Below are 131,266 nucleotides of genomic sequence, written 5' to 3'. Positions count from 1 at the left end.
AGTACCCATAGAGAGTACAATATACAGGGGTATCTGGGTGCTCAGTTGGTTAAGTGTCTGCCTTCTGCTCAGGTCATGATCCCAGAGTGGCAGGATCAAGCCCCACATTAGGCTCCCTGCTTAGAGGAAAGTCTCCCTCTGCCTCTTCCCCAGCTCATGCACCTGTGTGCGCACTTTCTCTCTCTCTCAAATAAATAAATAAATGAATAAATAAATAAATAAATAAATAAATAAATAAATAAATAAATATTTAAAGAGTACAATAGACAGATTGTGGTATATTCCCTCAGTACTGCCACACAGCAATAAGGATGAACTCCTACTATACACAACACGCATGAACCACATAGGCACGTTAAGTCAAAAAGGCAGATCCAAAAGAGTTCATACAATATGTTGACATTTTTACACATGTGCATATTCATGTAATCCGCTCCCAAATTAAAAAAGAGATTTTGTGCATGGCTAGAAAACAGTCAGAAGATTTGGACCACTCGTGGATGCTGGGAATCTAGGCTGCTGATGGCTCACAGCTGTGTCCCTCACGGAGGCTTGCCCTTGCCTGCAGAGAAGTGCCTTGCACCAAATTACCCCTCTCCAGAAGGCTAATACCTGATACAAAGGCCTGGCCTCCTGCCTCATATGGGAGAACTTTGAAAGTCATCCCCACTCCAGAACTTCCTATAGAATTAACAGAGGCCTTGGTTGTAATTCCATCTGTCCAGTCCCACCTTCCCTTTCTTACAGGTATACTCCCAAGAGCATCCCCCCAAAACTGTATGCACTCAACTGTCCTCAAAACTGTTTCCTAGAGCCCTAATCTAAGATGCCATCTGTGCTACAGATCTATCCTTCCAAAAAGATTGGAATCACCACTTTCCTCTAATACTGAAATCCCCAAATTAACTCAATGACCTCTTTCTTGATTTTCCTGAAGGATCATTTCCTGGCATTTCTTCACTGAGGGGTCGTACTGCCATGATTTTGCCTATATTTTTTAAAAACTGTTACTGGGGCTCTCTGTCTTCCTTAATGCCTTTTGAGTATTGCAACCACTCAGAAGAAAACCAGTCTTGTGAAGAAAATGGTCAATAAAACTATGAGCTCTAAGCAAGAGAAAAATAGTTTCCCCTGCAATTTGAAACAATCTCTTTTGATTATATGTATTGTAAACTCATTATAGACACTTCTCTATAAAGTTACAATGGCATAACTGGATTGTTTTATATTGTTTTCCCAGAAGAGTTCACATTAGTCACTTTTTTCCTGAAAAAAGGATAAATCCTGTCAACAAGATTCCCTAGTGTTTAAAATGTGGGTAGTAATTATGTTATTGTCAATGGTACATAATCAAGACATAGCCTTGGATACTTCTATCAATCTTCTCTTTTTGCTTTGCTCCATTCCGCTCTCTGGTTGTATATATTCAGGGTTCCTTCACCTCTCAATTGATTTACACTTCTTTTCCTACATTGGCATTTTTTTGTTTCATATAAATTTTTTCTCTTTATGGGTTTTGTTTGTTTATACTTATTTTTTTTGATCATTTCAATACTTAACAACCATTTTACTGTGATTTTTAAAATCATAATTTGTAGCCAATTAGATTTACTCTCTCTTTAGACATAAAGAAACAAAAGGAAACAAGAAAACTTCAACTTAGGTCTTTATGGCATCAGAAGTCTGCAGCCAATAGAATCTGAATAGGCATTTTAGAGCCAGTTGCCTCCGTTATCATAGTTAATGTAAATTTTTTTCGTTCTGAAAAATAATTTTTTAAAGATTTTTTTCATTTATTCATGAGAGACACAGAGCGAGAGGCAGAGACACAGGCAGAGGGAGAAGTAGGCGCCCCATGGGGAGCATGTTGCAGGACTCGATCCCAGGACCCCCAGATCACAAGCTGAGCCAAAGGCAGAAGCTCAACCACTGAGCCACCCAGGTGCCTCTCATTCTAAAAAATAATGCTTAAGCACTTCACTTTTCCCTTGGGCAACACTGCTCCCAATTATAATAAGTTTGTGGTCTATATTTAGTCAACAATAATAGCTGGCATTTATTGGTCGCTTATTGTATACTCGCTATTTTTTCAAGTGATTTCATCCCCTTATCAATCCTATGAGGAAAAAAGCTATTCTGTCACCAATAATATTGTCTAAATGAGGAAACAGACTTGGAGAGGTTAAGTGGTTGCCCAAGTCCCAGGGCTTGTAAGTGACACAGCCAGGATTAGACCCCCTGAGCTTGTCCTGCCTTCAGCCCACTGTCTATAAAACACGTGCTTCTACCCTTAATGTTCTGGGAAGAGGGAAAGAAAAGTGAGTGGAGATAATAAAAGGTGAAAGACGTGATTCCTAACATCAAATAATTCAGACTTTTGTTAAGAAAATAAAACACAGAACGATTAGCAGTTGTGGTAGCCAGTTTCCAAAGATGCCTCCTCCCCCATTGAGCCACTACTCCCAAGGACCTCTTGTTTGATCCTTTCCCACAGTGAATTGGGGTTGGCTCTGAGTAGCTTAGAGAATGCAGAAGAGGTGACACTGCATGACTTCTTAAGGTCAGGTCATAAGAGGCCTTGCCACTTCCACCTTGCACTCTTGCAACATGTGCTCTGTGGGAGGCTAGCCACAGTGTAAGAAATCCAACTACCCTGAGACCACCATGCTGTGGGGAATCCCAGCCTAGCTCCAGCTGCTCAGCCATCCCAGCCCAGGCACAATTCATGGGAGTAAAGGTGCCATCTTGGACAGTGGAGCCCCAACAGACTCCACATGGAGACTAGGGGAAATCTAGCATCTGCCAGAAACAAGGAGCCAGACTTATGGCCCCATCCCAGCCACCTCCAATCCTTCGAGCAACCCCAGCTGACGCCCCAGCCATGTGAGAGGAGAGATAAGCCATCCCCACTGTGCCTACCGTAATTCCTAATTCACACAATGGTTAGCATAATAAAATGGTTGTTATTTTAAGTCATTGGGTTTTGGGGAGGTTTGCAATGCAGCTACTGATAAATGACACAGCAGTGAGAGACAACAAAGGGTGTACAGATTAAGTTAGGGAGATCCAGAGATAGAGAAATGCTTGGGGTTGGAACAATTAGAAACATCTCATTTCTGATAACAAAGTCTGGGGCCTGAGCAAAAGCTCCAGGGAGAAAAAAAGGCAGATAAATAGTGGAGAACCAGGTCACCTTATCTGATACGAAGACTGCAAGAATTGAAGCAATAAGCAGTAGGGTTGGAAAAGCGTCTAGGGCAAATTGGTGAGGCTAGTGAGTGCCAAGGAAAATAACTTTCCAGCTGAGTGGGGCTATGAAAAACATCTAGTACAACTCGATTTTTTTTTCTTTTCTTTCTTACAAATCAGGAAACTTAAACCTAGAGAAAGAAGCGATTTTGGGAGGGTCATGTAGTGGGTTGGCACAGAAATTAATACCAAGGCTAGGGTGTGGTCTCTTTCCTCCAGGAGCCCACAGTTAGGGAAATGGGAGCACTGTTTTGCATCTAAATCTAGATAAGCTTTCTCCCCTGGCATCAGAGGTACCACAGTAAATCCATCCTAGCAGATCGAGACAGCCACTGCAGCATTTAAAGCCAGCTGCCTTAATTTGTAGCTCTAAAGTGTCTAACATTCTTACCTCATTTCCTTCCTCCACCGTAGAGGCCAAACCAGACAGACACTCTACACCTTTCTGTGTCTGAGCTTTCACCACATTCTCCATTAGGTTTTTCCTTTTTTAAACAACTGGATCGAGGTATAATTTACGTTTCATAAAATCCACTTGGTTTTAGGTATGCTCTTCAGTGATTTTTAGCATTGAGTTGTGCAATCCTCACCATTGTCCAGTGCATGATATTTCTGTGGTCCCAGTAAAATCTCTGCCCATTCACGGTTTGATCCCTGTTTCCATTAGGAGCTGCAGACAACAAATAATTTACTTTGTCTCACAAGATTTGCCTTTTATGCCCATTTCAGATAAATGGGACTAGACAATAAGTGGTCTTTCATGTCTGGCTTCTTTTATGTAGCCTGTTTTTGAGGCTCCTCCATGTTACAACACACATCAGCATTTCATCTCTGTTACTGACGAATGTATCCACTGTACTGCATTGTTTATCCATTTAGTTAAGCGACCTTTGAGCTATTTACACTTTTTGGCTATCGTGAATCAAGTGGCTTCTATTAAATTTTACCAGAAGCAAGGATTGCTTGGTATAGAAAAATTACCAAAAGAAGTTTTGAGGATTTTGAGGGGATTGCTTATTAATAAAATGAGAAAACACAGAAAAACATGAAGATGAAAATAAACTCATCATTCAGATACACTCACACTATTAATATTCTACACTTTTTTGCTAAGTGTATATATTTTTTTCTTTATAATACCATATCATAATACTTTTTAAAAAACTATTTTATTTTATTTTTAAAGTTGACTCCATGTTCAATGGAGGGGCTTAAATGACCCTGAGATCAAGAGTTAAAATAGTTAACTCTAAAATAGTTAAAAAACTATTTTATTTTATTTTTAAAGTTGACTCCATGTTCAATGGAGGGGCTTAAATGACCCTGAGATCAAGAGTCACATGTTCTACTGACTGAGCCAGCCAGGTACCCAGGTAAATACATTTTGATAGCTTATTTTAAAATAAATGTTGTTGTGAATAATTTTTTTATCTCAGTCACATTCTGTTGAACTGATATACCACAATTTAATCCCAATTACGAGATAATAGTTTATCCTAATGATTAGATAATTCAGATCTATCCAATTTGTTTGCCATTATAAACAGTATTAACTGTTGCTATACTCAGAAAAACTATCTCCAGACATAAAACTATTTACTTCTGTTTTCTTTCAGATATTTTATGTTAATGGTTCATATTCAACTTTTTCTTTTATCCTGAAGGTATTTTGGTGCTTACTCCAAAGCCATCCTTCCACATTGACTTAAAAAGCATTCTTTATTGCACAACACAGATAAATATTGGCCTGAATTCAGGCACTTGGGTGGCTCAGTCAGTTGAGCATCTAACTCTTGGTTTAGGCTCAGGTCATGATCTTGGGGTTGTGAGATTAAGCCCTGTATCTGGCTCTGCTTGCGATTCTGCTCAGCAGAGAGTCTGCTTGGGATTCTCTCTCTTCTTCTGCCCCTTCCCCCAGTAGCATTCTCTCTCTCTCTCTCTCTCTCTCTCTCTCTCTCTCAAATAAATATTTTTTAAAACTGGACTGAATCTTTTCTACATAGGTCTGTATTCTATTTCATGAAGCAACTTTCATGTGCCCTGACCATCCTTTTTCAATTATACCTGACTAGCGTCATGATACACAGTGATGTTAGTCTTTTGTGAACATTGTCTTGTTTCATATCACCCGGGAAGTCCAATTTTTGTTAATACCTATGGCCAGGAGCTTTTGAAACAATTTATACATTTTAGGAGCAAAATCATCTTCTGAGTTCACTAAGAGAACTCCTGGGTTGAAGGCACCCTTTGAGTCCATTTCCAGAGTTATTTGTAATACAGTCACGGTCTGCTCTTTCCCTTCCTTTCTCTCCATCTTCCTCCAATCCCCCACCTGCCTACCTTCTATTTAGACTGGAGCTCTAAACTTCCTTCCCTGTCCCAGTGATGAGATGAGCATGAACTGTGAGTCAGTATGTTCTAAAAAAAATAGATGGATCTTGAAACCATAGTGTCCCTAAGCAGCACTGTTATGATCTGTATTAGGTATGAATTATCAGTGCACAAAATTCAGGTGTGCAAAAAAAAGTAACTTCGACTCTCCATACCTGAACCTAATTTCTCTCTCCAGCTGTAGTTTGCCAGTCAATTATTGGTAAACTTAGTCACTTCAGAGTTTTTCCTCTATCTCTTTAGGGTAAATTCAAGAGGTCAACATTCTTTTCTTTCCCTAATTCTTGCTAAGGTGTCATTTCATTTCTAGAAAGTTTTCTAAGAATCATGGCATTGAGTAGTATGGGGTGAGCTGAGGGGATAGCTGATCCTTGGATTCATTTCTCTTGCATAGAAACGTACATCTACAGAGACGTCCAAAGTCCTATCTCATAGCCATACAGTCCGTTCCAACTTCTGCTGAGGCATTCCCTCATTGGCACAGGACTATACTGTCTTTATACCTAGCATGTTTTAGATGTCTTGCTCTGAGCCCCCCTTAGGCAGTACCCATCCAGAGCTCTAGCACCTCCCTCTTCGAGCATACCCTCTCAGGAGCCAAGACCCCATAAATCCTGCCAAAATGCTCCTGAGTCCATTTCCAGCATTGGTGCAGGCTTCTTTGACCCTCCTAAAGAAAGACCAACTGCCTGTGGTGCACATAGCCTAATGCCCAAGGGTGGCCAAATGGTAGTGGTTTGCAGAGCCATGGACAAAACTTGGATGGGTGGGAGGGATGTCCATGTATTTCACGTCACTCCTCAAGGATGAAGAAAGGGATGGTCCAGACGCCCAGACTTGGGACTCGCTCTCTGCCACCTCCATGTTTAAGTGTAGTGCTTTTAAAGTTCATCCTGGCCTTCTAGGTTGTTATAAAAATATATTTGTCAAGGACGAGCATAGAGTGTATGCAAATCTCAGCCATGTACTCCATATCACTGTTCTCACTCTGCAGAGCACAGGGAACACCTATGATTTGGCCACTTTCCAAGGCTTTCACCCTATGTCCTCTCAACTCAGTTTCCTCCAAATAGCTGATAGATCTTTCATCCCAGCTTGAGTATTGATCTTACTGTCTTTTTGAAATTACTAGCCATTACCTTGAGCTTTTTAAAACTATAAATTTTTTTTAGTTTAGAAACCATATCAAGTGTACAGCTTGATGAGTTACCAGAAAGCAAGCATGTCCATGCCTACCAGATCAATATGTGATCAATAATGTGAACATAACCACCTACCTCAAAGGTCTCCCTCAGTCCACTTTCTAGTCACTACCTCTCTCCCCTAGCCAGAGGAAACCAATATCATGACTTTTAATACCAAAGATTAGTTTGGCTTGTTTTTGAATTTCAGAAATAAAATAAGTTTGTATTTTTTTTGTGTCTGGCTTCTTTCTTTCAATATTAAGTTAATGAGATTCACTCTATAGCTGCATTTTAGTAGTAACTTATTTAATTTCATTGCCATGTAGTATTCTAGTACATAAATATATACCACTACATATCCGTGCTCCTTTTTTGAGCATTTGGCTAATTTCTAGCTTTTAGTAATTATAAATGAAACTGCCATGAACTTTCTTTTACATAGCTTTTGGTGCACATAAATATGATTAATATTAAATATATATTATACCTAGGAGTTGGATTTCTGGAGCATAGAGTATGTATATGTTTAGCTTTAGTAGATTTTGCAATTTTTCCAAAATATTTAGTTCAATCTACACTTCTACTACTAGGGTATGAGCTTTGCTTGCTTCACAATCTAATCTCAGCTGTGCTAGATATTGTCAGACTTTTAATTTTAGTTATACTGGTAGAAATATCATTGTGGCTTTTTTCCCCTCCCAAAATGTTTCTATGAAAATTTTCAAGCATACAAAAAGTCAAAAGAAATGTTATTCACCTCTACCCTGAATTTTTATATGCACATTTTTAATGTCAGCTTTGATTTCATAAAGAACTCTAACTTTAGGTTTTGTTAGGAAAAATACAAGCAATGCTTTCATCTTCTTTCTGAACAGAGCAAGGATCTTAACCTTTTACTTTCCTATGAACTGTCTCCATTAATCTTTCATGTCTTTATTTATGTATGTTAGTCATACCCTGATTACAAAACTCCTCAAAATATTATTTTTTTAGATTTGTCCTGTGTTTTATCTATTTCTTAACTCACCACTGCTTCTTATATCCCATTCTTTCTTCTTGAGTTCAATTTCCTTCTTCTAAAAGTATATATTTATTACTCATGCACTGAGAGTCTCCAGGCAGTACACTTTTAGATTTCATGTGCTATATTTTACCCTCTGTATGAAATTCCAATTGCTGCTATAACAAATTACAACAAAGGTATTGGCTTAAAACAACAGAAATGTACTCACAGTTTTGGAATCCAGAAATCCATAATTTGTTACAGTGGGCTAAAGCCAAAGTATCAGAAGCACTGGTTCCTTCTGGAGGTTCTAGAGGTGAGTCAATTTCCTAGTGTCTTGAGATTGCCCAAATTCCTTGGCTTATGACCCATATCCTGAATCACTCCAATCCCTTGCTTCATCATTAAACCTCCAACTTCCTTTTTTGATCCTTCTTGTCTTTCTCTTATAAGGACCTTTATGATTTCATTTGAGATCCACCCAGATAATCCGGAATATCTCCCCATTTGAATATTCTAAACTTAATTATTTCTGCAATTTCTTCTTACTATGTAATGAAACAGTGACAGACTCCAAGGACTAGGGCATGGGTATCTTTCAAGGCAATTATTCAGTCTATCATAGTCTGCTCTTTGGCCCCCAGGATTCACTATCACCCCACATGCAAAATATATCCACTCCATCTCAACACCTCAAACTGTCAACTCATTACAATATCAGCTCAAGTCCAAAATCTCATCTAAATATTATCAGCTCACAAGTCCCAAATCTTACCATCTAAATAAGGTATGGGTGAGAATCTGGGTATGATTCATTCTCAGGCAAAATTTCCCTCAATTTATGAATGCATAAAACTAGAAAACAAATTATCTGTTCCCAAAATACAATGATGGGACAAGCATGGGACAACAATTATAGACATTCACATTCCAGAAGGGAGAAAAGAGAAAAAAGAATCACTGGTCCCACGCAGTTTTGAAATCCAATGCCTGAGAACAATCCTCTGTGGCTCTCATCTCTGCTTTCTGGGCCAATAGTTGTGCATCTTGTTATCCTTTACTTTTTCTTAAATGAGAGCATATGTTTGTCACTGATTTATTTTATCAACCTGTTTACTGCCTGTAGAATTTTGGGAGTTCAACAGCCTTTTTCATTTAGTCCTATTTGTGCCTTCCTGCCCAAGCTAACAGTGTTTCTACTCATAATATATTCTAAAAAACCCTGTGGGTCTCTCATGTGTGTCATGAGGATTCATTCCATTAAACAAAAAGCTCTCCCATGAATATTACTGGATAACATCATTTCCATTCCTGGCCTATGCTGAGATAACTGAGGAGATCCATGAGTCATATGCCTAATCTCTCCAAAGAGTCCTCCATGAGATTGAATACTCTGAATTTATGAATTTATGAATACTCTGAATTCCAGCAACAGCCTCACCCATGACTTTTTCTCCGGAACATAGTTTCCTTACAGTGAATCCTCTAAATTTTTGCATGTCTTGCAATGTAGATAGACTAAGACTTTCTCAATCATCAAGTCCTGGTTCCCCTCCACCTTTGGTTTTTAACAGTTCTTCCCCAAATTTATTTCTTACCTCTCATATTTTACTAAATGCCACAAGAAGCAGCCAGTCTGTACCTTCAATACTCTCTACTAAGTATCTGAGTTCATCATATATACAAATTCTGCTTTGCACATAACTGTAGGACACAATTCACCTAAGCTTCTAATACTATATACTAAGGATCTCCTTTCCTCCATTTTTCCATAATATGTTTCTCATCTCCTTGTGAGCTCTTACCAGCAGCTACTATAGCATTTTATTTCTTTCAATATTATGTTAATGATGATTTAAGTCTTCTTTAAGATGATACACACCTTCTCTACCATGCTCCTCACTTCCTTGTAAACCCTTACCAACAGCAGATTTAACATCCATAATTTTACCAACATTCTCTTTGAGGAAATCTAAGATTTTTCTATCACATGCTTCAAAATTCTTCCAACCTAAATCCATTACCAAATTCCTCAACAAATTGAACATTTTTAGAATTTTATACCCTGTAAGTTGGATGACAATTCTCCAGGGTATAAAAGTCTAAGTTCATGCATTGCTCTTCAGGACATCAAAGATGTTCCTCCCCTGTATTCTGTCTATGTTGTGGCTGATGAGAAATCCGGTTTTTTATTCCTTGCATTTACACAGATTTTTCTTTGTGAATTAAAGTTTTCCTCTTTCTCCTTTATGTCCTGTATATTTGTTGGCATATATTGAGACGTGGATTTCTTTTCATTTATCTATTTGCAACTCATTCTTTTTCAATGTAAGGATTTATACTTTTTTATAGTTCTGTGAAATTCCCAGCCATTTTCATCTTTAATATTGCATCCTTGAGCCCCATTCTTTCCTTCTGGATGTCTAATTAGAAGTATATTAAACCATGGGGCACCTGAGTGGCTCAGTTGGTTGAGTGTCTGACTTGATTTCTGTTCAAGTCATGATCTCAGGGTTGTGAGATTGAGCCCTGCCTCCAAGGTCTTCACCGAGCATGGAGCCTGCTTAAGATTCTCTCTTCCTTGAGGGAGACAAACCATGAGAGACTCCTAACTCTGGGAAACAAACAAAGGGTTGCCGAAGGGGAAGTGGTGGGGGGTTGGGGTGACAGGTACTGAGGAGGACACCTGATGGGATGATCACTAGGTGTTTTACTATATGTAGGCAAATTGAACTTCAATAAAAACAAGTGGATAAATAAATAAGTAAATAAATAAATAAGCAAGAAAAAGAAAGATTCTCTCTTCCTCTTCCTCTGCCCCCCAAAGAATTAAATTCCAGTGGAAACAATCAACAAAACTAAAAGGCAACCAATGGAATGGGAAAAGATATTTGCAAATGACATTTCAGATAAAGAACCAGTATCCAAAATCTGTAATTACCCTATCAAACTCAATACTCCCCCCCAAAAAATCCAGTTAAGAAATGGACAGAAGACATGAACAGACATTTTCAAAAGAAAGTATACAAATATTTAACAGACACATGAAAATACACTCGACAACACTCACTATCAGGGAAATACAAACCAAAACCACAGTAAGTCTCACACTGGTCAGAATGGCTAAAATTACCATCTAAAAAATGGAACTATCCTACCACCCAGCAATTGCAATACTAGGTATTTATCTAAAGGATACAAAAATAGTGATTTGAAGGGGTACATGCACCCCAATGTTTATAGCAGCAATGTCCACAATAGCCAAACTATGGAAAGAGCCCAGATGGCCATCAACAGATGAATGGATAAAGAAGATGTGGTATATATATAGAGGGGGGGGGGAGATTTCTCAACCATCAAAAAAAAATGATATCTTGCCATTTGCAACGATGTGAATGGAACTAGAGCGTATAATGCTAAGTGAAATAAGTTAATCAGAGAAAGACAAATACCATATGATTTCACTCATGTGTAGAGTTTTTATTTTTATTTTATTTTTTAAAGATTTTATTTATTTATTTGAGATAAAGAGCATGAATGGGGCTACAGGAGGGGCAGAGAGAGAGGAAGAAAGAGGGAGAGGGAGAAGCAGATTCCCCACTGAGCAGGGAGCCCAATGAGGGGCTTAATCTCAGGATCCTGAGATCATGACCGGAGCCAAAGGCAGACAGTCACCCAACCAACTGAGCCACCCAGGTGCCCCTAGAATTTTTTTTAAAGATTTATTTATTTATTTAGAGAAAGAGCACATGCAGGTAAGAGGAGGGGCAGAGGGTGAAATAAACCAAAGCAGACTCCCCACTAAGTGCGGAGTCTGGTGGAGGGCTTGATCCCACAACCCTGAGATCATGACCTGAGCTGAAACCAAGAGTCAGATGCTCCATCAACTGTGCCACCCAGGTGCCCCCAGTGGAATTTAAGAAACAAAACAGATGACCATAGGGGGAGGGAAGGAAAAACAAAATAGGATAAAAACAGAGAGAGAGGGAAGCCATAAGAAATTCTTAACTATAGGGAACAAACTGAGGGGAGGGAAGGTAGGTGGAGGAATGGGGCAATTGGAGGATGGACATTAAAGAGGACACTTGTAATGAGCCCTGGGAGCCATATGCAAGTGATGAATCACTAAGTTCTACCCCAGAAACTATTACCACACTATATGTTAAGTAACTTGAATTTAAATAAAATCTAGAAAGAAAAATAAATGAATATAGTAAAATAAAATTGAAATCCTATAATAAAAAAGTATATTAAATCCTTTCGTTCTATCCTTTTTTTCTTTTAACTTCTTAATTTTTTACATTTCTTTATATCTTTGGGCTACATTTTCAGTAACTTCCTTAGCTCTCTCTTCCCTTTTTTCAAGTTTTCTCTTCAGCTAGATTTTATATGCTATTTAACTTTCAAGTTGAATTTCTAATTTGAATAATTACGCATTTTGTATTATTAGAAGTTATGCTTTTTTAAAGATTTTTAAATTTTATTTATTCATGAGAGACACAGAGACAGAGAAAGAGGCAGAGACATAGGCAGAGGGAGAAGCAGGCTCCATGCAGGGAGTCCAATGTGGGACTCGATCCTGGAACTCCAGGATCACACCCTGAGCCGAAGGCAGACACCCAACTGATGAGCCACCCAAGTCATCCCAAGTTACGCTTTTTTATTTTCAAATCTACCCTATTCCTTTTGGTAATTCCTTGTACCTACACCTACTTTCATAACCTCTTTTATTTTTAAAAAACTATTGCATGTCCTTATATTCCACAGTGACCATTTCAATGCCTGTCCTTTTTGCAGATTGTTCTCTGCATTTTGTTCTTTATGTTGATTCTTTTTTTTTTCCTACCATGGCTTATTTTTGTGTGTATTTTACAGTTTGGGATGATGAAATCAAGTTCCTTGGAATTTTATCTGTATGAATTTCCTGAAACCTAGTGTCTTTGTTTCTTAGGGCCTCTATAGCCATTTACAAACCAGGTGGCTTATACAATAGAAATTTATTCTCTCAGGGTTTAGGATGCCAGGAGTCTGAAATCAAGATGTTAGCAGGGCCATGCTCTCTCTGAAGCTCAGAGGGGAATCCTTCCTAGTCTCTTTCAGTTTCTTGTGGCTCATGGCATCTCTTTTTTTTTTTAAGATTTTATTCATTCATTCATGAGAGATATGGGGAGAGAGAGGCAGAGACAGGCAGAAGGAAAAGCAGGCTCCTTACAGGGAGCCGGATGCGGAACTTGATCCCCAGACTGGGATCACAACCTGAGCTGAAGGCAGACACTCAACCACTGAGCCATCCAGGCATCCTGACTCACAGCATCTCTTAGCTGTGGCAATATGACATGAATCTCTGCCTCCATATTCACATGGCTTCTTTTTTCATTTATGTGTGTTTCCCTGTGTCATCTCCTCTTCTCCCAGGGATAAGGACACCAATCATTGGATTGGGGGCCTACTCTGCATTCAGGGTGTTTCATCTCAAGATCTTTAATCACATCTGCAAAGATCCTATTCCCAAATAAGTCACATTCTGAGGTCATAAGTAGAAATAAATTTTGAGGAATCACTTTTCTACCCACCACACCTAACTAAGATTTAAGTGTGTTCTGCCAATGAAAATTTGCTTTTGCTTTTGGAACCTGGAAGATCTACCAATTTAGGATTGTTTTAACCTAAAATTTCTCCTTGGATTTTTTCTTTCTTTCTTTTCTTTTTTTCAAAATACTTGTTTGTTTGTTTGTTTCCCTACAGAGGCCTATGTGAAAGTGGGTTGTTAGGAGTTCTCAATCGAATCTTTTCCCTCCTCTGAAGAGCACTGTCAACACAGGTGATATCTCTTCTATCTTTTGTGAGATGGGTTGTTTTCAAGGTTTCTATTCAGGGTGCCACTCTTTGAGGGAATCTGGTTTATTTTTATGGTATTCCATTTTTTATTTTACTTTTAATTGTAGTTGACACACAATATTATTTTAGTTTCAGATGTAGAACAGTGATTTGACAATTCTGTACATTACGTAATGCTTATTATGATATGCGTAGTTACCATCTGTCACTATGCAAAGTTATTACAATATTACTGACTATATTCCTTATGCTGTACTTTCATCTCCTTTACTTATTTATTTTATAACAGGAAATTTGTTCTCTTAATCACCTTCACCTATTTCACCCAACCCTCTCAGTATCTCCCCTCTGGCAACCACTGGTTTATTCTCTGTTTTTATGAGTCTATTTTGGTTTTTTGTTTGTCTGTTTGCTCATTTGTTTTATGTTTTAGATTCCATGTGTAAGTGAAACCATATGGTATTTGTCTTTTTCTTTCTGACTTATTTTGCTTAACAGAATACCCTCTAGACCCATTGAGGGGACTGTGTTTTATTCCAGTAACTCCACGCTAACCTCACACCTTGCTTAGGTTCTAAGCTTTATATGCTATCCAAAGAAAAGTTTGACTGCAATCCTGAAAAACCACTCTAGTCTCTTACTTTCTTATAGTTTCATGGCCTCCGAGATTGTCTTCACTTTCCCACCAGCTCAGCTCTGCATATCAAAAGTTTGTGCATTATTGAAGGATACCAAGTGAGATGTGAACGAATAAAAGATGTGTAATCATGTTAAACTAGAAAAACAACATCAGGAAGATGTTAATTCTTCAGAAGTTAACTCATAAATTTATTTCAAGACCAGTAAAGTGGTTTTTCTGTTTTTTAATTTTGGAATGAGACAAACCAGTTCTGAGTTCATATGGAAAAATAAATAAAAATAGTTTGCAAAGCTCTAAAACAATAGGACCCCCTAGTAGATATTTAAACACATTGTAATGCTAAGTAAATGAAAGTGCACTTTCACATGGAAGACAGACAGAATAGAAAGCCCAGAAATATTCCAAAATACACACAGAAATGCAGTTCATGACAAAAGTGACATTTCCAATTGATATGGGAAAGTAGTATTGATGTTGAGACAATTGAGTAACCATCTGAAAAAAATAAAGTTGGGCCTGTACTTTAATCAGAATAAACTCCAAGGGAATCAAAGATTTAAATTTTAAAATGAACCTATATATATTTGTAAGAGTTCTTTAAGCATATATTGGATAATCCTACAAATTGATAAAAGATAGGCAATTTGATTTTTCAAAAATGGGCAAAAGACTTGAGCAGAGGCTTCATAAAATAAAATGCCTAACTGGCGGGATGCCTGAGTGGTTCAGTGGTTGAGTGTCTGCCTTCAACTCAGGCCATAATCCTGGAGTTGAGGATTGAGTCCCACATTGGGCTCCCTGCAGGGAGCCTGCTTCTACCTCTGCCTGTGCCTCTGCCTCTCTCTGTGTGTCTTTCAAGAATAAATAAATACAATCTTTAAGAAAACCAAAACCAAAAAAAGATCCTACCTGGCCAATAAATACATGGAAAAATGCTGAACTTCATTAGTCCTCAGGGGAAGGAAAATTATATGCACAATGAAACACCACTACACATCCTCTAGAATGGTTAGAAGGAAAAAGATTACTAATATGAAAAGCTGGAGGTGATGTGGGGACACCTGGGTGGCTCAATGGCTGAGCATCTGCCTTTGGCTCAGATTATGATCCCGGAGTCCTGGGATCGAGTCCCATATCAGGCTCCCAGCAAGGAGCCTGCTTCTCCCTCTGCCTGTGTCTCTGCCTCTCTCTGTGTGTCTCTCATGAATAAATAAATAAAATCTTAAAAAAAAAAATCTTAAAAAAAAAAAAAGGGCTAAATGAGAAGGGCCATTAAAAAAAAAAAAAAAAAAAAAAGGGCCATATGAGAGGGTACTTGTGAGAAGATACTTCCCAGGAATCATGCCCTGAGCCAAAGGCAGATGCTCAACCACTGAGCCACCCAGGTATCCCTGGCCTATTTTTAAATAGAATTTTTTAAATTGTTGAGTGTTAAGTGTTCTTTATATATTTCGGATAACAGTCCATGATCTAATTTATCTATTGTGAGTATTTTCTTCCAGTCTATAGCTTGTCTTCTAATTCTCGAAATTGTCTTTCACAGAGTGTAAGTTTTTCATTATAAAGAAGTCCAGGTTATAAATAATTTCTTTCATGAATTATGCCTTTGGTACTGTATCCAAAAAGTCATTTTCATATACAAGGTCATATCGGTTTTCTCCTATATTATCTTCTAGGAGTTTCATACTTTTTGCATTTTACATTTAAGTCTATGAACCATTTTGGGTTAACTTTTGTGAAGGTTGTAAGGTTTAGGTATGGATGAATTTTTTATTTAAAAATTTTTTTTTTGCCTGCAGATGTCCTATTGTTCCAGCATTGTTTGTTAAAGAGACTATGTTTGCTCCATTGTATTGCCTTTGCTCCCTTTCCAAATATCAGTTGACTATACTTAACTGGGTCTATTTCTGGGCTCTCTATTTTGTTCCATTGATTTATTGTTTATTCTTTTACCAATTCCACAATGTCTTGATTATTGTAACTTTAGAGTAAGTCTTAAAGCCAAGCAGCATCAGTCTTCCAATTCTATTATTTTTCCTTCAATGTTGTACTAGCTGTTCTGAATCTTTTGCCACTCCATATAAACTAGAGAATCAGTTTGCCAATATCTACAAAATAACTTGCTGATATTCTGATTGGAATTGCTTTTAATCTATAGATCAAATTAGGAAGAATTGACATGTTGAGAATATTGAGTCTTCCTATATATGAACATGGAATCTCTCCTTTTTTTAGTTCTCTTTTTCATCAAATTCTGTAGTTTTCCTTATATGGATCTTGCACATGTTTTGTTAGATTTATACTAAAGTATTTTAGTTTGGGGGTCTTATTATAAATAGTATTGTGTTTATAGATTTAAAATTCCAGTTGTTCAATGCTGGCATATAGGAAAGTGATTGACTTTTGTATATTAACCTCGTATCTTGCAACCTTGCTATAATCACTTTTAGATCCAGGAATTTTTCATCTGTTCTTTTGAATTTTCTACATAGACAGTTTTGTTATCTTTAAACAAAGTAGTTTCATTTCTTCCTTCCAAATCTGTATACCAGTATTTTCTCTTCTTATTTTATTGAAATAGTTAGGACTGGGGATCCCTGGGTGGCGCAGTGGTTTGGCGCCTGCCTTTGGCCCAGGGCGTGATCCTGGAGACTGGGGATCGAATCCCATGTCGGGCTCCCGGTGCATGGAGCCTGCTTCTCCCTCTGCCTGTGTTTCTGCCTCTCTCTCTCTCTCTGTATGACTATCATAAAAAAAAAAAAATAGTTAGGAGTTCCAGTATGATATTGAAAGAATGTTAAGAGGGAATATCTTACCTTGTTCCTGATCTTAGTAGGAAAATTTCTCATCATTAAATATGATGTTACCTGTAATTACTATTGATGTTCTCTATCAAGTTGAGGAAGTTAACTTCATTTCTAGTTTTCTGAGTTTTTCTCATGAATGGGTGTTGAATTTTGTCAAGTACTTTTTCCACATCTTTTGACATACTCGTGTGATTTTTCTTTTATATCCTGTTGATGTGATGGATTACATTAGCTGATTTTTTTTTTTCATTAGCTGATTTTTGAATGTTGAACCAGCCATGCATACCTCGGATAAATCTCATTTGTTCATAGTATATAAATCTTTCTATACATTGTTGGATTTGATTTGCTAATTTTTGGAGGATTTTTTAAATCTATGTTCATGAGAGATATTGGACTATAGTTTTCTTGTATGTGTTTGTCTGATTCTGGTATTAGGGTAATGCTAGCCTCATAGAATAAGGAAGCTTTTCCTTTGCTTCTGTTTTCTGAAAGAATTTATTGGCAAATGGTATAATTTCTTCCTTCAGTGTTGGTTAGAATTCATCCATGTACCCATTGGGCCTGGTGGTTTCTATTTTAGAAGTTTATTAATTATTGATTCAATTTCTTTAATAGCTGTAGGCCTATTCAGACCATTTATTTCTTCTTGTGTGAGTTGTGACAGATTTGTGTATTCCAAGGAATTGGTTCATCAAATTGTGGACATAGAATTATTCATAGTATTCTTTTATTATCCTTTAAATTATCTGTGGAAACTGTAGTGTTGCCCTCTCTTTCATTTTTGAAATGAGTCATTTGTGTCTTCTCTTTGTCCTAGTGTTGCTAGCAGTTGTTTTATTGGTCTTTCCAAAGATCCAGCTTTTGGTTTTGTTGATTTTCTCTGTTGATTTTCTGTTTTCAATTTCATTGATTTCTGCTCTAATTTTTATTATTTCTTTTCTTTAGCTTACTTTGGATATAACTTGTTCTTCTTTTTCTAGTTTCCTAAGGTTGAAGCTTAGGTTTTTGGTTTTAAGCCTTTCTCTTTTCTAATATATATACAAGCAGCATAAATTTGCCTCTAAGCAAGATTTCCCTGAATCCCACAAATTTTGATAAGTTGTATTTCCATTTTCATTTAGTTCAAAAAATTAAAATTTTCTCTTGTGATTTCTTCTTTCACCTCACTGCTTTGTAAAAGCGTGTTGTTTAATTTCCCAGAATCTTGGAATTTTTCATCTATCTTTCGTTATTGATATTTAGTTTAATTCCATTGCGTCTGGAGACTATGTGTTAAACAATTTATATTCTTTTAATGTTGTTAAGACGCGTTTTACAGTTCAGACTGTGGTCTATCTTGGTGAATGTCCCATGTGAGCTTGAAAAGAACATGTATTCTGTATTTGTTGGATTAAGTGGTCTATGGATATCAGTTATATTCAGTGGGTCAAAAGTTCTATGTTTTTAATGATTTTTTGCCTGATGAATCTCTCCATTGCTGATAGACTGCTGATAAAGTCTCCAACTATAATAGTGAATTCACTTATTTCTTGTGGCAGTGCTATCAGTTTTTGCCTCACATATTTTGATGCTCTTTGTGAGATGCATATACATTGAGGATTGTTACATCTTCTTGGAAAATTGTCCCCTTTATCAATATGTAATTCCCTCTTTCCTCCCTGAAAATTTTCTTCCCTTGAAGTCTGCTTTTTTTTAAAAAAAAATTAAAGTAGCTACTCCAGCTTTCTTTTGATTAGCCTTAGCATGGTATAACTTTCTCCACCCCTTTGTGTTCTGATTCTTTACTTTGAATCTATAGATGTCTTTATACTTGAAGTGGATTTCTTACATAGGACATATAGTTAGGTCTTGTTTTTTGATTCACACTGAAAGTATCTCTTATTTGGTATATTTAGGCAATTGATATTTAAAGCACTTATTGATAGATTAAAATTTATTCTGTTACTGATTTTGATTCATTGCCTTTCTTCTTTGTTCCTATTTTTTCTCTTCCACTCTTTCTGTTTCTTGTGGCTTTAATTAAGCATATTACATATGCTTTCTTGTATAGCAATTATACTTCTTTGAAAAATATTATTAGTGGTTGCCCTATAATTTGCAATATATATTTACCACTAATCCAAGTTCACTCTTAAATAACAGTACATGGCTTCACAGGTAAGTGCAAGTACCTTATAATAATAAAATATTCCTAATGTCCTCCTCTCATCCCTTCTATTATTGCTGTCATTCATTTCACTTATACATACCTCTAAGCATTTGATATATTATTGCTACTGTTATTTTAACCAGACTTTTTTAGATCAATTAAGAATAAGAAAAGTATTTCTTTTACCTTATTCCTTCTCCAATGGTTTTCTTTTCTTTATGTAGATATGATTTTTTTTTCTTACCTATATCATTTTCCTTCTCCTTGAAGAAACTATTTTAACATTTCTTGCAGGGCAGATCTACTGGCAACAAATTCTCCCAATTTTTGTTTTGCTGAGCAAGTCTATTTCTTCTTCACCTTTGAAAGATAATTTATGAGGTCATAGAATGCTAGGTTGATGTATTTGTTCTCTCAAACCTTTATGTATTACACTTACTCTTTTCTTGCCTGCATAGTTTTGGAGAAGTTGGATATAATTCTTATCTTTGTTCTTCTATAGTTAAAGTACTTTTTTAATATCTGGCCTCCCTCAAGATTTTTGGTTTACCTTTGATTTTATGCACCTTGAATATGATATTCCTAGGTGTAGTCTTTTGGAACCTTATCTTGCTTGATGTTCTCTGAGCTTCCTCTTTCTGTGGTTTGCTTTCTGACATTAAGGAGAAAATTCTCAGTCAGTATTGCTTCAAAAATTTCTTCTGCTTCTTTCTTTCTTTTTTCTCCTTCTGGTATTCCCCCTATAGGCATGTTACACCTTTTGTAGATATCCCACATGTTTTGGTTTTTCTGTTTCTTTTCTTCAGTCTTTTTTTCTCTTTTTCAGTTTTAGAATGCTCCATTGACATGTTTGTAAACTCAGAGATTCTTTCCATAGCTGTGTCTAGTCTATAATGGACTTATCAAAGGTAGTCTTCATTTCTGTTACAGAATGGTCACCTGATTTATAACAACATCATTGGGAACTAACTGGGGAAAATATGGGTTTTTAAACAAATGGGTCAACTAAATATCCATATAGAAAAATATAATCCTGATCTTTACCTTATATTTTATATACACACAAACACACAACATAATCCACAATAGTTTGTAGACCTACATGTGGAAACTAAAACAATAAAGTGTCTAGAACTGTACCATTCAGTATAGCAGCCACTAGCCTTATATGGCCATCTAAATAAAATTTTTAAAAATTCAGTTCCTCAATCATATTATCCACATTTTAAGTGCTTAATGGCCACATGGGCCTAATGGCTACTATATTGGGCAATGTAGACCTAAAACATTTCCATCATCACATAAAGTTGTATCACACAGCTATATTCTAGAAGAAAATAAAAAAACTTTGTGAGCCAAGATTTGTTAGACAAAACACCAAGTATACTAGCCATAAAAGATTGAAAAGTTGGACTTCATTAAACTGAGAACTTCTACATATCAAAAGATACCATTAAGAGTGAAAAGCCACACACTGAGTGAAGTTATTTGAAAATGTGTATCTGATAATAGACTCATATTAATGATACATAAAGAATTCCCACAAATCAATAAGAAAAAGACAGATGCCCTACCCCTTAAATAGGCAGAAGAGGCACTTCACAAAAGAAGTTATCCAAATGGTCAATAAATATATCAAAGGTGCTCCAAGGAAATGAAAATTCTAACTGTAACATAACACACTCACCAGCACAGCTAAAATTAAATTAACACACAAGATCAAGTATAGGTGGGGATATGGAGTAAGTTGGAGTGCTGTCGGGAGTACAAATTAGTACAACCATTTTCAGAAACCATTTGGCAGCATCTAAAATAAATATATGCCAATTGTATTACCCAGAAATTCCACTTTTGGATGTATACCCAAAAGAGATGTGTGTTTATGTCCAGCAAAAGATTTGTGTAAGCATGTTAATAATAGCTGCAAATAATTTCATTACCTCAATAGTAAAATAGATAAATAATAATAAGCTATTGTATATTCATACAATGGAATATTATCAAGAAAACAGATATACAAACAAATGTACTGATACCTGGAATGATAGGAATTGACTTCACAGACAATATGTTGAAAGGGAGTACATATCACATGGTTCTATTTACATAAACTTTCAAAAAGCAGACAAAAATTAATCTATGATTTAGAAATTAGAGGAGTTATTATCCTTGAGTATATCCACTGAAAGAGGGCATAAGGAGTCTTCTGAGATGTTAGAAATGTTGTACATGTTGGTTTTTGTGGTATATCTAGCTATACAATTTTTATATAGCTACTCTTCATAAGTAATTCTAAACATATAGACATATATATGAATATGTATATATATGTGTGTGTGTATGTGTGTATATACATATATGTGTATGTGTGTGTATACAATTTGTAGAGAGGGTTGTGCAGGAAACAAAATGGGCAAATAATAATGGGAAGGACAATATCTCCTTAAAGAGGGTGGCCAGAAAAGGTTTTTCTAAGGAGGTGGCTTTAAGCAAGATGTAAATCTTGAAGTAGATTCCAGAGCCTAGAATCAGCAAAAGGAACCACAAGTGCAAGGACACTGAAGCAAGTAAGATCCAGAAATGGTAGAGGCCCTGATGGAAAGTCAGTGGGGCTAGAGCAAGCCCCAGGATGGATGCAGTCAGAGCTGCAATCAAAGGCCACATCATCCTAGGGTCAGATGCTAAGGTAAGGAGTTAAGACTTAATGAACCATGAAGAAAGGACACCTGAGTGGCTCAGTCAGTTAAGCCTCTGACTCTTGACCTCAGCTTGAGCTCAAGCCTTGTGTTGGGCTCCGTGCTGGATATGGAGCCCACTTAAAAAAAAAAGAAAAAGGAAAAGAAAAAGAACCATGAAAAATCACTGAAGATTTTTAAGTAGGGGAGATATAAGATTCAATTTATGTTTGTTTGTTTGTTTGTTTGTTTAAATCATCCTGGCTTAAAAATTGCAAGAAGGCCTGGGAAGAAGTAAGGAGATTAATTAGAAGGTAATTTCTATTGCCTGTAGGCCATAGAACAGCCACATCATATAACAGGAGCTGGGAGTGGGTGGTGAGGTTGGCACAATTTACATGGAATATGATAGGAATGAGGCTATTAAGAATTTGGCAAGGTTTGGACTTGTCAAGAAATCATGATTGGCAATTCAGAAGGAGAGAACTGGACAGATACCAATCATGTTTTGGAAGTACTGTGACATAATTTGCTAATTTACTGGATATGGGAGGTGAAAAAGGTAGCCTTCCAAAGTGGATCCCAATAATCCTGGGCTTCTGGTATTCCAGCCCTTGCATAATCCTCTCCTCTCGAGTATGAATGAGATGTGATGACTTGCTCCTAACAAGAAGAACAAGATAAAGTGATACAATGTCACTTCTGAAATTAGGTTATAAAAGACTGTGACTTTTGTATTGCTGCATCCTCTCTCTGACTCTTCTTACAGGCTCATGCTGGCAAGGAACTGGAGGCATCCTCTGGCCAATGGGCAGTGAGGAACAGAGACTCTCAGTCCAATGACCTGAAAGAAACTGCATTCTTCCAGCAGCCATGTAAGTGAGCTTGGAAGTGGATCCTTCCCCAGTTGAGCCTTCAGATGAGATCCCAGTTCTGAGCTGACAGTTTATTGCAGCCCTGTGAGAGCCTGAGAAGCAGAGGACCCAGCTAAGCTGTTCTGAATTCTTGCCCCACGGAAATGATGAGATTGTATTCGCATTTTCTTAGACCAAATTTTGGAGTAGTTTGTTATGCATAACAGATAATAACTAAGAATATATAATAGATCACTAATGCAAGAGGTGAGGGAAAAAGAGAAATCCAGGATAATTCCCACCTAAATTCTGCTTTGAGCAACTGAGTGTCTAGAGATACCAAGACTCCAGAAGTCAGTTCAGGGGTGATGGGGACAAACAAGCATTTTGTGTATTACACATCCAAGTGAGCAATTGGGTGAGCCATCATGGAACCCTTCAACAAGATGTCAGAAGTTCTACTTTTCCACCAAGCGGAGCAGTGAAATCCAAAAAGTGGGTTTGGACTCAGGGGAAGGAGCTAAGTCAGTGGAGTTTAAGAAAATGCAGTCCTCTCTTTTCAAGCCTAACTGTCCCAAGTTCCATTTGGGTGTTTGAGGCTAAAACCCCAGGCACTAAATCAATGTGACATTGTCTTATTTTACCCTTGTTGCACTGTCTTCCTTGAGGAAGAGGAGAGGCAGCAAGACAGAGTTTGGGATTTCTGTTTCACGGGGCCACAGAGCAACATGATGGTGGCCATTTCTAAACCTGAAAGGCCTAAGCACCAAGCCTTAGCTCAGTGTTTCTCAACAGGACCCCTCTGTTGGCACTCGGCCCAGGACTATTCTTGTCCCGCTAGAATGTCCTGAGCATTCTAAGAGGGTCAGTGTATATCTATAGAATCTGCTGGTAATCGTGACTATCCAAAACATCCTTCTCACAATTCCAGATGCCTCCTACTGGGATGGCACCTTATCCTCCTTGAGAACCAATGGACTATTTGTGCTCACTCCACTGCAACATCTCAGCCCACGCTTTGACCTTGCACCCTGCCATTTCCGTGGTGCCTGCTTGGCAAGGGTTTCCAGGTTATTAAACATTCTCATTCCTAGAATTTTAAATACAATGGGTTCCCAAATAATCAAAATATAATGTTAATATGAGAATGATTTCTTATAATAATTGAATTTTAGATGATTTGTAAGTCAACATGGAATCTGGTAGAAACTCTGAGACGTTGTTATAACTGGTCTTGTGTGTGCTGTGGCCATGCTGAAAAAAGAGTTGATAGAACGCTGGCTGTCAGTTCCTAGTGAATAAAAACTGCATGTGTCCCAATGCTTTAGATTTGTGACTAGAGATGCCCTGAAAGAATAGTTTGAAAATTCAGAAGCTTGATCTGGTGATTATAGCTGTTAGGGTCCCAGCGGACTCTATTCCTACACTGGGCCATAAAGTTGTTACTCTAGCTCAAATCTACATTAGAAAGAAAAAAAATTGCGTTTATGTATTTGTGATAAGCTACATTTTATTGTACTGATGACCACACAGCTTTTATTTGGACACCTATTGTGAGCCAGGCACCGCGCTAGTTTCTTTGAATGCATTTTTAAATTTAATGCCCACAAAACACCAAACTATAGTGTTTAGCGACACATGCTTACACATTAAAACTATTTTTTTTAAAAAAGTAGAGGTCCTTATTATATACATATATATCTATATATAAAATCTCAGGATGGTGGTGACGTCTAGAAGGTAAGGAGTGGGTGGCACTGAAGGAGGGGCACACAGAGGGCTTCTGGGTGCTGGCAATGTTCTATTTTCACCTCATTATATATATATATATACAACTTTGCTTTTCAATAAATTATAGAGTTATACTTTATTTTGGGGATGCATTTCTTTATATGTGTTGTATCTCACAATTAAGAGGATGAAAATGTAGATAATACACACGTCTTAGGATCCCTGTAAGGATTTTTTTTCTTTTTTTGGATCCCTGTAAGGATTAAATGAGATAAGGTGTACAGAGAATTTTGCAAAGTACCTGACAGGTAATGAGCATTCAGTACCTGGTAGTTGTTATCCGGTGTGGTAGTACTGAGAGACAGAAGGAGCTACGAACCCAAGGCAAGGAGAGCCTTGGAGCTCTCTCTGTGGAGAGCAGTATTACCATTCCCATTTTGCACAAAAGGACACTCAGGCTCAAATTGTGCAACGTGCTCAGGATCACTAAGCCTGTAGGGGACAAAGTCAGATTTTAAGCCCAGACTGTGAAGTTCATTCTATAACTTCTTTAGGCGACATGGATCTGGAGTGATTCTGTCTAACAGATGATCCACCAAGTGCCCAGCCCCGGCCCTGGAAAAACACAACAGAGATGCCCTCGCCTGGCTGGCTGGATGCTCCGGTGCGTGGAAAGATGGATACAAACCAGTGAGGGGGGACGTGCATAGCACAAGGAGATGAAGAGTGGACGGAACGGGAAGGTAAGCGAACGCGCGCTCCGGATGAACAAGCAGCCGAGGAAACGGGGAATGGGATGGGAGGGAGTGAAGGGGTGAACAGGTGGACGGAAGGCTGAACGCCTGGACGAGCAAGAGGTTTTGAGGCTGCACTCGGTGAAGCCTAAGCGCCAGGCTGGGGCGGCTGGCGGGTGGGCGGAAGGGCGGCTACTCCACACAGTACGGTAGGCGCGAGCCGCTCCTCCCGGAGCCCCGCTCGCGCCTCCTCCCCTCCTCCCCCCTCCCCTCCTCCCCTCCTCCCCCCTCCCCTCCTCCCCTCCTCCGCCTCCTCCTCCACCGTCGCCCGCTCGCTGGCCGCCCGGACCCCAGTCCCCGGCGGGCGGGCGGGCGGAGCAGGCGGCCGCCCGCGCAGTTGCGCTCGCCCCGCCGCCCGGCGCGCCGCGATGCGCAGAGGGGCCGCCGCCGCCGCCGCCGCGCCGCACCATGAAGCTCCGCAGCAAGGCGGCGGCGCTGCTCCTGCTGGCGCTCGGCGCCCTGCTCCTCGCGCTGCTGTCCCTGCGCGCCCGCCGCGCCCAGCCCCCCGCGCCGCCCGCGCGCCCCGCGCGCCCCGCGCCCGCCCCGCAGCGCCGCCCCGCGCCGGCCCCCGCGCGCCCCCCCGGCCCGGGCGCCCTCCCCGGGGCCGCCCCGCGCGCTCGGCGGCGCCGGCCCCCGCGCCCGCGCCCGCGCCCCCGCCCCCGCCCCCGAGCCGGCCGCCGGGGCGCCGCGAGCCTGGAGAAGTTGGCGAGGTGAGTCGTGGCGGCCCCGCCACCGCTTCTCGGGCGCCCGCGCCCCGCTGCCTCCGCCCGCGCCGGGTCCAGGGGAGGCTCGGGGCTGCCGGCCAGGGGCCGCCCGCCGTGTCGCTGCGCCCCGCCGTGTCGGAGCCACCCGCGAGTCCCCCGGACAGCGCAGGGCTGGGGGCACGCACGTTTTCGAAAGAGAAGTGCCTGGGAGGGCGGCTCATCTATCACTTTTATTATTATTATTATCATCATTATTTTAACAGTCAGGGCAAGACGTGTTTGCGTCCTTGCAAACACGCGCCCTTTGTTTAATCTTCCCAAAGCCATCACGATGCACGAAGGCTGTATCTGATTCTCATGTTTCGCAGATTTTCTCTTTCTCTCTCTCTTTTTTTTTTATACCAAAAACTTAGATGCGATTGAGTCGGAAAAGTTAGCTGTTTGTACCAAAGACTAGCCTCCCTCCTCTCGTCGACTCTTGAAACGCTCCGCAGAGAACAGAAGGGGCACTCGACCTAGGTTCATTAAAAAGAAAGTTTTTCTTCCCGGAAGGAGCGATGCGTGGCACGCGAAAGAGTGACAGCCCCGCTGTGGTCCCGTCCCGTGGCAGGCTCGAGCGCGGCCGAACTGTCTTAACCGGGAAAGCATCTTAACCTTTGACGTGGTGTCTGGTACCCTCCTGCTCCGCGCAGACCTCAGCCCGCCCTCCACCGCTTTTTTTTTTTTTTTTTTTTTTTTTTTTTCCCCCTCGGAGCGTTTTATCTTTGTCCTTAGGGTTGCTGGACCGCCCCCAGGTTAGGGATTTGCGTTCATTTCCTTTGTTGTGGAGAGCTTTTTTTTTTTTTTTTTTTTTTTTAACAATCCCCTTGTCCTGTAGTGAGTGTGTTTCCTCTGCCCTTTGGAGGCTGGTGGTGTACACACACCAGTGTAAGTGCTGTGGCTCCGTCTGCGGGTGCTGGGTTCCTTCATTACCCCAAACGCCTTGAAGAATTCTTCTTTGGCCCTGCTGACTTAAATCTGTTTTGGCGCTTTTACTGTAACTAAGAGAAAAGACACGAAACCTCAAGAAGTAGCCGTGTCAGCAGCCTTTGTTTCTCTTCTGCCTCACAATAAATGTACAGATGGGTGCTGACAAGTTTTACAGGGGGGGTGGAAAACCCCCCAATGATTTATAGAGTCACTTTTTAAGTATCTAGAAACATTTACAAGCTCTTATGAATGTATACATACTTTAAGGATGTTTCTGTTAGGGACTGGGGTTTCTCATAATGTGTTATACTGAGGCACAATTACGAGTTTACTGTGACTGGCAAGTGGAAGGGACAACTCACAAGACAGTGACAACTGACACCATTTAACATGGTTCACCTTTTGCAAGGCACCATGCTAACAGCAGTACACAAATGTAGTGATTGTTAACACTTACTGGATATGTATTGACCATGTCATCTGCACCGCAGCCCTATGATAGTGGCTTTCAAAGTGTAGTCTTTTTATTTTTATTTTTTTAAGATTTTATTTATTTATTTATTTATTCATGAGAGATACAGAGAGGCAGGCTTCCTGCAAGGAGCCTGATGTGGGACTCGATCCCAGGACCCCAGGATCACACCCTGAGCCAAAGGCAGAGGCTCAACTGCTGAGCCACTCAGGTGTCCCTGAGGTGTAGCCTGAACGGGCAGCAACAGTGTCACCTGAGGCCTTGTCAGCAATGCAGATTCTCGGGCCTCACCCCAGCCCCATGAAATCAGAATCTGTGGGGCTGAGGTCAGTCATGTGTTCTAGCAAGCCCTCCCATTGTTTCTAACACACATCAGTGTTTGAGAGCCTGCTGCATGAAATAAGTGCTAATTACTATTATCCCCATTTTACAGTTAAGCAAAGTAATGCTCATGGTTTAGCCATTCGTCCAAGGTCCACAGATCGCTTGTGGTGGGTGAGCTTTAGGAGGACTGGGCCTGGTTAACTCTTACGTGCTATGCTGATGTCCTACACTAATTAGCCTTGCCTACATTTCATAGTTTTTTGGAGATTTTTCTAAAGAAACGTCATAGATTTTTTACAACAGTCTCATTCTTCAAGGTGTTGGGAACATGGGGCGGCATCTTCTTGTCTCTATCTGAACAAATTGGCTCTGACTAGGAAGAGATCATGAGCAGAATCCAAATGGACGTTTTAGGGAAAGACTATTTCCATGAGCAACAGTACCTCCTGAAGCCATTTTTCTTTTGAACATATCTCTTATATTATCATGGAAGTCATGGCCAACACCATAGGAATATAGAACAAAATTTAAAAACTCGGGGAAGAGCGAACAACAAAAAAGCCACTGGAAGTCCTCAAGCTCAGCTGCATAAAGATGAAAGTCTAGTGTCCCCTGGAGAAGTTGACATTTTCTGGGACTTAATAATTTTTTTTTTTTTAAACTACCTGGACAGAAATGGCGGCAGAAGATTCTGAGACAATAAGGGAGTGGAAGGAGAGATCTTTGCATGGACTCCTTTATTGCTCTTCTAATCCTGCTTGGGTTAAATTTTTGTGGTTTGGGAGGAATTTCATTTTAGGGAGGGAAAAGAAAGCCTCGTGTATTCAGAAATCGGGTGCTTTAATCTCGTTACGTGGCTAGAATCCAGAAGAAATGAAGGTTACGTGATCTCATTTCTCGGGCCTGGGGAGTAGTCAGCAGCAAGCGTGGAGTTGATGGGCTCCAGGCCACCACCTGCTGACCATCCGTGGCCCAGGCTGCCTTGCCTCCCCCAGGGTACTGCTGTAAGTGAAGTCCTGCCACGTCAGCGCAGGAAACATAGCCCTCTCCTTCCACATCTTGTTTTCATTTCAGAGAAGTTTCCAGGGACTTGCCTAGTTAGCAGACAGACCCTACAATTTTATAACTAGTCATTTGTATGCAATCTGTCCTGTGGTGGCCTCTCCTCTCTATAAATATAAAGCCCAGAGGTAAGGTCTGAGCTTTTAGGTCAGGGGTGGGATCTGAAAACGGACACCACAATCTAAGTAGCAGTTCCAAGTGCACACGAGAAATGAAATCTTCCTTTTATTTTGGTTTATTGGTGATTTTTACCTGGCTGACTTCCAAAGAGAATTTGAGATGACTCTCAGTAAAAAACGTATATAATAAGGCCATTGAAATCGGCATAAAAAAATGAAAAGTCATAAAGAGGAGTAGGAAATAAGCACTGTTTGTCAAAAACTGAGCCACTATTGTTATAAGGATTAAGTATTAAATTTAGCTCTAAGCTTCCTGGAAGCCATGTCAAAAAGGGAATCATGATAGGCTGCCTCATTTTCCCTGAATGATAAGAGGAAAAGTTGATCAAGAGGGATGATTCAGTTTTCATGGAAATGAATTCTAATAAGAATTTTACTGGAGGATAAACTCTAGAAGCCTGTCTCTCCAGCTTGCTTCTGGAAACTCCTCTTTGAGCCCATGTATGGAAAAGGCTGTTGAATATACCTGCGAATCAGTGCGACATAGAAAAGAACTTGGCATCTGGAGGCCAAAAAATTGGGGTTCTAATCCCAAGCCATTTCACCTTAATTTCCTCATCTGTAAACTGAGCAAATCAATCCCAAAATTTTCCAAGATCTCTTCCAGCTCTGACATTTGATGATCCTGTGATGAGATCATCCAGTTTAGCTGTAAAATCCCGACAATGAGTATTGCTTAGGCCTTTGTGCTGTCTCTTGCAAAATCAGTTTCTCATTTATTGGCTCTAGCCTAGAGTCTTACTGATTACTCAATCTCAACCCTCCCCTGAACTTTATTCTTTTTCTTCTTGCAATAGCCTGGATATTTCTGTTTTCTCCTAAAATATGGTTTCTGAGAGAGACTTAGGTTACCTCTGAGCTCTGTGGAAGTCCTCTGCCATTTTATTCCAGAGTCATCGAGCAGATGTGTATTGCACATATATTCTGGACCAGGCACTCATTGTACAGTGGTGAAAGGAATTGCTGGCCTACCAGAATTTGGGAGCGGTGGGGGCGGGGAGACAATAGAGAAACACGTTACACTTGGCAGCCTCCCCAGCTGTCCCAATGAGAGGAAGCGTGTTTACTTGCTCATCAAGAGACACCATTTCCTGCAGTTCCCTTTGGTATCTGAGATAAGTCTTCTCAGAGGTTCAAGTCTGAATAAAGGTCTCACTTAAGGGGCACAATGTTATATAGCAAAATGCCAACTCTGTGGCAATCTTATAATTAGCTAGTGGCCCAGGACATATTAAAGGTCACCAGATCTTAGGTGCCATCTGTGATGTTATGCACTGGGAGTCTTGATTCTCTTCACATTCATTTTTCTTGGTTGGTCTGTAATTCCATCTTTTATTGATCAGCAAGCCATATTGTTTATTGCAAAATATATCCCTAGGGCATCTGGATGGCACAGGTGGATAAGCATCTGACTCTTGGTTTCAGCTCAGGTCATGATCTCAGGGTCCTGGGATACAGAGCCCTGTGTTGGGCTCTGCTCAGAATGGAGTCAGCTTGAGGTTTTCTCTCCCTCTCCCGCTTCTGCTCATGCTGTCTCTCTCTGTGTCTCTTTTTTTTTTTTTCTCTCTCAAATAAATAAATAAATCTTTAAAAAATATATCTCCCTACTCCCATGCTTACCACTGACTCCTAAACACCATCTTGTACCCGTGGACCGCTACAGTAGCAAGAGATCTGGTTTGCATGCTTCCACTCTAGCACCCTCTACAGTCCATTTCCCATACAGCTGCTGGAATCAAGTGAAATATGTGGACCACATTGGGTCTTTGCTGGTTAAAGCCTCCAGTGACAGACTTCCCACAATGAGAAGAAAATTCAGTTTCTTAGTCTGGCCTTCAAGCCTTGTTTGATCTCAGCCCCTTTTAGGTCTCTGACCTCATCTCCTACTACTGTGCTTCAGCTACACTACCCTTCAAGTGTGCTGAACTCCTTCCTACCTCAGCACTTTTTACTTGTTCCCTGTGCTAGTATGTTCTTTGCTCACATCCTTGCATAGCTAGTTCCCTTACTTCTTTCAGGACTGTGCTTTCAGATTTATTTACTTATTCATTCATTCATTCATTCATCTATTCATTCATCCATTCATTCACTCATTTATTTATTTATAGCACCCAGTATTATATATGAACATTGTATTTTGTTTGCTCCTCTCCTCCAATGTATACTTCATGTCTTATTCATCACTGTACAACTGGCACCTAGAACAGAGATGATCTCATAGTAGGTTCTCAATACACATTTGTCAAATCACCTAATGAATGAACACAGCACCCACGTTGTACCAGCACTATGCTAAGATTTTACTTACATGATTAAATTACATATTATTTAATAATGTTCCAAATAATCTCATAGTGAAGAACAATGAGAAGAATAGAGAGGATCTTTAATTGTTAACATCCTCAAAAGAGAGGGTATATATTTTTTCTTTTTAATAGATGTTACTTTTTAGAATAGTTTGGGATTTTTAGAAAAACTGAGAAAGTAGTACAGAGTTTCCCTATACCCTGCACCCGGTTTCCTCCATTATTAAAATCTTACATTATTTTGATACATTTGTTATAATTAATGAACTAATAGTATAATCACTAATGTACAGTTTATTTCCATTTCCTTAGTTTTTACAGAATGTCCCTTTTCTGTTCCAGGATCCTGGCCAGGTGAGCACATACATTTAGATGTCAGATCTTCTTAGGCTTCTCTTGGTCGTGGCAGTTTCTAAACAAACTTTCCTTGCTTTTGATGACCTTGAGAGTTTTGAAGAGCACTGGTCAGATGTGTTGTAGGATGCCCTACCACTGGAATGTGTTTGATGCTTTACTCTTGATAGTACTAAGTTATGGGTTATTGAGAGGAAAGCTGGTGAGATAAAGTGCCATTTTCATCATATCATATCAAATATATATGCTATTGACATGATTTATGACTACTTTGGTCACCTGGATAAGGTAGTGTGTGTTTGGATTTTTCTATTGGCAACTTGCTCTTTCTCTCCCCTTCCTTTCCATGTTATATGCTTTTTTAAAAAAGACTTATTTTTATTTATTTTAGGGGGGAGGGAGGGGCAAAGGGAGAAGAAGAGAGAGTCTCAAGCAGACTCCACGCTGAGCACAGAGCCTGTTACAGGGCTCAGTCTCATGACCCTGAGATCACGACCTGAGCAGAAACCAAGGGTCAGATGCTTAATCAGCTGTGCCACCCAGATGCCTCCATACTGTAAACTTTAAAAGGAAGTCATTGATTGCACAGCCCACACCTGAGGAGTGAGCAGAATATCTATATAAATTATTTGAAAATATCCCTGCATGGGAGATTTGATTCTTCCCCTCCATTTATTAATGTATTTAGTCATTATATCAGTATGGACCTATGGGCATATGTTTATTTTATACTTTGAGTTACAATTTAATATGACTACTGTGTTGCTGGAATTGGTTCTTTATTGGTCATTAGGAGCTCTTACAGTTGGCTTTTATTCTTCTTTGACATACTCCAATCAATGCATTTTTATTTTTTGTTTTCTCATTTTTTGAGCACTTCCTTACCCTCTGGCCCTACAGGATGCTCCAGGCCCAACTTGTATATTTTCTGCTTCAAGGAGCCCTGATTCCCCTTACTGGAGAATGGTATTAGAAACCAAGATTTGAGCACGAGGCATGCTTGTAGGGATGTCGTTTTTCTTAGATCCTCACAGCTGACAGAGCAAAACATGTATGTATTTGTACTAACTTGCATATTTACGCATATAAATATTTCCATATGTAACTGTCTCTATGTTAAGCTAAATATTACTACATCGACCATTCTAGCTACCTTCCCTTACTTATTGGGGAGAGAGAATGTTTTTGCTTTCCCAAACCCCAGTTTTCTCCCATTTCATTGGCTTTCATTGGTTGAAATGCCTGTGGTATGGGGGAGGAGCTGGGAAAAGAGTGGGGAGGTAGGAGAGAATTGACTAATTGTATTACCAAGCAAGGTTTAGTTAGAGATGAGGCCTGGATCACTCAAACCAAGGGGGGTGGGGGAGGTGATGTGGGTGGGAGATGTTGTGATTGGCTCCTCAGCTTTGTTCCTCCCACGCCCCTGCCGTTTGTGGGTGGACCACACCTCCAGGAGGTGGTGTCAGCCAGGCATGGTAATCCCACCCCTCCACGGGGTGAGCTGTTTGCATACAGTACTAAAACATTCAATACATTCATTTCTCTGGCAACATTTATTGGTCTACAGGTGTTACCTGACCCAACTTACTGAATCAGCCAGAAAGGGAGACATATTTTATGTTTGGAGCAAAAGACTCCCTATGCTATATATGGACAAGGAAATAAATAGTCCCAGTTACTACCATGATTCTTAGAGGACCGGTTTTAGGATGAAGCCATCCCTGTGAGCAGTAGAACAGAGAAAAAGGAGAATATGGATCCTTGAGGACATTCCTGAGCCCACGAATCAACAAATCCTGACACCTGTCCTATATTGGGCCCTCTAGTTACATGCATTGGAGTTGAGGTTTCTGGTATTTTTCTCCAAAATCGTCTTACCCAAACTAGATGGTTCTTTAAGTCAGAATATCACTGGGGTGCCTGGGTGGCTCAGTGGTTGAGTGTCTGCCTTTTGGCTCAGGTCATGATCCCAGGGTTCTGGGATCAAGTCCCACATCAGGCTTCCTGCAGGGAGCCTCCTTCTCCCTCTGCCTCTGTGTCTGCCTCTCCCTAGGTTTCTCATGAATAAATAAATAAAATCTTTACCAGAAAAAAAATAAAATATCACTGCTGTCGTTGAAGAGAAAGGGGCATGATTACAGGGGCACATAGGAAATGCACATTCCACACCCTGGAGCACTCATCTTGTGCCCTTAACCTTGTCCCAGGTGGCGGGTGGTTCAGGGATATGTTCTTGGGCCAAATTAGACCCTTTCTTAGGGATGTAAAAATTGGATCAGAGACAGTTTAAGGGGAAGCTGTTTCTAGTGGCTAAAATTAAGGTATGAAATTCAGGATTGACTGCCATGTTTCTGCCCCGTGGAGGAAGCTGGTTTGAAATGAGAGTACATGAACCCAATGTGAAAAGCAACACAAAGCAACTAGGTGGTGAGGGGCGGTGGGGCGGGGATGGGAGTGGGGGTGGGGAAGGCAGGTCCTAACATTGTTCCCAAGGCCAGCTTCTGCCTTTTGCTGACTGTGCTGTTTCATCCCTATCCTAAAATCCATGAGTTTCTGTCATCACCAAGGATTTCTGACTAAATTGGGTATATGGCCCCTGGTTTTAACACCTTCACTAAGTTCGGTAAATAGTAGCCATGCTGACACTAATCCCCATACTAACAAGGAGGTTCTTTGGAAAAAAATTTGAAAACAAATCTGTTTTCCTTGGAAATACTTCTCTTCGTGTTATCTCACTGTGAGAAAATAAAAGACAACATTGTATGTTATATATATTTTACCACCATTTAAAATATTTTTTAAAAAAGGAAAATAAGAGACTTTTGGGAAGGTGGAATTCATTTTGTGTTCTTTTCCAAATCTTCCTCAGTATTTGATTTATTTCAGATTCTGAAAGTTGCCCCTAGAAAGAGGAATTTCTTAACTTGATGCCTTTAGTGGGACTCCGTGATCTTGTGTCAGCAGGGAGTGACTTTGATATATTTGAAGGTGATATTTTGATATTTGCACATGTCCCCTCCCCTTGACTTCTTTTAGCAACACAACAGACTGAAATAGTCTGGCAGAAATTCATTATGGTACAATTTAGAATCCGAGCTTTTATGTAAGAGACATGAACACATAATCCAAAATGTGACCCCTTTTCATGGGGGAGGAAACTGAGGTTCAAAGAGATAAAATGGGGATCCCTGGGTCGCGCAGCGGTTTGGCGCCTGCCTTTGGCCCAGGGCGCGATCCTGGAGACCCGGGATCGAATCCCACATCGGGCTCCTGGTGCATGGAGCCTGCTTCTCCCTCTGCCTGTGTCTCTGCCTCTCTCTCTCTCTCTGTGACTATCATAAATTTAAAAAAAAATTAAAAAAAAAACAAAGAGATAAAATGATAGTGCTGCTTATAAAGCACTTAGCATAGGACTAGCTCACGGTGGTTACTCAACAAATGGCTCACCGTTCTGAGTACTGTTATTGTCCACTGTTGTTTATTAGTTAGGAACTGAGTCATAACTAGACCTAGCTAACTAGCTGTGTGGTTTTGAATTAGTCCTCCTCAGCAAATCACAGCTTTCTCATAAGCTCAGCGATAAAATGAAATAACAGGTAAAATGTAAAATGCTGGCACAGTATGTAGCATTTGAGAAACTCGGCAATGTGAGCTGGGACTCGGATGTAGATTAGGGCAGACTTTTCTTGGATTATGGTGTGAGGAAACCAAAACTCAGCTTCCATATATGATAAATAATACACCAACCCCAGTTTTCTGATCCATAGTAAAAGCTGAAGGAGTAGATGAGGGAGAACCATTATGACTGCCTCTTGGGGAGTTGGACTATTGTTCTGGAGAGTATCAAACCTGGAATTGTGGCTCTCTGTAGCTCTGATGTCTGTTCAAGGCTAGAGAGCTATTGTTTCCCAGCTCAGAAAAGTAGAGGGTGGGCAAAGAGTTCACAGGAATTAGGAAGTGTTCTCAGGAACCCAAATGCAGAATTTTGTCCACAGACACTGCCATTTCGGGGTCTGCCTCTCTAGTTGAGCTTGAAGATGCTCTGGATTTGCCTCCTCCAAATTTTGGGAGAATTACAAGGACCTCAGTTGTCTGGCCGCCAGTCTTTTTTTTTTTTTTTTTTTTTTGTGAACCCAGCTCTGGTTTATTAGAAAAGGTGTGAACAGAGTTGCACCGACAGGAGTAGCCCCTCCCCCCCGCCAGTCTTAAAGTAAAAAGCTGTTGTGTTTGGGTATCAGATTTTACCCCATGGGGAGAATGCATTGTTAGAAATTTCATTTTAGAAGAAACACGAGAGAAGTCAGAAACACGTTGGAAATTGGCATTTTAGAAGAAACATTTAGTTTAAAAGATGTACAAAACTTCAAATCTGGTTTGCAATAAGATAGAATACTGATACCTAAAGTATGCTTTTTGCTGCTCTACCTGCCTGTTTTTGTCATGGAATTAAAATATTTAGAGAAAAATGAAGGTTTCTGATGCATTTCAAGTTAGTATTTAATAATAATGATGATGGTAACGACTAATATTTAATGATGACTTAAAATATGCCATGAAATGAGGCACCTGTGTGGCTCAGTTGGTTAAGTGTCTGCCTTTGGCTCAGGTCGCGATCCTGGGGTCCAGGGATCCAGCCGGCATTCGCTGCTCCATGGGGAATCTGCTTTTCCCTCTCCCTCTGCCCCCCTCCACTTGTACTCTTTCTCTCAAATAAATAAATAAAATCTTAAAAAAAATATATGTCATGATACTATATGAAGCACTTCCCTGTATTATTTCATTTCATTTCATTTCATTTCCCTAACAACCTAAGAGGTAGGTACTATCATTGGATAGTTGAGAACTCTTTCAGTTGCAAGAGATAAGCTTATACCACTTAGTCATAAAAGCAGATTTGGTGGCTCATAAAGCTGTAAAGTGCAAAGGAGATAAGGATTCCATCACAGGTGTATCCTGGATTTCTAGGTATCTTGCCTCCACCTTACAACTCTGCTGTCTTCTGTGTGGGCCACACCCTCGTGTGGGTGTTCTCTACGTGAGAGTTCTAACAGATCTGAGCTTGTCTTCTCCTCCTTCAGTCACTGTTAAGGCAGAAACTTCATCCAGCAAGAGTCCCAGGGCTGCCTCTGTTGACCTGACGTAGATCACGTACATATCCGATTGCTGATGTCTGTGCTTGGAGAGAGGATGATTCAGCCCTTCCAAACCTCATGGTCTGAGAACAGAAGAGGAATGGTTTCCCTAAAGGGAAATTGAGGTGCTCTTACCAAAAACTCTTAGAAATGGATGCTGGTAAGAAACACCAAAACCAAAAGCAGATGTACACTGTAATCAGTATACCCATTTTACAGATGGGGAAACTGAGGATTAGAAGTGGTTAAAGTATTTACCCAAGGTGGGGCAGGGTGCTCTATGTGCTTCAAGAATCAAATTGCTTACCATCATGCTGTACTTGGAAACAAATATTGAAATTTGAACTATTTGATTGCTCTCTAGAATCCCTCTGAAGATCCTTTGATAAAATCTCTTTTTTATCTTCAAAGATTTCTCTTTGTAAGAGAAAAATATGTTATAAAAAGTCCCTTCTAAGAAAGTTTTTATATATTTTTATATATTTATATTTTTATATATATGGAGATATATCACATATATTGGGTATAACTCTGGAAGATTATACCTTATACCAAAATGTTAACAGTGGTTATGGAATTGGAATTATGGTGTCCGCCTTTAGCTTGTCTGTATTTTAAATATTTTCTATGATGAACGTGTATTTTGTATAATTTATAAAATAAGTTAAAGTATATAAATTATAAGAATTAAAAGTCTCTTATTGCCTGAGGCCTTAGAGGATGGAAATTAGTTCGAGAGGGCATTTTTCCTCCTGTGAAGTTGGTCTTTCATGCTCTTTTTTGGTAAATGAGCTAGAAGTGTCCATTTGCAGAATATGAAATCCTCATTCTTTTCCCTTGTATGTCACCAGCCATTTATTTCAAACTAGCATTGCTTTTTCATATTTTACAATCTCACTAACATCTTAATTTGAAAAGAAGAGGGAGATGGAGAAATAGAATCTCCTGTGTGTCAGGAACAATCATGAGGGGAACAAATGAAATGAGAATTAGTCCAGGCAGCATCACAGAGTTAGAGGGAGAGGAATATATATAAATACACTTGTTCACGGTGTCAGCTAATGGTGAATGCATGGATTATGTAGGTGGAGTTGGTAAAAGTGTGCGCTGAGAGTCCTTCCCAGGAAGGCTGGGCCAGGGAGGCTAAAATCCAGTCCAGGCTCAGTTCACTGAGCTGTGAGCCCTCAGTACAGATAAACGGTTTATCTGCCCAGAGCAGGCTCCTTTTCTGCATCACTTGTGTGTGGCCCCAAATAGAGCATAATGATTAAAAACATGGGCTCTTAAGTCTAGCTCCCTGCATTTGAATCCTTGCACTGCCACTTACTAATCATAAAGCAGGTGTGTATGTCCAGTAATTTCTAAAAGCAGACACGCATACAGATAGGTACATAAACAAGATTGACAACTTCAGACATTGAGCACCTACTACGTAGTAAACCTAGACTTTATTTAGGAACACAGCCATGTTTTAAACATGATCCAGACTAAAAATATGTTATTCACAATTGAATGCGCTTATCAAATAATTGTATTATGCACTTCCCCCCCCTGCAAATTTTTGGCACTACGTTGACACTGTTCATATAATACCATGGCTTCAAGGCAAATGTCAGCTTCTCTGCCTATCTCAGAAGATTAATGATACTTGATTTAACTCCAAACCATGGGTCATTAAAAGTGATTTAACTGTTAGCACAGCCCTTAGCGTCATGTCTAGGTTTCTAAGTGAAGCCTCTACTCAGCTCCAGCAGGGAAATTTTTTGTCAGGGGACAAATGTGTTCCCAGACCTGTGGTTTGCAGGGAACTTTATGAGTGCCTTTCACTGCCAACGTGTAGTGTGGATATAATTACCCATTACCAGACTCTCCCTTCTAGAGGCTGAATCGAGGTGTTTCTGCTTCTCAACTGCCACTCTGGCCTCGTCTGCAGCCTTCTGCAGGTTCCAACAGCTATGGTTTCATCTGGTAGGATTCCACTCGGGAGGTAATCTATTCTTCCCCTAGATGAGCGGATTTGATTTCTTAAAATTCATCTTCAACCATTCCCCCCCCCCCGGCCAAATATTGCTATGTTGCTTTCCCTTTTAAAACTAATTACCAGCAACACTATTTTTGGATGATATTTTCAAGAACTGGGATTTCCTGTTAAGCTTCCACTGCCTGCCTGTATCCCAACATCAGGTTTACCTGAGTTCATTTAGCTTGTCGGTTCAGGAGAAGCCCTAGGAAGAGGTAGCAGGAGATAGAAAAAAGGGTCTGAGGAGAACCAATTACTCGCTTTAATAATTCAATGTGTTTTGCAGTAATGGGCTACAGAGTAAATAGTGCTACACATAAGTGCCGTATTTCATTATTTATACACTCCAGAAATTGAAGTTTAATTAAGTCACCCTCTTGAGACTTTTAAGCGATTAAGGAGATGCCTCGTCTCGGACAGTGTGGAGCTGGTAAAGCTGCTTCTCCCTCTGAGCCTCCTCTGAATATCATTTTTTGTTTGCACATGGAGGGCTTGCGCAAGACAATTGAGACAACGTTTTCCAAATTACAGTCAATCCCACATTGGAGCCATCATTCTTAGAATATGGCCACACTACCACTGCTAACATGAAACATTAAAACAAAAATCATTGTTAAAGATACATGCACTTATTTATTTAATTGTAGCTCAATTGCAATATAATCCAAATACCCTTTCAAAGTGTACAATACAGTGGTTTTTAGATTTATTTGCAGAGTTGTATGACCATTACCACACCGAATTTCAGTATATTTTCATTGTAAAGAGAAAGCAACCTTGTGCCCATTAAGCCATCACCCCACATTTGTTTCTCCCCCTAGTCCCTGGTAGCCACTAATCTGCTTTTTGTCTCTATGGATTTTCCTATTGTGGACTTTTCCTGTATGTGGAATCATAAAATATGTGGTCTTCTGTATTTTCACCAGGTTTGCAGTTCACTGAATTTAAGGTTCATACATGCAAAATACATCAGTGTTTCATTCCTTTAATGGACAGATGATTTTTCATTTTATGGATATGCCACCTTTTATTTAACCATATATCAGTTGATGGACATTTGGGTTAGACTCTTTGGCTATTGTGAATAATGCTGCTATGAATATTTGCTTACAAGTTTATGTGTGGACATGTGTTTTCATTTCTCTTGGGTAGATACTTAGGAGCAGAATTGCCGGGTCACATGGTAGTTCTGTGTTTAACCCGAACTGTGGAGCTTTTTTTCCAAAGTTGCTGCACCATTTTACAGTCCCACCAGCTGTGTGTGAGGGTTCTAATTTCTCCACATCCTGAGTATATTTATTTTAAGGGAAACTTTCTGTCACTGCCACGAATTCTTGGCAGTAACATAAACAGAAGGTAATCATCAAATGAGACCCTGAGAAGATGAAACAATGTTGGTCATTTCTAACTTGGCTGTTGAAAGTTCTGTATCTGAGATCTGCTGTCTTGAAACAGAGTTGAAAGGGAGGATTAGGCAACATTAGAAGGTGTTCAAGACATGTTAGCACCAAGCTGAGAGTTTCTCACTGACATTGTTGAAAAAGAACTGGGAAGGGAATAACTTTCTCACTCAGAGACTCAAAGTGATTTGATGCGGTGTCTTAATGATAATTGCAACTGACACATCACCCTCTGGAACACACAGAATTTGGAGGCACGAATGCCATATGCAAGCCCGTCTCATCCTGTTTCAGCAGTCAGTTCCATGGTTACGTCATGCAAGTAACTCGGAGGTGGGAGAGGTCATGTTTGTTATGTTTTTTGTTTTTCTTTTCTCATGGTATGTGTTTTCTAATAACTCTTGGGTAAATTTGAGAAACTGTGAAGGTTACTACATTCTTCGGATAATAGCTATTCACTCAGTACTGTCATCTCTGGGAATATACTGAAGGCCATAATGAAAAGAAGAAAAGATATCTGTTGGCTCACAATGTTTAGTACCAGACTTTTTTTTTTTTTTTTTTAATATGACAGAGCAGTTGAAAACAAGCAACAATAGGGCAATGCTGATAAGGTCTGGTATTTTCATTGGGTGTACTAGTAGATAGCCGTTACAGTGATATGGCTGTGAAGACTTAAAAAGTAACAAGAAAAATAAAAGAATTGGATGAAAAATGTGGCATATAAAGTTATAGGTACACTATTAGTACAGCTGTAAAAATATATATTCAATGGAATAAAGACCAGGATATAACATGCAAAGTAAGTTTTATAGGGCAAGATTTTTTTCCATTTACCAACATTAATATTCTAATACGTATGTTTCATATATATATATATATATATATATATATATATATATATATATATATGTTGGAGTGCAAGCATGCACGTGTGTGTGCATGCCTGAGTGGCTCAGTAAGAAGGAGAGGGAGAGAGAGAATCCCCAGCAGAGAGCCCAAGGCGGCTCCATCTTACAACTCTGAGATCATGACCTCAGCTGAAAATAAAGTCAGATAGTTAAACAACTGAGTCCTTCAGGTGTCCCTGTTTTTAATTGGAAGTGTATATTGCATATTTTATTCTGACCTTTTTCTAAAGATCGTTTGTTTATATTGCCTTAGATTGATGGCATTTAATTTTGTCTTTGATATAAACTACAATGAAAGAATTACAATCACCAGCTGAGGTAAGTTTGGGGAAGGAAGTAAGCAAAGACCATGACAGAGAATAAAAGGAAGGTGCTCCTTCATTGAGGTGGTCAGGAAATCTCATTCTGCTGTTTAAAAGAGGAGGTATCAATGCAAAGGGGAGAATATTCCAGGTGGAGGACACAGTTTTTATATAAAGGTCCAGGATGTGAGCACAGCACTGAGTGTCTCAGGTAGAAGGAAGGAAAGGTGGTGGGTGCAGAGGTCCCTATATTGAAGGGTCAAGAGGCAGGGAGCATCTTCTAAACTGGCTGAAGTCCTGGAGAATGCTGGGAGGGATTAGGCTGGGGAGGAATTCCCTGAGCAAGGAGCTAAGCTCTTCATTGAGTTAAGAGCAGTGTCAGGAAAAAGCTGTGAGATGACACCAACAAAGATAGAAGGTAGAATATTTTTCATCCACAGACTTCACTATGAAGACATGTTCCATCCCTGGGTGTGGCAGTGAGGTGGGCAAGGAGGACTCCAGCCCATCGACTGCCCTGAGGCTCCTGGGGCAGGGGAGGAGGAGCAGCCTCCATATAGGGGTCTGTCTGCAGTGGAGGTGGCGTCCTCACAAGGCATCCCCCTGTTTTCATTAAAGCAATATGTGAAGAGAATACCCTGAGGAAAAGGCTGAGCATAGAGTGGGCTTCCCTGAGGGCATGGGGGAAGAATTGGGGAGGAAAGAGAGGTGAGAGGTCAGCTCAGATCAATAGTTCTTGGCTGTAGCTGAACTATGGGTGGTTGTGGTACAAGCTTGTTAATAAGCAAACTCCAGGACCTCCCCCAAGACCCACTGATTCAGGATGTCCTGTGTGGAGGTTTTCATATTAACAAGCACCTCTAATGACTGATATGCAGCTGAGTAGGGAAGCCCTTGCACTAGATGGTATCTGGCATCTCTTCCAGCTGTGAAACTATAAGAATGATGGGGCTTTGGATCAGGGCCCCAGCAGTTAGCAACAAGGAAGAGATGGATTCGGTGAGCAAATCAAAGGCTGACTCAAGAAGAGAATATGAGAGAGGCAGAGCTAGTCAAAGATGATTGGAAACATTTTTAAGCCCTACAGTAGGACTCTTTGTTGACTGCTAAGCTATAAGTTTGTTTCTATGTGCCTTACGAAAAGGAAACGCATTGGCTTAAAAAATGGAACTGTTTGGGGGCACCTGGTGGCTCAGTTGGTTAAGGATCTGACTCTTAATTTCAGCTCAGGTCATGATCTCCGGGTTGTGAGATTGAACCCCACATTGGGCTCCATGTTGAGCTTAGCGCTGGGCATGGCGCATCCTTAAAATTTTCTCTCTCTCTCTCTCTCTCTGCCCCTCCCCTGCTCCTGCACTTGCACTTGCTCGCTCTCCCTCTCTCTCTCTCTCTCAAAAAAAAAAAAAAATTGAACTGTCCTCAGTTACGGTCAGGTGCACCTGGATCCAGGTGCTCAGGTAGTGCCAACGAAGATGTGACCTGCCACCTTTAGGCTCTGCTTTCTACTGTGCTGACTCCCATTCAGGCTCTACCAGTGTGGTGGCCAAGATGGTTATCATCAGTTCCAGCCTTAGTTGGAAGTTTCTCAAAATTCACTCCAGTCCTCTTTTATAAAGTATAAACAAAAACTTAGCCGTCAGAGCAGGGCTACAACTCCCCACTGCCCATTCCCTTCCCAAACAAGGGGTTAAGGAGTTTAAGGTTCATAGTCTGTACTTTCCTTGATCCTCGAAGGCTCTCAGGTGACATCTGAGAGGTGCTGAGTGTGCCTTTGGTAGGAGTGAGTGAAAGGTACACCCTTTCAGTGGCCTTAAACTTGATTATACATTGTGATCAACGCAAATGCTTACTACCCGAAACCTGAGATTTTTAATGTAATATGAGAGGCAGTAGGGTGGGGAAAGCAAAGGTCTCATTAAATCCCAACCACTGATACTTGAACTGCCACCAGAAGAGGCCTTTAGTTTTCTTTTTTAATACCTGTCATCAGACACCAAGAAAGATTGCACTCCCTAGCCCCTGCTTTTTAAACTGTGCAGTCCCAAATCACGGAAGCCTCTGCTAGGCTGCAGAGGAGTGCAAGTTTTCTTTAATTAAAATAATTTAAAAAAAAAAGTTGGGGGCAGCCCGGGTGGCTCAGCGGTTTAGCGCTGCCTTCGGTCCAGGGCGTGATCCTGGAGGCCAGGGATTGAGTCCCAAATCGGGCTCCCTGCATGGAGCCTGCTTCTCCCTCTGCCTGTGTCTCTGCCTCTCTCTCTCTCTGTCTCTCTGTCTGTCTCTCTCTCTCTCTCTCTCTGTGTGTGTGTCTCTCATGAGTAAATAAATAAAACCTTTAAAAAAAAAAAAGTTGTTGGGGTGCCTGAATGGCTCGGTCAGTTAAGCACCCAACTCTGGGTTTCAGCTCAGGTCATGATTTCAGGGTCATAAGATGGAGTCCCATGTCAGTGCCACTCGGCACAGAATCTACTTGAGATTCTTTCTATCCCTCTCCCTCTCCCTCCCCCTTGCTTGGTCATACACACATGCACATGTGCATTCTCTCTCTTTCTCTCAAATAAATAAAACCTTTTTAAAAAGTTGTTGTCAAATATTTTGGGCATACAAAAAGGCACAAATAATAACATAATGAATTTCTGTGTGCCTGGCACTCATCTTAAGAAATAAAAATTTAAATCCCCCAAGATAACCACCATCCTGCATTTGATGTTTATCACCCTCATGCACATTTACTACATAAGTCTGAGAACAATAGACAGTGCTATTTGGCTTTTTTTTTTTAATTTTTATTTATTTATTTATGATAGTCACAGAGAGAGAGAGAGAGAGAGAGAGAGGCACAGAGACATAGGCAGAGGGAGAAGCAGGCTCCATGCACCGGGAGCCCGACGTGGGATTTGATCCTGGGTCTCCAGGATCGCGCCCTGGGCCAAAGGCAGGCGCTAAACCGCTGCGCCACCCAGGGATCCCCTATTTGGCTTATTTTTAAGCTTCATCTAAATGCTATCATTCTTTTGCTATCTTTCTGCAGGTTGCTTTTTTCCTCTTTGACCTTATATTGATATGTGATATTCTGGTTTGTTAATTTTCACTGCTATGTAGTATTCCTCTTAAACATATTGCAAATGTTCATGATTCACCTATGTATAGACAGCAAAGTTATTTCCTTTTCTTCACTATTATAAAAGGGCTGCTGTGAGCATTCTTGAATGGGTCTTGTTCAAATGTGCAAGAATTTCTTCAGGTTATATATGTAGGCATAGAACTAGGGGGCTAGAGGGTGTATGTGCCTCTTTATTCCTGCTAGCTGTTACCAAATGGTTGTGCAAAATGTTTGGGTCAACTTACACTGTCAGTGGCTATTTTTTTTTATTTCTTTTTTTTTTTAAGGGGTGGGGGCAGAAGGAGACAGGAAGAGAGAGGATCTTAAGCAGACTCCATGCCCAGTGCAGAGATCTCACCACCTCAAGATCATGACCTGAGTCAAAATCAAGAGTCAGACACTTAACCAACTGAGCCCCCCAGGTGCCCCTCCCCAGCTATTTCTGAGCTGTTGCTCACCTCCATATCCACTCTGGAGTGTGGATTGTTTACCTTTTATATTACTCCTTAAATTGTGCCAATCTGAAAATAAAATGGAATCCCTTTACTATTTAAATTAGTATTTTCCTGATTACTAAGGTTAAAGCTTTTTGCTCATGCACAAGCCCAATAGGTGAAGCTAAACTGGGCAGGGTTATTTGGAAGGAGCAGTGGTTCATATTTAAGATCCCTGTGCTATTGCATTGATTGTTTTAGAACCTTTGGATGATACCTGTGCTCCTAAATATTGAGCATAATTTCAGGCAAACAAGTTTGTATTAGATCTCTTTTGTAGCATGTTTTGAATAATCTTTTGCCTTTAGAAAAAAAAAAAAAAAAGCCCTGCTGCCTCCAGAGCTCTGGATCCACTTGGCTCTGGTGGCCTGTGGCCTGTGGCAATCGGACTGTGATTTTAGCATCATCTATGGCACACCCTTCCCATCCTTTTACATAAGTTAATTGAGCACTGACTTTCATAGTTGATATGAAAACTGGCCCACAGAGCAGAGGAAGAGATGACATCGGAGTCCACACGGCAGGGGTCCTTCCGTTTACTGGGCATGATCCTGATCAAGCACCTTTAGTCTGTCTCCTCTGCCTGGAATGCTCCTCACCCAGAAATGCACATGACTCACCTCCCCACTTCCAAGTTGTTGTCAGATTTCACCATCTCCGTGAGGACTTTCCCAGCTTTGCACAGTATATAAGTACCTACCAGCCTATCAGCCACTCTTGTATTGCCTCCTGCTCAGGATGTATTTCCTTCATAGCCCTGATCACTGGATAACTTTCTGTGTCAGTTACTTAGTTGCAGCTACTTCCTTCTTTGTCTTTCCTCTACCACAGTTTCTGCAAGGACAAGCATCTTGGTCTGTTTTGCTCTCTTCCTGGTACGTAGAGCAGTTCTTTGCACATAGTCCTTAGTATAGATTTGTTGATTAATAAATGGTCTGAAGTTAGCAGGAAATAGCAGAGGAGAGCATTTCTGAGAAAGAAAGACACACACACACACACACACACACACACACAAGACAGCAAGACAGAATGCATGTGCCAAGACCTGGAGACAACCCAGCAGTCTACTGACCAGAAATGAAAATGGATGGAAAGTATGAGTATGTGTGACTATGGCTACGAATATGAATGGTTCTCCCCCGAGGCTGGGGGTGTTGGAGGCAGTTGCAAGAGATGTAACTAGAAGCCATGATGATCAGTTTGGACTCAATCTGGAGGGCAGCCAGGAGCCCTTACATTATTTTAATCAAAAGAATAACATTCCTATTCGCATTGTAGAAGAACATCACTCTGGTGCCAACAAGAAGAAATGATAGGGTGAGAATTAAAGGATAAGACTGGAGGCAGGTGGGCCATCTAGGGAAAAGGCACAGTGGCCGAGATGAGAAAAGCTGGTGGTCTCACCAGGTAGCAGCAGGTGGATGAAGAGAAGCAGACAACTTCGGGTGGTACTTAGGATATGTCTAGTGTCTTTCTGCGATCTGTGCGATCAGTGGAATCTGTATCTCGGCATCTGAGCTTAGTTGAGCCTCCAATAAGCTCCTCTTAAGTGAGCAAATTGGAAAGCCTTCCGATGTGCTCCACCCACATCTTCACCTCCCCTCCCAGTGAAAGAAATCTGGAGCAAGACTGCCGTGATTCAACAAAGCAGTGGCTAATGGAGCAGTGCACGGATTGGACTAGGAGGTTTTGGAACTAAGGTAGCATTCCATGTCCAAGTTTCCCCGGCCTCCAACTCTTTTGTGCAAGTAAATTAGTTTCATTTGTCTCAGGGCACCTTTTCCAGGCCAATTCCTTCCAACTTGCCTGCAAATGTCTCTCAGTGGTGTGTTTGAGGCTTGGCTGCATCTCCTTGTCTGGAACAAATCTTTTATTACGAGGAAATAGCTGGATGATGATTCTGGACTCTTGGACCTTATTCCCCTCTCAGCTGTTGACTCAGGATTTGATACCTTGGTAATTTGCAGCTTAACCTGCCTCCTTGCCTGCCTGTTTCTCATTAATATGACTTACATACTGGAAGCTGAATTTCAAACCTGCCACCTCAGCAATTTTGAGCGAGACAGTTAGGATTAACACCTGTTTCTCAAGACTCTCCAAAGATGTGATGGAGGGACATATGTTATTTTCTTTGCTCACCTCCCAGACTTGCATGATTTTCCTTTGGTGTGGTGGTCATGCATTCCACTGCAACCTAAAACCATCCAGATGATGGGGATATCATGTTGCTGGTTTCACATGGGAAAGCCACAACCCACCCTCATTTTGTTCATGTTGCATTCAAATCTAATTTGCGTGGCCCGTGTGAGTGTGAGCACCACAGCCCCAGTGTCAGCTGTTGGAAGTTTTAGCAACTTACTATTTCCAAACATGGGCCATTCAGCAGCCAGCAGGCACTCTCGACAGCTGAGTGGGGCAGAAAAAGTCTCAGACACCTATGACAGTCCAAACAGTGACTCATCCAGCTATTGCCAGGATAAATACAGGAATAAATGGTATTTTTCTCTAAGCAGGAAGAATTGTCAAAATGCTTATCACGTTATAAAATATAGCAGATTGTAGCTGTTCATGTCTTGAAATGTTCCAACCATTCACTAGCTGGGCTTTTTTTTTTTTTTAATTTTGTGAGTTTATTAATAGCCTTAAATTGTTTTTCTTCTTCCTAGGAGGCCTGGAGAACTCAGGAGTTTTCAGGCTGTGCTGCCTCCAGAGCTCTGGATCCACTTGGCTGTGGTGGCCTGTGGCAATCGGCTGGAGGAGACGCTGGTCATGCTCAAGTCAGCTGTACTCTTTAGCCACCGGAAGATCCAATTCCACATCTTCACAGAAGACTCTCTGAAGCCCGAGTTTGATAAGCAGGTGAATTTGTAGACATGGTGGCGCAGTAGTTACTGAGTGCAGACAGACTGCATTTTGGGACATGCATATCCCGTTCACTAATGTGATTCTCTAATTTTTGCTAGGTACTCAGTGTGGGACCACGAACTCTTGAGTCTGAGCCTTACTGTTCTCATATATAATGTGGGGATAGTCACACCTACCTTACAGAGCTATTGTAAGGGTTCAGTGAGATGATGAACTTGAAGCACTTGACCCCAGGGCCTAACCCCTCTGGTGTAGTTAACATTGCTCTCATTTAGGGGGCAGGTAGCTTTCTACAAATTATATGTGTTTTTTGAATGACAAGTAATAAATGTTCATTAAAATAAATTCAAATGATACAGATGTTATAGATTAAAAGGCAGGAGTCCTTGGTACCCCCAGTTCCACACAAAAAACTATCAGTTATCAATTTTGAGTTATTCCATATTTTTTTCATGTACAAGTGTGTGTTTGTGTGTGTTTATCTGTGATGTATGTATGTATGTGTGTATACATGTATATTTATAGATATAATCATATACATGAATAACACATATAATTGTATGTACCCAGATTAAAATATATTTCTTTTATAAAAGCAAGGTTATTTTCTATGTGTTGTACCGGAACTTGCTTTTCCTCCTTGAAAACCATATCATCAGCATCATTCCAGATCAGGACTCAAACATTCTTACCTCATCTTTTCTGGTGACCGTGTAATGTTTTATCATGTGCCCAGATCCTTGTTTACTTGGCTATTCTGATACTGAAGAACAGGTGATGATTTTTTACCACTGCACAAGGAGAGCTTTGGAAATACCTCTTCTCCCCAGTCTAGGTATGTGTGTGACTTTACAGACCACACTTGGCTTTGTCCTAGATGTTTTCTCTTGCAGTAAGGCCTTGAGTGCTGGTAGAGAAAGAAGCGGTTTTGTTTTGCATCTACTCACTTGGGGTCAGCAGGGCCTCCTCCTGTCACCAGCCTGGCTGCACTAATGAGAAATGCCAAAGAAGCATGTTAGGCAGAGAAAGGCTAATGACAGAAGGCTAGAAAATGTGTTATGTTTTCTAAAGAAAAATATCACCTTGACATCATCACCAAGAGAAGCCAAAGAGTCTCAAAGCTTTGAAATTGATTAGAAAATGCCTTGAAGGGCAGCCCAGTGGCTCAGCGGTTTAGCGCCGCTTTCAGCCCAGGGCCTGATCCTGGAGACCGGGGATCGAGTCCCGCGTCAGGCTTCCTGCATGGAGCCTGCTTCTCCCTCTGCCTGTGTCTCTGCCTCTCTCTCTCCCTCTCTGTGTCTCTCATGAATAAATAAATAAAATCTTAAAAAAAAAAAAAGAAAATGCCTTGAAAAAGATCGGAGTCAAAGGAAGGGGAAGGGGTTGGAACACACATGGTTTGCTGCTCTGCAGCTGTGGTGAAAAGAGATGGTGATGATAATTACCATTTATCAAGGGCTTCTGATTTATGATTTACTCCTACTTAACCCTCACCAGAAGGTAGCAATCATGTCCCTCTTTTGCAAAGAGTTTTAGTGATTTACTCATCAGGTGTTGGTTCAAGGTCACAGCTTCAGACCTCCATGAGCTTAACTCTTGTACCCAACTACCTCTCTAACTAGTAGACGGAAGACTCATCTGCAAAACTCAGCTCCCTGTGTGCTTGCTGCCAGATCTCAGGCAAGCCTTGTGGCATTTTAGAGCTTCAGCTTCCCTGTCCGTAACCTGAAGCTATCAGCATTGATAAAAGAGCTAAGGTGTCTAGAATCAGGATAGGTTAGGTCAGGCTGCCATAACACATCCCGAAAAGCTCAGAGACTTTCCATGTTCCTGCTGTTTTTCTCACACAGGCGCTTAGGTCTGGGACAAAGATGACAGAGATTGTTTGTGCCTTTTTTTTTTTTTTAGTTTGTTTATTTATTTAGGTAATTTCTACACCCACAGTAGGGTTCAAACTCACGACCCTGAGGTCAAGAGTCACATGCTCTTTTGACTAAGCCATCCAGGCGCCCCACGACTATTCACGCTTTGAGTTGCACCTGCTGGAACACTTGGCCTCTAAGTTCTTGGGATGCCATGCAGGAAAGATAGAGACAAGTGGATCACGACTGAACCTTTTGCTCCCCCAGCTTGGCAGTGACACGAGTCTTTTCCACTCATATTGAACTGTCCAGAAAGAGTCACAAGGCTCAACAGTAAGGGGCTGAGAAGTGCTTAGTGTGCAAGAAGGGAGGAAAGTGGGCTGTGGGAAAACTCTAGGAATGTCTTGCACAGTATCCATCTAACAAGTATTTGTTGAGTACCTACTGTGTGCTAGAGGCTGGAACATGAGGATAGAGTAGAACAAAATAGATTTGAACTTGAAGAAGGCAAGGGGAAGGAAGATGTGTGTAACTATGTGTATGGGCCAGATTATATTTCCCAAAGAAGCTCCCAGTGGCCCCACCTTCTGTTATTTGCACCCTAGGATGCTCTCCTCTTTCACCGTCCCAAGGTTTGGTCTGTGTGACTGGCAGCATAGGGAAGATGCCATGCTCTGTCACTTCTGAGATTACATTTCAAAAGGCACCCTGCTTTCTATCTTGGTTGCAATCACTTTCTCTCCTGAGTCACTTGGTATGGGGTCAGCCACTTTCATGTCAGAGCAGCCCTTGTCCAGGCCTACATGGTGAGGAATCAGGGCTTCTTGTGACACTCATGTGAGTGAGCTTGGAGACAGAACGTCCCACTGCATCAAGCCTTCGGATGACTGTAGCCCCAGCCAGGAGTTGGACTATACCCTCATGAGGGGCCCTGAGCCAGAACAACCCAGCTTACAGATTTTTGACTCTGAGAAACTGCATGAGAGAATATATTTTCGTGGTTTTTGAGCCACTAAATTTTGTTATAAGGTAATAGCTAATATATATGCGTCCATATGCATCATATGTATATATATGAAAAATAGAGTATGCTACATGTAATGTTTGTGTGACATTTAAGGCTTGGACATAGAAAGAATCTAGCGTCTGCCTGGCTTTCTTGGGATGCCTGCCCCAGGAACCTGGCCGACATGTGGTGAGAGAGCCCAAACTAGCCCATATGGAGAGATCATGTGGAGAGGCCCACTCAGAGAGGAGCTGAAATCCCCAGCCCATTGCTGGCCTCAGTTGCCAGACACATGAATGGACTAGCATTCAGATGATTCCAGCCTCCAGTCTTCAGAGCTTCTAGCCGAGGCCCCAGATATGTAGCAGTGTAAGACGCCCCTTCTGTACCTCATCCGAATTCCTGATCCATGGAATCTGTGAACATAACAGATAGTCATTTTATACTACTAAGTGTGGAGATAATTCACTATGAGCCATGGTAATGGGCATATTATAAATTAGGAACTAAATTGTATGGGAAAATCATTGAATTTGAAAAATAATTTGAATTGCTCTGACGACTTTATCCTTGTGATGGCTCCTTTCCTCAGGTCTTTGTTAGACCAGTGAAGCTCAACTAACAAAGGAAATTGAAATAGGGTATTAAAAGACAGGCAGGGATCATGGTGCCAGTTTAGATATACAATCTTGACTCTTATGGAAGTCACAGAACTTTTCTCAGTCTCAGTTGTTTCATCTGCATGGAAGGGCAAATGATCCTTGCTCTGTTATTGCAGAGCATACTTGTGAGGCTGAATCAGATGATCTGTTTATTCTTTCGTTCCCACAAAGATTCTTTGGAACATCTCCTGAACCTTGCTAGCCCTAAGTAGTAGGGCTTTGTGGGCAGTTGGTTTGTGTGTAGCCACAGGAGATGCTGGTATGGAGGGGCAGCATCTGCCACCCTTCACAAGGGTCTCATTTCCAACCCTGAGGCATTGTGGGAGTATCCAGTTTCTTGTGATAACTTCCTGTAAAGCTCAGGGCAGTGTGTCTGAGGGTAAAAACAAAACAAAGTGCCGGTTGACATTATGATTCCTCTGGAAGCTGCTTTAGGGGTGAATTCTATTATGTATAAGCTGAATGTTTTTTAAAATTTCTAAGCTGTATAAGTACAATAAGTCTAGTGGTACTTACCAGGTATAATGTAGATACTTAATACTTTGGCGTTTCATTTATTTTTGTCATCTCTCAATATAGAAACTGAAAATGCCAGCTGGTTGATTTCCTAGCCTTTCCAGGCAGCTCGGGAATCAGACATGTGTTTTAGGTTTGGCTCATCTGTCAGGAAAAAGTGGGACACAGAAGGGGGGATAACCACCAATCCATTCTGGTGATAGGTGGTGCCAGTGGGATGGAAACGTGCTGTGTGTGCGTGTGTGTGTGTCTCTAACACAGGAAGAGGTGTCAACAGGAACTTCCAGTGGCTGGAGTTGGTATATATTCAGATACTTGTACTGAAACAAATGTAAATGGACTGAACATTCCAGTTGAAAGACATAGATTGGCAAAGGTAAATAAACCCTTCTAGAAGATAGGATACTAAAGATCGCAGAGTCAAGGAAACCCACAGACCATGGGACCTTCCCATTCTCCTTCTGGGGCCGATTTTGGACTATTGTGCTCAGTTTTACTGAGTATTTTTCCCTAGTGTCCATGGGCTTGGTCAATATTGTCACACTGAGTGTTTATGACCAGTGTTAGTTCTAACGTGTCAGGACAGTTGTGCCGGGTTTTGTGCCTGGTGTGGGTTCTAATTGGTCAGTGCCCTTCATAAATCAGTTATCAAATACTTTCTCACTCCTCTTCTTCCTCACTCTGAGATTTCTCTCTCATATATCCATCTCTAAACTTCAAATTTAAAGCATTATCAATGGTATGTTTCTTCAAACATTTTTATGTGACCATATAAGCAACATGTGTACTTTGTAAAAAAAAATCATAAAATTATAAATAAAAAAATCAACCATCCTACTGGTCAGGAAAAGCAATTTTAACCTATTTACTTACATTTATTTTTTTATATATCAACATCCAAAATGGCATCATATTCTATATTTCCTCTCACGTCACTGAGTCTTACATTACTGAGTTTCTTCTGAATCTGGGGTTGTCTAACTTTTCTCTGTAAAAGACCAGACAAAAGTTTTTTTAAGCTTTGCAGGCTGTGTGGTCTTGTAGCTACTCAAGTCTGATAATCAGTGTAAAAGCAGCCATAGAAATATGTAAACATACTTAGGTGTGATAGTGTTCCAATAAAGCTTTTATTTATGGACTCTAAAATTCAAATCTCATGTGATTTTCACATGTCACAGAATATTACTCTTGTTTTTACTTTTTTAAGCTATTTATAAGTGTCTAATCATTCTTGGCTTGTGTGCTTTTTGTAGCAGGATGGATTTGGTGTTTGCACTTCCAGTGGCTTGCTAACCCTTATTGTACTGTGTTGTTACTAGTAGCTGCATGATATTCTGTTATGTAGACATACCCCAGAGCTTTTTAGCCAAATTGTTATTTAGGTTATTTCCAGCTTTGCACTGTTACAGATAGCGTTATGATAATATTGTTATAAATATGAATGCACTTTAAAATTTTTCCTTAGAAAATTCTTAGAAGTAGGGCATCCCCGGTGGCTCAGCGGTTCAGTGCTGCCTTCACCCCGGGCATGATCCTGGACACCTGGGATCGAGTCCCACATCGGGCTCCTGCATGGAGCCTGCTTCTCCCTCTGCCTGTGTCTCTGCTTCTCTCTCTCTCTCTCTCTCTCTCTCTGTGTGTCTCATGAATAAATAAATAGACCTTTAAAAAAAAGAAAATTCTTAGAACTATTGAGTCAATGGGGAAGCATTAACTCAAAAAATTAAGAAGATACACAGATGGCAGATAATCATACGAAAGAATACTCAACATCATATCATTGGGGAACTGCAAAGGAAAACAATGAGATACCATTGCACACTTATTAGAATGGCTAAATCTGCAACATTGACAACACAAAATGATGCTAAGGATGTGCAGCAACAGAAACTCTCCTTCATTGCTGGTGGGGATGCAAGATGGTACTACTACTTTGGAAAACAATTTGACACTTTCTTAGAAAGCTAAATGTAGACTATACAGTCCAGCAATCACACTCTGCGATTTACCTTGATGAACTGAAAAATTGTCTAAAAACCTGCACTACTACTTTGGAAAACAATTTGACACTTTCTTAGAAAGCTAAATGTAGACTATACAGTCCAGCAATCACACTCTGCGATTTACCTTGATGAACTGAAAAATTGTCTAAAAACCTGCACGTGAATGTTTACAGCAGCTTTATTTATAATCACCCAATCTGGAAGCAACCAAGATACCCTTCTGCAGGTAAATGCATAAACAAATCATTGTATATCCATACAAGGGAGGAGCCTTAAGTGAATTTTGTATAAGAAGGCCAATCTGAACAGGATATACACTGTATGATTCCTATTATATCACATTCTGGAAAAGACAAAATTAAGAGAAAAATAATTAGTGGTTGTAGGAATTCAGTGGGACGGAAGGTGGAAGGGGTAAATAGGTGGAAAAGAGGAGATTTTTAGGGTGCTGAAACTATTCTGTAATGGTGGATACCCAATATTATGCATTTGTCAAAGCCTATAGAATGTACAACACAAAGAGGGAACCCTAAGGTAAGCTATGGACTCTACTTACTAACATAATGGATATTGGTTCATCAGTTGTAAGAAATACACGACACTACTGGAAGATGTAGGTAATGGGGAAAGTGTGGGGATGGGGGAAGAGGGGGATGGTAGATGGAATTCTGTGCTTCCTTTTCAGTTTTCCCGTAAACATAAAAGTCCTCTAAAAAATAAAGCCCATTAAATAGTTTTGTTATGATATTAACATATGCAAAGAAAATAGTAATATATACTTACTGTGAAAGTTCTAAAGAACACAGAAATATAAACTTAAAAAATGAAACCACCACCTCCACAGGTGCCCACTTTTAACAGTTTAGTGTCTATCTGTCTAGATTTTTCTCTTCGTATAAAATACACATGCATATATTTTCCCTTTAAGACAGAAACATAAATTTTTTTTGCAGTTTGCTTTTTCTAAAGTCTATATATAATAAACATTTTTCCTTGTCAGCACATATAGAACTACTTTAATTGTTACAATAGTCTATTGTATAGTTCTATCATAATTTTCCCAATTCCCAATTATAGGGCATTTAGTTTGTTCTCATGGTTTTTTTTGTTGTTTTTGTTTTGTTTGTTTGTTTTTATTACAAACTAGCCTGTGTTGAAAGTCCTGTACCTTTATCTTTTAGGATTGGTTGTTCCCAATTTCCAAATTGTCCTCTTGGAAGTTTATTCAAATTTATATTCCCCTTGTGGTGTTTATGTACCAGTCTCCTAACATCCTTGACAACTCTGGATGTTATTTTTTTTTCTTTAATGCTAGCTATGGTCTTTCATCCATTGAGCATTAATCATTGTGGTGAAGTTGGGTAAGTTATCTGAATAATTTCCACTTGAACATCCAGAAGCTTCAGGTGTTTTCCATATTTCTGGGGCCTATTCACCCTCCCCTTGTCTTCCTTGTTTTTCAGTTACGACAGTGGCCTGACTCATATACAAAGAAATTTGAGCACAGAATCTACCCCATCACGTTTTCAGTTGGAAACCCTCAGGAATGGAAGAAATTATTCAAACCGTGTGCTGCTCAGAGACTCTTTCTTCCGGTAGGAACAAGGGCTTTTAATCAAATGATGCTTGTGAGATAATTACTCTTGGAAACATGGTGGAATTAACTGCTGTGTGTTTAGAGACATTTTACTTAGAGCTGAAATGTATTTCTCTTGGATTCTGTAATTGATTCTCTTAATTTTGGGGTATAGAGGGTTCCTGTGTTCAAGCAGTTGTCTTTCTCAAAGATTAAGGAACTGAGAGCATCCAATGCATGTGTTGGAGTATGGGTCTTTGTGACTTTGGTTCCACCTTAATAGCTTCGTGAACCTCTATTAAGTCCCCCATCTTCACTAGGCCTCATGTTCCTCAACAGGTTTTGCACATAGTTGGCCCTCAATAAATGTTAGCTTTGATAACTGTTACTTCTCTTAAAACAATGATTGCCAGATGTAGCCATGCTAGGGAATAATTCAAAAAAGGTCCAGAGTTTTTGGTTCAGCCTGTTGGTTTTTAATTTTTGGATTAAATATTTTTTGTTCCTTTTTAAAAATCCTAAATAGAAAAATCACTGAAGATGTATCAAACTCCCTTGGAGTTTGAGCCTGACAGGGCACTGAACAGGCAATTGGAAGTATGATCTGTGCTGAAGTCTCATGGATATATGTAACCTGGGGTTTCACACTGGTCGGTGAGAGGTCATAGAACATTCTTTGGGGCATGGCATTTATGGTGAGGCATGACCAGCATAAAAAGCAGGAATCACTGAGTGACAAGGGCCTGGCTGGTAATGAGAGAGAAGAGGGTACCAAGCAGATGGAATAATATATTCAAAGGCCCCAAGTTGGGAAAGGAGCATGGTAAGGAAAATAAAAGAAGGTAGAGTCACCAGAAAATAGGGTGACATGCGATTGAAGAGGTCAGCAGGGTTGTTTAGTCTTGTGTTAAGGGCATTGAGAAGCCATTGACTTATTTCTAACATGTAAATGGGATGATCTGGCTTGTGTCTTAAAGAGGACACACTAGTTCATTGCAGTGGAATCGCTAGGCCAGTTACTGCTGATTTGGGCATGCTGGGTACCTTCAAGATGGATTCAGAACCTGCCTGACAAATAGAATTTACCATTGGCTTGTTGTAAGAGTTGCAGGGGAGGGAGGTGAAAAGGATTTCACCCAGGTCTCTGAGCTGAACAACTATTAAGGCTGATCTGTTTGAAATTGCCAATATTCAGCTTTTTATGAGCTACAAAAAAAGGCAGTTTGTTCCGGTTCATCCTACTAAATGGATGGTGATCTTTGGAGAGATGGAAAAGACAGGAGGTTAACCAGTTTTCATGGGTGTGATGTGTTTAATTTGGGTCATATTTTGGTTTTGAGGTGCTCAGGAGATGGCCATGTAGAAAAGTCTTACCATCTGTTGGTTTGAAACTCTATACAGCAAGCGGCCTTTTTAGCATTTCCTACCCAGAACCTGTGAGAAGAACGAGGCCTGGCTATACTCTGGGTGCCTATTTGCACATGCTTACTCACTCATTAAATGACCTGTTTGTCACACGCCACAGACCTTCATGTGAGATGGGATTAATTGCATAAAAGTGTGGGTAAGGAAAGACTACCTCAGACTGGACCTAAAATCTGTAGGTTGATGATATAAAAATGAATTACTATTTCAGAAGATGAGAAAAAATGTCAGGTTTCTTCTTATCTCTGTTTTAGGGGAGAAAATGTACTCAAAAACCAAGGTTACTATTGGAAGATTGTCTTTCCAAACTATCCAAAAAATACAAGCAACCCAGTGAAACCACATTTGAATTTCCCCTGACCTTGTATGGTGACTTTATTGCCACTATTAAAAAAACAAACCTACCACATGATGATTTTCATTCATTCCCAGCTAAGTAAGTATTGCATTTTGAATGACAAATGAGTGCTGGCATTCCTTATCTGCTTTTGATAATGGAAACTAGCCCTCCTTAAAAATAATAAAGAGAGATTGTGGTTGACAGGACATTTACCTTCTCCAGGTTGTACATCATAACAGCAGATTATGAACATAGCATTTTTGGGCATCAGTAGAATGTATTGATCCTCAGGGTAATTTGAAATAAAGTCTAGGTGATATTTTCCTTGAAATTCATCTCTGTAAAACCAAATCAAATGTACTGCTGAGGCAACAGAGAGAAGATGGAGATCCCAAAATGCAAACATTCTAGCAAGCAGTAGGTCAATCAACTGAGAACCACAATCACCCATATTCCAAGGGGGTATAATCTACCCTAAGCCTGTAGAAAAAAAAAAAAAACAACAACCTTCTCACATAAGATTTTACTATCAGAATAAGATCAGAGAACAGGTCTGCAGCTCAAGCTTATTAGATTCACAAGTGCAATTAGTAGAACTCAGATCCCCCCAATTCATGATTTATGAAGTCCTGGAAACAGTGGACATTTAATTTTCTATTTCTTTGAATAATAGTCCTAAGAGCAAGACCATTATTAGTGCAAAGTAAACTGCAGATGGCTTCTACTAGTAAGCTCTCAAAGATGCATACTGTTCTCGGGTAACTCAGAAGCTTAAAGTATTTAAAACAATCTGCCAATTATAAATAAATTATATCTGTTCATTAAAATTTATTTAGAGTACTTTTCCCTTTTTCTTTAGTAATAGCTGTAAAACTTTCACTATTGTAAAAATAATTGAGTGTCATGAATTCAGATCACCTCTCTCCCATTTAATTGGAATCGGTGAGATTTTCTGATGGATCTGTACATTTTGTTACACACTCTGCCTCCTTGCTTCCAAGATTTCATTTATTTATTTGAGAAAGAGAGACAGAGAGAGAGAAAGAGAGAGAGAGCATGAGCAGGTGGGAGGAGCAGGAGAGAGAGAAGCAAGACACTCTGCTGAGCAGGGAGCCAGATGCAGATGCAGAGGCGTGGATGCAGGGCCAATGTGGGGCCAATCCCAGGACCCTGATCATGACCTGAGCCAAAGTCGGATGCTTAACCGACTGAGCCACCCAGGTGCCCCTGCCTCTTCTATTCCAAAAACCACTAATTATGGTCTTCTGGGGATCCTAGATATACTCCAAACATTACAGAGACACTGAATTGCAGAATCTTCAGAGACTTTATTGACAAGTGGCACCCAGTATGGAAATATACATTAGACTAAGGTGCTATGTAGGTCTAACCCAGGGAAAAAAGGCCTTTTTAATCCAGGTTTTAATAAATTCCAAGATTATAGTAATGTTTGATGTCTTTCCTGCTTCTACACTTGCCATAGGCATTCATCTCAGAGGAAGGAGTTAGAGAAGAATTTTGGCATGAGACATAAGATAAAATTGCTTACAGCCTTGACCTATAAATTCTTCCTGAATTCTCTGGATATTTCTATATTTCTAATAAACTCAACCCATCCTTTAATATTTCAAAGGAATATCATGCCAAATAAATAAAAATCTTAGATTACCTAGATTTGCTACATCATATCAAGAATAACAATATATAGGGGCACCTGCTTGGCACAGTTGGTTAAGCATCCAGCTTTTGGTTTTGGTCCAGGTCATGATCTCAGGGTCGTGGGATTGAGCCCTGGCATCAGACTCTGTGCTCAGCACAGAGTCTGCTTGGGACTATCTCTCCCTCTCTCTCTGCCCCTCCCCTCTTCAAATAAATAAAATAAATCTTTAAAAAATAGAGTAACAATATATCATCTTCCCTTTCCACTTATAGTTTGTTAAGGAGGTTTGTAACTAGTTCCAATATTTGGAAAATTATATCCTTACAAGTGATATTCTAATGAGTCAGCTGTAGGCTATTCATTAAGGCTACTCAAAAGGTTACCTGACTTATAAGAACTTCCTATAATTAAAGTCAGACTTCTGTACTATTATTAGTATTATAAGTAAGCATTAGCAGTCAACATTGAGTTTTCCTTGGAACCAACCCTTTGGATGTCAACAAATATTGACAAATATGTGGGAACATGTTAAAAATCTATTAGAATCACCATAAATGATGTCTGTATAGTTCATTAAGCATCAAGAGACCATAAATTATTGGGATGAGATAAGCTATCAAAAAGGTCACATAAAAATGATGCTAGATGCCTATTTCATTGAACAAACAAGCTTTCCACAATCCTTATCATTAGCTCATACACTACTAAAGGTTTGACATTCAGGATATTAGTTACAACTCTTAGTTACATGTAAAAAACTCAACTTCAACTAGCTAAGGAAAGAAGGAAATTTTTTGGCTTATCTTACCATGAAGTTCAGATGATCCCAAGTGTAGGGCTGATCCAGGGGCTCCCATGATGTCACCCAGGCTCTGTGTGTCTCTTCCTCAGTTCCTTGCAAAGCTCACTCCAGGAGTATAATGACTGCTTGAAGCCCCCTGACATCCAAATTCTAAAGGCTTAGCTTAGAAAAAAGAGCAAGAAGGGTGGCTACTTCCAAAATGGTGGCAGAAGAGCTCTGTGGAAATGTTCCCCAGTGAGACGGGCATAACTGGTGAAAATTGTTTTTTTTTTAATTTTATTTATTTGTTTGATTTAGAGAGAGAGGGAGAGAGAGAGAGAGAACAAGAGTGGGGGAGGAGCAGAGGGGGAGGGAAAAGGAGAGGGAAAGAATCTCAAGCAGACTCCACACTGAGCTTGAGCCTGACATAGGACTCAATCTCACAACCCTGAGATCATGACCTGAGCTGAAACCAAGAGTTGAATGCTTAACCAGCTGAGCCACCCAGGTGCCTCTGGCAAAAATTATTCTTAAAGCAACTATCTAGAATCTTTGGGTATTGTGCTAAGGGTCTAAGCAAATGAGGAAACAGAGTATTCAGGAAAATCTACTGATGTAACAAGTCCAGGCTTGTTCTGCTCACTGCATGACAGGCCCACGGGTCTAGATGTCAGGGTAAGGAAAGTAACTTTACCAGCAAGCCAAGGAGATACAGACTGTTCTGCTAAACAACTGTCTCCCCTAGGCATGAAATTCAAGCTTCTTTTATGTTAGCAAGGGTAGGGGGGGTGGTGAGGAGGTTGCAGTCAGGAGGTAACTGATGTCTGTAGATATCTAAGGAAGGTCATAAAACTTCTTTGTCCTTGGTCAGTTGATCTTTGTGTGCAAATTTGGTCATGTCATTCCTGTAAATGGTAAGCATAGCATAGTCATTTCTGTATGTGCTTCCTTATGTCCTTGGGTGAGGTAGGTTTTGGGAAGAAAGAAGTTTCTGCGAATCTTACCTGTAAGCAAAATTTCTTTCATGATTAACATATCTACGTAAGTGCAGGACTAAGGCAGAAGTTTCCAAGCTATAGGTCACAGCAGCAAAGGGAATAGAAGTGATATGGAGTCAAGCATGCTGGTTTTTTTCCCCTGTTACACTAAAACTTGTTAAGAAAGAGGGAGAATCCGTGACATTTGAACTATGACCTAATCCCTCCATCTCCCCTTCCAACTCAGTATGATGGAAAGTCAACTATAGACAATTCAATCAGGAATACAAGGATCCTTTTCTCCCCAGCCCCCAGTAGACAGATATGGTATTGCCTTAGGAGGCGCAAGTCATCAGCAGTTCTCATCTCTACCAGCTATGAATCATGGAGTTTAAGTTCCAGGCAAATGTGGCCAATGTTCTGGGGCTTCCTTAATTAATTAATTAAGAGTAAGCTAACAGCTTCATGAGAGCAACAAACTAAAATATAGGCCAGTTAGTTTATAAGAGAAGCAGGGAAAGAGACAGATAGAAAGTGCCCTCTTGTTGGCAGAACAATGTTCAAAGACTGGCCTCAGAAACTATCCCTGCAAATGAGCCTAAATTTAATTGTATCAAAAGGAGGAGCAATTTGAGCCTCAAAGACAATCGAACAATCAGCTGGCAATTAGTGGAGGCTAATAGCTGGGTATAATACCAACAGTCAGTTTAACAGAAAGATTAGAGAAAGGGTCAGTCAAAGATAGGTGATAAACCACTGTCATTTCAGGGTTACTGTGTGCATGCCTAAGGCTGCACCCACCCACTGAGGAACATCATAGGGTGCATGCAGTGGGTGAAATGGACTTCACTAAAATAGTCCAGGCAAGATGCTAAACAAATAAATAAGTAAACAACATCTATAAGCCCTGTAGGTTGGAGGTGCTAAAATATATTACCTAACATATCTTAAATTATATTAGCATAACATATTAGCATGCTAAATGTATTATCCAAATTTTTTTCAGCAAAAAATATGATGCATTCAAAGAAATAGGAAAGTATGACTCATTCACAGGAAAAAATGCAAGCAATAGAAAATGCCTATGATAGGACACAGATGTCAGATTTAATAGAAAAAGACTTCACCCTTTTGGGGGCCAGGCCTCACCCTGCTCACTTGCTGGGGTCTCATCCCTGAGGGACACAGTACAGCCCTCAGGCTTTGCTGGTATGGGCTCAGGACCTGTGGGCACCCGTAGGGTCTGACTAGGAGCGTATGGGCACCATCACCACCATATAGGCCCCCAGCCATCCCCAGCTGTCAGTAATTAAAAGCAATCTAATACACACACACACCAAAAAAAAAAAACAAAAAACAAAAAACAGAAAAAGACTTTAAAGCAGCCATTATAAACATGTTCAAGCAATAAAAAGGAACCATGCTTAAAGGAGTAAAGTAAGTTATGATGACAGTGTTTCATGAAATAAGAATATAAATAAAGACATGAAAATTACTTTTTTAAAGAGCTGAATGGAAATTCTGGAGTTAAAAGGTACAATGATTGAAATGAAAAGGCATTAAAGGAGCTCACAGCAGATTTGAAATTTAAGTAGAAAGAATTGGTAAATTTGAAGGTAAATCAATAAAATTCATGCAGTCCAAGGGATAGAGAAAAATAATAAAATTGAACAGAAACTAAGAGAAATGAGCAACACATCAAGTACACCTGCATATGCAATACAGGAGCCCTAGAAGGAGAGGAGAGAGAGAGAAAGGAATAGGAAAAAAACTATTTGAAGAAATAATGGTTGAAAAGTTGCAAACTTGGGTTACATGGGTGGCAGAGAGGTTGAGTGTCAGACTCTTGGTTTCAGCTCAGGTCATGATCTCAGGGTGAATCATGAGATCAAGCCCCACGTACAGCTCTGCATTCAGTGCAGAGTCTGCTTAGGGTTTTCTTTCCCTTTGCCCTTCCCTCAGTCTCTAAAATAAATAAACCTTATTTTAAAAAAAGAGAAAATTTGCAAATTTGATGAAAAACAATATATACATAAAAGTTAAAAGAACTCTAAGTAAGATAAATTCAAAGAGATCCACACACAGATAAATCATAATTTAAAAACCTGAAGACCGAGTGCCTGGGTGGCTCAGTCAGTTAAGCATCTGCCTTCAGCTCAGGTTATAATAATCCCAGGGTCCTGGGATTGAGTCCCTCATCAGGCTCCCTTCTCCATGGAGATCCTGCTTCTCCCTCTCCCTATCACTCCTCCTGCTTGCACCCTCTCTTTCTCTCTGTGTGTCAGATAAATAGATAAAATCTTTTTTTAAAAATCCTGAAAGACAAAGTCTTAAAAGCAGCAAGAGAAAAACAACTTGTTACATACATCCTTGTTACTTACATCCATTAAGATTAACAGCATATTTTTCATTAGAAATTGTGAAGGCCAGAAGGCCATGGCATGATATATTTAAAGCACCAAAAAGTGGGGGTGGGGGAAGCTATCAACTAAAAATCTTGTATCTAGCAAAACTATTTTAAAAATGAAGGTGGAGGGGATCCCTGGGTGGCTCAGTGGTTTGTTGCCTGCCTTCAGCCCAGGGTGTTATCCTGGAGTCCCGCGATCGAGTCCCACATTGGGCTCCCTGCATGGAGCCTGCTTCTCCCTCTGCCTGTGTCTCTGCCTCTCTCTCTCTGTGTCTCTCATGAATAAGTAAATAGAATCTTAAAAAACGGAAGGTGGAATACACATTGCACCTAGCAGTCCTGCAGATCTGTCTCTTGCTTTAACAGTGTTTGGACGGAACAGACACAGGGTTGCCCCTTCTACCAACTTCCAACCACCCTCCATCCTTTTTTCTAGTCACAACCTCAGAGCCATCTTCTCTGCCACCCCCTGCCTCTGGAACCAGCCAACACCCTATTTTGAGCTTAGCTCCTTATTACCAATCGACCATGAGCTCCCAGATTTGCCAGAATTATTCCACAGAGGTAGTGGCTGCCATCAGCTGCCTGGTCTGCATGCATCTGCTGGCCTCCTACACCTACTTACCTCTCTCTGGGCTTCTTTTTCCACTGTGAAGATGTGGCTCTGGAGGCTATGGGCCACATCTTCCAAAGTTGGCTAAGGAGAAACAAGGGTACTGGGCATCTCTTAATGATGCAAAACCAGTGTGGCAGCTGTGCCCTCCTCCAGGACATGCAGAAGCCATCCCAAGACGGATGGCGTAAAACCCTGGATGCCATGGGATTGCCCCTGGATCTCTGTGACTTCCCGGAGAACCACTTCCTAGTTGAGGTGAAGTTCATCAAGAGGATGAGAAACCACCTAACTTCCCCAGGTTGGCCCCCCAGGCTGGCGTGGGCAAGTATCTATTCAAAAGCCTCACCCTCAAGCATGACTAAGAGCCTCTGAAGCCCAGCTGCCTTTGAGGAGGCCCTGCTGGTATCCCCCTGGTGCCAGGGCTTATGCCTAAGCCTCTTACTACAGCGAGTAGGCAGCTTTTTAACTACCCTGGAGCCCTCTCCCATGGACCGAGTGGAAACAATAAAGCTTTCTGTAGGAGAAAAAAGGGGGAATGAGAGAAATCAAGTTATTCCCAGGAAAAGAAAACTGAAATAATTCGTTGCTAGCAGAACTGCCTTACAGACAATACTAAAGGAAGTTTTTTAGGCCAAAAGCAAATGACTCCAGATAATTCAAAATCACATTTTAAAAAAAGAGCATGAATAAAGGCAATTACATAGAAAGAATTTTATGAATATTTCATTTTTTAAGAGATTTTATTAATTAATTTATAGAGCACAAGCTTGGGGAGGGAGAAAGAATCTCAGGCAGATTCCACACTAAGCATGGAGTCTGATGAGGGGCTTAGTTCCACAACCCTGATATCACAACCTGAGCTGAAATCAAGAATTGGATACTCAACTGACTGAGCTACCCTGGTGCACCTTAAGATTTTATTTTTAAGTAATCCCTACATTCAGCATGGGGCTTGAACTCACAACACTAAGTCCCATGCTCTACTGACTGAACCAGCTAAGCGCTCCTGTAATGAATATTTCTTATCCTTTACTTTCTTAATTGATTTTAAAAACAACTATATAAGACAATATGTATATAAGTATGTTGTTGGCACTATAACAGAAATGTAATATATTTAACATTAATAGCACAAAGGAGGGTGGAGTGGAGGAAAGTTGTGTGGGATAAGAGAATGATACTGGGGGCACTTGGGTGGCTCAGTGATTGAGTGGCACCAGGGGGATACCAGCAGGGCCTCCTCAAAGGCAGCTGGGCTTCAGAGGCTCTTAGTCATGCTTGAGGGTGAGGCTTTTGAATAGATACTTGCCCACGCCAGCCTGGGGGGCCAACCTGGGGAAGTTAGGTGGTTTCTCATCCTCTTGATGAACTTCACCTCAACTAGGAAGTGGTTCTCCAGCTGAAAGTTGTGTGGGATAAGAGAATGATACTGGGGGCACTTGGGTGGCTCAGGTTGTGATCCTGGAGTCCTGGGATTGAGTTCTGCATAAGGCTTCCTGCAGGAGCCTGCTTCTCCCTCTGCCTTTGTCTCTGCCTCTCTCTGTGTGTATCTCTCATGAATAAATAAATAAAATCCTTTAAAAAATAAGTTTTAAAAATTAAAAAGAAAAGAAAATGATACTGGATAGTAACTTAAATCCACAGGAACAAATGAAGGAAATCAGAAATGGTAGAAGGTTAATATGACAAACTCCATAAATATATCCTTGCTCTCCTTAATTTCTCAGCTTCTTTAAAAGACAATTGCATGAAGTAGCAATTATAACAATACATTACTGGGTTTGTAACATGTATAGATGTAATATATACAACAGTGACATCACAAAATGAGACAAGAGAGTAGAGCTATATAGGACTAACATTTGTGTGTCTCACTGGAATTAAGTTAGTATAATTCTGAAGTATATATTGATAAGGTATATATGATAAGCTTAGGAACAACTGCCCAGGAGAAATATGGTGAAAACAAATCACTGAATTAAAATGCTATATTAGAAAATATACTTTTGATGCAATAGAAAGCAGTAAAAGAAGAGTAGAAGAACAAAAAAGACATGAGACATACTGAAGACAGAAAGGAAAGGGACAGACATAAATTCAACTACATCAATAAAATTAAATGAGAATTGGTAAGACAGTCCAGTCAAAAGGCAGGAATTGCCAGAAATGGTTGTAAAAAATGATATAATTCAACTATATACTATCTACAGGAGACATACCTTAGGTTCAAAGGTATTCCAAAAAGACGAAAAAAGACATCAATCCAACAGCAACCCCAAGAAAGCTGGAGTGGCTGTACTAATATCAGACAAAATAGAACTGAAAAAATTATTAGAGCAAAATAAGCACATTAAATGCTAAAAATGTTAATCTACAAAAAGACATAAGAATTATAAATATATATGCACCTTACAACAGAGCCTCCAAATACATGAAGCCCAAACTGACAGAATTGGAGGGAGAAATAGGCAGTCCACCAATAATAATGGGAGGCTTTAATGCCCCACATTAAATACTGGATTAAATAATGTATATCATCAACAAAGAAATAGACTTGAACAACACTTTAAACCAACTTGACCAACAGGCATATGTAGAACACTCCACTCAATACCAGTAGAACACATTCTTCTGAATGCATATGGAACATTCCTGGGATAGACCATATGTTAGGCCATAAAACAAGCTCAATGAATTTAAAAGGTGGAAGTCATGCAAAGTATGTTCTCTGATCATAGTGGAATGAAATTAGAAGTCAACAACAGAAAGAAATTTGTGCAGCTCACAAATATGTGGCAGTTAAACAACACACTTCTAGATAACCAATAGAGCAAAGAAGAAGAAATTAGAAAATATTTTGAGATATGGGGCGCCTGGATGGCTCAGTTGGGTTGAGTGTCAAACTCTAGATATCATCTCAGGTCTTGATCTCAGGGTCGTGAGCTCAAGCCCCATGTTGGGCTCCATGCTGGGCATGGACCTAATTAAAAAACAAATAAACCAATAAACAAAAACAAGAAAATACTTTGCGATAAATTAAAATGAAAGTATACATACCAAAATTTATGAGAGCAGCTAAGGCAGTACATAGATTGAAATTTATAGTTATAAACTGCTACCTTACAAATGAGGAAAGATTTTAGACCTTTCTTTTTTTTTTTTTTTTATTATAGTCACAGAGAGAGAGACAGAGAGAGAGAGAGAGAGAGAGGCAGAGACACAGGCAGAAGGAGAAGCAAGCTCCATGCACCGGGAGCCCGATGTGGGATTTGATCCTGGGTCTCCAGGATCGCGCCCTGGGCCAAAGGCAGGCGCCAAACCGCTGTGCCACCCAGGGCTCCCCAAGGAAAGATTTTAAATCAGTAACTTAAACTTCTACCCGAGACACCTTAGGAAGAACAAACAATCCAACCAAGAACAAGGAAGGAAATAGTAACAATGAGAGTAAAAAATAACGAAGTACAGAATAGAAAAAGAATAGAGAATATCCAGACCTGAAAGTTGATTCTTTGAAAAGATCAACAAAATGGACAAACCTCTAGCTAGACTGAGCAAGGAGAAAAAGAAGACTCAAATTACGAAAGTCAGGAATGAAAGAGGGGAGATGAATACCAATATTACTGATATAAAAAAAAATTATAAAGCAATACTGTAAATATCTGTGATAATTAGATTATTTTAATTAGTAATTTTATTTTTTTTAAAGATTTCATTTATTTATTCATGAGAGACAGAGAGAGAGAGGCAGAGACACAGGCAGAAGGAGAAGCAGGCTCCTTGCAGGGAGCCTGACATGGGACTCGATCCCAGTATGGGACATGGGACTTTAGCCCAGAGGCGCTAAACCGCTGCACCACCAGGCCACCCCAGTAATTTTATTTTAAATCCACAAAGAAAAGCTCAGGAGGAGATGGCTTTATTGGTGAATTCCACCAAATGTTTGAAGAATTAATACTGATTCTAATCTCTTAAAAAAAAAAAAACAGATGGGTGCCTGGGTGGCTTAGTCATTAAGCATTTGACTCTTAATTTCTACTCAGGTTATGATCTCAGGTTCATAAAATGAGGCCCTGTGTCAGGCTCTGTGCTAGGTGTGGGGCCTACCTAAGATTCTTTCTATCCCAATCTCTCTCTGACCCTCCACCCACCTCTCTCCCCTCTCTAAAAAATAAAATAATTAATTAAAAAAAAAAAACAAAAAAGAAGTGAATATTTCCCAATTATCATATTGGGCCATATGTTAACCTGTTACCAAAACCATACAGTGGCATTACAAGAAAAGAAAACTATTTCTGAAAAGAAAACTATCAGACCAATTATTCATAAATGTAGATGGAAAAATCCTCAACAAATATTACCGTATAGAATCCAGTAACTCAAAAAAGGATTTTACACCATTACCAGTTGGGATTTTTTTCCCCAGGAGTACAAAGTTGGTTTAACATGTTAAAATCAACTAATGTAATATAATAAATAAACAGATTAAAGATGTCATGAGCATTTCAATAGATGCAGAAAAAAATTTGACAAAATCTAATATGGTTTCAAGATAAAAACATTCAACCCTGGGAATAGAAGAGAACATTCTGAACCTGATGAAGGGCATCTACAAAAGCCTTAAAATTAGCATCATTCTTAGTGGTAAAAGACTGCATACTTTACCTCTAAAATCAGGAAAAAAAGAGTTATAAAATTTCTGTTCATTGTAGTGGAAGTTCTACAGGGCATTGGGGCAAGAAAATGGAATAGAATGAACTCTGATTTGAAAGAAGTAAAACTATCTCTATTTTCGAATGACATCATATCATATATACAAAATCTGCGGAGGGCAGCCCTGGTGGCCCAGCAGTTTAGTGCCGCCTTCAGCCTGGGGTGTGATCCTGGAGACCTGGGATCAAGTCCCGCGTTGGGCTTCCTGCATGGAGCCTGCTTCTCTCTCTGCCTATGTCTCTGCCTCTCTCTCTCTCTGTTTCTGTTATAAATAAATAAATAAAATCTTTTTTTTTAAAAAAAGGAAAATCTGAGGAAATCCATTCTAAAAATGATTAGAACTAATAAAATTTAATAAGGTTCCAAGATACAAGACCCAGACACAAAACAATTGTATTTCTAAACACTTGCAATGAGCAATCCATAAATAAAATTGAGAAAACAATTCCATTTATAATAACAAAAATAATAAAATACTTAAAAATAAATTTAGCAAAATGAATATAAAACTTGTACTCTAAAAATTTTGAGTTGAAAGAAATTTAAGAAGAGTTAAGTAAATGGAAAGAAGACTCATGTTCATAGATCAAAAGACTTAAGAATGTTAAGATGGCATTAGTCCTGAACACTGTCTACATATTCAATACAGTCTTTAGCAAAATCTCATTTGGCTTCCCTCTAGAAAGTTCCAAGCTGATCCTAAAATTCATATAAAAATTTGAGGGACTATAATATCAGTAAGCTCCTAGTCAGACAAACTAAATAAAAGCCCAGAGAGGACACAAATTACTAATATTAGAAATTATAAAGGGGACATCATTACTACAGTTTCCTTTTCATGGGCATTAAAAGTATAATAAAGGATTAACATGTTTATGATCACAAATTTGATAAGTTAAATGAAATGGGTCAGTTCCTTGAAAACACAAACAAGAAAAAATACATACTCTGAACAGTTAATGTCTATTAAAGAAATTGAATCAGGGGTGCCTGGGTGGCTCAGTCAGTTGAGTATCTCGACTCTTGGTTTCAAGTCAGGTCATGATCTCATGTGTCTCGAAAATGAGCCTGCATAGGACTATGCACTCAGTGGGGAATCTGCTTGAAGATTCTCTCCCTCTACCACTCCCTCAATGTACATTCTCTCTCCCTCCCTCCCTCCCTCTTTGAAATAAATAAATCTTAAAAAAAAAAAAAAAAAAGAAATTTAAAAAATTGACCTTACAAACAAAAGGCACAGGGCCAGGTGAGTTGGTGAATTCTGTCAAACAGTTAAGGATGAAGTTATACCAATTTCTCTAATCTCTTACAGAAGATAGAAGAGGAAATACTTCCTACTCATCTGTGAGGCCACCATTTCTCTAATGCAGAACCAGACAAAGACATATTAAGAAAAGAAAACTACAGACTAATATCTCTTATTGATATAGACGTAAAAATCCTCAACAAAACATTGGCAAATCAAATCCAAAAAAGCATACAAAAAATTATATACCATCCCCAAATGGAATTTATCCCAGTATGCAAGGCTGGTTCACCATTAAAAAGTCAGTTGATGTAGCCCATCACATCAACACGTTACAAAAAGAAAATCATGTGATCTTATCAATAGATGTAGAAAAAAACATTTGACAAAATCCAACATTTATTTGTGATAAAAACTGTCAGTAAACTAGAAATTAAAGATAACTTTATCAACTTGATAAAAACTATCTACAAGAAACCCTACAGCTAATATCATACTTAAAGGACCTTTGAAGGTAAGCTTTAGGACCTTAATAGGATAGGAATACTCAATATTGTCAAGATATCACTCCTTCTCAGGTTGATTCAACTGTAGATTCAACTCAGTCCCAATCAAAATCCCACCAAGTTATCTTACAGATGTCAACAAACTGATTTTATTTTATTTTTTTTTAATTAATTTTTATTGGTGTTCAATTTACCAACATACAGAAAAACACCCAGTGCTCATCCCGTCAAGTGTCCACCTCAGTGCCCGTCACCCATTCCCCTCCAACACCCGCCCTCCTCCCCCTCCACCACCCCTAGTTCGTTTCCCCGAGTTAGGAGTCTTTATGTTCTGTCTCCCTTCCTGATATTTCCCAACATTTCTTCTCCCTTCCTTTATATTCCCTTTCACTATTATTCATATTCCCCAAATGAATGAGAACATACACTGAACAAACTGATTTTAAAGTTCATATGGACAGGCCAAAGACTCAGAGTAGCTAATGCAATATTGAAGGAGAAGAACAACGTTGAGTGATTGGTGCTACCCAACCTCAAGACTTCCTGTAAAGCTATAGTGATCAAAATAGAATGATATAGACAAAAGAATAGACAAATAGTCAATGGAACATAACAGAGAGCCTATAAATAGACCCCCATAAATATAGTCAATTGATCTTTGACAAAGGAGCAATATAGTGGAACAAAGATAGTTTCTTCAACAAATGGTGCTGAGAACAACTGGATATCCATATACAAAATACTAAATATAGATTCAAGGGCACCAGGGTGGCTCAGTTAGTTGGGTGTCTCCCTTCAGTTCGGGTTATGATCCCCAGGGTCCTAGGATCAAGCCCCACATCGGGCTGTCTGCTCCACCGGGAGCCTGCTTCTCCCTCTCCCTCTGCCTGCTGCTCTCCTTGTTTGTACTCTCTCTTTCTGTCAAATGAATACATCTTTAAAATATGTGTATATAGATAGGTAGGTAGATACAGATCTTACATCACAAAAATGAACTAAAAATGGATCAGATACTGAAATATAAAATGCAAAACTATAAAACTCCTGGAAGATAACATAGGAGAAGACCTAGATAACCTTGGGTATGGTGATGACTTTTTAGATATAATACCAAAGACACGGCCCATGAAAAAAATAGTTGATAAGCTGGACTTCATTAAATCTTAAAACTTCTCTCTGAAAGACAGTATCAAGAGAATGGGATGACAAACTGTAGACTGGACGAAAATATTTGCAAAAGACATTTCTGATAAGGGTCTATTATCCAAAATATACAAAGAACTCTTAGAACTCAACAATAAGACCAATAACCTAATTTTAAAATGGACCAGAGAGGGCAACCTGGGTGGCTCAGTGGTTTAGTGCCGTCTTCACCCCAGGGTGTGATCCTGGAGACCTGAGATCGAGTCCCATGTCAGGCTCCTTGCATGAAGCCTGCTTCTCCCTCTGCCTGTGTCTCTGCCCCTCTCTCTCTCTCTCTCATGAATAAATAAATAAAATCTTTAAAAATTTTTTAAAAAATGAAATGTGCCCTTACCATTGGACTCAGCAGTTGCACTTCTTGGTTTTACCCAAAGTAGATAAAAACTTATGTCCACACTGTAATCTGCATTTGGATGTTTATGGCAGTTTTATTCATAATTGTGAAAACTTGGAAGCAACCAAGATGTTCCACAGCAGGTAAATGGATAAATAAACTGTGGTACATCCAGGTAATGGGATGTTATTTAGTGCTGAAAAAGAATTGAGCTATCAAGTCATGGAAAGTCATGGAGGAAACTTAAATGCATATTACTAAGTGAAAGAAGCCAATCTGAGAAAGCTACACACTGTTTGATTTTAATGATACAACATTCTGGAAAAGGCAAAGCTGTGGAGCAGTAAAAATGTTTGCCTGGTTGGAGGGCAGCCAGGGGGAATGGATGAACAGGCAGTCTACCAGGACTTTTAGGGCAGTGATAATTCTCTGTATAATATCATAATGATAAATATATGTAACTATACATTTGTCCAAATCAACACCAAAAGTGAACCATAATGTAAAGTATGGACTTTGGGTGATTATGATTAATGTAGGTTCATCCTTGGTAACAAATATATTATTCTGGTGAGTGATGTTGATAATAGGGGAAACAGGACATGTTTAGGGTGGCTCAGCGGTTTAGCGCCGCCTTCACCCCAGGGCATGATCCTGGAGACCTGGGATCGAGTACCACATCGGGCTCCCTGCATGGAGCCTGCTTCTCCCTCTGCCTGTGTCTCTGCCTCTCTCTCTCTCTCTCTCTCTCTCTCTCTCTCTGTGTGTGTGTCTCATGAATAAATAAAATATTTTTAAAAATAGGGGAAACTATGCTTGTGTGTAGAGACAGGAGGTATAGGAGAAGTATCTGTGCCTTCTCTTAATTTTGTTGTATACCTGAAACTTCTCTTAAAAAGAAAATCTTTATTGGGATGCCTGGGTAGCTCAGTGGTTGAGCATCTGCCTTTGGCTCAAATTGTGATCTCGGGGTTCTGGGATTGAGCCCCGCATCAGGCTCCCCTCAGGAAGCCTGCTTCTCCCTTTGCTTGTGTCTCTACCTATCTCTGTGTCTCTCATGAATAAATAAATAAAATATTTTTTAAAAAATCTTTATTAAAAAGAAGGAAGGAAAGAAGGAAGGAAGGAAGGAAGGAAGGAAGGAAAGAGGAAGGAAAGAAGGAAGGAAGGAAGGAAGGAAGGAAGGAAGGAAGGAAGGAAGGAAGGAAAAGAAAGAAGAAAGAAAGAAAGAAAGAAAGAAAGAAAAAAGAAAAAAAGAAAAGAAAGAGAAAAAGAAAAAAAAAGAAAGAGAAAGAAAGAAAGAAAGAAAGAAAAGAAAAGAAAAGAGAAAAGAAAGATTGATTCAAGGAACCCTGAATATCCAAAACAATCTTGGGAAAGGTGAACAAGTTTGGAAGACTCTAGCTTCCTGATTTCAAAATTTATTACAAAGGTAACCAGGCCACTACAGTACTGGCATAAGGTTAGACATATAGACCAATGGAAGAGAATTGAATCCACAAATAAACACTCATAGTGACAGAGTAATTCAATGGGGAAAGAGTAATCTTTTCAACAAAGGGTACCAGGGAAACTGCATATCCACATGCAAGAGAATGAAGTTGTATTCCCTACCTCATACCATATGCAAAAATTAATTCAAATGGATCAAAGAACTAAATATAAGAGCTAAAAATATAAAGGTTTTAGAAGAAAACGTAGGAGTAAATCTTCATGATCTTCGATAAGACAGTGTTTTTTTTTTTTATATGATACTGAAAACACAAACAACAAAAGAAAAACTGGATAATTTGGACCACATCAAAATTGAAAGCTTTTGTGCTTTAAATAATACCATCAAGAAAGTATACAGACATCCACAGAATAGGAGAAAATATTTTCATATCACATATAACAGACTTGTATCTAAGATATATAAATAACTCTTACAACTCAATAACAAAAAGATAAATAGTCCAATTTAAAAATGGGCAAAGGATCTGAATAGATGTGTCTGCAAAAAAGATATAAAAGGGGAAATATACATATGAAAAGATGCTCAACATCATTAGTCATCATCAGGGGAATGAAATCAAAACCACATTGAGATACCACTTCACACCACGAAGATGGCTGTAATCAAAAAGACATTATAACAAATGTTGGCAAGGATGTGGACAAACTGGAAGCCTTGTGCACTGCTGGTGAGACTGTAAACTGGTGCAGCTGCTTTGGAGAACAGTCTTACATTTCTCAAAAAAATTAAACGTAGTGTTACCATATGACTCAACAACTCCACTTCTAGATAATGGAGAGAAATAAAAACATATGTACACAAATATTCATAGCAGCATTATACTTAAGATCTAAAAGATGGATACAACCCAAACATCCATCAAGTGTTGACTGGGTAAATAAAATGTAGTATGTTCATGAAATGGAATGGTACTTGGCAGTAAATAGAAACGAGGTACTGAAACATACTACAGTATGGGTGTGCTTTGAAAATGTGCTAAGTGAAAGGAGCCATTCAAAAACATCACATATTATATGATTCCATTTATATGAAATGTCCTGAATAGGCAAATCTATTTATAGAGATAGAAAGTAGATTAGTGCTTGCCTAGGGCTAATCAGGTTGGGGAGAATAGGGAGTGACTGCTAATGTGTACAGAATTTCTTTTTGAGATGCTGAAAATGTTCTAAAATTAGATTGTGATGATGTTGCACAACTCTGTGATGTACTAAAAACCATTGAATCATTCACTTTAAATGGGTGAATTGATATGTAAATTATATCTCAGTAAAGCTGTTATAAGAGAAAACAAAAGCATGGTACTTAAGGACTATCATAAAAATCTGGGGTATATTATGATTGCCCCTGTATGGCTCCTGTTCTCATTCCTAAACAATTGTTATGGCTAGAAAAAAAAGATACTCTGATTAGCCTCAGTTAAATCACATTCCCATCCATGGGCAACATCCATCCACCTGCATCTGAACCATAAGGATTTGGTTTCTTCATAGGAGAGAGGGTAGCTCTTGTCAGAAGATGGAGGAAGATATGCTGGAAAAGACAAACAATAGATAACTACCTGAGTTAAGAATGACTGGTTCTGAGGTACCTGGGTGGCTCAGTTGGTTGAGTGTCCAGCTCTTGATTTCGGCTCAGCTCATGATCTCAGGGTCATGGGATTGAGTCTGGCTCTGCACTCAGGGTGGAGTCTGCTTGGGGTTCTCTCCCTGTACTCCTCCTGGAGCTTGTGCTCTCTCTAAAATAAAACAAAATATTTTTTAAAAATGACTGGTTCTGTAACACTTCTTCTCAAGCCTTCAAAGAAGTCCTTTTGCTTTGTTAGGATGAGAAATACACACACACACGTGCATACACACGCACCGTGGAGTCTTAGAGAAACCTAATAGCCACAGTACTAGGAAGCATTTAATGGAGATAGAAATTAATTTGAAATATATAGAGGCAGTATAGTGTGGTTGTTAAGACCACAGACTCTAGGGGTACCTGGGTGGCTCAGTTGGTTAAGTATCTGATTCTTGATTTCAGCTCTGAGTCATGAGATCTCACAATCTGAGTCATGAGATCAAGCCCCATGTTGGGCTCCACCCAAGTATTCTCTCTCCCTCTGTCCCTTGCCCACCACCTCATGCTCATTCTCTCTCTCTCTCTCTCTCTCTCTCTCTCTCTCTCTCTCTCTCAAAAAACAAAACAAACAAACAAAAAATGACTACAGACTCTGGAACAGTCCAAATATGTTCAGATCTTGCTTTTTGCTTTTACCATTTACCATTTTGCAATTTGGGGAAATGACTTTTCTTTGCCTTAATTTGTTCATTTGTAAAATGGGAATAAGAACACTATCAGCTCACAACAATAGTGTTGTGAAAAGTTAAATTAGTTAATATATTTAGCACTCTTAAGAACTGTGCTTGGCACAAAGTAAGGGTGTTCTGATATTTTTGTTATAATTGTTATTATTATGAGAACTGATATGTGTCATGAAACTACTAAGATTATTAACTTTTTTCCCAAAGGGGCCTTGTCTTGGTTAATAGCAACAAAAAATTTTTTGGTCTAGTTGGCTAAGCCATAACCAACACAGAACCATTATAACATGCCCCAGCAGAGAACACAATATTACAATATCATCAGACACATTGTAGCAAATTATCTTTTTGTCCCCAACGTCATTACCATCCTAGCAGTTCTGAAATCACCATGTTTGTTATGAAACATAGTATAAGAATTATCACTAATATTTGTTGATTACCTAGTATAACATGATTCTTTGGTTGCAAGCAATCATAAGTTACTCAGGCTAATTTAATCAGAAGAGGACTGTAGGATAAATATAACTTCTAAAGGAATTGTTGTTAGTATCCTCAGAAAAATAAAAGAAACTATTACATGAAGAAGCATTGGATTCTACGAAAAATGAAACATTTAGAAACTAAAACCAAAATGTTTATAAATTCAAAATGTGGTAGCAGAAATGAGTACTCAATAGAAAAACTGCAGAAAAAGCCAAGGAAATTGTTCCCAGCAATAATCAATAAATACCAATGAGATGGAGAATAGCAGTGAAATGAATAGACAGCGGACAGACCCACAGCTGAACAATTGTAGTTCTAGAAAGAGAGAACAGAGAACACAAAGGGTCAGAATCAACCTTGAAATTAATTCAAGAAAATTTCTCAGAATGAGAAGACATACATGTCCAGATTAAGGGAACCCATCAAAAGACTATTGCATTAAGTGAAAAAAAAAAAAGACACATAACATTAGATAGATTGGCTTCAACTTTCAGGGTCCCAGTCTGAGATGGCACATAGGAGCCTAGGAGCCTCCAGAACTCACGTCCTCTCATGGACACACTGAGTCTACAACTACCATGGAACAATGACCTCCGAAAGAAATTTAAAAACTATCTGAGTGATTCCTATGTATTTGGCAAGCAAGAAAATACCCATACCACCCACATTGGAATGGGTCTTAGCACACTGTCAACTACTGGGAGCCACTAGGAACAAAGAATGTGACCAGAATCATCACAAAGGTCTGAGAGACAGCCTAGAGCTTGGGTGAGGTTGATTGAAAAGGTTCATCTCCTATGCAAGACCACTCTATCAAGACTAGGAGAGGTGGCTGTTTCATCTAATGCATAAGAAACCAACACAGAGAGGCAAGGAAAATGAAGGAACAGAGGAATATGTTCCAAATAAAAGAACAGGATAAAACCCCAGAAACAGATCCTAATGAAACAGAGATAAGCAATTTAGCTGATTAAAAAGATACTTGTAATAAAGATGCTCACCAAAGTCATAGAACAATGCATTGACAAATTAAGAATTTCAGCAAAGAGAAAATATGAGAAAGTACCAAACAGATATCACAGAGCTGAAGAGTACAATAACTGCACTGAAGAATTCAAGGGATTCAGCAGCAGACTAGATTGGATGGAAGAAAGGACTTGAACTTTGAGAACAATGGGGAGAAAAGATCATATTTGGTGCCATTAAGCGGCGGGGGGGGGGGGGGTTCTATCCAAAGGATCAGAAATCAGAAGGGCTCCAGATTTCTCAACAGCAGTAGCAGAACTGCTAAATTGTTGGAGCAATGCCTTCAAAATTCAGAGCAGTATCATTTCCAACCCAGAATTCCACACCCAGCCAAACTATAAATCAGGCATATGGGTAGAATCAAGACATTTGCAGATGTGCCCATTTTTAAAATAATTACTTCCTCTAAATCTTCTCTCAGGAAGCTACTGATATACTGCCCCACCAGAAAGAAGGAGTATGTGAAGAAAGAGGAAGACATGGGACCCTGGAAGCAAGGAATCCCACAACAGACATAAAATAAGTCTTAGGGTGGGATGCCTGGGTTGGCTCAGTGATTGAGCATCTGCCTTTGGCTCCAATTGTGATCCCAGGGTCCTGGGATAGAGTCTGACATCAGACTCCCTGTATGGAGCCTGCTTCTTCCTCTGCCTATGTCTCTGCCTCTCTCTGTGTGTCTCTCATGAATAAATAAATAAAGATACTTAATAAAAAAAGAAGTAATCTCAGGGCAAAGAATGTGACAGCTGCGCAGTATCCTGATTGAAGCAGATCAGGAAGTTGTGGAATAAACTTTGCTAAATACGTATAAAACTAAGCAAAATGCTAACGGCAAAGGAGACAAGTGTTAATTCTAGGGAAAACAGAATTGTACAGAAAGGTATTGTGGTTTGCTCCATGGCTTGATTGGAAATAGTGTTTATATGGTCTTCATAAAATAATACTATATATTGATCTAAACAGTATTTTGATATGCTCTGTTGAAGGATGAGAAGTATGTATGTGAGAAGCATGGTGGGGTTGGGAGTTTGTGTGAAATGGAGCTAAATTATATTTCAGGGTAGAATGTCAACAGAGAAGGCATGTGTGACATAGTAAGAAATAGTAAGAAATACTTATTTGGACTCTGCCCCTAGTTTTTGACACATAGTTCCTAAAACTCTTGTGATTTTCTGAGTCATAGGGGTGCTAAGAATATATTTTGTTCTAGTATTTGGTGTTTGACTTTCTTCCTGACACAGCTCCTAAAAAATCTTGGAATTTCCTGATAGGAGCATCTTATACAGAATTTCTAAATCCCATGGAATTCCCTGGGTGATAGGAGTGATTTTTATTCCAATGAGGTAACTCCTGGTAGGCTCCTGGATGGGAACTGTCATCCAGAAGACATAGGCATGATTAGAAGCTTGGAACTTGGGCAGCTCTGGTGGCTCGGCGGTTTAGTGCCGCCTTCAGCCCAGGGAGTGATCCTGGAGACCCAGGATCAAGTCCCACATCAGGCTCCATGTGTGGAGCCTGCTTCTCCCTCTGCCTGTGTCTCTGCCTCTTCTCTTTGTGTGTCTCTCATGGATAAATAAATAAAATCGTTAAAAGAAAAAAAAAAGAAGCTTGGAAATTTCAACCTTTTTCCCTGTCCTCCAGGGCATGAGTTAATGAACTATCATGCTCATGTGATGAAGCCTTCATAAAAATCTGTAAAGTATGGGGTTTGAAGAGATTCCAGGCTGGTGAACACATCCATGTGCCAAGATGGCAGCACACCCCATGCTTTGTGAGGATGGAAGCTCCTATGCTTGGGACCCCTCTGAACCTCATCCTTCTACCTCTTCATCTATATCCTTTATTATACCCTTTATAATAAACCCATAAAGATAAGTGTTTCTTTGAGTGCTCTGAGCTGTTATAGCAAATCATCTAACTTGAGAAGTAGATCATGGGAGCTCTTATGTACTTGTAGCCAAGTTAGTTAGAAGTGTGGGTACCTAGGAACCAAGTACTATGATTAGCATCTAAAGTGAAGAACAGTCTTGGCAGACTGGGCCCTTAACCTATGGAGTCTGCACTAATTCAGGTAATTGTCATAATTGAATTGTGGGACACCCAGTTGATGTACAGTGTTGGAGAATGAACACATTTGATGTCAGAAGTCCTATAAATTCAGAGAAAAAGTCATTTTAGCATTTTATTTAGCAACTTGAAGGTACATATCCACAAAAGCAATTTAAAGAATCAGAATTGGTTATTAGCTATGAAAATAGGAAATGCAGTGGGAGATGTGGAAATTTGTCCACCTGTCTATCTCTGTTTATTTGTCTATGTTTAATTATTTTCCAACTCTTTGTTAACCTCAACCCCTATATTTCTCAAATTGTGGAAAAGTATCTACTGGCAACCCTTCAAATCAATTCAGCGGATTCTGATCAGATTTTGAAAAAAATTAAATAAAGTAGAATAGAATAATGAGCATGCATTGCATATAGTAAGGGCAAATATTATTTTCAAATTTTTTGTTTTATGTATTTATGCATGTACTAGAATCACAATGTAAATGCATTTCTTATTGTGACATATAGTGGAAAACAGTTTGAGAAGTGGGCTTTAAGATATATCTTCAGGACATACCACTGAAAGAAGAATATATGGTAGGTGGCCAAAGACCATGCAACGTCTGCTGCACTGAACACATGCTCTTCAGGTTTATGATTTCACTAACTCTTCACAACTCTGAGGACTGTATTGATTTGTATCCTTTTTACAAATGAGGAACCTGAAATTAGCCCAAGTTTCTTCTATAGTATAATTACTCTGCTCTACTTCTTGCAGTTTCAAAGTGCCTGAGTTTTCCCTTGTAGCTTACCAAAACATTACCAAAGTGTTCCAGAATGCCTCCTTTGGAAGATTCCCCTCTACCTTCCATTCTTCCACTATTAAATGGCTATAACAAAGGTACCTACCTATGTCTTTACTTTCCTCTTTAGTAAGGCTGTTGTATTTGAAATTGTTACGCCCTCACTTTGCTTTTCTCCTATCTTACTCTCTTCAGACTTAGAATACTACATGATGTACTTATTTGTTTCATTTTTTGACTTCTCTCACTAGCATGTGCGCCCTATCAGGAGAAGGATCTTTGATCTCCAACACCTAGTGTAGTGCGTGGCACACGTTAACAAGGTACTCTGTAAAGCTATTTAGATGAGTGCATGGGTGGAAGGAAGGAGGAAAGTAATGAAGGAAAGAAGGAGGAAGGGAAAACACATATACTTATAACCAGGGCTTTAACACGTGCTTCAAAGGGCAGCAGAGAGGATTTGAAGATCCAACGTTTATGAAAATGTCCAGCCTTGCACTCAGTAAATATTCAGTAAATGCTGCTTGGATTTGATTCTCAAATATAAGGAAAGGGAAAACGTTCTTAGAAAACTTCCAATTCCTGTGAGGAGCCACGGTTCCTGGTGACCTAATGATCCTGTTTCCAGTGACTCCCTAACAGAGAACGCATCCTCTGGGAAGTCACCTTCTGACTTAGACTGTTGTTTGTTTTCTTTCTTTCTTTCTTTCTTTCTTTCTTTTTCTTTCTTTCTTTCTTTCTTTCTTTCTTTCTTTCTTTCTTTCTTTCTTTCTTTCTTTTTAAGATTTTCTTTCTTTCTTTCTTTATTCATGAGAGACAGAGAGGCAGAGACGTAGGCAGAGGGAGAAGTAGGCTCTCCATGGGGAGCCTGATGTGGGACTCAATCCCAGGACCCTGGGATCACAACCTGGAGCCAAAGGCAGATGCTCAACCACGGAGCCACCCAGGCGTCCCAAGACTATTTTAAATGACAGTTGCCATGGCTAACAGGATGTCTACAGCCAACAGGGAAAGATAGTGTGTACTTGCTGGCTGGGATTGCAACACCTGATAACAGGAGGAAGAAAGCCAAAGGGATGGGAACAGATGGAAGATCTGAGAGAGCCATTATCTCAGAATGCAGCAGAGAAAGCAGATACCTTTGGTAATGCAAGGCCTGTGGAAAATGTCCTGCATGCAGATACAACAGTTGGCCACACAGCTGAGATGATGAAATCAAAGATCAAATACAAGTTTGATGAGCCAGAATTTTAGGAGAACTGTCCTAAACAAAGCTATCATTTATTTGCTCAGTTCAGAGGCAGTCTGAAACTTGTTTGCATTGAGATCAAAGATTAAACTGATCAGGAGAGTCTAGGTTGTTAGTGGGGAGCATGTGTGAATGTAGTCATGACATTGATGCATTCTGCTCTTTTTTAAAACTTCACAAAAATGAGTATGTAAGTTACATGTAATTCCACAAGAGGGCACAATAGAAGCAAAAATAAAAATTGATACACTAATTGTCTCCAATGCCACCCTATTTTAAGCTGGTAATTTTTTTTTTAATTTTTATTTATTTATGATAGTCACAGAGAGAGATAGAGAGAGGCAGAGACACAGGCAGAGGGAGAAGCAGGCTCCATGCACCAGGAGCCCAACGTGGGATTCGATCCCGGGTCTCCAGGATCGCGCCCTGGGCCAAAGGCAGGCGCCAAACCGCTGCGCCACCCAGGGATCCCTAAGATGGTAATTTAATTAACGACCTTAAAATCTCAAAACTGTTAAAACAGTAGATCACTATTTAATAAGAAATGGGTATTTATTTTTGTACAAATTCCCAATATATTTTTTAAAATACAGGGGAAAAGTAAAATAGAGGAACAGTACTTTCCAATGGTTCATGATTCTTTCTCCTATCTTAAACTATTTTACCATTATCAAATAGGATGTTTGAGAATTAAGCATTAAACAGAAAGCCCTTTGTTCTCTGCACATCCAAAATAAAAGGGTAATATCTCAAAGTAGACAATTAGCAAGTATTTGTAGCATGATTCCACTGCTATTTTTAAAAATCCAAAAGCACATATGTTTATGTGTGTATATATGTGCACATGTTTATACATGCATTCATTCAACGGTGTTTATTTAGCCCCAACTATGTATAGGCTGTCCCTGGAAATATGATTGTGAGCAAGATACACAGATTTCCTGCTCTTACAGAGTTTATATCCAAATCAAGGAAAAATGAACAAGAAAAACTGATTATACATTAATTTCAGGTAGTAATAAGAATTACATGAAAAAAATTATGAGTTTTTTTTTAAGATTTTATTTATTAATTCATGAGAGACATACAGAGAGAGGCAGAGACATAGGCAGAGGGAGAATCAGGCTCCCTCTGGGGAGCCCGATGCAGGACACAATCCCAAGATCCTGGGATCACGACCTGAGCTGAACACAGACGCTCCACCACTGAGCCACCCAGGTTCCCCAAATTCTGAGTTTAAAGAGTATTGGGGAGGGAGATGTCTGAAGAGTTAACAACCGACTTGAGATCTGAATGCCAAGCTATACTACAGTCACACTTGCATATAGTTAAATGTATAGAAACAGTCCAGGTGATGTTCACTGAAGTGTTAACATTAGTTCATTCTAATGAAAAGAGAGAAGGTGTGGGACTTGGAGTAGTGAGTGCAGAGCAGAGAAAGGAAAAGAGCAACTTGAATTTCTGACACCACAGATTGCTGCCTTGTCTGTGTTTTTATAACACTCAAGCATGCATTCGTGTATTGTGTAATTTGGAGAGATTTTTTAAGTGGCAAACCAATAAGAAAGAAGAAAACAAGAACATCAAAGCTTTTTGTAATGTACAGAAGCTGTCTGCTCACATTTGCAAGGACATAGAGATACACCATGAAAGTACAGGCGTCTTTCTGACCAGGTGTTCTGGCTCTGGCTGTATTTACATTAATACAAAAAATAAACACAGCAGTGATAATAGAGAACAGGATGATTGTATCGCCCTGTTTACTCATCTTCCTGCCATCTGTGTCCCTTCCCTTCTGCATGCTACTCCTGGAGTTTTGGTTTTTGAATGCTACCCTCAGCGTGTGAATTCTGAGCTCAGAATCTTCCCAGGGTCTCTGTTCCCATGTAGGATCAAGTCAAGACTCTCAAACTTTTGTTCAGGGCTCTACACATTCACACTGAGTTCACCTGTTCATTCTTCAGCATTATTCCAAATCATGATTTACCACTCCAGCCAGGCTGTTCGGCCCCTATCCTGAGATGCTGTACATATTTTCCTCCTCCATACTGCTGCCACATCACTCCTCCACCTCTAGCCTCACTAATTTTTTTTTAAGATTTTATGTATTCGTGAGAGACACACAGAGAGAGGCAGAGTCATAGGCAGAGGGAGAAGCAGGCTCCCTGCAGGAATACGGGACTCAATCTCAGGACCCCAGGATCATTACCTGAGCTGAAGAGAGACACTCAACCACTGAGCCACCCAGGTGCCCCTCTAGCCTCACTTATTAAAATCATACCCAATTCTTTAAATCTCAGCCCAACACCCTAATAATTTAAGCTCAAAATTCCCTTTACCTTTAATAAATTATTTCTCAAAGTCACACACTCATATGCACAGGCTCCTGAGATCAGGTATTCATAGGAACTAGCTTTTAAAATAGATAGGTAGATTAGATAGATAGATAGATAGATAGATAGATAGATAGATAGATAGATCGTTATAGATATGTGTGTATGCATTGATTAGTATACATACATGTATTTTGAAGCTCTATCCACTGAAAGAGACTAGAAGCAGAATGTATTGTGCTGGAAATTAACAATGTGCAAAAATTTTTAAATGAATGGATGAATGATGGAGATGGATCAAATTGAAAGGGTATGGGAACCAATCTTACAGAGACCCATATGATCAGAGTTGGAAGAGCTTGGGCAACAAAATAAACAATGATAGTATTGAATTATAACTTCTCAAATAAAATAATTTCCCTAAGCCCATACTAATAGAAATAAGTAACTGAATGGATAAATGCATAGGTAGAAATGACAACTCTTCCCTACAAAAGATTTCCAATGAATACTTGTAGAAAGTATGAGGAAAGTAGAGAAAATAACCATTAGAACACCACTGTACTAATGACTGCTGGTAAGATCTACCAGATGCCAAATTGAGGGACTCTTACCAAGTAACTGACCAATACTTTTCAAAGGTGTCAAGATCATGAAAAGACAAGAAAAGACCGAGGAGTTGTCACCTGTTGGAGAAGACTAGGAAGACATAACAACTCAGTGCAATGTGGGATCCTCGATTGGATCTTTGACCAGAAAAGTGACATTCATGGAAAAGCTGCTAAAATCAGAGACACTTGTATGGTTTAGTTAATAGAATTGTATGAGGCTAATTTCTTAGTTTTGACAAATGCTCGGTGGTTATGTCAGATGTTAACACAAGGGGAAGCTCAGTGCAGAGTACCTGGGAACTCTCTGGACTCTTTTTGCAACTCTTCTAAAAGTCTAAAATGGTCTTAAAACATTTAAAAACACACACATACATACATATATGCAAGTTCTGGAGGCCTGTGTCAGACCTAATAATTCAGAATCTGGGGAGGTAGGGCCTGGGATTCTTTTTAAACAATCTTCTGAGATGATTGTCAGGTACACAGAGGTTTAAGTACAACTACTCTGTGATGGACCACATCCATCATTCACATTGTGAACATGTCTGGTTAGCATTAAGTGAAAATCAGCATGAGCCTTGGTGCCACAGAGCCCTGGTTTCACCCTGCTGCTGCCATTTTTTCATGGTGACATTAGGTACTCCATTTAAGCTCATCTGTTTAATTGGGGTTAATGTTACCACCTTAGCAAGGTTGTTGAGGCACTAGTATGACTGTATATGAAATGCCCAGAATGATGACTGACATAGAACAGATACTGAGTAAACAAGGGGATTATTATTACTTGACATTTGTAAATTATTTTATTGACAAAAATATCTGCTGATTGAATATTTCATATATTTCTGTGACCTTGGGCATGTAACTTAACCTCTGTATCTGTTTCCTCAGCTGTAAAATGGGGATACTAATACTAGCTCTTTAGGGTGTTGTAAGGATTAAATTATTTCATGTGAGAGAGCTAACGGAACAGTACCTCGCATATAGTAAGTGCTATATGAGTGACTATAATTATCATAATTATTTAGTCAGAATAGTGTCTTATCTACCTAGTTATTTTATGGGGTTAAAATAATCCCATAAAATAATCACAGTTTTGCATTTTTTTCAGATTTCTACCTCTGTTTACTAGAGGATGACTCAGATTGCCTAGACATTGGTATTGGTATAAATGTTCATTATTATTCAGCTTTCTCTCCTTCCTCAATAATCATTGTCTCTGTAATAGCCTGTTTCAAAATAGGTCCAGTGTGCATTTTTTCAAAAGCAATGTAATAGAATGGTGGAGGAAAAGGTATTTATTTTCACCAGATGGCATATTTATGTTGACATGTAGGATTTCCTTTCCTTTCTGCTTTTGCTTTGGAGACTTTGGAATTTTGGTCCCAGCACAGAAAGTCCAGATAGCCATAGAAGCTCTATTCCATCCAACTGATCTTTCTGTAGAATGAGAAGGGGCAGGGGTCATCAAGTATTTTCCCAGAGTCTGTGCCCCAGGAGGAGGCTCTCTGTCAGAGAAGGAGGCAGCTAGCCGAGGGGAGTCTCTCCTGCTCTTTTCTAGGGCTGTGTTGCTCTTGTGGTCAGCTTTGATGGACATCTTGCCTGGAGAAGAGTGTGCTGTAGGACTGATATTTCAAACAAGAAAAGAAAACAAGAAAGGACAGAATGAAAGATGATCTTGGGAAAACTCCAATTATTTGGCTTAGGAAAGTGAAAATTCACAAAGGTAGAAATAGGTTAAGTGATACCTCAGAGCACATTGGGTAAAGCAAACTTTAACTGAAAAGATATAATAATGCTGCCTGTGTTTCCCTTTTCTCTATTTCTATTATAAAATGTATATAGTGTAAAATATCTTAAACCATTTGAACCATGTTTAAGTGTATGGTGCTTTGGCACTGAGTATGTTCATACTGTTGTACAACCAAAAGCACCATCCATCTCCAGAGCTCTTCATCTCCCCATACTAAAATAGTGTCTGCATTTTTTGTGCCATTCCATGAGAACACCATTTCTTTACTCATAATTCAATTTAGTGGGACACCTGGGTGGCTCAGTGGTTGAGCGTCTGCCTTTGGCTCAGGGCATGATCTTAAGTTCCGGGATCAAGTCCTGCATTGGGCTCCCTGTAGGGAGCCTACTTATCCCTCTGCCTATGTCTCTGCCTCTCTCTGTGTGTCTCTCATGAATAAATAAATAAACCTTTTTTAAAAAAATAATTCGATTTAGTATATATGGGGACTGTGCCTCACTGATTCTGTGTGGTTGGATTGTGGCTATTTTAGTTATAAGCAAGTCTCTTTGTTTTTCCCATATACATAGATGGCTTTACTTGGCAAGAAAGAAAGTGTTTCTTCTTTTCTTCTTCTTGAAACCTTGTCTTTTCCTCATCTCTGTTCCTACCTCTGCTTTTTACCCTCTTTAAATATTTTTGCCTTCTTCTGATTATCATCAATGGCATTTTCCAAAGGTTCCCTCTCTGGAGTTCAATTCTACTGGCATCTGAATGGCTTCTTTATCTTTGCTTCCGTTCTGTCATTCCTCCTCTGGTTCCCTTTCTTTTCTTTCAGTTTCCAGGGCCTTTTAGAGATGCTTGAGAGGTAAGGAAATGGAATTATATATTTAGCACCTAGGTGTCCTCTCAATAGAGGCTCAACATATATTGGATATGCAAACGAAAAGACATTCACTGGTGCTGAAGGTGTTTTGTTGGTTTCCTCTTCAGGAACTTGAGTCTTCTAGTCTTCATTTGTTCACAGACCATCTCATTTCCCAGGGCCTGTCTTCATCTATCATCAGTCTTGAAGCATATTTAAAGTTTTATAGTGGTTCAGAGACAGATCAGCAGTTGAATTCCTTAGTTTACATAAATATTTATCGGATGCCTAGTCTCTGTGCCAGTCATTGGCATGGACTTCAGAAGTTAACTATACACAGAGGGTCTCTGCCCTCACAGAGCTTCTATTCTAATCAAAGAAGCAAGCAGCAAATGAGAAGATAATTCAGCAAAGGCCATTGGTATAAGAAGTGGTGGAAAGAAGAAAGTGAGGTGTTGTGATGAGGAGACTGGGAAGGGGGAGGGGACGGCTCTCTCCAGGAAGCCTTACTGAGGAGGTAACATCTGAGCTCAGATCTAAAGGATAAATCAGAGCTGGGTGTTCCAGAACAGTGAGTGGAAAGCTCTGCTTACATGGGGGAAGCCTTTGGGAGCAATTCACTAATAGGACAGGGAAGGTGCTTATCATAAATTACAGGAGCTCCATGGAGCTTAATGAACAGACTCATAAAGAGGGGAGAAGCATCAAATTACTGCTAAGTCATTTACATCAGCAGGTATGATTTGGGAACATCATCCATTTTCACACTAATCATAGTTTTGATTCTTTAGGCAATTATCTAAAACAATACCTGGCAGGGGTGCCTGCAAGTGGCTCAGTTAGTTAAGTGTCCAACTCTTAATTTTGGCTCAGGTTGTGATCTCAGAGTACTGAGATAGTGCTAAGCACATGGCCAGCTCTATGCTTAGCAAGGAGTCTACCTGAGACTCTTTCTCCCTCTCCCTCTCCCGCTTTCTCTCTCCTTCTTTCTCTCTCCCTCTAATAAATAAATGAATCTTTAAAGAAATAAAAATAAAGCAATAACTTACAAACCTTGAAACTGACTAGAGCATCAGAGGTTGTGCATATATTTCATAGTCAATAAAGATGCTCTTTTTTAAAAAAAAAAAAAAGATTTTATTTATTCATGTGAAACAGAGAGAGAGAGAGAGAGAGAGAGAGGCAGAGACACAGGCAGAGGGAGAAGCAGGCTCCATACAGGGAGCCCGACACGAGACTCGATCCCGGGTCTCCAGGATCACACCCTGAGCGGAAGGCGGCACTAAAATGCTGAGCCACCCAGGTAGCCCAATAAAGATGCTCTTTTTAAGCACATTTGCAGACCTTATCTTCTTCACTTCAGATGTCTTGAACTTAGGGAGTGAAGTGAGAAAACATTCCAAAAACTGATTCCTTGGTAAATAAGAAATTCATAGTTTCAATTTATTTTCCTTCTGAAAGAGGAGATTTATATGTTAATGTCTGTCTAAGCAAAGACTTAAGAGCATCTGCAACAGAGGAGGCCCTGGCCATATATAGGAAGAGGATCAAGAGCTTATTGACTCCATAGTAAGTTATTTTGCTCCCCAGCTCTGCTGACTTTGCTAGTAACAGAGTGATAATGAAACGTTTAAGGCCCTGAAGCCAGAAAAACCTTAGATTAGGCTAGGAGGTGAAAAAAACGCCACTGATAGAAGATGAGGTTGGAAAGGTGGGCAGAGTGTATTCATCCTGCAGAGCCTTTTGTGGGCCAAGGTGTGTTGTGACTATTTTAAAGTGCAGTGACAAATCTTGAAGAGCTTTAAGAGTGAAAGTGGCATCTTCTAATATCGATTTTTTAAAAAGGTTTCCTGAATATTTCATAATGATATAAGCATCAAGCCATCGAGAAGATGTAACCAACTTAAATTAGTATGCATCTAATAACAGAGCTTCCAAATCTACAAGGCAAAAACATACTTAGACCAATAGACAAATGCACAATATGAGTTGGAGATGTCAACACTCCCCTTTTGATAATTGACTATGATTAGTGTGAAAATGAATAAGTCATCAAATCATATCTGAGTTTCTTTTTAATCTTATTTAAATTCCAGTTAACTAACATACATATAATTTAGTTTCATATGTACAATATGGTGGCTCAACACTCCCATACATCACCCAATGCTCATCACAGCAAGCGCACTCCTTAATCCCCATCACCTGTTTAACCCATTCCCCCATCATCCTGCCCTCTAGTAACCATCAGTTTATTCTCTATAGTTCAGAGTCTATTTCTTGGTTTGCCTCTCTCCCCCCACTCCATGATCATTTGTTCTGTTTCTTAAATCCCACAAATGAGTGACTCTGTATGGCATTTGTCTTTCTCTAACATATTTCTCTTAGCATAGTACTCTCTAGCTCCATCCACCTCATTACAAATGGCAAGATTCTATTCTTTTTATGGCTGAGTAATATTCCATTATATAAATATACCACATCTTTATCCATTCATTGATGTTGATGGACATTTGAGCTGTTTCCATAATTTGCCTCTTGTAAATAATGCTGCTACAAACATATATCCCTTTGAATTAGTATTTTTGCATTTTTCAGTAGATACATAGTAGTGCAATTTCTGGACTGTAGTGTGAAACTAGATCACCTTCTTACACCATACATAAAAATAAATTCAAAATGGGCTAAAGACCTATATGTGAGGCCGGAAACCATAAAAATTCTAGAGAAGAAACAGGCAGTAACTTCTTTGACATCAGCCATAGCAACTTCTTACTAGCTGTGTCTCCCAAGACAAGGGAAACAGAAGCAAAATAAACCATTGGAACTTACCATATCTGTTGATATAAGTGAATTTGCAGTAATTTCATCCCCCTGCTTTAGCGTTTAGGGATAAAACTCTGCAGAGCTCTTGTGTTTATAATAAACAGAAAATCAGTAGAGATGGAAGTCCTTGACAACATTATCAGCCACATGACCTAATTGACAGCTATACAATTTATAGAATACTGTGCCCAACAACTGCAGAACATTCTTTTCATATGCATGGGGAAAATTCATCAAGATAGACCATGTGCTGGACCATAAATTTGAGAGGATTGAAGTCATGTAGAGTATGCTCCCTGACTACAAGGGGATTAAATTAGAAATGAACAACAAAAAGAAATCTGGAAAATCCCAAATATTTGGAAATCAAACCACATACTTGTAAATAATCCATGGTCAAAGATTAAACATCCCTCTGGCTGCTCTGTGAGGAATAGGGAGGGGAGTAAATATGGACACAGTGAGACCAGTAAACAGGTTTGTCCAGACTACTAGGGGAGCTGTAATCATGCCTTGGACTCTGGGAAGGTGGTGGAAAGGGAGAGAAAAGGGAAGATCCACATGTATTTGGAGGAAAAGCTGATAGGACTCTCTATGGTTGGATGTAGGCAATGTGAGTAAGAGAGGAAGAGTCTGACCTTGGGCTTTCTGGTTCACATTGTTTTACATCTCCCCTTTGCTCTCAGGACCCAGTACAAATGCATCAGCATCCCTTCTGTTTGGGCCCTGTCTGCTCTGGCCCCTAATCCCCAGCAGCCTGGCTCTCCTCCCCTCAGCTCCAGCGCCACCAGGCACCTTGCCATCAGGTTCTATGCCACATCCTCTTGGTTGTGGACCTTTCCACATGCTGTTCCAGTTGCCTTCAGTACGCTTTGCCCTGTTGTTTGCTCTTCACTCAGTAGATGGTGCTTCTTCTGGGAGGCCTTCTCTGCTTTCACTGCAGACTGGTTGAGGGGCCATGATATGTGCTTCCCTCCCACCCCTGTCACCCTCTACACCTCGCTTCGCTTAGCTACCTCCCCCAGTAGACCTCTCAAGACCAGAGAATATGCCTCATTCTTTCACTACTACTACTACTACAATGGCCACTGCTGCTATGGCCAGGTCCTTGCTCCCCAGGCTGTGAATCAAGGACCCTGGACCTTGTGGAGACAGGATGATAGTAAGACTGTGGCATATCAACTGAGTGCTTCTCTGTGTTTGTCAGAGGCTTCACACGCACTGTGCCATTTCATCATCACAGCAGCACTGTGAATGGGTTGCCTACGCCACTTAAAGGATGATAAACTGAGGCATAGAAGGCGTCAGTAACTCGCCCAACACCATATAGTTAGTAGCAGAAATGGAATTTGAGTTCAGATACAGTCATTACCCCCCCCCCCCCTTATCCACGTTTCACTTTGCACAGTTTCGGTTACTCATAGTCAACCTCAGCTGGAAGCAGATGATCCTCCTTCTGACACATGGTCAGAAGATTATTGGTAGCCTGACGTCACGTCACCATGCCTACATCACTCACCTCACTGCATGCCATCACCTAGGCATTTTACCATCTCAAATCATCACAAGAAAGGCGAGGCCAACACAACATTTTGAGAGAGACATCAGTCACATATATTATTATATGTGTATTATATGTGTATAATTATATGTGTATATTATATATTATATATAGCGTATTATAGGGCTTGTTCCATTTTATTATTGTTGTTAATCTCTTACTGTGCCTAATTTATAAATTAGACTTTATCATAGGCATACATGTGTAGGACAAAATAGTATGTGTAGGGGGCTCGGTACTTTCCACCATTCCAGGCATCTGCTGCTCTGGGAACATACCCCTCGTGGATTTAGGAGGGCTACTGAAATTAGATTTCAAACCGAAAGCTTTTAACCACTAAGTTGTACCGTCAAAGAACAGTTGAAGCAAAAACAGTGAGTCCCTGATAAACTTGTTGCCTGTGACCAGCCTTTGGTGGTCACTAAGCACAAAGAACCAGCAGGCTTCACAGAGGACAGCCACTCAGGTTGGGGCAGTGAATGGGGGCAGGGACAGGAACACCCGTTAGCCAGCATGATCACGTACAACTGGCTATTGTATGCTGCCTTTCTGCCCCCTCCTTCCCTAAGAAAACAAAGGCCTCATTTCTAGTGCTGACTGATTTCCATAAGGGAATTAGAATGGCTAATTTTATATCCTTTTGGTAAATATTCCTCTTCCCATTATAACATGGCCAAATGATCCTCTTCAAATTAATACCAGCAATAATTGCTGCAGAATTAGCCTCCAGAGACACAATGTTATAGAGAGAGTGGGTTCCCCCCCTCCCCGGTCCTTTGTTTTTTCAGATAAAGAGTAAAAAAGCCTTATGTACTTGTTTTCAGTTAAGGTAATAAGTAGATTGTGTTGTCAGAAGGTTCAAAAACTGCTTGACTATGACTCTATAAAAGGCTTTTTGTGGTTGACATGTTTTGAAGTGCTGTGAGCATTGATGGGAATGGTAACTAATTACACTTGATACTTTACAAGGGAGAACATAGAGACTTCTTACAGTAACAACACTGTTACTTGTTGAGTACTGACTATGGACCCGCCACTGTACCAAGTACCTTGTGGGTGTTATTTCACTACATCATTATGACAACCTGGGGAGAAGGGTGGTGGTGGTGATATGGCTTTCCACTTTTTACAAATGGGGAGCTGAGGCCTGGAAATACAGAGGAACTTGTCCAATGTCACAGGGCGAGGGGTCATCCTGCCTAGAATTGAACTCACGAATACTGGACTCAAGATGTTAAGAACTATCATGTCTCTGAGATGTACCATTAGGTATCGTGTGTCTGCTTGAGAAACATGAGCTACCTGCCAAAACTGGATACACTTAGTTTAACAAGCTCACACCTGCAAAAGCACCATTGTGGTCTAGAGCTAGATGATTTGATCAGTGCCCCCAGAAACCCTTGACGTACCCCCTCCCAGGAGCACCCAATGGGCTTCTTCACATCTGAGGGAGAGCAGGTGCCGAGGTAGGAAGGAGGGAGCTAGGCTTCAGCAGTTACAAATACCAGTAGGTACCCACGAGGGCCAGACAGGTAACTCAGGATTGACACACATCAGGTGCCATCTCAGATAAAGATGACTCTGTCGTAACTTGCATTGAGGTTAAAATCCTTGGAGTTGCACTTGACTTTTCTCTTTGTCTCACATGATGCCCACAGCCCACCAGAAAATCCTTTTGGCCATATCTTGAAACTCTATTTAGGATTTGACTTCTCACTCTCTGAGCTGTAACTCCCTGATCCAGGCCACCGTCACAACTCACCCTAATTACTAAAATGCTGTTCTAACGGGGCTCCCTACTTCCCCTGCCCACTTTAATCATCTGTTCTCAGTGTGGCCCACAGTAACCATTTCTCTAAGTCATATCATGTTGCCCCTCTGTTAAAGCTCCCCAGTGGTGCCATCTCACTCAGTAAAATCCTAAGTTCTTCCAAGGGCTAGCAAAGCCTCAAATGGCCCACGTCCCTCTGTATCCTCCTCCCCAATTCTTCTTTCTTGTGTTGGCCCTGGTTGAGCCACACTGGTCCCCTGCTCTTCTGGAAATGTGCCAGCCTGCTTTATTCTCATTTGCTCACCTCCTTCTGAGTGATGCTTTCTCTACAGCCCTATTTACAAACTCCTCTGTACCCGAGACCCCTGGTTCCTTTCCCTACTTTATTCTTCTTCTGCTTATATACTATATAATCAATATATTTGTCTTATTTATTATGCGACTCCCTCATGAGGGCAGAAATTTTTGTCTGTTTCAGTCACTGCTGGTCACAACCTGGCACCTAGTGGACCCTCCATAAATGTTTATTGTATGAATCAGCTGAGAAGTCAAGAGTACCTGTAAATAAGTGCCAGCTGATTTTTCCCTTGTAGAATGCAAGCCATTCATTCTTGCTGGAGCTGTCAATTTTTTAAATGACAGAAATGCAGAAATTTGGGGCACCTGGGTGGCTCAGTTAGTTAAGCGTCTGCCTTTGGCTCAGGTCATGATTTCAGGGTCCTAGGATTGAGCCCTGCATCAGGCTCCCTGCTCAATGGGAAGTCTGTTTCTCCCTCTCCCTCTGCCCTGCACCCCCACATTCGTGTGCATCCTCTCTCTCTTTCTCAGTCTTGCTCTCTCAAATAAATAAAACTTTTTTAAAAAACCTATAGGCAGAAATGAAAAGCACTGTAAATATTACACATATGAGCAAAAAAATAGTAAAAGACTAGATTTGTTCTCATTTCCATAAATTAAATAAAATAAATCGATAGGCTAAGACCATTTAAGGTGTGCTCCTTGTAGGCCAAAGTCTTAAAACATGACCAAACATTATGCTGGTGAAAGTAAGGGGCAAGAGGCATCCTCTTACATTTCTGGCCAAAATCTAAATTGGTCCATTTCTAGAGAAGTAGTTTGGCAATATGTATCAAGCTTACAAATGCATGTATTCTTTCACTAAGGAATTATACTTTAATGAATTTATCCTTACTAATACACTCCTGTGTGTTCGAAATGAATTAAGATAAGGAGGTTTCTCATTGTGACACTGTTTGTAATAACAAAAGCTTGAAAATAACCTAAATGTCCTACAATATGTAGTTAGATAAATTATGGTAGAGCCACACAATGGAATGTTACACGGGCATCAAAAATAAGTAAAATCTTTATGCACTGATATGTAAAGTCCTCCTACATGATTTTTTTTTAAAGCAGGCTGATAACATTGTGTACACTACACTACCATTTGTAGCATAGTAAAAGAGAGGAAGGTACGTATTTATTTAGCTATTTATTCTTACATTATAATAAACTTCTGGCACAACATGGAGCAGTCCAGTATCATCAGTTCCCTCAACGAATGGGACTCGGTGACAAAATCACAAGGAAGAATAAATTGTCAACACATTACCTTAATATATTTTTATTTTTAACCATGTAAATATTTACTACATTAAAAAGAAAAGAAATCCCATATTACATGCTTAGAAATCTCCCCCCAAAAGATACCCATTATAGTATTATTTCTAATAATAAAAAGGGGAGCAATCTTGTGTGTCAAATAATAGAATATTGGTTAAATAAAAATTTTACCCTATTTAAGTTTATTCTGGTTTTATAGATTTCCAGTACCACTTTTTTGCTTTTTTTCTCTCTTAATTAAACATATGGCCTCTAACATCATGTTGGAATATCTCCATTCTTCAGATCTTCATAGTTCTTTTTTTTCTAGACCTTCTCCAGTAGAGTCTTTTTGTTTTGATGAGGAGTAGTAACATTTTGTCAAAGAAAGTAATGATAGCTTTAATAAAATGATGACTTAGGGCCAAGAAAAAAAACTAGGGTAATCAAGTCAGCAAGGTTCTTTTGAGTGAATGTCTACATAACCTTTAATTGATTAGAGCATTAATGTTGTATGCTTTTATTCAAGCCTTATTAGATAATCAGCCATAAAGAGAAATTTGTACTATTTCACGTGGGTTCAAATAGCTTTCTCTTCCTCTCTGATTCTGTAATTCTGAATTAGCTTTTTATTGGAACACCACACAGTCTCTTTTCCCTGAAAACACATTCTAGAAAGTGACTTAATCTTGCTATAACCTTATTAGCTAAAATCCAGCAATCATTAGCATTATGTCTGAAATCTCTTTGAATTTTTGACACCTATATCAAACAGTGTGCATGTTCATCAATTTTAAATATTGGGGATCCCAATGGAATATTGTCTTAGCTTGCCAAAACAAAATACAAAACAAAATACAAAATACCATAGATTGTTTGGCTTAAACCATAGAAATTTATTTTCTCACACTTCTGCAGGCTGGAAGTCAGAGATCAGGGCGCCAGCATGATACTTCCCACTCATTTTTTCTCCTTTTCCCTTTATTCCCTTTCGCTATTTTTTATATTCCCCAAATGAATGAGACCACATAATGTTTGTCCTTCTCCAATTGTAAAGTCCTTAAAATTAAAGCCCAGAAGCCAGTTACTCTGGAATTATCCCATTTATTTTATGCTGTTATCAGGCAGCTCCATAGTTGCTAATTTAATCAGTAAATTGATTTACTACTCATTAACTAGGGAACTATATTCTGAGGGACCTGTCAGGAACTAGGGAGTTTAAAAATATGTAAAATAATGGCCTTTATCCTCTGAAGAATTCAGTCTAGTATGCATATATTTCCCTGAATCTTGTCTTTGATTTGGTTCTTCTCCCTCCAAAGAATCATACTCACCTTAAGGGATTACAGGTGCATTTGACATTACATGATGGATAAATGACACGTTGTAAAGGAAATTTTATGCCTCTTCACATTAAAAAATGTATTTACATTGTAAAAAAAAAAAAAGAGATAGTTTTTTTTCAGGTTCTGGTGAAGTACCTCTTCCAGGCTTGAGATAGCTGCTTCTCATCGTTTTCTCACATGATAGAGACAGACAGCAAGTTCTCTGGCATCTCTTCTTATAAGGGCACAAATCTGTTCAGGAAAGCCCCACTCTCATGATCTAATTGAACCTTAATTGCCTTCCACAGGCCTCGTCTACAAATACTATCACACTGGGAATTAGGGTTTCAACATATGAATTTTGAAAGGACAAAGACATTCAGCCCATTGCAAGTGTTGTTATGGTATTAGGATGATGTTAGGCCAGGGATCCAGGAAAATTCAAATCCTTCCTTAATTAAGCTACCACTAAATTTTGGGAATAATAGCAAGACAAGGCAGATAACACTATCACTAAGACTTTGAGGTCTCAAACCCCAAGGCAAAACTCTGGTAAACTAAGCAGTTAGGGAAGGAGAACTCAATTGCTTTAGGCAGCTGGCTTGAATGAACTGCAGCAGAGGTTAAAAATCATAGCCCATGAACCAGGAATGGTTTTTACACTTCAAATGGTGAAAAGAAATCAGAAGATTTTGTAGCATCTGAAAAATTACATGAAATGCAAATTTTAGTGTCCATGAATACAGTTTTATTGAAACACAGCCATGCCCATTCTTTTCACATTGTTGTCACTTTTGTACTACAGTGGCAGGCTTGTATTGTGGCAACAGAGTGTTGCATTTACTCTCTGACCCTTTAGAGAAAAAGTTTGCCAATTCCGATCTACAAACAAAGCTGACCAATGACTTGTTTCGTCTATTCCCAAGACTAAATCTTAGCTGAAAATGTTATTTCAAAAAGATGTAGTCATACCCATCAACATAGAAGAAATGGTCCAGAGACAGAATATTTACTCCAAGCCTGGCATGAACTGGTCTAGAGACTATCCAATTCATGTTACCTAATGCCAGACCCACCTGTTCCAAGAAAAAACTAAGAAAGAAGGACAGATGGCTTCATTGGAGGATGCAAGTAGAAGAGAGGGCCTCCGTCCATGTGCTAATGTTGGCATTCCTTTGAGAGTTCAAACCTTAACAAATATAGTCTAGGATCCTAGAATTAAACCATTCTGAATTAAGATTTATTTTCCTTTGAGTCTCTACCCCTTGATTAAGATTTATCCCTGAAGTCAAAGGTGACAGGAGGAATGGAAACTAAGAAGGGTACCCTTTCTAGAATTCAACATTGACCAATGAAATTGGTGGCACTGTTGATGTATCAGACCACTTCCTTTGTTTCTGATTTGTTTTTGTTTTGTTTTCACCCTCTTCCCCGCAAACTCCCAAAGGTGATTTTAAAGGATGTGGATTCTCTTCTTTACGTGGACACCGATGTTCTCTTTCTGAGACCTGTCGATGACATCTGGAAGCTTCTGAGGCAATTTAACGCCACACAGCTTGCAGCCATGGCTCCTGAACATGAAATCCCCAAGATTGGCTGGTATAGCCGCTTCGCTCGGCACCCTTTCTATGGCTCTGCTGGAGTTAATTCAGGAGTCATGCTGATGAATTTAACTCGCATACGAAGTGCTCAGTTTAAGGTAAAGAAATACTTTATATTTCATGTTTAAAAATTGGGATTTTTTTTTAGGTATTTCACCAGTGATTTTCCTAGATTGTCAGTGTATTGATTCTGGAAGTAAGTGGCTTGTAGTGGGATGGAAGGAGCCAGGGAAGAGGAAAATATTTGGGAAGCTATGAAATACTTGTTCAGGAAAAGTCCAGGTGGTTATGGAATTTAAAGCTTCAGCAGTATTGTTATTCAGGAATGTTATGTTGCATTTCTAAATTCTATAATGTTTGAACTATGTTTATACCCAAAGCTTCAAAAACCATGAAAAAGTCTGTGGAATTATCCTAGGGATATAAGTATACAGAGATATTTGTACAAGGCTGCTCATGGCCTCATCTTTTATCCTAGTAAAGAACTGGAAAGAATCTAAATGAACATCATTGGAGAACTAGTCTAAAAAAATTTTTTTAAATGCATCATCCTATTAAGAATTAGATCAACCTAAAAAAAAAAAAGGAGAGAGAGAGAGAGAATTAGACCTATAAGTAAGGTAAATAAGATCTCTAAAAAGTATCAAGGAGAGGAAGTTAAAATGCAACAGAAAGCATAGTACCATAAAGGATGATCTCTTTTATGGCTTAGAAATTTCCAGAAGAATACCTAAGAGAATACCTAATTGTCAACTGTGGATATTTCTGGGAAAAGTGGAGGTGGAAATGGTAGGAGGATGGAGGAAGAATTTTTTACTTTTTAATTTTATCTTTGTATGCTGTTTGAATATTTATTCTATGAATGTGTTGCTTCTATTTCAAAAGCAAATTATGTTAAGACAAGGAAAAGGTGTTTTCCCTTACTTTAATTCTGCTATTTGTATTTTGTTCCTTCATTTCTGAGGCAAGAATTAAGCATATGAAAAAGAGGTTCAATTTGGGCATGATTTTCTGAGTAGAAACTATAGCCCCAACTACTGGTTCCTAGTCCATCAAGTATCTATGTGTTATCATCCATCTGCCAAAACTCTAAAGTCCAGCTCTAGTTTTGCATTGTCCTGTGTCTTGTGGCCAGCAGGACTCCTTGTTTGTTCGCTTCATTCCTGGGGGTTTAGGAGAACCAATTCCTCAACACCATTTCTTGGTCGACAAGATGTATTTGCTTTGCCTCAGCCGCTCTGATGGTTTTCTCTTTTCCAGAACAGCATGATTCCAACAGGCTTGGCTTGGGAGGACATGTTGTACCCTCTGTACCAGAAGTACAAGAATGCCATCACGTGGGGAGACCAGGATTTATTAAATATTATTTTTTATTTCAATCCAGGTAGGCTCCCTTGCAAGAATGCCATTTGTGTAGGAGTCCACCCACCTCGTCTCACAGAGCACATTCCAGTCTGGTCTACCATTAACTGAGCCTGAATTGTGTCTGGTGTTCCCCTATGAAGTGCGCTCTTTCATTCACCCCCTGCCCCCCAGGCTTCTGCCCCGGGGGCGGCCCTCACGCTGCTGACACAAAAGGCCAAATGTTGAAACCTCCAACACTGGACTCCATTTTTGGAGAATATCTTTTAGATTTTGCCACACCATTCTTCTAAGAAGTGTGGTCAAAATTAGTGGCAGGGCACAGAACTGAATGACAACATTATAAACTAGACATGAGGCCCTCCATGGCTAAACAATTGCTAGATTGAAAGGAATGGATTCTTGGGATCCCTACAGCTAAGTATCTTGTTCAAGGTTAAATGAGCCTAGAATAAGGGCCTAGATTCCCCAATTCATTTTTCTTTTCATCTGAGGCAAAAGAAATCTTTCTTACGTGGTTGTATCACTGATTTGGTGGAGTTGGGGGAGGGAAGGAGATGAAAATTTCTGATCTGTGTTTTTTGTTGTTGACACCTAAAACAAATAAAATTTTTTTCTTTCCTCTTTCTTTTTCTTTCTTCTTACTTAGTATTGTTAAAATCAAAACCATATTTTCTCCTCAAGAAAGATTTTTTTGGGGGAGAAAAAGCACTCGTTACCCAGACTATTCAGCTCATTTCTTTGCTTTACAAAATCCTAAAATAGAGACTATTTATAGTCAGTCTATAAAGACTTCTGCCTGTGATAACCTGTCACCCTGGAAGCACCTACTAAGTAATTGGATTTTTTTTTTAAACAAAACTCTGAGATAGGACCTAATCTCATAAGTCTTCAGATCTAGAAGGAGCAAGTCCTAGAAAAGAAAAAAAAAAAAAGCAGACTGAAACAGTTTCTGGGGGAAATCCCCAACTGCAATTCATTAGATGAAGGGAATATCTTGGCTGTTCACTGGGGGCATGTTTTATTCCATTTCCCTCTGATAATAATAGGGATGTTATGGTCTGTACCTCCTCTTTTCTCCTCCTAAGCAGGTTTTGTCTTTTTTTCTAGGTGGAGATGGATTGGTTAGGACTCTTGGCTGCATGTGAAAGACCCCCAGAGTTAGCCCAAGCACAAAGGATACTTTTTCTTTCTTTTTTTTTCTTTTTTAAGATTTTACTTATCTATTCATGAGACACACAGAGAGAGAGGCTGAGACACAGGCAGAGGGAGATACAGGCTCCCCGTGGGGAGCCCGATGCAGGACTGGATCCCAGGACCCCAGGATCGTGACCTGAGCCAAAAGCAGATGCTCAACCATTGAACCACCAGGTGTCCTCACAAGGGATACTTTTTTATTAGCAAACTGGTGTCTGCTAGAAACTGAGGCAGGAAGGCCAGCAGGCTCAGCCCATGACCTGAAGCAGGAAAGGGTAAATGATAAGGAGGCCAGGGTAGACTTGTTGTCTCCCACTGACATTGTTTCTTCTTCTCTTTGTGCCCCTCATTCTCTGCTCCTCAGGCCTCAAAGCCAAGTACCAAGGTTTCATAGTCCAGGTGCAGCCACATGGAGAGATTAACTCTATCCTCTTTCCAAATTCCCAGGGGGTGAAACCAGATGGTTCCAGCACGGGTCAGCTAGGCCAGGAGCATAAGGTGAAGAAAGAATGGCTGACATTTATTATTTACTAAGTGCCAGGTGCTGTTCTAAGCATTATCTTCTTTAATCCTTGCAACCACCCTGAGAATATAATCCCCTATAATTTTTATAGACAAAGGTACCAAGGAAAAGAGAGTTTGGTAATTTGCAGCACTGCTAATGAGTGACAGGGCAGGGTACAAATGCAGGCCTCTCTGACTTCCACCCTCTGGGTTTTGGGGAGAGGGGAAATTTTAAGAGAGAGAGAATCCTAGAGAGCTGGTGCACATCCCAAGACGTAACTCTGTACTGAATTATTTGTCCTTTAAATATTGCCTTTTCCTCTCTTATGTGGCTAAAGCTATCTTGTATAAGCCCATCTGGACATATTCCCAAATAGGAATTCTAAAGATTCGCAGTTTCCTCCCCAGAAATCCTCTTAGCCTGTTGCAGATTATTTGAGGACGTGATCAGTGAGTAAAGAATACTTGAAGGCAGTTGTAAGCAGCTTTGCAATTAGACAGGAGCCCTTGTATTTAATTGGAGCTGAAAACCAGCTGAGTTTGATGGCTTCTGTACTCCCCATCTTAAATCCATTGAGTCTTCAAATATTATCCAAGAGTTTTGAAGTTGTTATAAACCCTGGTTCTGAGCAGTCCCAATAACCAAGTTTTCTAGCTTTCGACTGGCAAGTTCTTAGGTTACTCCTTCATTGTTCTTTGTGTGACCTACATCTGATTGCCCTTTTTCATACTTTCTCCAGATACTTTATTAAACACAAGATCCTTGAACTGAAACCTATTCAATATCCTCCACATGATAAGCTTTTTCTTTGTTTATATTGTGATCATTTTCTATAAGCCAGAAAACTATTTTGAAAAAAGATTGTTCACCTTTATCCCTAGAAAGGAGAGAGGGAGTGGAGGAGGAGGAGATTGGCCCTGACATGGGACTAAATACGCTTGTTGTTATGGTCCTTTCGGTTACCATGGACGAAGAAGCAATAAACAAAAAACCTGAGCACATGTCTGGAATGGTATTACAGAGGCTACATGGCTACTACATGGTAGCCTCATGTAGTTAATAACACCACTTTTGAAAATGTGTTTAAAAGTCATTAGTTTAAGGGCACCTGAGTGGCTCAGTTGGTTAAGCATCTGCTTTCTGCTCAGGTCATGGTTTCAAGGTCCTGAGATTGAGCCCCTTATTATGCTTTCTGCTCAGTGGGGAGTTGGCCTCTCCCTCTCCATATGCTTCTCCTACAATTCCTCTCTCTCTCTCTTTTTCTCACTCTCTCTCAAATAAATAAAATATTTTTCAAAGAAGTCATTAGTTTAAAAATATTTTACAACTCTTGCCATAATTAGATAGTCCATTTCTGTGGGTGTGTAATTGCAGGACTAGGTACTAGACAAGAGGAGAGAGCTGGAGCTCAGGAGGGACATGCAGGTTGCTCAGCCCACAGGACATTTCCTGGCAGGTGAGCCAAGGTAGCTTCTTCAAGGGGTGGAGAACTGAGCTCACAATTCTACATATGAGTTTGAGTAGAGAGCAGAGTTCTGTAGAAAGGGTTGATTTGACCAGAGCCAGAAAAGCACCCTACACAGGAAGATGTGCTTGGATTAATATGTTTATGTTCCAGGGAACAAAACTCAGGCCAGCTAAGGGACCAGGGGGTGGCCCTGGGAACACATGGGTCACATCGTGCTAGACCTCTTGGGAACTTGCTCTGGGAAACTGCTAAGGACCAGAGCTGATTTCTCCATCCCTCAGAAGCTCCATGGCCCCTGCCATCCTTGCTTCTCTCCACGCCTACCTGATTCCATTCTGTCTCTCAGCATTCTGTTTACATGAGGCCCAGCCCTGAGCCAACACAACCTTACAAGCCCACAGCCAATGACAATGCATGTTAAGTAACAGCCCCCTTTGCTTCCTAATTCACATTCTTGAAGAGATAGAGAGATTTGCTTGGCCCTGTTTATGAAGTGATTCCAAACCCAGCTATAAATTAGTTCTCTTTGGATGGGAAGACTACCTATGATCTGGTCGTCAGGAGCCAGAAGAGCAAGGCCATGCAGCATCTTCCTCTCTCAGACAGGAACACCTATGTCTCTTCCTTCTTCAGGAACAATTTCCAAAAAGGTGGGCTTTGGGCAGGGAAGGAAATGAGACCAGCCAAGTATGGGTAACCAGGCAGGGTGTCCAGCCAGATAGCAACAGTAGGATTCTGCTTACAGAGAGAGAGAAGAGCTAAAACGCTCATGGAATACACATAGATTGTCATGGGTTATACAAAGAGTGTGATGGCAGGGAGTTGTGAGGGGTTTGGTGGGGCCACAGGGAGCAGGACACACAGTCACATAGGACAGCCTCTTTGGTGGCCCCCTTAGGGCCTCATTCTCATCCTGCCGGGGTCACTAGAGCCCTATATTCTGAGTGTGTAACCACACTGGATCTTCACCCTACCCAAAGCTCCCAGCATCTGGCAGCGGTGAGTGTGTTGTGGGCTTCACAGGCCCAGCTACCTAGTGTTAGGATTGTTCCCAGAAACTGGTAACATCTTCTTGTTCAGGGAGCCTGGGAGTTTCATGAGCTCTGATAGCAAAGTCAAGAGTGAAGACTATTTGTGGGATATTTGTGGGAAGGGGTTGTATCTACTTTTTGTCTCTAGTGTGCAAGGCTTAGTACCTAGAACAGAGTTGGTCTTCAGAAGTGTTGGTTGGTTGAATGCATGGATTTGAGAGGATAGAGTGACAGAGGGAAGTGAATGGAAGAGAAGGTCCACACCAGGGAAGGCGAGGAGAGGAAGGAGAGGGAGAAAGCAAGAGCAAGGAGGACACATGTGGTAGAGGAATGTGTAAGTTCCATTTACTCATTCATTCAGCAGATACTGTTTGACTGCCTACTGTGTGCCAGCCACAGTGGGGGCACATGCAGCGGACAGAACGGACAAGTGCCTATTTCCATGAAACCCACCTTCCAAATAACAGCAACTAGTTGTTACAAATCATGGGTTATAATAAATGCTATAAAGGGAATAAATGGGGGCACCTGGGGGCTCAGTCAGTTAAGTGTCTGCCTTTGGCTCAGGTCATGATCTCAGCTTCTGGGAATGGAGCCCCACCTTGGGCTCCCCACTCAGCAAGAAGCCTGCTTCTCCCACTCCCTCTTCCCTTCCCCCCACTGCTTGTGCTCACTCGTTCTCACACGCTGTCTCTTTATTTCTCAAATAAATAAAATCTCTTTTAAAAAAAAAAGGAATAAATGAGGCATCGTGAGAGATTATCAAGGCTGGAGGGAGAGAATTGCTTCCTTAGATTGTGTTATCAGGGCAGTCTTCCTGGAAAAAGTAATTGCCCTTTTGTGGGACAAGGTGCATTCCGGAAGAAGGAAGAAGAGGTTGCTGGGAAGCCTCAGGTCCAGAATGACACATTAGAGAAAGAGAACTAACAAACAAAAATTAATGATGCATCCAACAGCCTCCATTCTGTTGGTAGTGTATCAAGTGAGTAGCAAGCCTGTCTCACCAGGAAGTGAAAACAATCAGGCATGAGCTGCTCCATGATCTTAGAGAACCCGAGAGTATGAAATAATCCGAAACGTAAGGAGCAATCAATCCACATGGTACTTTGGAAATAGTTAGGAGACTCTGGAAATAAATGTAGACTCCTGAAGCAATCGCTAAGGGATTCCAGAGCCTGAGATAATCAGTTAATGAGCTTCTTTATCTATGTAAAATGGAGAGGAAAATAGCAAAGACTCAGGATTTGAAGAGGGGTTAGCTGAAAAAATATTTTAAAATAAATTGCAGTAGTTGGAGGCCTGGGGATTTGGAATTTTAAAACCACTCACCGTATTATTTCCTGAGCAGTGGAAAGTACCCTGAACATTTCCCCATGCTGTCATTTTTCACCATCAGATTTTGACAGCCCTGATAATCTTGCTTAAAATAGATCCATTTCAGAATGGTTATTGATCAGGTGCCAAAATAGCCATCATTAGTCCACTCTGCATGTTCATCAGCGGACCTCCATAGATGTCCCCTCTTTAGTCCGCCCCATGATGCTAGTGTGACCCCTCTTCTCCTTCCCCTGATTAACCAAATGGAAATTTCAAAATGTAACCCATGTAGAATTTATCTGTGAATAAAAAGACACAACTGTTATTTTTATTTATTTATTTATTTATTTTTATTTATTTATGATAGTCACAGAGAGAGAGGCAGAGGAAGAAGCAGGCTCCATATACCGGGAGCCCGACGTGGGACTCGATCTCGGGTCTCCAAGATCGCGCCCTGGGCCAAAGGCAGGCGCCAAACCGCTGTGCCACCCAGGGATCCCACAACTGTTATTTTTAACTGCCCACTCTTGATTTCCCTTTCTTTGGGTAACAGGGTTCCAGTTTTCTCAGGGGAATTTTTCTCTCCTCCCCCCCATTAGCCCCCCCCCCACCTGCTTTTGCATGCAGTCCTAGAGCCCCGTGGGCTCCTAACTCCCACTCACCCAGTCAGACCATATCCTCAGAACCTGAGTGTGGGGGGATCCAGGAGCAGAAAGTAGCCAAGGGTGCAGCATCGGCAGCAGTGCTGAAAAGCTGACATTAATTAGTGCCCATCCCTCAGAATCCAGGAGCTGCCCCTCTTCCTGACCCAGTTCAACTCTACCCCCAATTTTTTTTAACTACTCTCTCTCTTTCCAAAGGAAATTTTTTTCCTTCTTTTTTTCCCCTTCCAAGCTAGAATCCAAGTTAATAACTTGCAATCCAACATAGATTTATCTTTCTTGAATATTTTAGATCAAAGCAATCTATTTATATGACAACTTTGCTACCATTTTCTTAACCCTTTGAAGAGACTGAATTTATCCCAGCAAAACTGAATAGCTTATCTTTTGTAAAGCACACTCTGATTTCCAAACTCTTCACCATGATCCGGCCATTCTCTCCTCCTTGAATCCTCTTCCAGGCCTCCATTTTTGACTGTCAAAATCCCATCCTTAGTCTGTAAGTCTGAGTTTAAATGAAACTTTACTGAAATGTCCTCCTTTCTATGAACCCTGATTTAAAAAAAAAAACAAAAAAAAACATGTTCATCTTGACTATACTGTATACTGTCTCCCTTACAAGAGTATGAATTCCCCAAGGGCAGCAGCCAAGCCTTATCATCCAGTGACACCAATGTCTTGCATTGTGTGAATGAATACTTCTTGCAATTACATGCTCAATGTATTTTGCGTTTCTTCCTCTGAAAAATTCTGAAGGGGATTGTAAAGATGTGAATTGAATTCCATCTGGAATCCAGTTTCATATTTGAGATTCAACAGCTGGGTTTTAGCTGGTCTTCAGGAAATCGATAAACCCTGAAACTTATGAGCAAATGTTCTTAGATATACCCAGTTGTACCTTTTCAATGATAAGGTCTAAAGCTTTCATTAGATTCTGAGAAAGATCTGTGATCCATAAAAGGTTAAGAATAACTGGCCACCTGCATATCTAGAAACAACTGTGATAAAACATTTATTACCAATGTACTAGGTGTCAAGAACTATGCTAGGCTCATATTTACCTTTACTTTGTTTTATTCTTCCAGTGACTTAATGCAATAGTTCTTATAACAATAACTGGTAATTATTACAACTTACAGTTATCATATGCTTTCCATATGTCATGTACTGTTACAAATAGTTGTATTTATAAGCTCACTTAATACTCCCCAGAATCCTACTGGACAAGATATTTACAGCCCTCTGCCCCTTACAGATGGTGAAACTCAGGCTCAGAAAAATTATGCAGTTTGGCTGAGTTCATGCAAGTAGTGACAGTCCTGTATACAAACCTGGTGAGTTGACTCCAGAGCTTGCTCCCTTAGCCATTTCACTATTAGCATAATAAACCTGGAGTTCAACCCCAGATGATGTAGCTTCCTTTTACTGCTTCTAAATTAAGGTCCAGATAACCCACCAAGCGTATACAGCAATGAGGCAGTAGAAACCAACTTTGAAAATACATTCGTCTGATTTCAAAGCCTTTCTATCTCACCTTCTGTCTTAGAGTACCCTCACTGGGCATGGAGGCTGCAAAGAAAAGGAAAGGTTTCCTTTGTAATGGGGTGCTAGACCACCTGGGAAGAGGCAAAACCACTCCCCCTCCATCACTGATCTCAAATGCCACAAAGGCAGGAAGCAGACTTTCCTCTGTCCACTGTGTACATAGCAGGCACTCAGTAAATATTTGTTGATTCAATCAGTGTAGTTACAAAAACAGAGATGGATTCTAGGGCAATTCACTCAGCAGGGAACATTAGCAGGTGCTTAAGCAGGGATTACAATTGCAAATACCCAGACAGATATCATAAATGAGCAATGTGATTCACTGGGTTTCAAAAGGCCACAATTTGTCTGAGGTCAGACACAGTTTAAAAGCACACAAGCACTTTTAGATATTTTCACTCACAGAGTCCTCATGCCTATATAGTGCAGAAAAGTCACACAACTAGAAGAGGAGTTTAAATCTAGATAATGTGACTTCAGGATGAGCACTACTCTCTCCCAGCTATGGATTATATGTGGGCAAGTGTGGAAGTGAATGCAAGTGAGGGCAGCATCATGGTTGAGAGGGGTTCTCCCAAGAAAAGGAAAATCTCACAAGGTGTTTGTGACTAGGAATTGGGGGGTGACTCGGTGTCACCATGGCCCATAAAGACTGAGTGATAGAATTATTATATATATTATTTATTATTATGTATATTATATATATTACATATATATATTATATATGTGTGATGAACCCTTCATTGTTTGGTTTCCATCTCGAAGCTCTCTGGAAGTAGTCTCTTAGCAGTGGTCCTTTTCATGAGAAGGGTTGGCCATCAGCCCAACCAATGAGCACATCGTTATATTGCTTTTCTGACAGCAGTAATTGATTTGGCCTTTCCCATGAACAATGACACACTTGCCAAGAGCTTTGATCCATACTGCTCTTGCCCTGGCTTTTAAACACACCAAGCTGAAGAGCCAGGAAGCTCACAAGGGTCATGAATTTATTGCTAATTTTATAATCCTAGCCACCAAGAGGAAATTTTCTGAGTCCAACAGGATTAGAGCCAAGTTTCTCAACCTCGGCACTACTACTCTTATGGGGATTGTCCTGTTCATTGTGGAATGTTTAGAGTATCTCTTGTCTCACCCACTATGACCAGTGGTGGTCTCCTCCATGTATAGCAACCGTGATCTCCCTCTAAACATTGCCAAATGGCTCCAGGGGGGTGGCAAAAAAACACCAGATTAACGCCACACATACAAGTACATGAATGTGCACGTGCTCACCCACAATGTATACAGTCACCTTGGCACAGGAACTTTTTTTTTCTTTGATCTTTTGGGGGAGGTTCTCCCCTTTACTGTTGTCATTTTTTGTTTTTTCCTTCATTTTGATTTTGTCGGTTGGTTGGTTTTTTAATACAAGGAGGAAGCTCTGCTTCTACCTTGATTCCAATTTTCCAGGTCTGTTTCATATAAACCTTTCCAAAGAGTGGATTGTATGTGCCTACACTGTTGACCACCACTGTGTGCTTGACATTTGGCTGAGCGTGTCACATGTGCTTTATAAACATAATCATCACGCTAGGAGGGAGTTCCTGTCCTACCCATTTTACAGATGAGGAAAGCGAAGTACAGGGAGGCTGAATTACTGGACCTAAGCTGCACTGTCTTTGAATGAGGGAGCTGGATTTGGACCCAGGCTGTCTGCTGACCTTTGTTGCCTTCTTATCCCTGACCCGTTGTCTTCCTTCTTTGGGTGAAACCTACCACATCCCTCGGATGTGCCCCTTCAATTCCTGATCTCAAAATATGGACAAAATGTGGTAAAGCCTGGGCCGTGAGTTCCCATCACACTCGCGTGTGGTGTGCAGGTTATAGAAACATTGGTTTAACCACCAGGCACGCAGAGGAGAGCAGGCACTGACTGTGGACATGTCTCTCTCTTGTCACCGCCAGAATATCTCTATGTGTTCCCCTGCCAGTGGAACTACCGTCCCGATCACTGCATGTACGGAAGCAACTGCAAAGAGGCTGAGCGGGAAGGTGTGTCTGTCCTGCACGGAAACCGAGGCGTCTACCATGACGATAAGCAGCCAACTTTCAAAGCGCTCTATGAAGCAATACGGGATGTAAGTGTGTTCCTGCCCCCGGTCAGCAGACGCATGCTTATTCAACATGAAGCAGGACAGGCGCTTTGGTCACCAGTACTTTGGAAGGCCAAAGAATTCCCCAGAAGCATTGAGTTCTGCCCCTTTGCCCAATCTCAGTCACTGCTTCACTCTACCCACTGGCTCCCTCATGCCATATCCATTCTCAATCTTTACCAGCAAGCCACTCGTTTTCTCTTGGTTCTTAAATAAGTTCACTTAAGAGGGAATTAAATACCAGAAAGAAACCCTGTGCCATTTGCTGTAACAGAGGGGAACGTGTTAGGGTAAAGGATGTAAGAACAAAATGATTTTGATTCTGAGTCCAGCCGAGTGTGTAGCCCAGTTGCCAGCATCCTGTTAAACAGTCAGCTGTGGAGGTGGTTGATGAGGATCACGGGACAAACTGAAAGTACAAATCGAGTCTTTATTGACAAACTGCAGAGGTGCAAGCCAGAGGAAAAAGAGGTCCCAACTCCCCACCCCGCCATATTGTGTTTGTACCCAGTAGAGAGTACTATACCAACTGGTCCAGAAGATGCAGACTAGAAGCAGAGATCATCTCAAGGCTCCTGCATCCTTATGGACCTGTAGGCAGGGGGAGGAGGAAGAGGAAGGGAAGGAGGGAGGAGTGGAAAGAGACCTCCTCCTTCCCTGGAGGCCTCCAAATGGAGGTGTCTGGGATAGGAATGCAGATATGCATCTGCGTGTGGCCTGCCCAGGGCAGGGGCCTGAGTTCTTGACCACAACCCCTTCAAGTAAACTACAGGCGTTGCCTGCACCGAGTCTGGTGTCAGGAGGGCAGCTCCTCCCACCCTCCACAGGCCTGCCAGTAGCCCTGTCCTTCCCCAGGGTTGAGTCTGAAAGGCCACACGGAGGAGCTGGACTTCTCACAGCCTTCTCTCTTACAACCTTGGAGAGATTGGTTAGCAAGTGTTGAGACATTAAAGATGCCCAGGAACTATCTTCTTGCAGTAAATGGGAAGGTTGAAAGAATCTTACTTTGGGGCTCACTACCTAAAATGCCAAATGTTGCCTGCTTTAACCTTTTTTTTTTTTTCTAAAGATTTTATTTATTCATGAGAGACACAGAGAGAGGAAGAGACCTAGACAGAGATAAAAGCAGGCTCCCTGCGGGGAGCCCGATGTGGGACTCTATCCCAGGACCCGGGATCACGCCCTGAGCCAAAGGCAGATGCTTAACCACTGAGCCACCCAGGTGCCCCTGCTTTTGCCTTTCACCCACACCTGGGGAAACACTGCTTTCCACATTGCTTTTTACCTTGATATGGCTAGGGAAAACCAGCAATAGAGATTCGGCGATGTCCCTTTTGAAATGGTCATTGCAAGACATAGATAGAGTAGGGGTCAGCAAACTTGGGCCAGACCTTCCTTGCTGCCTGTGTTTGTAAGATGTGTGGGCTCTGAACACTTTTGTAAATCACTGGGGGAAAAGGAAGACTATTTCATGACACGAGAAAATTATATACAATACAAATTTCAGCGTTCATAAATAAAGTGGTATCAGGACGCAGTGACAACCCATTCATTTCTGTGTTTGTGGCTGCTTTCAAGCCACAATGCCAGAGATGTGCATTTATAACAAACTGTGTGACCCACAAAGTCTAAAATATTTACTGTCTAGCCCTTTATCGAAAAAATTTGCTGACCCCAGACATAAAGTATGTAGACTTAGAGGTGTTTTTCTTAAGAATCAAGGAGCCCTTGTGGTCTTACAAATGGGCTTTGGTGGGAGCAGATCCCGAGACACAGGAACACATTTCTGCATGTGTGAGAATTGTGCATCTTGCTAAAGAAAGTCTTTGGAATTCCCAGAATTTTCTCTGCAGGGAATGAGTTTAGCCACATGTAAGCTAACACCAGCTTTCTTCTCCTGCATCTCCTGCTGTTGGTTTTCAAAGACCAGGTGATTTAATTACACAGAAAATTTGTCCTGCACTTAGTGATATCATCACTTTAGATATTCAAACACTGACCCCAGGGGCTGAGCCACTGAGGAGTACAAACACAAGTTAAATGAGTTTGCAGCAGTACATCAGAGCCGCTCTTGGGTTTCCTTTGTGATCTGTCAGCCCTAGTTTGGAATTGAGCAACTGTGATTCTTGAGTTACCATGTGTCTTGTTTGCTTTCTGGAGGAGCAGAAAGAAAGCCAAATAACTGGGCCGTAAATGATCCTGCCAAATACACTCAGCGATCACCCTCACGTGAGCTTAAAAGGACATTTGTACCCAAGCATTTCAATCAAGAATGTTACTAACCCCGTCCTGAAACAGGAACAAACACAGGCTCGCTCTTGGAAGACATGTGTCCCCTCTCTCTACAGGACTGTGCACTGTGTGTGGGGTCAGGGCTTGGCTCCGGGATTGACAGACCCCTCAGTGCCAACATCCAATTTTTGTCCCTTTCCAGGGATTCATCATTCCTGGGCTTCAGTTTCCTCATCTGTGAAATGGAGATAATAATATTATCTACCTCACAAAATTGTTGTGAGGATTCCACAAAATGATGGGTTTAGGTTTTATTTATTTATTTATTTACTTACTTACTTATTTATTTATGTGTGAAAAAGAGCATGCCAGCTAGGGAGGAACAGAGGAGGAGGGAGGTGGAGGGGAAAGAATCTTCGGGAGATTCCACACTAAGCCAGCCTCAAGGTCTCATGACCTTGAGAGCATTGAGATCACGACCCTGAGATCATGACCTGAATGGAAATCAAGAGTCAGACACTCAACCAACTTCATGACCCAGCACCCCAAAATGATGTTTTTCTTAAACTTGGAGCACAGTGCCTACATAGGGTTGTGCTTAATAGTTAGAGGTTGTTTTGATGCTGGCAGTTTCACACTTACCTCCTTCCCTACCTTGCTCACATGGTCTCACTCCGTCTTGCTCTTCCTCTCTGACTCTAAATATAACTTCTCTCACACACACTGTATTTCTTTCTCCCTTCATCTCTCTCTAAAAGTATTCTTCCCCTCTGTCCCCGTTCCCCCTCCATCTATCCCTCCATCTCTTCCCTCCTCTGTCTTTCACTTGTACACACAAACCCTAAGCCTGTGTGTTTGTGTTTCTGCAAAGGAGAAGTGAGTCTTCTCTCTTTGGGACCAAAGGAAGTCATCTATCAAGTAGACATCCTGTCAGTAATTCTTGCAACCATCATCTATGACGAGCCTATTTTATGCAGGTACAAGTCTAGGTTCTAGGAATTGAGAAGTTAACAAGGCCAACAAAGCCTGGTCTTCACGAAGCATAGGCTGTGGGTGGAGGAAGCCAGGCAATACTCGTATAAACAAAGAAAGAAAAATTGTACCAGGCAGTGAAAGGTGTTAAAAGGGAACCAAAGCAGGGTGATAGGCTTCCCCTGTCACAGACAGGGAAGAGTGCTCATGAGCTGGGGGCCTCCTCAAGCCTGATATGTGATTGGTAGAGGCAGCCATGGTGCAGTCTGGGGGGAGGTCCTGCTAAGAAGAAGAAGGAATAACCCAGGGAAAGTCCCAGAGGCAGGGATGAGTTTGGTGTGCCCAAAGAGCAGGGAAGAGGCCTGGGTGACCAAAAGTACAGAGAAAGACACCAAGGAGAGTTCCAGGTCACATGGAACCTTGAGGACAAAAGGGGAGTAAGGAATCTTATTTTAATTGCAGTGGGAAACACCTGCAGGAAAATAATACATTCTGATTTATGCTTTAAAAATATCACCCTGGTCACTCAGTGCAAGGAGGCAAGAGTGAGCACACAAGGGCTATTTATGAAGAGTCACTACAGCCTTCCAGGTGAGAGCTGGGGCTGGCATGCGCTGCGGGCAGAGGGAAGGTAGGCAGTGGTGGCCACATGCAGACATTGTTGTAAAGACAAATTTTACAGTGCTTATTGATAGACGGGATGAAGGATATGGGGGAAAGAATGAACCAAGGATGACTCCCAGGTTTTGACCTATTCATTTCCTGTCACTAGGGAGAGTGTGATGATAAAGGAGGTGATCAGTGGTCTAAACTTGTGCTGAGAAAGAAAACAGTTGTCCCAAACATGGCCCTTCTTGTGTTACATAATGCATAATCTCCTTCTGGGAAGAAATTCACATTTCTGATAAACACGCTTAAGCAATATTTCTGATGAACTTTAAAGGGATTAAAACTTGTTCTAGGAAACCAGACACCCACCCACTCTGTTGCCAGGCAAGCGTATACTGACCTTTTACCCTTCTTTTCTTCCTTTTTTTCCTAGTCTTTTTGTATAAAATTTCCTCGCCAACAATGAATCTTTGACTTGACCTACTAGAGGCCTTTTCCATTTCAACCGGATTGTAATAAAAATTTGAACATGCTCATAACCAAGTGGTCTGAAAGATTTATTTTGGAAAAATTCTGCTTATAAAGACTTTCCTTGGGAAAACACGAGAAAAATCACATCATGTCAAATCAAAAGCCCAGTATTAAGTGGGAAGAAACCACCAACCAATATTTGGTACCTGAATTATTAAAAATGAAGTTCAGTAATGATAAATTTTACTAGTATTACCTAAACTCTTAACTTCATGAGATTACTATAGACGTACCCTAAAGTTTCTTCACTAAGATTCCAACAAATGGGCCCCTGGGTGGTTCAGTCGGTTAAGTGTCGGACTCTTGGTTTTGGCTCAGGTCGTGATCTTGGGGTCATGAATGGAGTCACACATCTGGCTCCCTGCTCAGAGGAGAGTCCCCTCTCCCCTTGAGATTCTCTCTCTCTTCCTTTGTCCCTCCTCACCTTGTGCTCTCTGTCTCTAAAATAAATCTTAAATAAGTTGTGACAAATGCAAAAAATATGAAGAATTCAATGTTATCTCGCAGTAGATTTCAAGTCTCTACTTGCCCCTTGCTTCTCCTAAGCAAGAGCATAAAATAGAGAATATCCTGTCCTTGAAGATATATTTTGGTCACAGATTTTAAGAGCTTTAAGGACCCAAGTAAATCTTTTTTTTTTTTTTTTTTTTTTTTTTTGAGGTAAAGAAACTGAGGAGAATAAGTAATTGCCCAGGGTGGCACAGGGTTGAATCAGGTTTTGAATCTCCATCAAATGCCCAAGAACATCCAAACCTATGCTTGCATGCTTAATTCCCTGTCTCATTTTTTACTAAATGTAGTTTGTATTTAAAATGGCATTTCAGTCACTAAACATTTTGTTTCATTTTTTTAATCCTTTTTCAGTTTCCCTTTCAAGACAATCTCTTTCAATCCATGTATTACCCTCTCCAGCTGAAGTTTTTGGAGACTGTGCACACTTTATGTGGACGAATCCCACAAGTGTTTTTGAAGCAAATCGAGAAAACAATGAAAAGGGCTTATGAGAAACACGTCATCATCCATGTGGGCCCCAACCAGATGCACTGAATATTTTTCTATTGTCGCAAGTGGATTAGGCCTCTCGAGAATAAGGAAATGTTCATCTTTAAGCTGCCTGGATCTCTTTTGTGTGAATATTTAATGGTGCTCTCTGACAGTTGAGTTTAAAAGGCCTCGTTACATGTTGCTAAATTAGTTGCCCTTAAAAGGAAATATGCTTTAATTTTTTTAAAAATGCTATTTATCTCTGTTTTTTTAATTGTATTATTATTCACTTAACATTGTTCAAGCAGGTGGAGCTGTGAAAAGGAACTTTTGTGAGCCTTCCAATTCCTGTTAAATATCTGAGACGTCAGTGACATCTCATGTGGTATATTAATCGAATATTCTTGAGACTCTCTCTATGCAATAGACTCCCCCATACCCCTCTTATAAAAGTAATACATGCTTGTTGTAGAACAGAAAAATGTTAAAAACCTGTAGGGAATACAGGTGGACCAAAATCAAAATTAGGTTAAGCATGATCCTCCCAACCAGTGAAAAGATCGTTATATTAATGGGTAGTTTCTTCTAGCCTTTTCTCCTTACTGCTTTATTTATTTGCTGTCTGTATTTCCCATTGTGACACATATCTGAAACAGGTCATTGAACCATTTGAGTAAAAGCTGGGCCCTATGCTGAGATTTTTCTGTAGAGACAAAAATTTAGAGAAAATGATTATGGTTACAGGACTTTATTTAAAACACGTGTGGCAGAGGTATTCAGATTTCAGCTGATTGGGCAGTGTTAAAGGATGAAGCAGATCTGGGGGTGTTTTTAAAGAAAAACTGTTTAGATTTGTGGATGATTAAATTATAAGAAATATTTATGCAACCATACCTTCTGGAAGGAAATTCAATAGTTGTGTTAGACCCAAGGGGTCAATCTAGCAAAGATGTGATTTTGTGTTTACGCACAGACAAGACTATTTTCTCTCTTAACTTACTTAGTAGGTGTGACCTTCTCTCTTCTTTAAACTCTTGGTCAATAGGTGGAAATTAAAGGCCAACTCCAAACTTATGTGTACAGAATAGATGGTTCAGCTGATTCTATTGACAAGAAAATTCACTTCCTACCAGCCTTAGGAAGGTCTCTTTAAATTTTTTTCCTTCTCTAGGGTTACCTAGCTGTTAGCCAAGGAACCAGGCAGGTCTTATCACCTAGCTACAGTAGAGGAAATTCTATATTCCCCCAAGGGATCTGACTTAATCCCTAGTTGCTCCTGTAGCTGATATCAGGGTAAAGCATTTTGCATAATGCTTTATCGCAAAAACTTGTGCAGAAATAATCTTTGATGTTAGCAAGAGCCTAATGAACTTAGTAGGGGCCTGTATCATCTCTGTTGAGCAAATAAGGAAATTGTAACACAAAGAAACAAGCACACCCAATGCAATTGCTGTTCTGTAAGACCTAGAGATATGTATAAGATGCATCCTGTTTTACAGAGAATTTTTTGAAAATAAAAATATTAAATCTTCTCATTATATATAGACAATTATCTAAAAAGTATAAAATGAAAAATAATATTTTGTTAATGCAGATGTGGTGTTCTAAATAGTGGAACCCAGTAGGATATCATAGGTACTATATTCACAGAAAAAGTCTTACCCGCCAAAAATATATGAAGATCTCTGTGCTCCAAAGAAATATATAGATATCAATTAATATGAGTATACAGCACCATTATGGTAGTAAGAAATTCTAAAATGTTAGAGGAATAGCCTGTACTTTCCTTTTGATCAGTTGGGCGGTCTGTGATTTGTTATTTCTGTTAAGGAAATTACCATTATGATGTGGAACTCTTCACTGTTATATTTTATGTTTCCTCAATTCACCATTAAAGGTGATGTCATTTGTCATTTTATATCTAAAGGCCATGGGGCAATTTTTGGATTGTCTTTTGGATGGGAGGAAAACACATCCTACATACCCACAAATGGAGTTTTAGTGAAAGAGCCAGAATGTAAACATGATTCCCTGACTTCCATTCCAGTCTTTTAACTTGTTCAGCATGGCCAGTAAACCCTTACACATGTCATTCAGATTTGTTAGTGACTTACGGACCTAAAGAAGTTCCTTTCCTCTTTTGGTGAGTCCCACAAAAAAAAATCTGCCCTAAAGACTTCAAATACAGCAACGCCTTTTCTTTTATGAGAGTCTGGTTTACCCACAACTCTAACTATTGGTTCTGGTCTAAATATACAGAATTGGATTCCATCAAAGGGCTATGATAGAATTCTAGAACATTCTAGAATGATGCAGTATGAAAACGTGAAACCTTAGAATTTGGTGTGGTTTTTCTCCCTTGGAATTTCTTCATGATATCCTGAAATTCTAATTGAGTTTGTGGAGAATTTGGAGAAAATTTGCTCTTCCAATCCCTGCTGCCTAAAAGTGCTAATTATTTTCTATTTAGAATGTTACCATGAGGCAATATTTTCTTTGCCTTTGGTAATTTCCAGACAAATATTACATTAGCACCTTTGAAATCTGGGAACTGTAGATTTTAATTCAGTGGACTCCTAAATCATGCAGTCTGTGGTCTGAAGTTTGCCAAAGGTTGTGCTGCTCCATATGGCACATTGAATCTCTATGAGAAGAGCATGAGACTGGTTCATCTCCTCTTCTTGTTTCCTTCAGAATTCCGGTCAATGAATACAACTACAGAGTTCACTGGAGAATGAAAGGACACTTTCCAATAGTAAAATATAACTATTTTTGTATGCATTGAGATTGAGACTTTCTGTAGTAGGGTGACTAGAAATACAATATTTTTCTTCTGAATTTTTTTCCAATATAAATCTCAGAAATTGTGACTTAGATTGAAAATTTCAACATTAAAAAAAATTAACTGCCTAGAAAATCTGTTTTAATTTTCCTTCAACTTCCTGAATGGCAGTTTAGCATTTAGGGCGTAACACTCCAGCTATGCTATTTATTTGAAATCTCTATGACAGACTGAGTGCTTCCATTGCAAATTGTTGTGACTCTGATGGATTTATTATTCGAATGGATATTTATATGGACTCACCAAAGTTTGAGAGTATTGATCTTATTACACTTATGGTATTCATAAAACAAGCAAGCCATATAAGACCTTACTTATTGACAGTCACAAAATAGTGCTCCAGTAATAATAATCATTCCAACCCACCAAGAAGAAAGGACAACATTCATACCAATTTAAGTCTGAGTATAAATATTGCCTGATATTTATACAAAAAAAAAGATGGATGCCTCTGTTGGATGAGCCAACGTGAACGTGACTTCATGATGGAAAAATGTTGGGTGCCATGGAGGTACAAATTGTTATATCCTCATTGAATAGTATGGTAAGCAAGCTTCCTTAGGTTTTTCTGTTTCTTGGATCTACCCTTTCATCTTCCTTTTTTTTTTTTTTTCATTTTTACCTTTCCCTTCCTGTCTTTGATGTAAGCTACTGAGTAGTACCAAGAGACTTGGTGTTATTGACGGAGTGACAGAACTTGGAGACCCTTGTGTAGACAGAAGGAAGTTCTAATCCTTAGATGGAATCTATAAGAACTTTTCAAAACTTTTTAAAAATCACACAACACGTACAAAGACATAGACACGCACCCACATGCCTTTTAAAGAAAGAGCCTCGTGAATCTGTCATGCTCTGTGAATTGAAGAATTATAGATAGCGACAGCTTAGTTCAACTCATTTCACAGTGGTTGTGCTGGTGTTTGAAGCTGATGAGATTTCTCTGCCAAACAGAGAAAGTTATCCTAGTTTCTGTTCTTCACAGGTCAAAACTGGAAATACTCTCTGGAGTCCTCAAAATAAAACACTTGTGTGTGTGTGTCACCATCTGCATCAACATGTAAGAATCAGGTGTAGTTTCTGCATCATTAATTTTACACATTTGTATTGTCACTGAAAAGTGCATTCATTGATTATAGCTCCCAAGGAGACCCTGCATGGATTTTTTATGTTGGAAGACTTATTTTTTAGTAATTTTTCTTTGGGAAGAAATGAGCTTTTTTTTAAAAAAAAAAAAAAAAAAAAGCAATACTCCAAGGAAAATGAATTGTTATAGCAAACTAAAAGAAACGGAAATATTATGATTTAATTACTTGTCTTTTTGAATGCCATCTCCTGTTTTACCTTTTTTTTTTTTTTTAATTAAAAGCTTTAAAAAAAGATATGCCTTTCGGTGTTATTTGGAAGTGTGTTTCTTTTCTTTCACAAGACTTCAAGTTTAAAATTTTATAATACTGAATAGTAATATTTAAGTCCTTGCTTTTAAGAACTGGTAAAGAGGGATCCCTGGGTGGCGCAGCGGTTTAGCAGCTGCCTTTGGCCCAGGGTGTGATCCTGGAGACCTGGGATTGAATCCCACGTCGGGCCCCCGGTGCATGGAGCCTCCTTCTCCCTCTGCCTGTGTCTCTGTGACTATCATAAATAAATAAAAATTTTAAAAAAACTGGTAAAGAAATATTTGGTTTAGTGATGTTTCGTGTTTGAGATACAATGAGGAGAATTTGGAGAATGTGAAATCGGTTCTCCCCATTCCTACATTTTATTTGGCAAAATTGAACTTGACTTGTTAAGCTAATAACACAAATCAAAAATGACTGAATTGCACGAAGAGTTTTTGAGTCTATATAAAGGTTTTTCCCCCAATCCATAGTCTCTTTTTCAGATCAGCACAAGGTACTCCATGCATTTACTGAGTTCCCATCTTATATTTTAAAACATTTTAAAATGCTAAGATACCTGGATATGGTTTTCCGGAATAACTGGGAACCCACATCCAATTATTATGTGACATATAAGCTTTAGGAACTACATGTAGACAACACTGAATCTAAGTCCTAGCCCCACCATTCTCAACCCTTACTGGCCTTTCTGCTTCAGATTTCCCATCTACTACAACAGGGCCAGGGATGACTCTCCTCCCAGACTGTGGTAAAGAATAAACATAGAAACAGGGAATTTCAGGTATGCCTGGGTGGCTCAGTGATTGAGTGTCTGCCTTTGGCTCAGGGCGTGATCCCAAGGTCCTGGGGTCAAGTCCTGCATCAGGCTTCCCACAGGGAGTGTGCTTCTCCTTCTGCCTATGTCTCTGCCTCTCTCCCTGTGTCTCTCATGAATAAATAAATAAAATCTCTCTTAAAAAAAAAAAAAGAAGAAACATGGAATTTCAAAATTTTAAAAATTCCTTGACTGTGGTCCTCGAAACTCCTCTAAGTAAATGGCTAACTGATTTTAAGGAGTATCAGATTGAAGGAGTGGCAACCAATTTGTCTGCCCTGGTGTCAGAGGCGTACTTACCAGAGCATCCACATGCTGAAGTTCTGCTCGCCTCGTCTCTTTCCAGGAGCATAGGTGAACATGTTTGAAACTCACTGGCTTCTATAGTTTTACCTTTCCCAAAGCCATCCTGTTTCGGTTGGGTACCTTATCAACTCCTTATGCTGAAACACAGTTCAAAAGTAGCCTTCCGGTCATTCATCACAATCCCATGATATTCCCCTTCCTTCTCTTCCTCTGTTTTATAAGCTGGTAAATGTCACCAACGTCCACCCAATGCCTCATCACAGAAACTGGCCACTACTCTTGTCTGCACCTTCTCCCTCCTTGCACACCACCCTTCTCAATGACTCATCCCTTCCCTACTAAAATAGCCCACTCCACATACCCGTGGTGGCAGCAGCAAAAGGTCTTCACATTGTAAGTGACCATACAAAACTTGAACTAGTACAGGAAGTGCAGGGGGTGTCTTGCTTCTACTTCCAGAATATTAACTGAGTCAGTTTCCTGTATTTCTCTGCACTGTTGCCTCCATTCAAACCATTACTCTCTGGGGTCTTGTGATCTCTAGCCCGGATTGTTGTTATAATGCCTGTCTCCTCTCTGCATTCACTTTGGCCCCCACCAAACTATAACCTACCCCACTTGTGTGAAGCTCTTCAGTGGTTCCCCTTTGCTCCTATGATAATATCCAAACTTCTTTCCAAACTGCTCAGAAAGGCCCTGTGTGGTCTACCTCCTGCCTATTTCTTGGCCTTGTTTGAGTTATTCTTCCCCATTCTCCTAATTGTCACTTTTGCTGGTTTGTTTTCTTTTAAGAAGCCAAGCCCTTACTCATCAAGGGGCTCTGCATGCGCTTGGAATCAATCCTCCAACCTGCAAATTCACCTGACAAGTTTCTAGTATCCTTCGGGTCTTGATTTAAATACCACTTTCTCGTGGAAGCCTCCTTAGATCCATAAGGGCAGGTCCTCCTCTTACACTCACATCTACCTGTACTTTCTCTTTTCAGTATGTATTGTAATAGTAACAATACTTACTGGGGTAAAACTTTTGGTTTATTGACTGCCTTTCCCACTAGACACAACGTTCCTAGAGAACATGTAATCTTTTCTGATCTTGTTCCCTGTTCTATGCGTATCACCTAAACTCAATGACTAACACATTTCTGGTGCTCAAAATATATTTATTGAGAATGAAGTGATTCTGCTGTATCATGAACTGAGACCAGTTTATCCACAAAGCTTCATGACATACTGTATTGACTTGGAGTATTGTTCTCAAAACCTATTTTTCTTATAAATGTTCATTGTTCTGGGTTATAATACCTTACCCTCTAAAGTCTCATTCATTGAAAGTATATAGATTCATTGAATTTCTTGGAGATTTACTTACTTGTCCAAAAAATGACATGGTGGGTTACATAATGTTTAAGTTCCTTCCTACTTAAATGTTCTGTGTTTCCATAATCTGTTTTTGATGGCTCTGTTGTGGACATTTGTGGGATTTTGGCTGCCTGGAAACCACACCACACCTGGTACCAATTTCTGCCTTAGTTAAAACTCTTTAAATTGCAAGTGACAGCAAATACAACTCAAATTAATACAGAGAAAGAGACACAGGGAGAGGGAGACGGAGAGAAAATATTGGCTCATGTAAGTGAAAAGTCCAGAAATAGCTCTGAATTCAAGGCTTCAATGATGCCAAGGGAAATGTATCATTTTAACAATGCTTTTTTTCATTAATATTTTATTGAAAACCACACATCTTTCTAGGATTCCAGCCATAAAATTTTCATGTCATTCCAATGGAATCATTCCATCTTTGGAAAAACATGTTGTCTTCATGTCCAGATGAAAAATGGTATTGTCAACCTGGGTCAAGACATCATGAAAATTGTTCTCCTGGTGTATGTTTTAAAACAACAATATATCTTTTTCCCCTCATTGAGAACTATTATCCAAATAAAGCTCTCCTACTAGAAACAATTCACCAACTAATAGGAATGGATGATGGGGTGGGGGAGGTGCATTCTCATAAACTGTTGGATAAGAGTGTTTTATCACCATCCCTCTGCTCCATAGTCCACATAGACTCTCAGAGGTGACAGTCAGAATCATGAGTGTAGAGTATCTTCTTAGGCTATGACTATAAAGAGACTCCTGGGAATGCCTGTGCCTGTCTCTTTACTGAGTATTTGATCTTACCAAAGTAAGAGCACTTCTTTTTTTTTTTTTTTTTAGAATTGCTACTTTGGGTCTAGTGACAAAGTGAGTCTAAATGTCATATTAGGAAATTGTTCTCCTGCATCTAAGTTATTATTATTAGAAATGATTGCAAGCATAATAAAGGGCTGATACTGGCTTTGGTATATTAAATGTTTAAAACTTGATAATTGTTTATAAGGGTTCCCCTGATACTTTGCTAGTGTTTGCATGTGCGTGGTGGTGCAGCAGAGAGTTAACATACAACTAAGAGGCTGTGTTCAAGTGAGAGGAAATTAAACTTCTCAAGGTTGCCATCTGTCTGTTTAGATCCCACAGTATCTGGCATGTAATGGATGACCAGTACAGCATGCCCCCCGCCCCCATTCCCTTAACACACATTATTTCCACACATGCCAGCTCAAAATCTAATTTCCAGCCCCTGTGACTCTGCACGAAGGCTCTTTTTCCACTGCAGTCTGCCCTGCTTACCCATGGGCAGGCAGGAAGTGTTGGAAAATTAACACATCTGAGAGTAGCCCTCAACCATTGATTGGTGGGAATTGGTGGATACATACCCCAGTTCCCTCTCCTCTCAGGTTGGGTAACTCTTGATTATCTGTCCCAGAATTCTCCACTGAAAGCTCAAACCACTTACAGAGTAGTAACTTCTTGATAATATATTATTTATTGGCTTCCCTCCCTTGTCTCACTTTCCACTCTTCTACCAGTGTTTCCTTAGATTTGGCCCCAAATAAACCACTTGTACTCAAATCTTTGTTTCATCATCTACAGCTGAAAAATTTTTCATGTCAGTAAAAAATAAAATATCTATGATCTTATTATTAAAATAATTCTTCTCCTTCCTCCATTCTCCCCCCTTCCCTCTATCTCCCCTTTTCCCTGTTCCTACTCCTCTTCTTTTTCTTCTTCTTCCCCTTTGTCTTCTTCATCTCTGCTTCCATTTGGGGAAATTTGAATTCACTCCCCAGCCCCTGCACAAAATATTTGGAAATTAGCATTCTTAAATATCCTCCTATTGACTTTTCTCCCCTCACTGCATTTTATTAGCTATTATTATTTTGTATGTTCAAGCTTTATAACATTTATGCTCTGGTCTATAGCATGGCTATTATTTCAATTATATTAATAATGAACATAGTTGGGTGACTGATTTTATTCATCTCTAAAGATTCCCAAATACTTTGAGTTCTAGCCCTTATTTCCTTTTTATAAGGTATTCATTTTAAATACACTATTTTGGACTTGAGTTTTTATTTTGTTTGTTGTGTTTATGACATATTTAGCGACTTATTAATATTTTTGTACAACCTTGTTACAGTAATAATGGAAATACCATAAACTACTCATATTAAAAGGTACAATTTGATTGGTTGTAACTTATGTATGTTCACTTGAAGTCAACGTAACAAATATTTTCATCACCTCTAACATTTTGTAATAGTCTAATTGTCTCTTTTTAAGGTTTTATATATTTATTCATGAGAGACACAGAGAGAGAGTCAGAGACATACATAGGCAGAGGGAGAAGTAGGCTTTCCGCAGGGGGCCTGACACAGGACTCAATTCCAGGACCCTGGGATCGTGACCTGAACTGAGGCAGACGCTCAACCACTGAGCCACCCAGGTATCCCATCTCTTCCCCTTTTGATCTATCTCCTCCTCCATCCCTGTCCCTGGCTAACCATTGATCTCCTTCCTATTACTGTACATGAATTTGCAGGTTCCAGGATTTTATATAAATGAAGTCATACAGTATGTATTCTTTTTGTTTGACTTCTTTCACTCAGAATAATTGAGATTAACCCACATTGTTGCAGGTATCAATAGTTCATTCCTTTCCATTGTGGAGTAATATTTCTTTCTATGGATTAACCATCGTATGTTTGTTCATTCTCCTGTTGATGGATTTGATTATCTTCAGTTTTGGACTTTACAAATAAAGCTGTTATGGACGTTGATGAACAAGTTTTTGGACTTTTAAAATTATTTCTCTTGGGCAAAAATTAGGAGTGATGGAAGGTGAGTAGTACAGTAGGTATATGTTTAACTTTTCAAGGAACTGCTCAACTGTTTCCCAAATTGGTTGTACCATTTACATTCCCACTAGCAGTTCCAGTTGCTCCACATCCTTGCCAAGATTGTGTGGACACTCTGTTAATTTTACCCAATCTAGTGAGTATAAAGTGATACCTTATTATGATTTTAAGTCGCCTTTTCCTAGTGACTAATGATAGTATCAGCTCCTTTATTCATTTGACATTCATATGTCTTCATGGGTAAAATGTTCAAACCTCTTGCCCATTTTTTTTTTAATTGGGTTGTTAATGTCTTACTACTAAATTTGGGTGGCCTTTACATGGTCTCATTATAAGTCCTTTAATATATGTGTTGGAAGCACTTTTTCTTAGTCTATGGTTGCCCTTTTGTTTTCTTAATGGTGCTCCATTAATGCATTTCCCAAGAGCAAAAATTTTTATGTTGGTAAAGCCCAATTTGTCAATTTTTTTCTTTTTCTGTTTTATGCTTTGTGTTTTAAGAAGTGATGGCCTATCCCAACTTGCAAAGATTTTCTCCTGTGTTTTCATCAGGACATTTTATAGTTTTAGGTTTTATACTGTAGGGTCTGAATGTTCATGTCCCTCCAAAATCCATATGTTGCAATCCTAACCCCCATGTGAGGGTATTAGAAGGTGTGTCCTTTGATAGGTCATTAAGTCATGAGAGTAGATTAATGCCCTTATAAAAAAGAAACATGAGAGACATTATTTCTCTCGCAGCCATGTAAAGGATATATAATCCATTTTTAGTTAATTTTTATGTATATGGCAAGAGATAAGGATTGACATTCATTGATTCTTGTATGGTATTCTGGTGTTTCAACAATTGATCCTACTAACTTGTGTTTAGCTAGACATTAATATAAGGTCAATATTGGATAAAGACACAAAGGCAATAGGCCTTTGCATTCATTCATTCATTTAATTAACATTTATTGTGATCTATTAAGTACTAAAGTCACCAGAAGGCTTTGGAGACACATGATAAATAAAATACAACCCCAAACTTCAAATAGATTACTTTTTTTTTTTTTTTAAGTTGGCTCCATGCCCAGTGTGGAGCCCAATGCAGGGCCTGAACTTATGACTCTGCAATCAAGACCTGACCATGGGGTGCCTGGGTGGCTCAGTCAGTAAAGGGTATGCTTTGGCTCGGGTCATGATCCCAGAGTCCTGGAATGGAGCAGGGAACCTGCTTCTCCCTCTCCCCCTTGCTTGTGCTCTCTCTCTCTCTCTTTCTCTCTTGCTATCTCTCCCTCTCAAACAAATAAATAATCAAAAAACAAAAACAAAAACCTGAGCTCAAGACCTGAGCTGAGACTAAGAGTCAGATGCTCAACTGAGGACACTGCCCCCCAAATAGACTACATTTTAATTGAAGAGATAAATATAAAATTACAATGTGATAGGAGAAAAATGTACTGGAGCTGTGCATTCATATCAATTTAAAAAGTCACAGCTAACATTTTTAAAAAATGAAATAGAATATCAGAGTGCATATTAATGGCACATGTGAAGGCCTGAATGGTTACAGCAAATTCCGGGAATGGTTAGAAGTTTTCTGTGCCAAAAGAAAAGAGCCAGATGGATGTCCCAGGGTAGAGAGTGGGTGGAACAAGATAAGACCAAAAAGATAGGCTGGGGAGATACTACAAAGGACTTTTACAACATAGTAATAAGATTAGCTTGAGTCCCTGGCCTTTGTTTCTCAAAGTGTGGTCCCAAGAGATCACTTTATTAGAATCTACTTGGGCAGTGGCTCTGTTCCTGAACAAGTAGCATCAGCATTACCTGGGAAGTTGTTAGAAATATCAAACTTGGGCCCCATTCCAGAGCTGCATCAGAAGTTTTGGGAGGGAGGCCCAGACATCTGTGTTTTAATAAGCCCTCCAGGAAGTTCTGCAGACTGACGTTTGAGAACCACTGACTTAAGGAGTTTGCTAAAATGGGGATTCCTGGCTCTCACTCCAGGCCTGCTAAATCAGAATCTCTGGGATAAAGACCCGGAATACCTATTTTTATCAAGCTCTCTTAGTAATTCTAACTCATTCTAAGTTTTTAGAATAATGGGTCTATGTGGCATGTCATCAGTCATAGATTTTAAGTTGGTAGAGGAAACGACAGGAACTAGGACACTGGTAAAAGAAGAGTATGCCACTTGAGGCTCCTAGGAAAGACGACTAGACAAGAAAACATGGTGACTTTGACAAAGATAAATTGAATCATGCCATCACCTTACTCAAAACATTGCACGATAGATGAGAACCAAACTGTAGGATGTCTCCACAGGACCCACAGTGCCTGGCTTTCCCCTTGCTCAAAACATTGCACGATAGATGAGAACCAAACTGTAGGATGTCTCCACAGGACCCACAGTGCCTGGCTTTCCCCTTGCTGCCCCGGCTCTCTTCTCCACTCACCCATGGTGCTCCAGCCCTCTACCAGTTTCCTACAACATACTATGTCCTTTCCTTTCTCAAAGCCTTTGTCTCTCATTTCCCCAACTCTTCCCCAACATGGCTTAGATCTCAACGTAAATGTCATGTCTCCAGAGACACTTACTCTGATCACCCAAACAGATTGGCCTGCCCACATGGCCCTCATACCATACTATCTGTTTATTTCCTTCACACTGCTTACTATGATCTGAAACACCTGGGTTTTTATGCAATTGTCTACTTCCTTTATATTTGTCTGTCCTATAGACTGTAAGATTCATGAGGACAAGGATCCTGTCTGCCTTGTTCACTGCTGTCTCCACAGATGAGTTCCTGGTATAAAAGTACACACTAAGGAAATATTCAGGCCTGAGAATTTCCTTGGGTCAGCTTTGGGTTCCAAGTTTGTGACTTTGCTGGTAGAGGCTGATCCCTTCTCTACCCAATATACTCCACACCCTCCCACCTCCACGATACAATCCACATGTGATCAGGCAATTGCAAATGTGGCATACCTGTGACAAGCCAGAAAATAGCCAAATCCAAGAAAAGCAAGGGCTTCATCCTAAGTGGGGAGTGTCCCCATAGGTTGAGGGTGTATCCTGGAGGCCAGTGAGGTTGGAACAGCTTGAAGAAGCACTTTGAAAGCAGGGATAGGAGATGAAGTTGGAGGGATGTGGAATGGCCAAGTAGCCCACTGCAAGGACTGCGGCTTTTACTCTGAATGAAATGAGGAGTGACTGCAGGGTTACTTTGAGCAGAGGTATGACATGATCTGATCTTGTTAAAAGGACCCTTGCTGCCGTGTTATAATCAAGGATGGAAGGAGGAGAGCTGTTGGAGGCTGTTGTAATAATATAGGTGAGACATGTAAACACCTAATAAACATCTGGAAAGACTTACAGAGAGCTCACTACACTTCCAACAGCTGTAATGGGTACTGGGCTGGGGGGAGGGTCATAAGAGACTTTTGCTTGTCCTGTATTCTTTGAATTGCTTTATGAAACATTATTTATGAACTATTTGAGGAATTAGAAGTTACCACTATTATTTTTATTATAAATACTAATAATTTTTACTCTTTCCTCCTGAATAATTCAGTCTCAGGGCAGTCAAGTGTGGCCAAGAAAAGTAGGAATCTGCAAAGGAGTGGGAGAAGGTAGTCTGGTGCAGGGTGTCACAGCCCAAGAGAGGTAAGAAAGGCCACTGTTAAAGGGATTGGCAGTGGTAACAGGTTGGTCACATACCAGGAATATTGATCCAATAAATAAATATATTGTGGATAATGGCAGCAGGATTTTTACTGTTGGAGTCTGATACATATGGAGAGGGAGAAAACTAGAATGAGTCCCCCAGTGTTGGATTAGAATTGGAAGCTGTGAATTTTTGGTTCCAAATATATGTTCATATAGATAGATATAGAAATAAATGTATTTGTGGATGTGTGTGTGTATGTGCATGAATACATGTGTATACTCTGTAGCTCTGTCTGCCAATAGGGTCTGAGAGCAATAACATATTAATGGCAATGAACACCCTACCAGTCTTGTCTAGACTCCTAAATAGCATTCTCCACTAAAAGGAATCAGGACTTGAAGAAATGACTAATTCCAGGGCTGAAGAAGGGAAGATGCAAGATGTCCCTGAAATAGAGATTTATACCAGAAAATGAAGATGTACTCTAAGAATGATGGGGCCATGTCAAAAAGATGCAGAAGCCAGCTGGATGAAGGTCCTACTGGCCAAGTCTAGAACAATTTGGGTATCAAAATAAATAATGATAGTAATAAATTATGACCCACTGAATAGGAATCCATGAGTCCAAATTAATATAAATTTTAAAAATGAATAAATGTGAGATAATGCTTTCCTTATGTTATATTGCCAACTTACAACTGTAAAAGGAATGATGGAATTAGAAAACCACCATTTGGCAATCATCATAGTAAAACTTAATTCAACCAAGAAACATCAAGGGATATGAAAACTGAAGAGTGAAAGTTTAATGATATGTGGAGTATTTACAAAGTTGCAAGGTCCATCACCACAAAGCACTTTTAATTACTATTGCAGGCTGAATGGTAGCCCCCCAAATAATATGTCCATGTCCTAGAACCTGGAAGCTGTGATTGTTACCTTATTGGGAAAAAGGGTCTTTGCAGATGTCATTTAAGAATCTTGAGCTGAGGGCAGCCCGGGGGGGCTCAGCGGTTTAGCGCCACCTTCATCCCAGGGCGTGATCCTGGAGATCCGGATCGAGTCCCACGTCAGGCTCCTTGCATGGAGCCTGCTTCTCCCTCTGCCTGTGTCTCTGCCTCTCTCTCTCTGTCTCTCTGTCTCTCATAAATAAATAAATAAAATATCTTAAAAAAAAAAGAATCTTGAGCTGAGGAGATCATTCTGGATTATCCAGGTAGCCTCTAAATCCAATAACTAGTGTCCATTTAAGAGTAGGGTCAAGGGAGATTTGACAGATGAAGAGGCAAGTGACCATGGAGGCAAAGTTTGTACTGATGCAGGCAGCCACATGTCAGGGAGTGCCAGCAGTCAGCAGAGGCCAGAAGCAGTAAAGAATGGATTCTCCAGGACACTTGGGTGGCTCAGCAGTTGATTATCTGCCTTTGGCTCAGATTCTGATCCCAAGTTCTGCATCAGGCTCCCTGCAACGGAGCCTACTTCTCCCTCTGCCTATGTCTCTGCCTCTCTCTGTGTCTCTCATGAATAGATAAATAAAATCTTAAAAAAAAAAAAAAAAAAGAATGGATTCTCCACTAGAGCCTCCAGAGGGGGTGCAATCCCACAGATACTGTGACCTTGGATTCCTGGCCTCCAGAAATGTGAGGAAATACATTTCTGCTGTTATAAGCTACCCTGTTTGGGGTAACTTGTTGCAGCAACTTCAGTAAACTAACACAATGACAAAGAGGAAAAAAGCAATATCACAGAAGAGATCTGCAGGTACTACCTTAATCACATGATCCAAGTGAACGTCTCGATAATGAGACAAATTGAAATTATGGGCCACCTGCTAGGATGGAAGCAGAAGAATACGGCATCCCTTCTGTGACATGCCTGCCAGAGATGTGTCACCTGAATCTAATGAGGAAATATCGCACAAACCCCAAATGAGAGGCAGTCTACAAATCTGGTCTTCAACATGGTCAAGGTAATGGAAATCCAGGAGAGACTGTGGCTTCCTCAGGCTGAAGGAGACCAAAGAGACCGAACAACTGAATGTAACATGTACTTCAGGACTGGATCCTTCTCTTAGAAAGGATGTAGTAAGTCAATTAGTACAACTTAAATAAAGTCTGGGGATCAAATGGAGATAATCTATCAATGGTAACTCCTTGATCTTTTAAAAAAATATTTTATTTATTTATTCATGAGAGACGAAGAGAGAGAGGCAGAGACATAGGCAGAGGGAGAAGCAGGCTCCCTGTGGGGAGCGTGATGGGGGACTTGATCCCAGGACCCCAGGATCATGACCTAAGCCAAAGGCAGATGCCCAACCACTGAGCCACCCAGATGCTCCTCAAGTGTGTGTGTTTTTTTAATTCTTTGTGTTGTATTTGCAACTTATTTGTGAGTTTGAAATTATTTTTTTAAAAAGGAAACAGAATCACAAATATTATTTTTGTAATTCGTAACCTAAGTAACAACGATAGCTACTGTTGACTGAATCAGATCACCTGCTTAATTCTCACAGCAAAGCTATGAGTTAGGTACTAATACCGTCTCCAATTTGCAGTTGAGGAAGTTGGGGCATTTTGATATTAATCATTTACCAATGTTCACAGCTAGGAAGTGATAAGCCAGAAATTAAACCCAGATCTGTTTGATGTTAGACCCTTTTCTTTTAAGCAGTACACCATTCCATTTTATCATATTCAATTATTGGATATTGTATGTGTATACACATTAGTCAAGGTTCTGTGGAGAAACAGAAACAATATGGTGTGTGTGTGTGTTCATTTAATATAATGAATTGGTTTGCAATAATTGGTGATTATGGAGGCGAAAGGCCCCAAAATCTGCAGGGTCAGTCTGCAAGCTGGAGACCCAGGAAAGCCAATAGTTTAATTCCAGTCTAAGTCTGAAGGCCCAGGAGAGCCAGTGTTGTAATTCTAGTTCAAAGGCCAGTAGACCTGAGACCCGGAAAGAGTCAGTGGTTCAGCTTGAATCCAAAGGCAGGAAAAAAAGCCAATGACCCAGTTAAAAAACCATAGGGGCAGGAAGAATTTTCTTTTACTTGGTGGGGTAGGAGGGAGGGAGGGAGGTGTTAGCTTTTTGTTCTATTCAGGCTCTCAACTGATTGGATGAGGCCCACTTACATTAGGGAGGGCAGTCTGCTTTACAGTCTACTGGTTTAAATCCAAAAACACTCAGAAGGGCAGCCCGGGTGGTTCAGCAGTTTAGCGCCGCCTTCAGCCCAGGGCCTGATCCTGGAGACCCGGGATCGAGTCCTGTGTCAGGCTTCCTGCATGGAGCCTGCTTCTCCCTCTGCCTGTGTCTCTGCCTCTCTCTGTGTATCTCATGAATGAATAAATAAATTTTTAAAAAATCTTAAAAAAGACTCTTATAAAACAAAACAAAACAAAACACAAAACAGAATAACATTGACTGAATATCTGGGCACTCTGTGGCCCAGGCAAGGTTGACATGCAAAATGAATGATCACAGTGTATATACATACATGAGAGAAAGAGAAAGAGAGGAAGAGCCTAGGCCAAAAAAAAAAAAAAAAGTGGACTTTGATAACAAGAATTGATTGGAACCTATCTAGCCCTGCCTGAGGGAGAGAGGGACATGCAATTTCTTGCCTGTACTGGAAGACTGTACTCTCACATAGGATGATGGGATTGTGTTTCTAAACAACACCCACAGTCAGGATGAACTTTCTCTCAGATTACTCATTGGCTTGGGCTCCACAGGGCACCATCCTGCCTCCTGTGTGGGTTTGGTAAGGGCCAATCAGGCCCCTTCTTGTAGTCATCTTTGGGGGTCTCTGGTCACCACATCCCCTACTTTTCTGGGAATTCTCCATTGCCTGGCCCTGCTGCCCCACATTCATGGTCAAAGCATTCAGGTTTACACCAGGAGAACCTACATTCCAGGCCACAGCTGAGTGGGTACTTGGCCCAAGTCGGATTGTGACTGGGAGATACTGGTCAGTCATCTTAGCGAGTCCTTGGAAATAAGAGCATCTTTTTGAGAGCATTAAACACTGATTCAGAGAGATAAGGAGAGAAAAAGATGTG

The 131,266-nt window shown here is 40.1% G+C and overlaps 1 protein-coding gene across 1 annotated transcript; it reads left to right on the top strand.

Moving 5' to 3' along the window:
- Nucleotides 1-25,680: 25,680 nt before the first annotated feature.
- GXYLT2 (glucoside xylosyltransferase 2) lies at nt 25,681-116,867 on the top strand. Its single transcript, XM_072720428.1, has 7 exons — nt 25,681-26,028; nt 47,714-47,906; nt 55,425-55,556; nt 97,247-97,498; nt 98,661-98,784; nt 108,435-108,607; nt 113,831-116,867. The coding sequence occupies exons 1-7, from the start codon at nt 25,727-25,729 to the stop codon at nt 114,011-114,013; spliced, it is 1,359 nt and encodes a 452-aa protein (XP_072576529.1). The 5' UTR covers nt 25,681-25,726; the 3' UTR covers nt 114,014-116,867.
- Nucleotides 116,868-131,266: the final 14,399 nt, after the last annotated feature.

This window comes from Vulpes vulpes, chromosome 9 (genome assembly GCF_048418805.1).
Source record: "Vulpes vulpes isolate BD-2025 chromosome 9, VulVul3, whole genome shotgun sequence".
In the NCBI taxonomy this organism is placed as follows: Eukaryota; Metazoa; Chordata; class Mammalia; order Carnivora; family Canidae; genus Vulpes; species Vulpes vulpes.
This window is presented reverse-complemented; position numbering and strand designations above follow the sequence as displayed.

Coding starts and splice junctions, on each gene's coding strand:
- GXYLT2 (XM_072720428.1), top strand. CDS start 25,727: ATGAAGCTCCGCAGCAAGGCGGCGGCGCTGCTCCTGCTGGCGCTCGGC. Junction 26,029..47,713: donor AGCCTGGAGAAGTTGGCGAG/GTGAGTCGTGGC, acceptor TCTTCTTCCTAG/GAGGCCTGGAGAACTCAGGA. Junction 108,608..113,830: donor TCTATGAAGCAATACGGGAT/GTAAGTGTGTTC, acceptor ATCCTTTTTCAG/TTTCCCTTTCAAGACAATCT.